The sequence below is a fragment of the Tachyglossus aculeatus genome, chromosome 1 (genome assembly GCF_015852505.1).
Source record: "Tachyglossus aculeatus isolate mTacAcu1 chromosome 1, mTacAcu1.pri, whole genome shotgun sequence".
Lineage (NCBI taxonomy): Eukaryota > Metazoa > Chordata > Mammalia > Monotremata > Tachyglossidae > Tachyglossus > Tachyglossus aculeatus.
In genome coordinates, this window is record NC_052066.1 from 12,028,155 (window position 1) to 12,151,812 (window position 123,658).

Sequence of the window (123,658 nt, forward strand, 5' to 3'; positions counted from 1 at the left end):
CGGAGTCCCTGCCCACAACAAGCTTACAGTCTAATAATAATAATAATAATGGTGGTATTTGTTCATTCATTCAATCGTATTTATTGAGCACTTACTGTGTGCAGAGCACTGTACTAAGGGCTTGGGAAGTACAAGTCAGCAACATATAGAGACGGTCCCTACCCAACAACGGGCTTACAGTGTAGTAAACGCTCGATAAATGATTGAATGAATGAATGAATGCTTAGACTATGAGCTAAGTCTAGAAGGGGGAGACAAACAGCAAAACAAAATATGTAGACAGGTGTCAAAACTGTCAGAATAGAATAGAATAGAATAAATAGAAACTGTCAAAACTGTCAGAATAGAATTATAGCTATATGCATATCATTAATAAAATAAAATAAAATATGTTTAGTGCTTACTATGTGCCAAGCACCGTTCTAAGCACTGGGGTAGATACAAGGTCATCAGGTCATCCCACGTGGGGCTCACAGTCTCCATCCCCATTTTCCAGATGAGGTAACTGAGGCACAGAGAAGTTAAGTGGCTTGCCCAAGGTTACCCAGCAGACAAGTGGCAGAGCTAGGAAGAGAAGCCCGTGCTCTTTCATTCATTCAGTCGTATTTATTGAGCACTTACTGTGTGCAGGGCACTGCACTAAGCGCTTGGAAAGTACAATTCGGCAACATATAGAGACAGTCCCTACCCAACAGTGGGCTCCACTAAGCCATAATAGTAATAATGATAATGATGGCATTTATTAAGTGCTTGAGAAGCAGCGTGGCTGAGAAGCAGCGTGGCTCAGTGGAAAGAGCACGGGCTTTGGAGTCAGAGGTCAGGGGTTCAAATCCCGGCTCTGCCACTTGTCAGCTGTGTGACTTTGGGCAAGTCACTTCACTTCTCTGAGCCTCAGTTCCCTCATCTGTAAAATGGGGATGAAGACTGTGAGCCCCCCGTGGGACAACCTGATCACCTTGTATCCCCCCCAGCGCTTAGAACAGTGCTTTGCACATAGTAAGCGCTCAATAAATGCTATTATTATTATTATTATTATTACTATGTGCAAAGCACTGTTCTAAGCACTGGGCATTGTTCTAAGCCATGCTGCTTCTCTAGACGCGGGGGAGACAAATATGAATAGAAATCAAGAAATGACAGCTCTGGACCCGAGTGGTGTGGGGCCGGGAGGGGGGATGAACAAAGGGAGTAAGTCAGGGCGATGCAAAAGGGAGAGGGAGAAGAGGAAAGGAGGGGCATTAATCCCATCCTCAAACGACTTTTTTTAAAATTGCATTTGTTAAGCGCTTTCTCTGGGCCAAGCACTGTTCTAAGCACTGGGGTAGTTACAACGTAATCAGGTTGTCCCACTTGGGCCTCCCAGTCTTCATCCCCATTTTACAGATGAGGAAACTGAGTCACAGAGAAGTCAAGTGGCTTGCCCAAGGTCACGTAGCAGACAATTGGTGGAGCCGGAATTGGAACCCACGGCCTCTGAGTCCCAAGCCCGGGCTTTTTCCACTAAGCCATGCTGCTTCTCTGCCCCCTGATGACCTCGCCCCCACCCATTAGTCCCACCCGCCCCTTCCAGTGGCCCTCGCCCCACTCCCCCCTTCCAGTGTCCCCAGCCCAGCCGCAGGTGAAAGCGGTCTCCTCACCTGCCCGCCAATCCCCCTGGGCCTGGCTCAGGGCGGCCTGGGCCACCTCCAGATGCTCCAACAGCTGCTGCTTCTCTCGCCTCAGGGCCTCCTCTCGCTGCCTCAGGGAGGCCAGGGTGGTCTCCGTCTCGGCGCCCATGGTCATTTCTGTCTGCCCCTCTGCCGCCTCGCTTTCCTCCCTGGCCACAGGTGACGGATCAGCGGGTAACCCACCCTGGGGCCAAGGGAGTGCCCTTCTAGCCGGGGGAGGAAAGGGAAGGCCTCCGGCAGGCAGGTGAGACCCCCTTAACCCTAACCAAGTTTCCCACCAGCCCCAGAGAAAAGATGTCCAGTAGACTCCCCTTCCCCGACTCAAAAAGAGGCCTTCCCCCCCTCTGGCGGTCCCTCAGAATCAGCCCTGGCCCGGAGCCCCGCGTCGTGGGGATGGCAGGGGAAGTCCTGGGCACCCCGCGGGTCGGGGCCAGTTTGGGACGTACCCAGCCGGGTGTTCGGGGTTGGAGGCCCAGGGCCCGCTGGGCTCCTGCTGTGGCGGGTCCCGTCCTCCCCTGGGCCGCTGCTCTTCATGGTCCCAGAAGGAAGGTGGTGGCGGGGCCAACTGGGCAGTGATGGACACATAGCGGGCTCTCTCGGCAGCACTGTACAACCGGGGGACGAACCGTGGTCTGAGTCGCGGTCTGGCCTTCCCACCGGGCCTCCCTCAGCCCCGGTCCACCACCAGGCCACGGGGCGGCCTGCCCACTGGCCCTCCCACCGCCCCACGCACCGGCCCGCCCACCAGCCCACGCTGCCCACCGGTCCTACCACACGGGCCTGGTCAGAGAGAGCAAGAGCCGCCCAACCGTCGGGACCGTTGTGGGCAGAGAGACTGACCCGGCCTCTTGCCACGAAGCCTGGCTGTCCTAGCGACCCCTTCCTCCTCTCCTCCCACCGAACCCCATGACCGTGGGCTCACTGGCCGGGCCCACCAGGCTTAGAAATGCCAGCGTGCCACGGGGAACGCGGGATGCATGGATTGGGCGCGGGGGCGTGGACGGTGGAAGACCAGCCCTGAGTGGGCTCTAATAAAAGGCCAGACAACCAGCTGTCCCAGATGGGCTGGGAGGCCTCGGGGTGTCCTTTCAGTCTGAAGGCTCTAGGGAGGCAGGACCCGGGGAAAGGGTGCCTCGGTCTACCTCTCGGCGATCTGCTCCTGGAGATGGAGGACCTCATCCTCCAGCAAGCTCAGCGCCGCTTCCTCTTCGGTCACCCGGCAAGACAGCAATGGCACCAGGTTCTGCCAGGAGAGCGGACCAGGGGGATCAAGATCCGGGAGGCCCGGCCCGGCCGTCCCTCATGGGCAGCGAGAGCAGGAGCCAAAACGAGGGGACGTCACAGGGCAGACCACCAATGCTTCCTGTTTTTTTTTTTTTAATGGATTTGTTAAGTGCTCACTATATGCCGGGCACTTACTGAGCACAGGGGTAGATACAAGGTACAGTCCCTGCCCGACAAGGGGCTCACAGTCTTCATCCCCATTTTACAGGTGAGGGAACTGAGGCCCAGAGAAGTGAAATGACTTGCCCAAGGAAACACAGCAGACAAGTGTTAGAAGGAAATTAGAAGCAGCGTGGCTTGGTGGAAAGAGCCCGGGCTTGGGAGTCAGAGGATGTGGGTTCTTATCCTGCCTCTGCCACTTGTCTGCTGTGTGACTTAAGGCAAGTCACTTAATCAATCAATCAATCGTATTTATTGAGCGCTTACTGTGTGCAGAGCACTGTACTAAGCGCTTGGGAAGCACAGGTTGGCAACATATAGAGACGGTCCCTACCCAACAGTGGGCTCACAGTCTAGAAGGGGGAGACAGACAACAAAACATATTAACAAAATAAAATAAATAGAATAAATATGTACAATCAATCAATCAATCGTATTTATTGAGCGCTTACTGTGTGCAGAGCACTGTACAAAGCGCTTGGGAAGCACAAGTTGGCAACATATAGAGACGGTCCCTACCCAACAGTGGGCTCACAGTCTAGAAGGGGGAGACAGACAACAAAACAAAACATATTAACAAAATAAAATAAATAGAATAAATATGTACAATCAATCAATCAATCGTATTTATTGAGCGCTTACTGTGTGCAGAGCACTGTACTAAGCGCTTGGGAAGCACAAGTTGGCAACATATAGAGACGGTCCCTACCCAACAGTGGGCTCACAGTCTAGCAGGGGGAGACAGAGAAAAAAACAAAACAAAACATATTAACAAAATATGTTAACTTCTCTGTGCCTCAGTGACCTCATCTGTCAAATGGGGATTAAGACTGTGAGCCCCACGTGGGAAAACCTGAATACTTTGTATCCGCCCCGGCACTTAGAACAGTGCTCGGCTCATAGTAAGTGCTTAGCAAATACCAACATTATTATTACTATTGAGTGGTGGAGCCGGGATTAAAACCCCTGTCCTTGTTAATCCCAGGCCTGAGCCTATCCACTAGGCCATGCTGGTTCCCTGGGAAAGGCTCCATTAGTCCAGTGCTCTGCACACAGTAAGAGCTCAATAAGTACGATCGAATGAATGAACAGCTTTGGGCAGGGTGAAACAGGTTCCCACCTTGGCTCTGGGCCAACAGCAGGTTATTAATAATAATGATAATAATAATTATGATGACGATTATTATTTTGTGGGTTTTGTTAAGTGCTTATTATTTGTTAGGCACTGTACTAAGCACCGGGGTGGATACAATCAAATCAGGTTGGACACAGTCCCTGTCCCACATGGGGCTCGCAGTCTTAATCCCTATTTTACAGATGAGAGAACTGAGGCCCAGAGAAGTGAAGTGACTCACCAAAGGCCAAACAGCAAACAAGTGGCAGAGCCAGGATTAGAACCCACGACCTCGTTAATCCCATCACTTATCCTATCCCTCCTGGATTACCGCATCAGCCTCCTTGCTGACCTCCCAGCCTCCTGTCTCTCCCCATTCTGCTAACCGGATCATTTTTCCAAAAAAATGTTCAGAACATGTCACTCCATTCCTCCAAAAACTCCAGTGGTTGCCCATTCATTCATTCAATTGTATTTACTGCACACTTACTGTGTGCAGAACACTGCACTAAGCGCTTGGGAAGTACAAGTCGGCAACATATAGAGACGGTCCCTACCCAACAACGGGCTCACAGTCTAGAACAGGGAGACAGACAACAAAACAAACCATGCAGACAGGTGTCAAAATTGTCAGAACAAATAGAATTAAGGCTATATGCACATCATTAACAAATTAAATTGAATAGTAAATATGTACAAGTAAAATAGAGTAATAAATCTGTACAAATATATATACAAGTGCTGTGGAGAGGGGAAGGAGGTAGGGTGGGGGGGATGGGGAGGAGGAGAGGAAAAAGGGGGCTCAGTCTGGGAAGGCCTCTTGGAGGAGGTGAGCTCTCAGTAGGGCTCTGAAGGGAGGAAGAGGGCTAGCTTGGCGGTTGTGCGGAGGGAGGGCATTCCAGGCCTGGGGTCGACGTCGGGACAGGCGAGAACGAGGCCCGGGGAGGAGGTTAGCGGCAGCAGAGGAGCAGAAGGTGCGGGCTGGGCTGGAGAAGGACAGAAGGGAGGTGAGGTAGGAGGGGGTGAGGGGATGGACAGCCTTGAAGCTTAGAGTGAGGAGTTTTTGCTTGATTCGTAGGTTGACAGGCAGCCACTGGAGATTTTTGAGGAGAGGACTAGCATGCCCAGAGCGTTTCTGCACAAAGATAATCAGGGCAGCAGAGTGAAGTATAGTATAGGAGGATGGCAGATCAGACAGGAAGCTGATTCAGTAAGCCAGTCGGATGAGGTATCTATGGCCCAGAGAGGTGAAGTGACTTGCCCAAGGTCACACAGCAGACAAGTGGCAGAGCCAGGATTAGAACTCACGACCTCGTGACTCCCAAGCCTGTGCTTTATCCATTATGCGCATGCACGTACAAGCACACACACACACACACACACACACACACACACTCTCCCTCTCTCTCTCTCTCACCTGTAAGTCCTCGTCATTGAGGTCCGAAAGTGGAAGGCCTTGAGGGGACAGAAAGGCGAGCATCTGGTCCATGGTTCTGCCTACCATGAACGAAACAGACTAATCAATCGACAGCTCATACTGAGCACCAACTGGGCACCCTATACTGTACTGAACGCTTAGGAGAGAAACTCCACCGGTTGCCCAACCACCGCCGCATTAAACAGAAACTCCTGACCACTGCTTTTAAAGCCCTCAATCCCCTCGCCCCCTCCTACCTCCCCTCCTGTCTGTCCTTCTCCATCCCAGCCGGCACCCTCCACTCCTCTGGTGCCACTAACCTCCTCACTGGGCCTCGTTCCCACCTGTCCCGCAGCTGACCCCTGGCCCATGTCCTACCTCTGGCCTGGAATGCCCTCCCTCCTCATATAATAATAATAATGGCATTTATTAAGCGCTTACCATGTGCAAAGCACTGTTCTAAGCGCTGGGGAGGTGACAGGGTGATCAGTTCGTCCCACGGGGGGGCTCACAGTCTTAATCCCCATTTTACAGATGAGGGAACTGAGGCACAGAGAAGTAAAGTGACTTGCCCAAAGTCACACAACTGACAGGAGCCTGGGCTTTGGAGTCAGAGGTCATGGGTTCAAATCCCGGCTCTGCCAATTGTCAGCAACTGGCAAATCACTTAACTTCTCTGGGCCTCAGTTACCTCATCTGTAAAATGGGGATGAAGACTGTGAGCCCCCCGGGGGACAACCTGATCACCTTGTCACCTCCCTAGAGCTTAGAACAGTGCTTTGCACATAGTAAGCGCTTAATAAATGCCATTATTAAATTAATTGGCGGAGCCGCGATTTGAACCCATGACCTCTGACTCCAAATCCCGAGCTCTTTCCACTGAGCCACACGCTGCTTCTCATATCAGACAGATAATTGCTTTTCCCCACTTCACAGCCTAATTGAAGGCCCATCTCCTCCAAGAAGCCTTCCCTGACTAAGCCCTCCTCTCCTCTTTTACCACTCCCTTCTAAGCTGCTCTTACTTGCTCCTTCATTCATCCTCCTTCCCATCTAGACTCCCCCTTCTAGACTGTGAGCCCATTGTTGGGTAGGAACCGTCTCTCTATGTTGCTGACTTGTACTTCCCAAGCGCTTAGTACAATGCTCTGCACACAGTAAGCGCTCAATAAATATGATTGAATGAATCTCCACAGCACATATATATATAAACACATCTGTAATTTATCTATTCATTTACTTATATTAATGTCTGTTTCCCCCTCTAGACTGTAAATTCATTGTGGGCAGGAAATGTGTGTGTTTATTGTTATATTGTACTCTCCCAAGTGCTCAATACAGTGTTCTGCACACAGGAAGAGCTCAATAAATACGACTGAATGAATGAATAAAAAAACAAGTATTTCATTTATTCATTCATCGTATTTACTGAGCGCTTACTGTGTGCAAAGTACTGTATTAAGCTCTCGGGAGAGTACAATATAAAAACAGACACATAGAGAAGCAGCACGGCTCAGTGGAAAGAGCACAGGCTTGGGAGTCAGAGGTCATGGGTTCAAATCCTGGCTCTGCCAATTGTCAGCTGTGTGACTTTGGGCAAGTCACTTCACTTCTCTGTGCCTCAGTTACCTAATCTGTAAAATGGGGATGAAGACTGTGAGCCCCACATGGGACAACCTGATCACCTTGTATCCTCTCCAGCACTTAGAACAGTGCTTTGCACATAGTAAGCGCTTAACACACATAGCACAGGGGTTAGAGCACTGGTCTTGTAAACCAGGGGTCGTGAGTTCACATCTCACTAGGGCCTTCTATACCGTTTCCTCTAGACTGTGAGCCCACTGTTGGGTAGGGACAGTCTCTATATGTTGCCAACTTGTACTTCCCAAGCGCTTAGTACAGTGCTCCGCACACAGTAAGCGCTCAATAAATACGATTGACTGATTGATACCAAAATTATTATTTTATTTATTAGTTCCTGCTCACAACGAGCTTACAGTTCATTCATTCAATCGTACATACTGAGTGCTTACCATGTGCAGAGCACTGTACTAACCCGCTGTTGGGGACCGTCTCTATATGTTGCCAACTTGTACTTCCCAAGCGCTTAGTACAGTGCTCTGCACACAGTAAGCGCTCAATAAATACGATTGAATGAATTGGAAAGTACAATACAGCAATGAAGACAATCCCTGCCCACAACGGGCTCACACTCTAGAGGTGGGGAGCCAGACAGTCTATATTATTATTATTATTATGGTATTTGTTCTTACTTACTTACTGACTATGCACTTACTAAGCACTTACTATGTGCCAAGCACTGAAAAAAAATAAAGGAGAGCCCAGCTCTGCACTCCAGCACAGGCCAAAACCAGTTGTATTGTCCTCTCCCAATCCATGATGTCTGACTCCAAAGCCCGGGCTCTTTCCACTGAGCCACATGAGTTCTAATCCTGACTCGACCACTTGTCTGTTGGGTGACCTTGGGCAAGTCACTTCACTTCTCTGGGTCTCAGTCCCTCATCTGTAAAATGGGGGTTGAGACTGAGCCCCACGTGGGACAGGGACTGTGTCCAGCCTGATTAGAGAAGCAGCGTGGCTTAGTGGCAAGAGCCCATGCTTGGGAGTCAGATCAATCAATCAATCAATCAATCGTATTTATTGAGCGCTTACTGTGTGCAGAGCACTGTACTAAGCGCTTGGGAAGTACAAGTTGGCAACATATAGAGACGGTCCCTACCCAACAGTGGGCTCACAGTCTAGAAGGGGGAGACAGAGAACGAAACCAAACATATTAACAAAATAAAATAAATAGAATAAATATGTACAAATAAAATAGAGTAAAAAATGAATACAAACATATATACATAGTCAGTTCACTTCTCTGGGCCTCAGTTCCCTCGTCTGTAAAATGGGGATGAAGACTGTGAGCCCCCCGTGGGACAACCTGATCATCCTGTAACCTCTCCAGCGCCTAGAAAAGTGCTTTGCATATAGTAAGCGCTTAATAAATGCCATCATTATTCTTATAAACACGGCATTATCTGACATTAAATAGAAGTGAAGCTTAATTGCTCTATCAAGTCAAACTATTCAAACTATTCACTTAAGGCAAGGAAAAACTTCACTGCCATCCCCAAGGGAGAAATCTGTCAGAAATACCGACATTAAAAAATTCGAGATTGCTATTGTGAAAAGCCCAGATGTCATGGGTTCTAATTCCGCCTCCGCCGCTTGTCAGCTGTGTGACTTTGGGCAAGTCACTTCATTGCCCTGGGCCTCAGTGACCTCAAAGTGAATTATGAAACATCTCTTTAGAAGTCAACTGGTTTTTATTTGAAAAAGCTTTTTCAGCGAGACCACCCTATCTAGCGCTTAGAACAGTGCCTTGCACATAGTAAGCGCTTAATAAATGCTATTATTATCATCATGGGGATTAAAACTGTGAGCCCCCTGTGGGACAACCTGATCACCTTGGAACCTCCCCAGCGCTTAGAACAGTGCTTTGCGCATAGTAAGCGCTTAATAAATGCCATCATTGTTATTATTATGGTTAATTATTTATTTTACTTGTACCTATCTATTCTATTTATTTTATTCTGTTAGTATGTTTGGTTTTGTTCTCTGTCTCCCCCTTCTAGACTGTGAGCCCGCCGTTGGGTAGGGACTGTCTCTATATGTTGCCAGCTTGTACTTCCCAAGTGCTTAGTACAGTGCTCTGCACACAGTAAGCGCTCAATAAATACGATTGATTGATTGATTGATTAATGAGGTGGTCGGGGCGTCCAGAGGTAAACGAAGGGCCGTGGAAGCCCTCGCACATAGTAAGCGCTTAATAAATGCTATTATTATTATTATGGGGATTAAAACTGTGAGCCCCCTGTGGGACAACCTGATCACCTTGGACCCTCCCCAGTGCTTAGAACAGTGCTTTGCACATAGTAAGCGCTTAACAAATGCCATCATTATTATTATTATAGTTAATGAGGGGGTCGGGACGTCCTGAGGTAAACGAAGGGCCGTGGAAGGCCTCGCACATAGTAAGCACTTAATAAATGCTATGATTATTACTATTATTATGGGGATTAAAACTGTGAGCCCCCTGTGGGACAACCTGATCACCTTGGAACCTCCCCAGCGCTTAGAACAGTGCTTTGCACAGAGTAAACTTTTAATAAATGCCATCATTGTTATTATTATAGTTAATGAGGGGGTCAGGGCGTCCTGAGGTAAACGAAGGGCAGTGGAAGGCCTTGCACATAGTAAGTGCTTAATAAATGCTTATTATTATTATTATTATGGGGATTAAAACTGTGAGCCCCCTGTGGGACAACTTGATCACCTTGGAACCTCCCCAGCGCTTAGAACAGTGATTTGCACATAGTAAGCGCTTAATAAATGCCATCATTGCTACTATTATAGTTAATGAGGGGGTCAGGGCGTCCTGAGGTAAACGAAGGGCAGTGGAAGGCCTTGCACATAGTAAGCGCTTAATAAATGCTATCATTATTATTATTATGGGGATTAAAACTGTGAGCCCCCTGTGGGACAACCTCCCCAGCGCTTAGAACAGTGCTTTGCACATAGTAAGCGCTTAATAAATGCCATCATTGTTATTATTATAGTTAATGAGGGGGTCGAGGCGTCCTGAGGTAAACGAAAGGCCGTGGAAGGCCGCCGCGCGCCGCTCTTCCCGCGCAAATCTTCCCGCGCAGGCGCCTCGCGCCGCTCTCCACGCGCAACCCCCTCCCCCTCCCCCACACCTGCTCACTCACCCTCCACTCGCCGCCTCCGGCCCAATCCACATTCAAACTGGGCGCCCTGCGTGTGACGCAATAGGTCCGCGCCGGCGTCTCCTCTCTATGCCTCCCTTCGGCTAGGAAGCCACGCATGCGTACTAACCACCAAAGGCTTGGCGCATGCGCACTAACCACCAAAGGCGTGGCGCATGCGTACTAACCGCCAAAGGCTGGGCTCCCAACCCTGCGTGGGGCGCGGGGAAGGAGGGACTGCGCCTGCGCAGTTAACCAGGCCTTCGAGGAAACTGTCTTGGGTTGGGCGGGTTCGTCAGTTGGGCCTGACGGAGTTAGTTCTTGGTTTAACCGAATATTATTATTATTGTGGTATTTATTAAGCGCATCCTATGTGCCCAGTAGCTCCTAAGGAATAATAATAATTGTGGTATTTGTTAAGCGCTATGTAATAATAATAATAATGGTATTTGTGAAGCACATCCTATGTGCCCAGTAGCTCCTAAGGAATAATAATAATTGTGGTATTAGCGCTATGTAATAATAATGGTATTTGTTAAGCGCTTACTATGTGCTCAGTAGCTCCCAGGGAATAATAATAATTGTGGTATTTGTTAAGCGCTATGTAATAATAATAATAATGGTATTTGTTAAGCGCTTACTATGTGCCCAGTAGCTCCCAGGGAATAATAATAATTGTGGTACTTGTTAAGCGCTATGTAATAATAATAATAATAATGGTATTTTTTAAGCACTTACTATGTGCCCAGTAGCTCCTAAGGAATAATAATAATTGTGATATTAAGCGCTATATAATAATAATAATGGTATTTGTTAAGTGCTTACTATGTGCCCAGTAGCTCCCAGGTAATAATAATAATTGTGGGATTTGTTAAGTGCTATGTAATAATAATAATAATGGTATTTGTTAAGCGCTTACTATGTGCCCAGTAGCTCCTATGGAATAATAATAATTGTGGTATTTGTTAAGCGCTATGTAATAATAATAATAGTGGTATTTGTTAAGCGCTTACTATGTGCCCAGTAGCTCCTAGGTAATAATAATAATTGTGGTATTAAGCGCTATGATGGTATTTGTTAAGCGCTTACTATGTGCCCAGTAGCTCCTAAGGAATAATAATAATTGTGGTATTAAGCGCTATTTAATAATAATAATGGTATTTGTTAAGCACTCACTGTGTGCCCAGTAGCTCCCAGGGAATAATAATAATTGTGGTATTTGTTAAGCGCTATGTAATAATAATAATAATGGTATTTGTTAAGCGCTTACTATGTGCCCAGTAGCTCCCAGGGAATAATAATAATAATTGTGGTACTTGTTAAGCGCTATGTAGTAATACTAATAATAATGGTATCTTTTAAGCGCTATGTGCCCAGTAGCTCCCAGGGAATAATAATAATTGTGGTATTTGTTAAGCGCTATGTAATAATAATAATAATGGTATTTGTGAAGCACTTACTATGTGCCCAGTAGCTCCTAAGGAATAATAATAATTGTGGTATTTGTTAGCGCTATGTAATAATAATAATTGTATTTGTTAAGTGCTTACTATGTGCCCAGTAGCTCCTAAGGAATAATAATAATTGTGGTATTTGTTAGCACTATGTAATAATAATAATGGTATTTGTTAAGCGCTTACTATGTGCCCAGTAGCTCCTAAGGAATAATAATTGTGGTATTTGTTAGCGCTATGTAATAATAATAATAATGGTATTTGTTAAGCACTTACTATGTGCCCAGTAGCTCCCAAGGAATAATAATAATTGTGGTATTTGTTGAGCGCTATGTAATAATAATAATAATGGTATTTGTTAAGTGCTTACTATGTGCCCAGTAGCTCCTAAGGAATAATAAAAATTGTGTTAATCAATCAATCAATCATATTTATTGAGCACTTGGGAAGTACAAGTTGGCAACATATAGAGAAGGTCCCTAACAGAGATGGTTTGTTAAGTGCTATGTAATAATAATAATGGTATTTGTTAAGTGCTTACTATGTGCCCAGTAGCTCCTAAGGAGTAGTAATAATTGTAGTATTTGTTAAGCGCTATGTAATAATAATACTAATAATAATGGTATTTGTTAAGCACTTACTATGTGCCCAGTAGCTCCTGAGGAATAATAATAATTGTGGTATTTGGTAAGTGCTATGTAAAAACTAATAATAATGGTTTTTGTTAAGTGCTTACTATGTGCCCAGTAGCTCCTAAGGAATGATAATAATTGTGGTATTTGTTAAGCGCTTTGTAATAATAATAATGGTGTTTGTTAAGGGCTTACTATGTGACCAGTAGCTCCTAAGGAATAATAATGATTGTGGTATTTAAGCACTATGTAGTAATAGTAATAATGATCATATTTGCTAAGCACTAACTATATGCCAAGCATATAGTTCTAAAGTGCTGGGATAGATACAAGGTGAGCAGGTTGTCCCACGTGGGGAGTCCTAATCCCCATTTTACAGATGAGGTCACTGAGGCACGGAGAAGTGAAGTGACTTACCCAAAGTCACACAGCTGACAAGTGGCACGGATGGGTTTAGAACCCATGACCTCTGACCCCTAAGTCTGGGCTCTTTCCACTAAGCCACGTGTTTCTCTGCTACTATGTGCTAGGGACTGTACTAAGCGCTGGGGTGGATACAAGCAAATCAGGTTCGACATGGTCCCTGTCCCACATGGGGCTCACAGTCGCAATCCCCATTTTACAGATGAGGCAACTGAGGCCTAGAGAAGAGAAGTGACTTGCCCAAGGTCACACAGCAGACAAGTGGCAGAGCTGGGATTAGAAGACATGACCTTTTGACCCCCAGGCCCGTGCTGTATCGTTAATAAACTAAATACAATAATAAATATGTACGTGTATATATACATTATTGTATTTTATTAACCATACATACATATATATATATATATATATATAATTCTGTTTATATTGATGCTATTGATGCCTGTCTACTTGTTTTGTTGTCTGTCTACTCCCTTCTAGACTGTGAGCCCGTTGTTGGGTAGGGATTGTCTGTTGCCAAATTGTACTTTCCAAGCTCTGAGTACAGTGCTCTGCACACAGTAAGCGCTCAATAAATAGGATTGAATGAATGAGTGAATAAAACTGAGACATGAAACATGAGAAGCAGCGTGGCTCAGTGGAAAAAGCCCGGGCTTTGGAGTCAGAGGTCATGGGTTCAAATCCCAGTTCCCTGCCAATTGTCAGCTGTGACTTTGGGCAAGTCACTTAACTTGTCTGTGCCTCAGTGACCTCCTCTGTAAAATGGGGATGAAGACTGTGAGCCCCCTGTGGGACAGCCTGATCACCTTGTAACCTCCCCAGCGCTTAGAACAGTGCTTTGAACGTAGTAAGTGCTTAATAAACGCCATCATTATTATTATTATTTTTAAAACAGGAGCACCAATGAAGTTAGTCAAATTAGAACTATCTATTTCATTTAAAATGGTATTTGTTAAGCACCTCCTGTGTGCCAGGCACTGTACTAAGTGCTGGTTTCCACCTGAAGTATGGGATTCAGTCTTAATCCCCATTTTACAGGTGAGGTAACTGAGGGCAAGATTATTTAAGTGCCTTGCCTTAGGTCATACAGCAAACAAACAGGGGAGCTGGGATTAGAACCCAACAATAATAATAATGGTGGTATTTGTTAAGCCCTCACTGTGTGCCAGGCACTGTACTAAACACTGGAGGCTACTGTACTCAGCACTGGGCTCTGTACCCAATCAATTGTATTTATGGAGGGCTTACTGTTTGCAGGGTCTCTAATGACAATAATAATGGTATTTGTAGACTGTCTGCTTGTTGTGGGCAGGGAATGTGTTTTATTGTACTCTCCCAAGCGCTTAGTACACTTCTCTGCAAACAGTAAGCACTCAATAAATATGATGGATTGACTGCAGAACATTGTAATAATAATAATGGTATTTGTTAAGCACTTACTACGTGCAAAGCACTGTTCTGAGCACTGGAGTAAATACAGAGTAATCACGTTGTCCCACATGGGGCTCACAGTCCTAATCCCCGTTTTACAGATGAGGTAACTGAGGCCCAGAGAAGTGAAGTGGCTAGCCCAAGGTCCCCCAACAGACAAGTGGAGGAGGCGGGATTAGAACCCATGACCTCCGACTCCCAATCCCGGGTTCTTCCCACTAAGCCAAGCTGCTTCTAAGCACTTGGGAGAGTACACTATAACCCCAGTGTTTAGTACATCGCTTGGCACATAGTAAGTGCTTAAATACCACACATAGTCTGCTCTCATCCCGGTCCCGGATAGGTGCCCTGACACAACTGGAGCTGAAGGTGCTGCATGCCACAGCCTGGTGTAGTGGATTAGAGCACGGGCCTGGGAATCAGAAGGTCGCGGGTTCTAATCCTGCCTCTGCCACACATCTGCTGTGTCACCTTGGGCAAGTCACTTCACTTCTCCGGGCCTCAGTGACCTCATCTGTAAAATGGAGATTGAGATTGTGAGGCCCTTGTGGGTCAGGGACCGTGTCCAACCCAGCACTTAGTACAGTGCCTGTCTCCCAGTAAGCACTTAATAATAAGAAATATCACCAGGCTTTGGCGAATACCATGGGCTGCCCGAAAGACAAACAAATGGATTTTGGAGCCAGTTAAACCAAAGTGGTCTCTGGAGGGCCAAATGACAATTTAGATGAGCATATTTTGGACACATAATCGGGAGGGCTGATTGTCTGGAGAAGACACTAAGACTGGGAAAAGTCCAGGGAAAACGTGGAAGAGGCAGACTGGCAGCTAGAGGGATAGAGACCGTAACGACGATAACGGGAGAACCATTAGAAAGGTTGCGGATCATGGCAGAGGACGGGACGTTCTGGAGAAAATATATCCAAGGGGTCGCTATGAATCAGAAACGACTCGATGGTACTTAATAGTCATTTCCATGAGCAAGAAAATAAGGAGATGGAGGCAAAAGAGCCAAGAGCACCAAGAGCTAGAGACGGCCTTTCTGTGCACAAATGAGGGTTTCCAGTCAGACCCATTGGCAGCACTGCAATCCTGGGTGTCAAGGGGATCTGGGTTCTAATTCTGACTGCCACATGCCTGTTGGGTGACCTAGGGCAAGTTGCTTCTCTGTGCCTGTTTCCTTATCTGTAAGGTGGGGATTCGATCTCTTCTTCCTCCTAGACTGTAAGCCCCATGTGCATTCTGGAAACACTCGTTCAATATAATAATAAAAAAATGATGGTATTTGTTAAGTGGTATGTACAAAGCACTGTTCTAAGTGCTGGGGGTGGTCAGGTTGTCCCACGGGGGGCTCACAGTCTTAATCCCCATTTTACATATGAGGTAACTGAGGCCCAGAGAAGTTAAGTGACTTGCCCAAAGTCACACAGCTGACAATTGGCGGAGCTAGGATTTGAACCTGACCTGACTCCAAAGCCCATGCTCTTTCCACTAAGCCACGCTGGTTCTCTAATGTTCGAATGTTCTTCTAAGTACGTTCAAATGAATGAATGACAGTGACTATGTCTGATGTGATCACTTTGCAGAATAAGAATAATGGTGTTTGTTAAGCACTATGTGCCAAGCACTGTTCTAAACACTGGGGGAGATACAAGGTAGGCAGTTTGTCCCATGTGGAGCTCACAGCCTTAATCCCCATTTTCCAGATGAGGGCACTAAGGCCTAGAGAAGTGAACTGACTTGCCCAAGGTCCCTCCGCAGGGACCCATGACCTTCTGGCCCCCAGGCCCATGCTCTAGCCACTCCCATGCCGCTTCTCCCAATCTACCCCAGTGCTTAGTAGGTAGCGTTGAATGAATACAACCATTACTATTAAAGCTAAAAATGCTGATGGTAGTGGAGCCTAGTGCAAAGGGGATGCTGTCCAGGGTTCAGGAGGCTTGGGTTCCATTCCCAGCTCTGCCCAATGCATGTATTGCCACCTGCAAAAATCCATCGATGGTATTCATTGAGCACATTCATTCAATCTTACTTATTGAACGCTTACCGTGTGCAGACCACCATACTAAGTGTGTGTAGAGCTTGGTAAAATGGGATTGGTTTTCGATCAGGATTGTGAGCTCCAGGTACGACAGAAACATCCCTCCACTTTGATTATCTTGTATCTACCTCCAATGCTTAGCACACGGTGCCCAGTAATAATAGGAACCCCGATATTGTAAGTAGGGCCCTCCTATATACAATAAGCCTTCAACCTGGCTTCCATCCCCTACATTCCACCAAAACCGCCCTCTCAAAGGCCACCAAAGACCAACTTCTTGCCAAATCCAACAGCTCCTACTCTATTCTAATCCTCCTCGACCTCTCAGCCACCTTTGAAACTGTGGACCATCCCCTTCTCAACACGCTATCCAACCTTGGCTTCAGACTGACCTTTCCTGGTTCTCATCTCTCCGGCCGTTCATTCTCAATCTCTTTGGCGGGCTCCTCAAGGGTCAGTTCTCGGTCCCCTTCTGTTCTCTATCTACACTCACTCCCTTGGTGAACTCATTGGCTCCCACGGCTTCAACTATCATCTCTACGCTGATGACACCCAAATCTACATCTCTGCCCCTGCTCTTTCTCCCTCCCTCCAGGCTCGTGTCTCCTCCTGCCTTCAGGACATCTCCACCTGGATGTCTGCCCGCCATCTAAAACTCAACATGTCTAAGACCAAACTCCTCATCTTCCCTCCCAAACCCTGCCCTCTCCCTGACTTTCCCATCACTGTAGACGGCACTACCATCCTTCCCGTCTCACAAGCCCGCAACCTCGGTGTCATCCTCGACTCCACTCTCTCATTCACCCATCACATCCAATCCATCACCAAAAGCTTCCGGTCTCACCTCCACCACATCGCCAAGATCCGCCGTTTCCTCTCCATCCAAACCGCTACCCTGCTGGTTCAATCTCTCATCCTATCCTGACTGGATTATCGCATCAGCCTCCTCTCTGATCTCCCATCCTTCTGCCTCTCCCCACTTCAGTCTATACTTCACTCTGCTGCCCGGAGCATCTGGGCATGTTACTCCCCTCCTCAAAAATCTCCAGCGGCTGCCTGTCAACCTACAAATCAAGCAAAAACTCCTCACTCTCGGCTTCAAAGCTCTCCATTCCCTCGCCACCTCCTACCTCACCTTCCTTCTCTCCTTCTACAGCCAAGCCCGCACACTCCGCTCCTCTGCCGCCACCTGTCCTGCCATCATGTCTCCCCCTTCTAGACTGCTGGGTAGGGACCGTCTCTGTATGTGGCCAACATGTGCTTCCCAAGCACTTAGTCCAGTGCTCTGCACACAGTAAGTGCTCAATAAATACGATTGAATGAATGAATCCTGAAACCTCCCTGAACTGGAACGCGCCACTGAACATTACTGCACACAGTAAACGCTCAGTAAATACTACCAATTGCCTGTGGCGGTACCAGCCTTGCCCGATGTCTCTCAAGAAGCCCAATGTTCAGTCAGGGAACGTGAGGAGTCGGGCCTGTTTCGTCTCCACCGGGGTAGGTAGGGCTGAAATGACCTGCTTTACCCTGGTCCCTGCCTTCTCCCCACCCCCCTGAACCCGTTCCCCTCCTCCTGCCCCCCAAGGGGAGGCTTTGGTCCATTTGAGGTTCCTGGAACCCCCAAACAGAAGGCCCCCCACCTTCTTGGGGGGGATCTTACCTCTCCGGTTCACCTGTGCAGTGAAATGGGAGCTGAGAGAGGATGGGATGAGAATATGAATAATCACGGTATTGTTAAGCACTTACTATGTGCCAGGCACTCTACTAAGGCGCTGGGGTTGGACACAGTCTCGGACCCCCATTTTATAGATGAGGGAACTGAGGCCCAGGGAAGTGATTTGCCCGAAGGTCACACGGCAGACAAGCGGCAGAGTCGGGATTTAGAACCCACGACCTTCTGTGCTGTGGGGTTGGGTAGGGATTGTCTCTATATGTTGCCAACTTGTACTTCCCAAGCGCTTAGTACAGTGCTCTGCACACAGTAAGCGCTCAATAAATACGATTGATTGATTGACAAACACATCCTGAAACCTCCCTGGACTGGAACACGCCTCAGAATGTTACTGCACACAGCAAACGCTCAGTAAATAGTAAATAACGGGACTCCATTCACTACTGTGTGCTCCATTCACTACGCCAGCTGGGACCCACCCTTTCTTCTGGGCTTGGGAAGTGAGAACTGAGGCCCCCCCGCCCCCAGACGACGGGACCACCCCCCGGCGCCCCGCATCAGACTCCCCCGGCCACCTCCTTCCCAGGGAACCGCGCGGGACCGAGCGAAGAACGACGAGACGGTGGGCGATCCCCGGCCCTTTTATTCGAAGAATCTACTGGTCTTTCAGTTCCTTGAGTCGCCGGATGGCCGACTTGACAGTGACGGCAGAGGTGGTGCTGGGAAGGAAAGCCACAACATCAGCCCTCGCCCACAAAACCTACCCTCACCGTTGCCCCCCTGCCCTGCCTGGGCTCGGGCCCGCTCATCTCTCCACCTTCTCTCCCTCCCGTGTCACCTATGCACTTCGATCTACGGCTTTTAAGCGCTCAACGTTCGCCCCACGGCACAAACGCACGGAGCTGGGACCGATTTGAGTGTATAGAGAAGCAGCCAGGCTCAGTGGAAAGAGCCCAGGCTTGGGAGTCAGACGTCAGTAGAGTACACTGTGCTCAGTCAATCCCCATTTTACAGATGAGGTAACAGGCACAGAGAATAATGATGGTATATGTTAAGCGCTCACTATGTGCCAAGCACTGTTCTAAGCACTGGGGCACATACAACATAATCAGATTGTCCCACGTGGGGCTCAGTCATTAGCCCCCATTTTCCAGATGAGGTAACTGAGGCCCAGAGAAGTGACTTCCCCGTGGTCACACAGCAGACACGTGGGAGAGTCAGGATTAGAACTCATGACCTTCTGAATCCCAGGCCCAGGTCCTTTCCACCATGTGACGCTTGCTTCTCAGAGAAGCGAAATGACTTGCCCAAGGTTACACGGCAGACAAGTGGCGGAGTGGTGCCATCAATAATAATAACGATGGCATTTATTAAGCGCTTACTATGTGCAAAGCACTGTTCTAAGCGCTGGGGAGGTAACAAGGTGATCAGGTTGTCCCACAGGGGGCTCAGTCTTGAACCCATGACGACTGACTCCAAAGCCCGGGCTCTTTCCACTGAGATACACTGCTTCTTGGGAGGCAGCTAAATTCTAATCCCACACTACTTGGGATTAGCACCCAAGTCCACTGCCTCCCAAGCCCAGCTCTTTCCATTAAGCCCCGCTAACCCTCCCTCACCAACCAGTCTCCCAGGCAGGCTGAAGCTGGGGCTGCTTCGGTGGGTGGGTCGTCCGTCCGTCCACCTGTCCCTCCTCCCCTCCGTCCCCAAGGGGATCTTACTTGTAGGTCCAGGCCCCGCCGGCGACTGTCTTCATACAAGACCCGCAATGCCAGATCCCCACGGCTCGCCTCTTCATCTTGGTCTGTTCCCGATGACACAAAGCCCATCAGACGTTTCCTCCCGGGGTCTCCCCGAACCCCCAAGCCCCCAGGGCCGGGCCCCGCTTTGTCCCATCCACCCGGGGGCAGAAGGGTTAGTGACTGAGCAGAGGCATCAGGGAGGTGGCCGCTACATATCAGGCGCTCAATGACACCGACTGACGGTTTCCCCACGAGACTGTCAGCTCCTTGGGGGCGGGAATCCTGCCTACTAATCCCAGGATCCTCTCCCAAGCGCTAAGTACAGATCTCCACACCCAAGAGGGGTCCAAAAGGTAATACTGACCACTAAAGGAGCCAGCGAAATCCCCCGGTTACCCCCATCTACACATAACCGGGTTCCCAAAGCTGTTCCTGATTCCCTCCTCCCTCTCAATTCCTGAGCTCGATCCTCCCGCTCCGGCTTGCCCCGACTTGGTTAAAAAGCCGCCCGGCGTTCCCGCTGCCCCTCGCCTGCTCACCTTGCCGCAGAAGGAGCAGGTGTACTTCGCGTGCTGGCTGATTTCGATTTTCTTCACCATCTTCCTGAGGGACGCGCCATAGCGGGTCCCGTACTTCCCCACGATCCCGACCTTCTTGGTTCGCTTGGCCTGGGGGTGGATGGGTGGGAGGAGGGTCAGAAGCTCTCTGAAGGGCACCCACCCTCCTCGGCCCACATCGGCGCATTTAATGAGCGCTCACTTGATGCAGTGCACGGCGCTGGACACTCGGGAAGGGCATTTTGTGGAAAGGACATTGCCTCCTGGAACGAAGTACGTCTGCCCCTTCTGTCCCACAGACTCTGAGCTCGTTGTGGACAGGGAATGTTTGCTTATTGTTAATAATAAAATAACGACGGTATTTGTTAAGCGCTTATTATGTGCTAAGCACTGTTCTAAGCACTGAGGGGGAGATACAAGGTAATCAGGTTGTCCCGTGCAGCTCAGTCTTCATCCCCATTTGACAGAAGAGGGAACCGAGGCCCAGAAGTTAAATGACTTGCACAAAGGCACATAGCTGACGAGTGGAGCAGCGGGATTAGAACCCACGACCTCTGACTCCCAATCCCGCGCTCTTTCCACTGAGCCAGGCTGCTTCTCTGTATTGTTGTATTGTCCTCTCCCGTGTGCTTAGTACAGTACCTTGAAGGCAGTAAGTGCTCAATAAATATGACTGACAACGAATACATGGAACAGCGCAGGGTGCCTTAATCGGAAATGTGTGTGACATATGGAGCTTCCTAAGCCTTTGCATAATACCTGTTAGGCGTTTACTATGTAGCAAGCACTGTTCCAAGTGCTGGGGTAAACATCCACTACACCACACTGCTTCTATCTCACCATCGCCATGCTCCAGCGAATCCTCCTAGCGATTGGCAAATTATTGTACTAACTCTCCCCCGGTGGACTGCAAGCTCCCTAAGGGCAGCTGCTACTTTTGCTAACTCTATTGTACTTCCTCCTGGTGCTCAGTGCAGTGCTCTGCACACAGAAGGTGCTCAACAATTTTGATGTCAGCTCCTGTGGGGCAGAAACCCTACTAACCCCACTAGCCTCTCCCAGGCGCTGAGTACAGAGTTCCACACGCAGCCGAAGGGTCCCAAGTTACCCAATCTGGTGTATTTATTGAGCACTTACCGTGTGCAGAGCACCGCACTAACAGCTTGGGAGAGCACACTATGACAATATAACAGTTGATGGCCACCTTCCCTGCCCACAACGAGTTTACAGTCTAGGAGGCAGACATGAATATAAATCACTGAGTTAGGGATATGTAAAGTGCTGAAGGTGGGGTGAATCAAGGGAGAAAATCAGGGTGACGCAGAAGGGAGTGGGAAAAGAGGAAAGGAGGGCTAATTCAGGGAAGGCCTCTTGGAGGAGGGGGCCTTCAATAAGGCTTTGAAGGTGGGGAGAGTCAGCCTCCAATAATAATGGTATCTGTTAAAGCGCTATGTTCTAAGCACTGGGGTACATACACGATAATCAGGTCGGGCACTGTCCCTGTCCCACACGGCACTCAGTCCTATTCCCATTATACAGATGAGGTACCTGAGGCAAAGGGAAGCGACTCGCCCAAGGTCACACAGCAGGCAAGTGGCGGAGTCGGGGTTAGACCCCACATCCTGACTCCCAAGCCCGGGCTCTTGCCAATAATAACCATGATATTTGTTAAGCGCCTACTACGTGCCAAGCACTGTTCCATGACCTGGGGTAGATAGGGGGTAATTGGGTTGTCCCACGTGGGGCTCACAGTCTCAATCCCCATTTTACAGATGAGGTCACTGAGGCACCGAGAAGTGAAGTGACTTGCCCGAAGTCCCACGGCCAACAAGTGGCAGGGCCGGGATTAGAACCCACGACCGCCCAAGCCTGAGCTCTTTCCACTAAACCACGCTGCTTCTCAACCCCACAGACGATTCATTCATTCAGTCGTGTTTATTTGTGCAAAGCACCGTGCTATGCGCTTGGAAGAGCGCATATGAGAAGCAGCGTGGCTCAGTGGAAAGAGCACGGGCTTTGGAGTCAGAGGCCATGGGTTCAAATCCCGGCTCAGCCAATTGTTGGCTGTGTGACTTTGGGCAAGTCACTTAACTTCTCTGTGCCTCAGTGCCTTCATCTGTAAAATGGGGATGAAGACTGAGCCCCCCCATGGGACAACCTGATCATCTTGTAACCTCCCCAGTGCTCAGAACAGTGCTTAGCACATAGCGCTTAATGCTATTTTTTTAAAAAAAGGAGAGTGCAACAACAGACACATCCCCTGCCCACAACGAGCTCAGTCTACAAAAGAGCCTGGGCTTGGGAGTCAGAGGTCGTGGGTTCAAATCCCGACTCTGCCACTTGTCAGCTGTGTGACTTTGGGCAAGCACTTCACTTCTCTGTGCCTCAGTTCCCTCATCTGTAAAATGGGGCTGAAGACTGTGAGCCCCACATGGTACAACCTGATCACCTTGTATCCCGCCCAGTGCTTAGAACAGTTCTTTTCACATAGTAAGCGCTTAACAAACGTCATTATCATTATTTTAATCCCAGCTCCGCCACTTGTCAGCTGTGTGATCTTGGGCAAGTCACTTCACTCCTGAGCCTCAGTGACCTCATCTGTAAAACGGGAATGAATGAATGAATGAATCAATCAATCGTATTTATTGAGCGCTTACTATGTGCAGAGCACTGTACTAAGCGCTTGGGAAGTACAAATTGGCAACACATAGAGACAGTCCCTACCCAACAGTGGGCTCACAGTCTAAAAGGGGGAGACAGAGAACAGAACCAAACATACCAACAAAATAAAATAGGATAGAAATGTACAAGTAAAATAAATAAATAAATAAATAGAGCAATAAATATGTACAACCATATATACATATATACAGGTGCTATGGGGAAGGGAAGGAGGTAAGATGGGGGGATGGAGGGGGGGGCAACTTGAAGACTGTGAGCCCCACGTGGGGCAACCTGATTGCCTTGTATCTACCCCAGTGCTTAGCACATAGTAAGCGCTTAACAGATGCATTATTATGATTATTATTATTGAGCAGGGAGAGCATCGCGGGCCAGAAGCAGGACGTGGGCGAGCCACAAGCTGCCCCGGCCTCGCCCATTCATTCATTGATTCAATCGTATTTATTGAGGGTTTACTGCGTACAGAGCACCGCTTGGGAAGTACAAGTTGGCAACATATAGAGACGGTCCCTACCCAACAGCGGGCTCACAGTCTAAAAAGGGGAGACAGACAACAAAACATATTAACAAAATAAATAGAGTAGTAAAGACGTACAAGTAAAATAGAGTAATAAATCTGTACAAACATATATACAGATGCTGTGGGGAGGGGAAAAGGAGGCTCAGTCTGGGAAGGCCTCCTGAAGGAGGTGAGCGCTCAGTACCCAACAACACCCAACAACGGGCTCACAGTCTAGAAGGGGGAGACAGACAACAAAACAAAACATGTGGACAGGCGTCATCAGAATAAATAGAAATATAGCCAGACCCTCGGCCCGCCACGCCGCATAATAATAATAATGGCATTTATTAAGAGCCTACTATGTGCCAAGCACTTCACCTCCTCCAGGAGACCTTCCCAGACTGAGCCTCTTCCTTCCTCTCCCCCTCGTCCCCCTCATCTTACCTCCTTCCCTTCCCCACGGCACCTGTATATATGCTTCTACATATTTATTACTCTATTTATTTATTTTACTTGTACATATCTATTCTATTTATTTTGTTAGTATGTTTGGTTTTGTTGTCTGTCTCCCCCTTTTAGACTGTGAGCCCACTGCTGGGTAGGGACGGTCTCTATATGTTGCCAACTTGTACTTCCCAAGCGCTCAGTCCAGTGCTCTGCACACAGTAAGCGCTCAATAAATACGATTGATTGATTGATAGTCTAAGCGCTGGGAAGATAAAAGGTAATCAGGTTGTCCCACACGGGGCTCAGTCTTCATCCCCATTTTCCAGATGAGGTCACTGAGGCCCAGAGAAGTGACCTGCCCAAAGTCACCCGGCTGACAACTGGCAATTAGAGAAGCGGCGTGGCTCAGCGGAAAGAGCTCGGGCTTTGGAGTCAGAGGTCGTGGGTTCAAATCCCAGCCCGGCCAATTGTCAGCTGTGCGACTTTGGGCAAGTCACTTCTCTGGGCCTCAGTGACCTCGTCTGGAAAATGGGGATTAAGACTGTGAGCCCCCCGTGGGACATCCTGTAATCTCTCCAGCGCTTAGAACAGTGCTTTGCACATAGTAAGCGCTTAATAAATGCCATTATTATTATTATTATTATTAATTGGCATGGCTCCCCTTCTCGGGCATCCGGCCCAGTGAGGCCCGGCTAGGCCCCGCCCCGCCCCGCCGCCGGGAATCCCCACCTCTGCCCACAAAAGCCGGGTCACGGGCAGCAGAGCTCCCCGACAAAACGATCCCGGCCCCCGATGGTGGCGGGGCGGTCGCCGGGCGGCGGATGGCACCGGATGGCGGCGCGGGGCGGGCAGGCGGGCACCGTAGGTCAACTCACCATACTCCCCGCAGCCAGTCCTCAACCTAGAGAGAAAGGAGCGCAACGCGCAGGCGCGATTTCAGGCCCGGAGGCCGGAAGTGGCGCCTCCGCCGGAAGTCCGAGGGAACGCGGAGGACCGGCTAGCCACTGAACTCTATGGTCAGGAGGCCTCTAGTCAATCAATCCATCAATCAATCGTATTTATTGAGCGCTTACTGTTTGCAGAACACTGTGCTGAGCGCTTGGCAACATATAGAGACGGTCCCTACCCAACAGCGGGCTCACAGTCTAGAAGGGGGAGACAGGGAACAAAACCAAACATACTAACAAAATAAAATAAATAGGATAGATATGTACAAGTAAAATAAATACATAAATAGACTGATAAATATGCACATATGTGCATGTGTGTACATATATGTACATATGTGTGCCCATATGTACACATATGTACATATGTGTGCACATACACATATATACATGCATACATGTATGTACATATATGTGCACGTGTGTGCACATATATACACACATACATATATGTACAAACATAAATACATATATACAGGTGCTGTGGGGAAGGGAAGGAGGTAAGATGCGGGGGATGGAGAGGGGGACAAGGGGGAGAGGAAGGAAGGGGCTCAGTCTGGGAAGGCCTCTTGGAGGAGGTGAGCTCTCAGTAGGGCCTTGAAGGGAGGAAGAGAGCAATCAATCGTATTTATTGAGCGCTTACTGTGTGCAGAACACTGGACTAAGCGCTTGGGAAGTACAAGTGGGCAACATATAGAGACAGTCCCTACTCAACAGTGGGCTCATAGTCTAGAAGGGGGAGACAGAAAACAAAACCAAATATACTAACAAAATAAAATAAATAGAATAGATATGTACAAGTAAAATAAATACATAAGTAAATAGAGTAATAAATATGTACAAACATATATACATATATACAGGCGCTGTGGGGAAGGGAAGGAGGTAAGAAGGGGGGATGGAGAGGGGGATAGTCAGTCATTCTATCGTAGTTATTGAGCGCTTCTTGGGTGCAGGGCAGTGGGCTAAGCGCTTGGAAAGTACAGTTCATTCATTCGATTTATTAAGCTCTTATTGGATGCAAAGCACTGGACTAAATGCTTGGAAAGTACAATTCATTCATTCATTCGTATTTATGAAGCCTTTACTGGGTGCAGAGCACTGGGCTAAGCGCTTGGGAAGTACAATTCATTCATTCATTCGTATTTATTAAGACTTTACTGGGTGCAAAGCCCTGGGCTAAGCGCTTGGAAAGTACAATTCATTCGATTTATTAAGCTCTTATTAGGTGCAGAAGACTGGACTAAATGATTGAAAAGTACAATTCATTCATTCATTCGTATTTATTAAGCCTTTACTGGGTGCAGAGCACTAGGCTAAGTGCTTGGAAAGTACAATTCATTCATTTGATTTATTAAGCTCTTAATGGGTGCAGAACACTGGACTAAATGATTGAAAAGTACAATTCATTCATTCATTCATTCGTATTAAGCCTTTACTGGGTGCAGAGCACTGGGCTAAGCGCTTGGGAAGTAAAATTCATTCATTCGATTTATTAAGCTTTTATTGGGTGCAGAGCACTGGACTAAATGCTTGGAAAGTACAGTTTATTCATTTATTCGTATTTATTAAGCCCTTATTGGGTGCAGAGCACTGGGCTAAGCACTTGGAAAGTACAATTCATCCATTCATTTGTATTTATTAAGCCCTTACTGGTGCAGAGCACTGGACTAAGCGCTTGGGAAAGTACAATACAACAATAAACAGTGACAATCCCTGCCCACAACGAGGTAACAAGTCTAGAGCAGCATGGCCTAGTGGATAGCACACAGGCCCCGGAGTCAGAAGGTCACGGGTTCTAATTCCAGCTCCACGACTTGTCTGCTGTGTGACCTTGGGCAAGTCGCTTCACTTCTGTGGGCCTCAGTTCCCTCATCTGGAAAATTGAGATTGAGACTGTGAGCCCCACATGGGACAGGGACTGTGTCCAGCCTGATTTGCTTGTACCCACCCCAGGGCTTAGTACGATGCCTGGCACATAGTAAGTGCTTAGCAAAATACAATTATTATTATTACTATTACTGGGGGGGAGTCAGACATCAATACAAACAAATACAATTACAAATATATACATAAGTGCAGTCAGCCAGTCATACCTACTTATTGAGTGCAGAGCATTGTACTAAACGCTTGGGAGAGTGCAGTGGAACAACAGACACTTTCTCTGCCCACAAAGAGCTTACAATCATGGTATGTGTGTGGGGGAGGGGGATTCTCAAAGGAGCCTTAGCCAGAGGGGGGATTGATCTGGGATTTAAGAGGGATGGGTAGAGGTGAGACAGGGTGGCCTAATGGAAAGAACACAGTGGGCCCGACAATAATTGTTGTGTTTGTTAAGCGCTTACTATGTGCCTTCAGGACATCTCCATCTGGATGTCTGCCTGCCACCTAAAACTCAACATGTCCAAGACTGAACTCCTTGTCTTCCCTCCCAAACCCTGCCCTCTCCCTGACTTTCCCATCACTGTTGACGGCACTACCATCCTCCTCGTCTCACAAGCCCACAACGTTGGTGTCATCCTCGACTCCACCCTCTCATTCACCCCTCACATCCAAGCCATCACCAAAACCTGCCGGTCTCAGCTCCGCAACATTGCCAAGATCTGCCCTTTCCTCTCCATCCAAACTGCTACCCTGCTCGTTCAAGCTCTCATCCTATCCGATCTGGACTACTGCATCAGCCTCCTCTCCGATCTCCCATCCTCGTGTCTCTCCCCACTTCAATCCATACTTCATGCCGCTGCCCGGATTGTCTTTGTCCAGAAACGCTGTGGGCATGTTACTCCCCTCCTCAAAAATCTCCAGTGGCTACCAATCAATCTGCGCATCAGGCAGAAACTCCTCACCCTCTGCTTCAAGGCTGTCCATCACCTCACCCCCTCCTACCTCACCTCCCTTCTCTCCTTCTCCAGCCCAGCCCTCACCCTCCGCTCCTCTGCTGCTAATCTCCTCATCGTGCCTCATTCTCGCCTGTCCCGCCGTCAACCCCCGGCCCACATCATCCCCCTGGCCTGGAATGCCCTCCCTCCCCACATCCACCAAGCTAGCTCTCTTCCTCCCTTCAAGGCCCTACTGAGAGCTCACCTCCTCCAGGAGGCCTTCCCAGACTGAGCCCCCTCCTTCCTCTCCCCCTCGTCCCCCTCTCCATCCCCACCGTCTTACCTCCTTCCCTTCCCCACAGCACCTGTATATATATATATATATGTTTGTACATATTTATTACTCTATTTATTTTAGTTGTACATATCTATTCTATTTCAATCAATCAATCAATCAATCGTATTTATTGAGCGCTTACTATGTGCAGAGCACTGTACTAAGCGCTTGGGAAGTACAAATTGGCATCACATAGAGACAGTCCCTACCCAACAGTGGGCTCACAGTCTAAAAGGGGGAGACAGAGAACTGAACCAAACATACCAACAAAATAAAATAAGTAGGATAGAAATGTACAAGTAAAATAAATAAATAAATAGAGTAATAAATATGTACAACCATATATACATATATACAGGTGCTGTGGGGAAGGGAAGGAGGTAAGACGGGGGGATGGAGAGGGGGACGAGGGGGAGAGGAAAGAAGGGGCTCAGTCTGGGAAGGCCTCCTGGAGGAGGTGAGCTCTCAGCAGGGCCTTGAAGGGAGGAAGAGAGCTAGCTTGTCGGATGGGCAGAGGGAGGGCATTCCAGGCCCGGGGGATGATGTGGGCTGGGGGTCGATGGCGGGACAGGCGAGAGCGAGGTACAGTGAGGAGATTAGTGGTGGAGGAGTGGAGGGTGCGGGCTGGGCAGTAGAAGGAGAGAAGGGAGGTGAGGTAGGAGGGGGCGAGGTGATGGACAGCCTTGAAGCCCAGGGTGAGGAGTTTCTGCTTGATGCGCAGATTGATCGGTAGCCATTGGAGGTTTTTGAGGAGGGGAGTAATATGTCCAGAGCGTTTCTGGACAAAGATAATCCGGGCAGCAGCATGAAGTATGGATTGAAGTGGAGAGAGACACGAGGATGGGAGATCAGAGAGAAGGCTAGTGCAGTAGTCCAGACGGGATAGGATGAGAGCTTGAATTAGCAGGGTAGCGGTTTGGATGGAGAGGAAAGGGTGGATCTTGGCAATGTTGCGGAGCTGAGACCGGCAGGTTTTGGTGACGGCTTGGATGTGAGGGGTGAATGAGAGAGCGGAGTCGAGGATGACAACAAGGTTGCGGGCTTGTGAGACGGGAAGGATGGTAGTGCCGTCAACAGAGATGGGAAAGTCAGGGAGAGGACAAGGTTTGGGAGGGAAGACAAGGAGCTCAGTCTTCGACATGTTGAGCTTTAGGTGGCGGGCGGACATCCAGATGGAGATGTCCTGAAGGCAGGAGGAGATGCGAGCCTGGAGGGAGGGGGAGAGAGCAGGGGCAGAGATGTAGATCTGGGTGTCATCAGCGTAGAGATGATAGTTGAAGCCGTGGGAGCGAATGAGGTCACCAAGGGAGTGAGTGTAGATTGAGAACAGAAGGGGACCAAGCACTGAACCTTGGGGAACCCCCACAGTAAGAGGATGGGAGGGGGAGGAGGAGCCTGCAAAAGAGACTGAGAAAGAACGACCGGAGAGATAAGAGGAGAACCAGGAGAGGACGGAGTCTGTGAAGCCAAGGTCAGATAACGTGTTGAGGAGAAGGGGGTGGTCCACAGTGTCAAAGGCAGCTGAGAGGTCGAGGAGGATTAGGACAGAGTATGAGCCGTTGGATTTGGCAAGCAGGAGGTCATTGGTGACCTTTGAGAGCGCAGTTTCCGTGGAATGAAGGGGACGGAAGCCAGACTGGAGGGGGTCGAGGAGAGAGTTGTTGTTGAGGAATTCTAGGCAGCGCGTGTAGACAACTCGTTCAAGGAGTTTGGAAAGGAATGGTAGGAGGGATATGGGACGATAACTAGAAGGTGAGGTGGGGTCAAGAGAGGGTTTTTTTAGGATGGGAGAGACATGGGCATGTTTGAAGGCAGAGGGGAAGGAACCAGTGGAGAGTGAGCGGTTGAAGATGGAAGTTAAGGAGGGGAGAAGGGATGGAGCGAGAGATTTCATAAGATGAGAGGGAATGGGGTCAGAAGCACAGGTGGCCGGAGTAGCACTTGAGAGGAGGGAGGAGAGTTCCTCTGAGGATACCGCTGGGAAGGATGGGAGAGTAGCAGAGAGTGTTGAGAGCCGGGAGGTTGGAGAAAGGGGGGAAGAGACTTTGGGGAGGTCGGACCTGATGGATTTAATTTTGTTAATGAAGTAGGAGGCCAGATCGTTGGGGGTGAGGGAAATAATAATAATGGCATTTATTAAGCACTTACTATGTGCAGAGCACTGTTCTAAGCGCTGGGGAATTTACAAGGTGATCAGGTTGTCCCACAACCTATTTATTTTATTTTGTTAATATGTTTGGTTTTGTTCTCTGTCTCCCCCTTCTAGACTGTGAGCCCACTGTTGGGTAGGGACCATCTCTATTTGTAGCCAACTTGTACTTCCCAAGTGCTTAGTACAGTGCTCTGCACACAGTAAGTGCTCAATAAATACAATTGATTGATTGATTGCCAGGCACTGTACTAACCACTGGGGTGGATACAAGCAAATCAGGTTGGACACCGTCTCTGTCCCACATGGGGTTCACAGTCTCAATCCCCATTTGCAGATGTGGTAACTGAGGCCCAGAGAAGTGAAGTGACTTGCCCAAGGTCACACAGCAGACAAGCGGTGGAGCTGGGATTAGAACCCATGACCTTCTGACTCCAAGGCCCGTGCTCTTTCCACTGAGCCACGCTGTTTCTCTAGATTGTGAGCCGGTTGTTGGGAAGGGATCGTCTCTATTTGTTGCCAAATTGTACTTTCCAAGTGCTTAATACAGTGCTCTGCACATAGTAAGTGCTCAATAAATACGATTGATGATGATGATGATGAATGAATGAATGAATGACTAGCTCTCCTATCTGGACGCAGACCACTGAGCCCAAGTTCAGTGGGAGGATAGATGGAGCCGGGGACCCTCCCGACACGCTCCTCCTCGGAAGGCACCAGGCTGGCTGTGTCCAGCCCTCCAGCAGCCTCAAGAGCCCAGGTCCCGGGGGGCCTGGCCGGCCCCCACCAGGTGTTCAGTGTGACTCTGGAGAGGCCACCAAGGCCACCCGCCAGCACCAATCAATCAATCAATCAATCATATTTATTGAGCGCTTACTGTGTGCAGAGCACTGTACTAAGCGCTTGGGAAGTACAAGCTAGCAACCCAATCAATCCCAAATCGGATTTCATGCTGCTGCCCGGATTATCTTTGTCCAGAAACGCTCTGGGCATATTACTCCCCTCCTCAAAAACCTCCAATGGCTACCAATCAATCTGCGCATCAGGCAGAAACTCCTCACCCTGGGCTTCAAGGCTGTCCATCCCCTCGCCCCCTCCTACCTCACCTCCCTTCTCTCCTTCTGCAGCCCAGCCCGCACCCTCCGCTCCTCTGCCACTAATCTCCTCGCCGTGCCTCGTTCTCGCCTGTCCCGCCATCGACCCCCGGCCCACGTCATCCCCCGGGCCTGGAATGCCCTCCCTCTGCCCACCCGCCAAGCTAGCTCTCTTCCTCCCTTCAAGGCCCTACTGAGAGCTCACCTCCTCCAGGAGGCCTTCCCAGACTGAGCCCCTTCCTTCCTCTCCCCCTCGCCCCCCTCTCCATCCCCCCCATCTTACCTCCTTTCCTTCCCCCCATCTTACCTCCTTCCCTTCCCCACAGCACCTGTATATATGTATATATGGCTGTACATATTTATTACTCTATTTATTTATTTATTTATTTTGCTTGTACATATCTATCCTATTTATTTTATTTTGTTAGTATGTTTGGTTTTGTTCTCTGTCTCCCCCTTTTAGACTGTGAGCCCACTGTTGGGTAGGGACTGTCTCTGTATGTTGCCAATTTGTACTTCCCAAGCGCTTAGTACAGTGCTCTGCACATAGTAAGCGCTCAATAACTATGATTGATGATGATGATGATGATGATGATGATTCCTCTCCTGGGAGGAAGTGCTTGCTCAGAGCCCTCCAGACAGGAACTAACTCCCCAGACTGTAAGCTTGTTATAGGCAGGGAATGCATCTGTGATACTGTTATGGGATACTTGTATCTACCCCAGTGCTTAGCTTGGCCCGTAGTACTCGCTTAAATTTTCAAGCACTTAGTATAGTGTTCTGCACACAGTAAGTGCTCAATAAATACGATTGAATGAATGAATGAATGAATGTTTGACACATAGTAAGTGCAGTGCTTGGCACATAGTAAGCGCTTAACAAATACCATGATAATAATAATAATAATAATAATAATGGTATTTGTTAAGCGCTTACTATGTGCAAAGCACTGCTCTAAGTGCTGGGGAGGTTACAAGGTGATCAGGTTGTCCCACGGGGGGCTCACAGTTTTAATCCCCAATTTACAGATGAGGTAACTGAGGCACAGAGAAGTGAAGTGACTTGCCCAAAGTCACACAGCTGACAGTTGGCGGAGCCAGGATTTGAACCCATGACCTCTAACTCCAAAGCCTGTGCTCTTTCCACTGATTATTATCATTATTTTATTATCATTACTGTTCTTACCATTACTATCACTATTATTATCATGATCATTATTATTATTACAATTGAATGAATGGATGAACGGGTTCACCCTGGGGTATCTGAGAGCCTATTCCCCCTGCTCACCAACTGGGGAGGTCGGGAGGAGGCAGGGGCTTCCAATCACCTTTTAGACTGTGAGCCCACTGTTGGGTAGGGACTGTCTCCATACGTTGCCAACTTGTACTTCCCAAGCACTTAGTACAGTGCTCTGCAGACAGTAAGCGTTCAATAAATACGATTGATTGATTGATTGATTGTTATATTATTCTCTCCCAATAATAATTAATAATGATGGTATTTGTTAAGCACTTACAGCATGTGTATATATGTGTATATGTACATATTTATTACTCTATTTATTTTACTTGTACATATCTATTCATTTTATTTTGTTAGTATGTTTGGTTTTGTTCTCTGTCTCCCCCTTTTAGACAGTGAGCCCACTGTTGGGTAGGGACTGTCTCTATATGTTGCCAACTTGTACTTCCCAAGCGCTTAGTACAGTGCTCTGCACACAGTAAGTGCTCAATAAATATGATTGATTGGTTGATTGATTATGGGCCAAGTACTCTTCTATCATCATCATCATCAATCGTATTTATTGAGCGCTTACTCTGTGCAGAGCACTGTAGTAAGCGCTTGGGAAGTACAAATTGGCAACATATAGAGACAGTCCCTACCCAACAGTGGGCTTACAGTCTAAAAGGGGGAGACAGAGAACAAAACCAAACATACTAACAAAATAAAATAAATAGAATAGATATGTACAAATAAAATAAATAAATAGAGTAATAAATATGTACAAACATATATACATATATACAGGTGATGTGGGGAAGGGAAGGAGGTAAGATGGGGGGTTGGAGAGGGGGACGAGGGGGAGAGGAAGGAAGGGGCTCATGCTAAAAAATATGGAACGCTTCACGAATTTGCGTGTCATCCTTCTAAGCACTGGATTAGATACAAGGTCATCACGTTGTCCCATTTGGGGCTCATTGTCTTAATCCTCATTCAGGTAGCTGAGGCCCAGAGAAATCAAGTAGCTTGCCCAAGGTCACACTAAAGACAAGTGGCAGAGCTGGGATTAGAACCCACGTACTCTGACTCCCAAGCCTGGGCTCTTTCCACTAAACCACACTGCTTGTCCCAAGCACTTAGTACAGTAAGTACTCAAAAAATACAATTTACTAATTGACCTGTCCCCCCCGGAGCACCGGAGAGCACAACTCCCTCCCGCCCCCCAACTGGGGGGTCCGGGGGTGAGGTGTAGGCTTCCAGGCCCAACTGCTGGTGGGAGTGGGAGAAGAGGAAAGGAGGTTTTAGTCCGAAGCCTCCCCCTCGCTAAGCCCACCTTTCCCTTTCTTCCACTCCCTTCTGCATCGCCCTGACTTGCTCCCTTTATTCATCCCTCCTCCCAACCCCACAGCACTTCTGTCCACATCCATCATTTATTGATTTATATTAACGCCTGCCTCCCCCTCTAGACTGTAAGCTCACTGTGGGCAGGGAATGTACCTGCTTATTGTTATAATGTACTCTCCCATGTGCTGAGCATAGTGTTCTGCCCACAGTAAGCGCTCAGCAGTGTGGCTTAGCGGAAAGAGCCCAGGCTCGGGAGTCAGAGGTCGTGGGTTCCAATCCCGGCTCCGCCGCTTGTCAGCTGTGTGACTTTGGGCAAATCACTTCACTTCTCTGGGCCTCAGTGACCTCATCTGTAAAATGGGGATTAGGACTGTGAGCCCCACGTGGGACAACCTGATTACCTTGCATGTACCCCAGCTCCTTAGCTTGGCACGTAGTAAGCGCTTAAATTTTCAAGCGCTTAGTACAGTGTTCTGCACACAGTAAGTGCTCAATAAATACGATTGAATGAATGAATGTTTGACACATAGTAAGTGTAGTGCTTGGCACATAGTAAGTGCTTAACAAATACCATAATAATAATAATGGTATTTGTTAAGCGCTTACTATGTGCAAAGCACTGTTCTAAGCACTGGGGAGGTTACAAGGTGATCAGGTTGTCCACCGGGGGGCTCACAGTTTTAATGCCCAACTTACAGATGAGGTAACTGAGGCACAGAGAAGTGAAGTGACTTGCCCAAAGTCACACAGCTGACAGTTGGCGGAGCCAGGATTTGAACCCATGACCTCTGACTCCAAAGCCTGTGCTCTTTCCACTGATTATTATCATTGTTTTATTATCATTACTGTTATTATCATTACTATCACTATTATTATCATGATCATTATTATTATTTCAATTGAATGAATGAATGAACAGGTTTACCCTGGGGTATCTGAGAGCCTATCCCCCCCTACTCACCAACTGGGGTGGTCAGGAGGAGGCAGGGGCTTCCAATCACCGCTTGGTGTGTTTCAAGGCCTGGGGCGAGTCCAATGGATGATCCCGAAGAATACATGGCTTCCTCAGTTTTCTAGAGCTTCTCTTCTTCCCCGCAGTGCAAACCCCCTCCTGCTCAAGGTTTGGATGTGATTTCCAATTTCCCGGCCAAGTGGGGCACCGGTCCTGCGGGGGGTGGGAGTCGTGACCTTCTCTGGAGCTGACCTTTGGGTGGATGATGATATCACTGACCAAGGTCACATGGTAGTCAATCAATCAATCAATCAATCATATTTATTGAGCGCTTACTGTGTGCAGAGCAACCTACTAAGCGCTTGGGAAGTACAAGTTGGCAAGATGTAGAGACGGTCCCTACCCAACAGGGGGCTCACAGTCTAGAAGGGGGAGAGAGAGAACAAATTCAAACATATTAACAAAATAAAATAAATAGAATAGATATGTACAAGTAAAACAAATAAATAGAGTAATAAATATGTACAAACATATATACATATATACAGGTGCTGTGGAGAAGGGAAGGAGGTAAGGCGGGAGGGATGGAGAGGGGGAGGAGGGGGAGAGGAAGGAGGGGGCTAGGAGGGGCGGAGGTGCATGGGCCGCTCCACTCCAAACCCACCTTGGCTTGACTTAACAGGTGCGTCCGGGCAGGGGGAGAAATGGAGCCTCCTTGCTGACCTCTCTCCCCGCTCCGCTCCAGCCCTTACTTCACTCTGCTGCCCGGATCATTTTAAGACAAAAACGTTCCAGCCATGTCTCCCCACTCCTCAAGAAACTCGAGTGGTTGCCCAGCCACCTCCACATCAAACAAAAACTCCTCACCATTGGCTTTAAAGTCCTTCATCGCCTTGCCCCCTCCTACCTCACCCAACTACTCTCCTACTACAACCCAGCCTGCAAACTTCGCTCCTCTAATGCTAACCTTCTCACTGGACACAGATCTCGTCTATCTCACCCCTGAAACTCTTGCCCTCATCCTGCCTCTGGCTTGGAATGGCCTCCCTCCTCATATCTGACAGACAATGACTCTCCCGGCCATCAAAGCCATATTGAAGCCAACCTTGTTCACTTCAAGTTTATCCTTTCCTGCCTTAACTCTGCCCTCTCCTCTGCCAGGCAAAACTATTTCTCCTCCCTTATTGACACCCATGCCCATCATCCCCAGCAGCTCTTCAGTACATTTAACTCCCTTCTCAGGCCCCCTGTTCCTCCCCCTTCTCTTTCCCTCCCCCGCAACGATCTGGCTTCCTACTTCATTAGTAAAATTAACTCCATCAGGTCTGAACTCCTTCTCCATCCCCCTTCTCCATCCCCCCTGCTCTCAATACTCTCTGCTACTCTCCCATCTCCTTGCCAGCAGTATCTTCAGATGAGATCTCCTCCCTCCTCTCAAGTGCTACTCCATCCACCTGTGCTTCTGACCCCATTCCCTCTCATCTTATGAAATCTCGCCCCTTCCCTCCTCCCCTCCTTAACTTCCACCTTCAACCGCTCACTCTCCACTGGTTCCTTCCTCCCTGCCTTCAAACATGCCCACGTCTCCCCCATCCTAAAGAAACCCTCTCTTGACCCCACCTCCCCTTCTAGTTATCATCTTATCTCCCTCCTACCGTTCTTTTCCACTCCTAGAACGAGTTGTTTAAACCTGCTGCCTCAAATTCCTCAACACCAACTCTCTCCTTGACCCCCTCCAATCTGGCTTCCATCCCTTACACTCCACCGAAACTGCCCTCTCAAAAGTCACCAGTGACCTCCTTCTTGACAAATCCAACGGCTCCTACTCTATCCTAATCCTCCTCGACCTCTCAGCTTCCTTCGACACTGTGGACCACCCCCTTCTCCTCAACACTTGGCTTCACAGACTCAGTCCTCTCCTGGTTCTCCTCTTATCTCTCCAGCCATTCATTCTCAGTCTCCTTTGCGGGCTCCACCTCCCCCTCCCATCCCCTTACTGTAGGGGTTCCTCAAGGGCCAGTTTTTAGTCCCCTTCTGTTCTCTATCTACACTCACTCTCTTGGTGAACTCATTCGCTCCCACGGCTTCAACTATCATCTCTACGCCGCTGATGATGCCCAAATCTACATCCCTACCCCTGCTCTCTCTCCCTCCCTCTAGGCTCGGGTCTCCTCCTGCCTTCAGGACATCTCCATCTGGATGTCTGCCTGCCATATAAAACTCAAAATGTCCAAGACTGAACTCCTTATTTTCCCTCCCAAACCCTGCCCTCTCCCTGACTTTCCCGTCACTGTAGACGGCACTACCATCCTTCCCGTCTCATGAGCCCGCAACCTTGGCATCATCCTCGACTCTGTTCTCTCGTTCACCCCTCACAACCAATCCGTCTCCAAAACCTGCCAGTCTTACCTCCACAACATCGCCAAGATCCACCCTTTCCTCTTCATCCAAACCGTTACCTTGCTGGTACAATCTCTCATTTTATCCCAACTGTATTACTGCATCAGTCTCTTCTCTGATCTCCCATCCTCCTGTCTCTCCCCACTTCAGTCTATACTTCATACTGCTGCCTGGATTATCTTTGAGCAGAAACACTCTGGGCATGTTACTACCTTCCTCAAAAATCTCCAGTGGCTGCCTGTCAACCTACACATCAACCAAAACCTCCTTACTCTGGGCTTCAAGGCTGTCCATCACCTCGCCCCCTCCTACCTCACCTCCCTTCTTTCCTTCTCCTGCCCAGCCCGCACACTCCACTCCTCTGCCACCGCTAACCTCCTCACTGTACCTTGTTCTCGCCTGTCTCGCCGTCAACCTCCGGCCCATGTCCTCCCCCTGGCCTGCAATGCCCTCCCTCCACACATCCCCCAAACTAGCTCTCTTCAGGCCCCACTGAGAGCTCACCTCCCCCAGGAGGCCTTCCCAGACTGAGCGCCCTTTTTCCTCTCCTCCTCCCCATCCCCCCTGCCCTACCTCCTTCCCCTCCCCACAGCACCTGTATATATGTATGTACAGATTTATTACTCTATTTTACTTGTACATATTTACTATTCTACTTATTTTGTTAATGATGTGCATTTAGCTTTAATTCTATTTATTCTGACGACTCGACACCTGTCTACATGTTTTGTTTTGTTGTCTGTCTCCCCTTCTAGACTGTGAGCCCATTGTTGGGTAGGGACTGTCTCTATATGTTGCCAACTTGTACTTCCCAAGCGCTTAGTACAGTGCCCTGCACACAGTAAACACTCAATAAATACAATTGAATGAATGAATGAAGGCTCATCTCCTCCAAGAGGCCTTCCCTAAAGCCTCTTAACCCTTTTCTTTTTCTTCAACTCCCTTCTGAGTTGCTCCCTATATTCATCTCCCCTCCCAGCCCCACACCACTTACGTACATATCTGTAGTTAATTTGTGTATATAATAATTTGATCTATATTAATGTCTGTCTCCCGCTTTAGACTGTGAACTCACTGTGGGCAGGGATGTGCCCGCCATGTTGTTGTGTTGTACTCTCCCAAGCGCTTAGTACAGTGTCAAGCACACAGTGAGTGCTCAGTAAATATGACCGACTGACTGGATGAACATGTCCAGCGGAGGTGAGTCGCCACTATCCCCAGGGCACAGAGAAAGTGCCCCAGGCCATAATAGTAATAATTAAGGTATTTGCCAAGCACCGTTCGAAGCACGGGGTAGATTCAGTTACCTACTCTGTAAAATGGGGATTAAGACTGTGAGCCCCACGTGGGACAACCTGATCACCTTGTAAATTCCCCAGCGCTTAGAACAGTGCTTTGCACATAGTAAGCGCTTAATAAATGCCATCATTATTATTATTATTATTATACAGGGTAATCAGGTTGTCCCATATGGGACTCACAGTTTTAATCCCCATTTTACAGATGAGGCAACTGAGGCACAGAGAAGTGGCTTGCCCAAGGTCACACAGCAGACAAGTGGCGGAGCCAGGATCAGAACCCACGTCCTCTGACTCCCAAGCCCTGGCTCTTTCCACTAAGCCACGCTGCTTCTCATAATAATTGTGGTATTTGTTAAGCACTTACTATGTGCCAGGCACTATACTAAGCACTGGGGTGATGATGATGATGATGCTGGCATTTATTAAGTGCTTACTACACGCAAAGCACTGTTCTAAGCGCTGGGGAGGTTACAAGGTGATCAGGTTGTCCCACGGGGGGCTCACAGTCAATCCCCATTTTACAGATGAGGTAACTGAGGCACAGAGAAGTGGAGTGACTTGCCCAAAGTCACACAGCTGACAATTGGCGGAGCCGGGATTTGAACCCATGATCTCTGGCTCCAAAGCCAAGCAAATCAAGAGAAGTGAAGTGACTTGCCCAAGGTCACGGCAGGCAAGTGGCAGAGCCGGGATTAGAACCCATGACCTTCTACTCCAAAGGCGCAGTGCTCTAGCCACTATACTGGGTGTCACACTGTTCCCAGGAAAAGGAAACTGCTCCGGGCCACACAAAGCAGGATGTGCATTGTCCCAGGGACACAGAGAAACTGGCCCCGGCCTTGCACCTTGGGGTGTCCCTGTCCCCGGGACCTCCTGGGCCATGCACGTCAGGGGGACCACTGTCTTGCCCCAGACGATGACTGTCAGGGGGTCTCTGTCCCCAGGGCCACCCAGGGCCATGTCTGTCACTGTGCGAATCCTCTGCCCCTGCAATCTGACTCTGGGAGAGAACAGCAGCAGCAGACGAAGCTCCACTTTTCCTCAGCTCCCCCTCTCCCTCAATCAATCAATCAATCAATCAATCCCTCACTCACTCTTTTTGCTCTACTCCCCCCACCCCACAGCACTTGTGTATATATGTACATATATATGTACATCCCTCTCATGGCTCAGTGGAAAGAGCATGGGCTTTGGACTCAGAGGTCATGGGTTTGAATCCCGGCTCTGCCAATTTTCAGCTGTGTGACTTTGGGCAAGTCACCTAACTTCTCTGTTCCTCAGCTCATCTGTAAAATGGGATTAAGACTGTGAGCCCCACGTGGGACAACCTGATCACCTTGTAACCTCCCCAGTGTTTAGAACAGTGCTCTGCACACAGTAAGTGCTCAATAAATACGATTGATGATGATGATATGTACATATCTTTCATTCTATTTATTTACATTAATGTCTATTGACTTGTTTTGAGGTGTATATGTCTACAATTCCATTTATTTATTTTGATCCTATTGATGCCTGTTTACTTGTTTTGATGTCTGTCTCCCCCCTTGTACACCGTGAGCCTGTTGTGGGCAGGAATTGTCTCTATTGCCTAATTGTACTTTCCAAGAGCTTAGTACAGTGCTTTCCATACAGTAAGCGCTCAATAAATACGATTGGATGAATGAATGAATAATAATAATAATGATGGCATTAATTAAGCACTTACTATGTGCAAAGCACTGTTCTAAGCGCTGGGGGGATACAAGGTCATGAGGTTGTCCCACATGGGGCTCACAGTCTTCATCCCCATTTTCCAGATGAGGGAACTGAGGCCCAGAGAAGTGAAGTGACTTGCCCAAAGTCACCCAGGTGACAAGTGGCAGAGCCGGGATTTGAACCCATGACCTCTGACTCCAAAGCCTGGGCTCTTTCCCACTGAGCGAGGCACAGGTTCCCTGCCCTCAGGGAGCTCCCCAGCCCAAGGAGGGAGACAGGCCCGGAATCCTCACTGAGCTCCTGAGAGCTCCAGGAGGTTCAATAATAATAACTGTGGTATTTGTTAAGCACTCACTATGTGCCAGGCACCATACTAAGTGCCGGGATGGATACAAGGAAATTGGGTTGAACACAGTCCCCTTGCCCACACAGGGCTCACGGTCTGAATCCCCGTTTTTCAGATGAGGTAGAGAGGCACAAAGAAGTGAAGTCACCCAAGGTCACCCAGCTGACAAGTGGCGGAGCCGGAATTCAAACCCATGACCTTCTGAGTCCCTGGCCTGTGCTCTGTTCACCAGGCCATGCTGCAGGGTTTCTCCTCTCCATCCAAACCATACCACACCAATCTGAACACTAATCCTATCCCACCTTGATTACTGCAAATGCCTCCTCGCCAACCTCCCTGCCTCCTCTCTCTCCCCACTCCAGTCTATACTTGGCTCTGTTGCACGAATCATTTATCCCCCCCAAACAATCAGTTCATGTCTTCCCAATCCTCAAGAACCTCCAGTGGTCTTCAAGGCTGTCCATCACCTCACCCCCTCCTACCTCACCTCCTTTCTCTCCTTCTACAGCCCAGCCCACACCCTCCGCTCCTCTGCCGCTAACCTCCTCCTCATCATCGTATTTATCATCGTATTTATTGAGCGCTTACTGTGTGCAGAGCACTGTAATAAGTGCTTGGGAAGTACAAATTGGCAACATATAGAGACAGTCCCTGCCCAACAGTGGGCTCACAGTCTAAAAGGGGGAGACAGAGAACAAAACCAAACATACTAACAAAATAAAATAAATAGAATAGATATGTACAAGTAAAATAAATAGAGTAATAAATATGTACAAACATATATACATATATACAGGTGCTGTGGGGAAGGGAAGGAGGTAAGATGTGGGGGATGGAGAGGGGGACAAAGGGGAGAAGAGGGAAGGGGCTCAGTCTGGGAAGGCCTCCTGGAGGAGGTGAGCTCTCAGTAGGGCCTCGAAGGGAGGAAGAGAGCTAGCTTGGCGGATGGGCAGAGGGAGGGTATTCCAGGCCCAGGGGATGACATGGGCCAGGGGTCGATGGCGGGACAGGCGAGAACAAGGTACAGTGAGGAGATTAGCAGCAGAGGAGTGTAGGGTGCGGGCTGGGCTATAGAAGGAGAGAAGGGAGGTGAGGTAGGAGGGGGCAAGGTGATGGACAGCCTTGAAGCCCAGGCTGTTTCTGTCTGATGCACAGATTGATTGGTAGCCACTGGAGATTTTTGAGGAGGAGAGTAATATGCCCAGAGCGTTTCTGGACAAAGATAATCCGGGCAGCAGCATGAAGTATGGATTGAAGTGGGGAGAGACACGAGGATGGGAGATGAGAGAGAAGGCTGATGCAGTAGTCCAGACGGGATAGGATGAGAGCTTGAATGAGCAGGGTAGCGGTTGGGATGGAGAGGAAAGGGCGGATCTTGGCAATGTTGCGGAGCTGAGACCGGCAGGTTTTGGTGACGGCTTGGATGTGAGGGGTGAATGACAGAGCGGAGTCGAGGATGACACCAAGGTTGCGGGCTTGTGAGATGGGAAGGATGGTAGTGCCGTCAACAGAGATGGGAAAGTCACCGGGCCTCGCTCTCACCTGTCCCGCCGTCGACCCCCGGCCCACGTCCTCCCCCGGGCCTGGAATGCCCCCAATCCCTCTGCCCATCCGCCAAGCTAGCTCTCTTCCTCCCTTCAAGGCCCTACTGAGAGCTCACCTCCTCCAGGAGGCCTTCCCAGACTGAGCCCTCTCCTTCCTCTCCCCCTCCCCATCCCCCCGCCTTACCTCCTTCCCCTCCCCACAGCACCTGTATATAATATGTATATATGTTTGTACATATTACTCTATTTATTTTACTTGTACATATTTATTCTATTTATTTTATTTTGTTAATATGTTTTGTTCTCTGTTTCCCCCTTCTAGACTGTGAACCAACCCGCTGTTGGGTAGGGACCGTCTCTCTATGTTGCCGACTTGTACTTCCCAAGCACTTAGTACAGTGTTCTGTGCACAGTAAGTGCTCAATAAATACGATTGAATGAATGAATGAATGAATGAATGCCCATCCATCTCCGCATCAAACAGAAACTCCTCATCGTTGGCTTTAAAGCAATCAGCTGGCCCCCTCCTACCTCCCCTCATTCCCTCCTCCAGCCCAACCCGCACACCCGGCTCTTCTAGCCAGCTTCCTCATCGTGCCCCGATCTCGCCTATCTCGCTGCCGACCCCTTGCCCACATCCTCCCCTTAGCCTGGAGCTCCCTCTCTCTCTCTCCAAGTACACCAGACCCCCACTCTGTCCACCTTCAAGGCATTACTCAGGTCCCATCTCCTCCAAGAGGCCTCTATTGTCTCTATATGTTGCCAACTTGTACTTCCCAAGCGCTTAGTACAGTGCTCTGCACACAGTAAGCGCTCAATAAATATGATTGATTGATTGATTCCCCACCTAAGTCCCCTTTTCCCCAACTCCCTCTACCATCTGTCTTGTCTGTGCACTTCAATCTGCGAACTTTGGACATTTGATATTCGTCCCACCACCACAGCACTTTATGTACATAAAGTGACTCTTGCCACTGAGCCACACTTGTTTTGTTTTGTTGTCTGTCTCCCCCTTCTAGACTGTGAGCCCATTGTTGGGCAGGGACCGTCTCTGTATGTTGCCGATTTGTACTTCCCAAGTGCTTAGTACAGTGCTCTGCACACGGTAAGTGCTCAATAAATATGATTGATCGAATGAATGAATATTCATTCCATTCCTAGCTTGGGCAGTGCCTAGCGAGCGGCGGGGAATCTGCTGCAAGACTAAACTCCCCCATGCTGGGCAGCAGAGGCATGGGAGAGAGTTGAGGGCGGAGACTCAGGTTTTCTGCACAGAAAGAGGCGATGGTCAACCACTTCTGGATGGTAACCAAAAAAACTGTGTGGATCCACTACCAGAACGATGGCAGATGGAGAGCAGGACCTTCTGGGAGACATGTGTCCACGGTGCCGCTACAGGTCGGGGACGACTCGACGGCATAAGACAAGACAAAACCCCCTCTACACTGTAAGCTCGTTATAAGCAGGGAAAGTTCCTCCTTATTCTGTTGGATTGTACTCTCCCAATCAACCAATCAATCAATCGTATTTATTGGGTGCTTACTGTGTGCAGAGCACTGTACTAAGCGCTTGGGAAGTACAAGCTGGCAACATATAGAAACAGTCCCTACCCAACAGTAGGCTCACAGTCTGGAAGGGGGAGACAGAGAACAAAAGCAAACGTACTAACAAAATAAAATAGGATAGGTACAAGTAAAATAAATAGAGTAATAAATATGTATAGAGTGCTCTGCGCAGAGTAAGTGCTCAATAAATACGATTGATTGATTGACTGTCTGACTGCTAGGAGCTGTTGGCTGGCGGGGTGGTCCCAGATTGAATCTCAACTCCCAACCTGGCTTTGCTGAGAGCTGGGTCCCGATGGAGTGTGAAGAAAATCCTCGAGGCTGCGTCTACACTGCACCAATTACTCACTTCTCTGCTCTTCCCATGCTGGGCCTTCCTGAGAGATAAGGTCCGGGTTTAATTCCCACCTATGGATTCTTTCCCAGTGCTTAGTTCAGTGCTGTGAACACAGTCAGCGCTCAAATATTATTACTACTACTACTGCTTCTACTACTACTATTAATAATAATAATTATGGTATTTATTAAGCACTTACTACGTGCCAGGCACTGTACTAAGCACTGAGGTGGCTACAAGCAAATCAGGTTGGACACAGTCCTTTCTCCCACTTGGGGCTCACAGGCTCAATCTCCATTTTACAGATGAGGTAACTGAGGCCCAGAGAAGTGAGTTGCCCAAGGTCACACAGTGGCAGAGGCAGGATTAGAACGCATGACCTTCTGACTCCTAGGCCCGTGCTCTATCCACTATGCAATGCTATTTCTCCTCCTACTGCTGCTATTGCTACTACTGATATTACTACTGCTGCTAATACTACTATTTGTAATAATTATTATGGTATTTGTTAAGCGCTTACTATGTGCCAGGCACTGTACTAAGTGCTGGGGTGGGTACAGGCAAATCAGGTTGGACAAAGTCCAACGTGGGTCTCGCAGTCTCAAGCCCCATGTTACAGATGAGGTAACTGAGGCCCAGAGAAGTGAAGTGACTTGCCCAAGGTCACACAGCAGACAAGTGGCGGAGCTGGGATTAGAACCCACGACCTTCTGACTCCTAGGCCAGTGCCATATCCACTATACTACACTGCTTCTCCTACGTCTACTGCTATTGCTTCTGCTGCTGCTACTACTGCTATTGCAGCATGGCTCAGTGGAAAGAGGCCGGGCTCTGGACTCAGAGGTTGTGGGTTCAGATCCCGCTTCGCCAATTGTCAGCTGTGTGACTTTGGGCAAGTCACTTCACTTCTCTGGGCCTCAGTTCCCTCATCTGTAAAATGGGGATGAAGACTGTGAGCCTCCCGTGGGACAACCTGATCACCCTGTAGCCTCCCCAGTGCTTAGAACAGTGCTTGGCACATAGTAAGCACTTAATAAATACCATCACTATTATTATTACTACTTCTACGACTGCTATTGCTACTGCTACTACTATTACTGCTGCTGCCAATACTATTACTGCTGCTACTCCTGCTACTGCAGTAGAATAATAATAATGATGAAGCAGCATGGCTCAATGGAAAGAGCCCGAGCTTTGGAGTCAGAGGTCATGGGTTCAAATCCTGGCTCCGCTGTCAGCTGTGTGACTTTGGGCAAGTCACTTAACTTCTCTGTGCCTCAGTTCCCTCATCTGTAAAATGGGGATTAAAACCGTGAGCCCCTCATGGGACAACCTGATCACCTTGTAACCTCCCCAGCGCTTAGAACAGTGCTTTGCACATAGTAAGCGCTTAACAAATACCATTATTATTATTATTATTATTATTATTATGGTATTTTTTAAGCACTTACTAGGTGCCAAACACAGTTCTAAGCGTAACAAATACCATTATTATTATTATGATGATGATGGTATTTCTTAAGCACTTACTAGGTGCCAAACACAGTTCTAAGCGCTGGGGTAGATACAAGGTCATCAGGTTGTCCCACATGGGACTCACAGTCTTAATCCCCATTTTACAGATGAGGGAACTGAGGCACAGAGAAGTTAAGTGACTTGCCCCAAGTCACCCATCTGAAAAGTGGCGGAGCCGAGATTAGTACCCATGACTTCTGACTCCCAAGGCCGGGCTCCTTCCACCACGCCACGCTGCTTCTGAAGAGAGAGGCAGATCACCCCTCCATCCCAAAACCTGCCCAAAAAAGCTTCAGTTGGCACCGCGCACGCCTTTCGGGTCCCGGGATCCAGCTTGGATCCAGCCCCCTCAGCTGGGGATAGCCCGGACTGGGGCCAGGCTGCAAGCTGATCCCCCCAAACCCAGGCCTGGCGAGCTGAGCACACGGCCACCTCTGAGCTTGAAGCCCCTGCTTTATTCCGTGAACAGCGCGTTAAAATGTCCAGGGTCCGTGGCTTCTTTCACGTCCCGTCCCTGGCTCACAGAATCACAGGTGTTTCCTGCCGCGGTCACGACTGGGCAAAGAAGTCCTCTATCCGCCGCCTCTTATTGGGGCTAGCGGAGAGAGAGTCCCCCTGGGGCGGGCCTCCGGGCAACGGGGAGTCACTTCCTGCTGCTCCGGAGGCCTCTGGGACGTCGGAGGCTCCCGCCGCCTCCAGCAGGAGCGCCTCCTCCGAGGGGTCCTCATCCTCGGCGAAGGAAGTCTGGAAAAGGTCGTAGATCGTCTTCTGCTTCGGGTCCTGTGGCCACGGGGGAGAGGGGCGCGTCGGTGTCAGCTTTCTGAGAGGGCGTCCGGACCCCCGCTCCCATCACCCCCGCAGCCCAGGGCTCTGCTCGTGCCCCTCCCGACATGCAGCTAACTGTGGCAGTTAAATGGCTCCGGGTGGAGATCCGCTGAGCAAATCCTCTCAATCAATCAATCGATCGTATTTATTGAGCGCTTCCTGTGTGCAGAGCGCTGTGCTAAGCGCTTGGGAAGTACAAGTTGGCAACATATAGAGACGGTCCCTACCCAACAGTGGGCTCACAGTCTAGAAGGGGGAGACAGAGAACAAAACCAAACATATTAACAAAATAAAATAAATAGAATAAATACGTACAAGTAAAATAGAGTAATAAATATGTACAAACATATATACATATATACAGGTGCTGTGGGGAAGGGAAGGAGGTAAGGCGGGGGGCATGGAGAGGGGGAGGAGGGGAAGAGGAAGGAGGGGGCTCAGTCTGGGAAGGCCTCCTGGAGGAGGTGAGCTCTCAGTGGGGCCTTGAAGGGAGGAAGAGAGCTAGCTTGGTGGATGTTGGGAGGGAGGGCATTCCAGGCCAGGGGGATGACGTGGGCCGGGGGTCGACGGCAGGTCTGGTGGGGAGCCAAAGGTGACTGGGAAAGCGACCCCCGTCCCCTTCCCTTTCCTTCTCCCCACGTCTCTGCCCTGCCGAGGGGGTCGGGGGAGAAGGAGAGACTGCCTCCCCTTCCTCACACGGGAACCAAGCATTTAGGAGGTTGGGCCTCACGAGGCCCCCCAAAAGAGAGGCGATAAAGACATAAAGTGGGTCTCTTTCCCCCTGGGCCGCCCGGCCCTGCCCCCTCTGCCGGATCCAGGGGGGTGAGTGATTGGAGCCCTCGCCTCCCCTGCCCGCAAGGCCCAGAGGCCTGGCTGGCAACTCTGCCACAGCTTACGGTGGGTACCTTGTAGAAGAAGCCTGTGGTTTCGGTGGTTTCGGAGAAATTGGAGTGGGACAGCCCGGCTTGGCCGAGAACTTTAATCTTCTCCTGGATCAGGGGCCTGTGGAGGTGACGGGAAATGTGAACCATCTTCCAACAGCCTCAATTCCATCCTAATTCTCCTTGACCTCTCAGCTGCCTTCGACATGGGACACTCCCGGAAACACTATCCAACCTCGGCTTCGCTGACGCTGTCATCCCTCGGATCTCCTCCTCATCTCTCTGGCCGTTCATTCTCAGTCTCCGTCGCAGGCTCCTCCTTTGCCTCCCACCCCCTAACTGTGGGAGTCTCTCGAGGTTCCACTCTGAGCCCCCTTCTAGTGTCCATCTACACCAACTCCCTTGGAGAGCCAATTCGTTCGCCCCCATGGCTCCAACTCCCATGTCTAAGCGGATGAATCCCAAATCTACACCTCCAGCACTGATCTCTCTTCTCTGCAGTCTCGTCTTTCCTCCTGCCTTCAAGACATCTCTATTTGGATGTCCTCCTGCCAACCCTTCAAACTTAACATGTCCAAAACAGAGCTCATCTTCCCATCCAAACCCTGCCCTCCCTCTGACTTTCCTGTCACTGTAGATAGCTCCACCATCCTCCCTGCTTCACAAGCCCATAACTTTGGTTTTATCCTCGACTCATCTCTCTCACTCAACCCACATATCCAATGTTACCAATCCTGTCGGTTCTACCTTCACCACGACTACAATCAGCCCTTCTCTCGCCATCCAAATGGCTAGCCTGCTAATCCAAGCACTTATCCTTTCCCCACCTTGATTACTGCATCAGCCTCCTTGCTGACTTCTCTGCCTCCTGTCTCTCCCCACTCCAGTCCATGCTTCACTCTGCTGACTGAATCATCTTTTCTACAAAACTATTCAGTTCACATTTCCCCGTACCTCAGGAACCTCCAGCGGTTGCCCATCCATCTCTGCATCAAACAGAAACTCCCTACCGTCGGCTTTAAAGTACTCAATCACTTTGCCCCCTCTTACTTTACCTCTCTGATCTCCTACTCTAATCCTGCCGGCACACATGACTTTTCTAATGCCAATCTACTCACCGTACCCTGATCTTGCCTATCTCACCCCCGACTTCTTGCCCACGTCCTGCCTCTGGCCTGGAATGCCCTCCCTCTTCATATTCGACACATGTATACGTTCTTCAAAGCCTTCCTGAAAGCATATCTCCTTCAAGAGGCCTTCCACGACTAAGCCCTCAATTTCCTCTTCTCCCACTCCCTTCTGCGTTACCCTTGCACTTGAATTTATTCACCCCTCCCTCAGCCCCACAGCCCTTATGTACATATCTGGTCGTGGGTTCTAATCCCGGCTCCGCCACTTGCCAGCTGTGTGACTTTGGGCAAGTCACTTCACTTCTCTGGGCCTCAGTTATCTCACCTGTCAAATGGGGATTAAGGCTGTGAGCCCCACGTGGGACAACCTGATAGCCTTGTATCTATCTCAGTGCTTAGAACAGTGCTCGGCACATAGTAAGCGCTTAACAAATACCATCATTTTGAAGCAGCGTGGTTCAGTGGAAAGAGCCCGGACTTGGGAGTCAGAGGTCAGGGGTTCTAATCCCGGTTCCGCCACTTGTCAGCCGTGTGATTTTGGGCAAGTCATTTCACTTCTCTGTGCCTCAGTTACCTCATCTGTAAAATGGGGATTAAGACTTTGAGCCCCATGCTGGACAACTTGATTATCTTGTATCTACCCCAGCGCTTAGAACAGTAGTAAGTGCTTAACAAATGCCATTATTATTATTATTATATCTGTAATTCGTTTATTTAATGTCTGCCTCCCCCTCTAGACTGTAAGCTCCCTGTGGGGAGGGAACATGTCTACCAACTGTTACATTGTACTTTCCCAAACACTTAGTGCAGTGTTATGCACACAGTAAGCACTCAGTAAATACGATCGATTGATTGATTTTCTCTAGCAACCTCAAAGTACTTAGAGAAAGCTGCCTCCCTGCCTCCATGGGTCTCTACTTCCCTCCCGGGCCCAGGTGGCCCACACGGTGGCCCCGGTGGCCAGTTGAACCCTACCACAGGTAGTCGTCGGCCGTGTCTCTGGACACCAGGTAGTGGATGCTGACGGAGCGGGTCTGGCCGATGCGATGAACGCGGTCCTCGGCCTGGATCAGCACCTGGAACCCGACACGGAGCAAACCTCGATGAGGTCTGGGATGTAGTCCCCGGCCTAACCGCAGAAATCCCCGGCCTCCCAGCCTCCCCTCCCTGGGCTTCCACCTGGCAGACAGACCATGGGGGTCTCTGCTGTCAGACTTGCCTCCTCCTCTCTTCCTCGCCTACCTTCCCAGCTCCCTTTCCCTCCCCTTCCTCCCCGTGCCAGGCTTCCAGCTGTCAGACCATGAGGGTCCCCGCCCTCACAGTTCCCTCTGGCCCTCCTCCTCCTGTCAGACCCAGGGGTCTCTGTTTACAGACTGGTCTCCTCCAGCCCACCTCCTGTCAGACCACTGGGGTCTCGGCCCTCAGATTGGTCCCCTCTGGCCCTCCTCCTCCTGCCAGACCACAGGGGTCTCTGCTCACAGTCGGGTCCCCTCCAGTCTCCTCTTGTCAGATCATGGGAGCCTCTGCCCTCAGACTGCTCCCCTCTGGCCCTCCTCCTGTCACACCTCAGGGGGTCTCTGCTCACTGACTGGTCCCCTCCGGCCTCCTCCTGTCAGACCCCTCTCTTCCTCCTCATTCTCCTCCTCCTCTTCCCTCTGCCCCTCCTCCTTTTCTTCCTTCAGAGGTTACTCCAGGTGGTGGGAAGGCAGCCTGGAGCCCTGGCCTGGGCCCAGTCACTGGCTGAGCTCTGCCCAGATGTCTTGGAGGCCTTCCCAGACTGAGCCCTTTCCTTCCTCTCCCCCTCTCCATCCCCCTCATCTTACCTCCTTCCCTTCCCCACAGCACCTGTATATATGTATATATGTTTGTACATATTTATTACTCTATTTATTTATTTATTTTACTTCATCATCATCAATCATATTTATTGAGCACTTACTATGTGCAGAGCGCTGTACTAAGTGCTTGGGAAGTACAAATTGGCAACATATAGAGACAGTCCCTACCCAACAGTGGGCTCACAGTCTAAAAGGGGGAGACAGAGAACAAAACCAAACATACTAACAAAATAAAATAAATAGGATAGATATGTACAAGTAAAATAAATAAATAAATGTACATGTATTACTTGTACATATCTATTCTATTTATTTTGTTTTGTTAGTATGTTTGGTTTTGTTCTCTGTCTCCCCCTTTTAGACTGTAAGCCCACTGTTGGGTAGGGACTGTCTCTATATGTTGCCAACTTGTACTTCCCAAGCGCTTAGTACAGTGCTCTGCACACAGTAAGCGCTCAATAAATACAATTGATTGATTGATTGATTGAGATGTGCTGTATGACTTTGGATCTGTTACTTCACCTCTCTGGACGTCATGCCCGTCTTGTTTATAGAAAAGGTGGAGGAAAGCAGCACAGCTTAGTGAGAAGGATTCACGTGACAGAGGACCTGGGTCCTAATCCCGGCTCTGCCACTTGTCTGCTGTGTGACTTTGGGTGGGTCGCTTTCACTTCCCTGGGGCTCAGTTACCTCATCTGGAAAATGGGGACGAAGACTGTGAGCCCCACGCGGAACAGGGACTGTGTCCAACCCAATTAACTTGTATCTACCCCAGCGCTTAGTAGGGTGCCTGACACATGGTAAGCGATTAACAAATATCGTATAATAATAAAACAAATCCCAGCTCTGCCACTTAATAATAATAATAATAATGGCATTTATTAAGTGCTTACTATGTGCAAAGCACTGTTCTAAGCGCTGGGGAGGTTACAAAGTGATCAGGTTGTCCCACGTGGAGCTCACGGTCTTAATCCCCATTTTACAGATGAGGTAACTGAGGCGCAGCGAAGTTAAGTGATTTGCCCAAAGTCACACAGCTGACAATTGGCGGAGCCAGGATTTGAACCCATGACCTCTGACTCCAAAGCCCTTGCTCTTTCCACTGAGCTATGCTGCTTCTCTGTGTCCGCTGTGTGACCTTGGGTAAGTCACTTAACGTCTCTGTGCCTCAGTTTCCTTGTCTCTAAAATGGGGTTTCAGTATCAGTTGTCCCTCTCTCTTGACTCTGAGTCCATGTTGGGTAGGGACTGTCTCTATATGTTGCCAACTTGTACTTCCCAAGCGCTTAGTACAGTGCTCTGCACACAGTAAGCGCTCAATAAATACAATTGATTGATTGATTGACAGAGACTCTGTCTGATCAGATTATCATATACCTACCCCAACGTCTAATTATTATTACTAGGGTAAAGAGTACGAGAACATGAGAACGTCTGGCCACCTTCCCAGCTGATCGCGGCGGCTGTGGAGGGGCGAGTCCCCAGCTCCACATCAAACAGACACTCCATTAAAGTCCTCAATAACCTTGCCCCCTCCTGCCTCACCTTACTACTCTCCTTTCATTCATTCATTCAATCATATTTATTAAGCTCTTACTGTGTGCAGAGCACTGCGCTAAGTGCTTGGGAAAGTACAATACAACAGTAAAGAGTGACAATCCCTGCCCACAACAAGCTCACAGTCTCCTATGACCCAGCCCACATACTTTGCTCCTCTGATGCTAACCTTCTCACTGTACCTCCATCTCATCTATTTATTTATTTTACTCGTACCTATCTATTCTATTTATTTTATTTTGTTAGTATGTTTGGTTTTGTTCTCTGTCTCCCCCTTCTAGACTGTGAGCCCACTGTTGGGTAGGGACTGTCTCTATATGTTGCCAACTTGTACTTCCCAAGTGCTTAGTACAGTGCTCTGCACACAGTAAGCGCTCAATAAATACGATTGATTGATTGATTGATTGCTCTGCACCTGGTGAGCGCTCAATAAATATGACTGACTGACGGACTGACTGGGACTGGATCGCTCACCCCAAGGTTGTTTATGTGGAACAAGGCAGACCCTTTCACCTTCAAACGCGGCAGCCCGGCCCCGCAACCGTCAGTCCCGGGCCGGGCTGAGGATCCCCGGACAGAGAGAACGCATCCCCTCTGATATTGTTACAATGTTCTGTTGTACTGGACTCTCCCAAGTTTTTAAAACACTCGCCCCTCGAGACTGTCAGCTCATTGTGGGCAGGGAATGTCAGTATTTATTGTTGTATTGTACTTTCCCAAGCACTTAGTACAGTGCTCTGCACACAGTAAGCCCTCAATAAATATGACTGACTGAATGAATGAATACAGTGCTCTGAACATATTAAGTGCTCAACTGATTGACTGATTGATTCGCCCTGGGGTGAGTGGGGGTGGTGGCCGGGCTCATGACAGGAAACTCTCTCTTATAATATCAATATTATAATATCAATCTTATAATATCAATTATTATAAGAGAGATTATAATATCAATTATAATTGATATAATCATATAATTGATTGATTGATTGATTGATATAATCAATCAATCAATCAATCGTATTTATTGAGCGCTTACTGTGTGCAGAGCACTGTACTAAGCGCTTGGGAAGTACAAGTTGGCAACAATAACAATAATAATGATGATGATAATAACTGTGGTATTTGTTATGTGCTTACTATGTGGAAGGCACTGTACTAAGCGCTGGAGTAGATACAAGCAAATCGGGTTGGACACAGTTCCTGTCCCACGTGGGGGTCACAATCTTAGTCCCCATTTTACAGCTGAGGTCACTGAGGCACCGAGAAGTGAAGTGGCTTGCCCACGGTCACACGGCAGACAAATGATTTTGGGCCCGTTGTTGGGTAGGGACCGTCTCTCTATGTTGCCGATTTGTACTTCCCAAGAAGAGCGCTCTGCACATAGGAAGTGCTCAATAAATACGATTGAATGAATGAATGAATGAAGTGGTGGAGCCGGGATTAGAACCCACGACCTTCTGCTTCCCAGGCCCGGGCTCAAGGGCCCACCCCCGCCCGCCCCCTCTCCCGCCAGCCGGGGCCGTCACTCACCCCCGGGTTCCAGAACAGCTCGGCGAAGACCACCAGGTCGGCGGCGGACAGCGTGAGCCCCATGTTGGCGGCGGTGATGGACAGGACGGCCACCGTGGGCTTCGTGGCCCGCTGGAAGGCTTGGCACAGGGCCTGGCGATCGGCCGAAGAGGTGGACCCGTCGATGCGGATGTGGCCGACGTCCTGGGGGGCGGGGGAACCGACAAGAAGCGGGCTTTGGGGTCGGGACACCGGGACCCCTCCGGACCTGCCCGGATTCTGCCTGGCAGCCGGCAAACGATGCCCCAGTGATTCCCATTCATTCATTCATTCATTCAATCGTATTTCATCATCATCATCAATCGCATTTATTGAGCGCTTACTGTGTGCAGAGTACTGTACTAAGCGCTTGGGAATGTAACAATACAACAATAAAGAGTGACAATCCCTGCCCAAAACTCACAGTCTCGGGGGGAGAGGTGGGGAGACAGACATCAACACCAATAAACAGACATCGGAACAAATAAATAAAATACAATGAAATAAATAAAGTGACAGATACATGCATAAGTGCTGTAGGTTTGGGGTGGGGAAGCGCAAAAGGAGCGCAAAAGGGAAGCAGCATGGCTCAGGGGAAAGAGCCCCTCCCCATCCCCCACGCCTTACCTCCTTCCCCTCTCCAAAGCACCTGTATATATGCATATATGTTTGTATGTATTTATTACTCTATTTATTTATTTTATTTGTACATATTTATTCTATTTATTTTATTTTGTTAATATGTTTTGTTTTGTTCTCTGTCACCCCTTCTAGACTGTGAGCCCACTGTTGGGTAGGGACCGTCTCTATATGTTGCCAACTTGTACTTCCCAAGCGCTTAGTACAGTGCTCTGCACACAGTAAGCACTCAATATATACGATTGAATGAATGAATGAATGAAAGAGCCCGGTTTTGGAGTCAGAGGTCATGGGTTCAAATCCCGGCTCTGCCAATTGTCAGCTGTGTGACTTTGGGCACTTCTCTGTGCCCCAGTTACCTCATCTGCAAAATGGGGATTAAGACTGTGAGCCCCATGTGGGACCACCTTATCACCTTGTAACCTCCCCAGCGCTTAGAACAGTGCTTTGCACATAGTAAGCACTTAATAAATACCATCATTATTATTATTACTAAGTCAGGGCGACACAGAGGAAAAGTGGGGCTTAGTCAGGGAAGGCCTCTTCCATCGTATTTATTGAGCGCTTACTGTGTGCAGAGCACTGTACTAAGCGCTTGGGAAGTACAAGTTGGCAACATATAGAGGCGGTCCCTACCCAACAGTGGGCTCACAGTCTACAAGGGGGAGCTGGAGGAGGTACACTTTCAGTAAGGCTTTGAAGTGGAGGAGAGTGATTGTCTGGCGGATTTGAGGAGGGAGGGTGTTCCGGGCCAGAGGCAGGATGTGGGCCAGGGGGCTGCAGCAGGACAGGCAAGATCAAAGCACAGTGAGAAGGTTGGCACTACAGGAGCGGAGGGTGAGGGCTGGGTTCTAGAAGGAGAGAAGGGACGAGAGATAGGAGAGGGCAAGGGGATGGAGGGCTTTAAAGCCAACGGTGAGGAGTTTTTGTTTGATTCGGAGGTTGATAGGCAACTACTGGAGATTTTTGAGGACGGGAGCAACATGCTCAGAGTGTTCCTGCACAAAGATGATCTGGGCAGCAGGGTGAAGTATAGACTGAAGCGGGGAGACACAGGAGGATGGGAGATCAGAGAGGAGGCTGATGCTGTAATCCAGTTGGGACAGGAGGAGTGATTGTACTAACACGGTAGCAATTTGGACAGCCTGATCTATGCGCTTTCTGTGCGCCGAGTGCCCTTTTCATTCATTCATTCATTCATTCTTATTGAGTGCTTACTGTGTGCAAAGCACTGTACTAAGTTCTTGGGAGAGTACATTAGAAGAATAAGCAGACACATTCCCCGTCCACAACAAGCTCACAGTCTAGAGGGGGAGAAAGGCATTAATATACATATGTAAAGAAATGAATTACAGATCGATACAGAAGTGGTGTGGGGTTGGGAGGGAAGATGAATGAAGGGAGCAAATCAGGGCGATGCAGAAGGGAGTGGGAAGACAGGAGAGGAGGTCTCAGTCAGGGAAGGCTTCTTGGAGAGGCTTTGAAGGTCGGGCAGAGCATATCTGTCTGATATGAGATAATAATAATAATAATAATAACCTGTATATATGTATATATGTTTGCACATAATTATTACTCTATTTATTTATTTATTTTACTTGTACCTATCTATTCTATTTATTTTATTTTGTTAGTATGTTTGGTTTTGTTCTCTGTCTCCCCCTTTTAGACTGTGAGCCCACAGTTGGGTAGGGACTGTCTCTATATGTTGCCAATTTGTACGTCCGAAGTGCTTAGTACAGTGCTCTGCATATAGTAAGCGCTCAATAAATACGATTGATGATGATGATAATGGTAGCATTTATTAAGCGCTTACTATGTGCAAAGCACTGTTCTGGGGAGGTTACAAGGTTACACGGTGATCAAGTTGTCCCACGGGGGGCTCACAGTCTTCATCCTCATTTTACAGTCGAGGGAACTGAGGCCCAGAGAAGTTAAGTGACTTGCCCAAAGTCACACAGTGGCCGAGCTGGGATTTGAACCCATGAACTCTGACTCCAAAGCCCGGGCTCTTTCCACTGAGCCACGCTGCTTCTCTAAGCAGCGATATTCTCCAGAGAGATGCTCAGAGAAGCAGCATGGCCTAGTGGATACAGCATGGGACTGGGAGACAGAAGGTCTTGGGTTCTAGTCCCCGCTCCACCACTTGTCTGTTGTGTGACTTTGGGCAAGTCACTTAACTTCTCTGGGCCTCAGTTCCCTCATCTGGAAAATGGGGATTGAGACTATGAGCCCCATGTGGGATAGGGACTGTGTCCAAACCCATTTCTCCCCATCTAGACTGTGAGCTTGTTGTGGGCAGGGATTGTCATTCTTTATTGTTGTATTTTCCCAAACGCTTAGTATAGTGCTCTGCACACAGTGAGCGCTTAATAAATAAGATTGAATGTATGACTAAGGGGCAGCTTGGGAAGGGAGCAACACGGATCAATTGATCAATCATATTTATTGAGCGCTTACTGTGTGCAGAGCACTGTACTAAGCGCTTGGGAAGTACAAGTTGGCAACATATAGAGACAGTTCCTACCCAACAGTGAGCTCACAGTCTAAAAGGATCTTATCTCCATTGTACAGATGAAGAAACTGAGGCCCAGAGAGGGCATATGACTTGTCCTTGGCCACACAGCGGGCTGGTGGCAGAGATGGGAATTAAACAGTCAAACTGAACAGGTTTCAGAGATAAAGCCATACACATTGGAAGGGAAGCAGAGGTGACAGATGACGAACAAATTCATTCATTCTTTCATTCGATCGTATTTGTTGAGCACTTACTGTGTGCCGAGCACTGTACTAAACGTTTGGGAGAGTACAATTCAACAATAAACAGATACATTCCCCGCCCACAACGAGCCCATAGTCTGAGGGAGAGAGAGAGGGCAAACATCCCAGTGCTGGGGGTGAGGACACCTGGGTTCTAATCCCAGCTTTGCCTGTTGCCTTTTGGACGATCTGGGGTGAGTCACATCACCTCTCTGTGCCTCAGTTTCCTCTCCATAAAGTGGGGAAAAGATACCTGCTATCTCTGTCCCTTAAACCGGGAGCCCATATGGAACAGGGATTGGGTCTGTCCTGATCATCCTGCACAGGAGTAGTCCTGTGCTTAGCACAGTGCTTGGCATGTAGTAAGCACTTAACAAATGCCACAATTATCACCCGTTCTTCTTCTCCTCCCCCTAGCCATGGAACACCCCGCCCCCCGTCCATATACACCAAACCACCACTCTCTCTCCCCCCCCTTCCAGCCCCATGGCACTTATGTACATATGTGTCATTTTATTTATTTATATTGATGTTGGTCCCCGCCGCTAGATTTGTTGTGGGCAGGGACTGTGTCTATGTCGCACTGCCCTCTCCCAAGCGCTTAGTACAGTGCTCTGCACCCAGGAACCGCTCAATAAATATGACTGAATGAATGAAAGAATGAAAGATTATCCACCAAGCCACACTGCTTCCTGTGGCTTGGGCCCGCGGCCGGTGGCCTGATTGAGAAGCAGCTTGGCTTAGTGGCAAGAGCCCGGGCTTGGGAGTCAGGGGTCCTGGGTTCTACTCCCGGCTCTGCCACTTCATCATCATCATCATCATCATCATCAATCGTATTTATTGAGCGCTTACTGTGTGCAGAGCACTGTACTAAGCGCTCGGGAAGTACAAGTTGGCAACATATAGAGACAGTCCCTACCCAACAGTGGGCTCACAGTCTAAAAGCTGTGTCAGCTGCGTGACTCTGGGCAAGCCACTTAACTTCTCTGGGCCCCAGTTACCTCATCTGGGGATTAAGACTGTGAGCCCCACGTGGGACAACCTGATTACTTTGTATCTCTCCTTGCACTTAGAACAGTGCTTGGCACATAGTAAGCGCTTAACAAATACCATTATTACCATTATCCCTTTCCCTTTTTGCTTCTTCCTCCCCCAGACAGGGCAACGTCTTCTCGGGCCGAAGCCCGAGGGTCGGCCGGCCAGAGTCGCTCTCCACGGGCCCTCGGGTGTGGGGCTCGCTCCTCTAGGCCCTTCTGGCCCGCTGGACGTCCCCTACCCGGCCCACCTGGGGTCCCCAGGGACCATGAACCCAGGAAACCGGGAGCCTAGAGGAAGACCTCGATGACCTCCACGGACTGGGGAGGATGCGGGCGGTCCCGCGACCCGGGCCTCGGCTCTCCGAGGGGCTGACTGGAAGCTCGGCTCCGGGAGGTCTCTGTTGGGACGCTCGAGCCCGGGCCACCCGGTCGGGCCGGGGCCGCTCTCGGCGGCAGGGATCACCCAGCCTACCTTTCTGTCCAGCGCGGCACAGATCCCATCCAGAACCAGCCGGTGGTGAGCGTACACCAGGAACTTCTCTCTCCCGCTTTCCAGCAGGTCCAGGATGTATTCCCTGCATTGGGAGGAAAACACTCACATCAATTCACTCACCCCAACCTTTCGTTCATTCATTCATTCAATCGTATTTATTGAGCGCTTACTGTGTGCAGAGCACTGGACTAAGCGCTTGGAAAATACAATTCGGCAACAGATAGAGACGGTCCCCAATAATAATAATAATGTTGGTATTTGTTAAGCGCTTACTAATCAATCAATCAATCAATCGTATTTATTGAGCGCTTACTATGTGCAGAGCACTGTACTAAGCGCTTGGGAAGTACAAACTGGCATCACATAGAGACAGTCCCTACCCAACAGTGGGCTCACAGTCTAAAAGGGGGGGGGGGGCTCACAGTCTGTTCTGAGCGCTGGGGTAGATACAAGGTAATCAAATTGTCCCACATGGGGCTTACAGTCTTCACCCCCCATTTTACAGATGAGGGAACTGAGGCCCAGAGAAGTGAAGTGACTTGCCCAAAGTCACCCAGCAGACCTGTGGTGGGGCCGGGATTCGAACCCATGACCTCAGACTCTGCAAAGCACTGACCTCTGACTCCAAAGCCCGGGCTCTTTCCACTGAGCCACACTGCTTCCCTACCCAACAACGGGCTCACAAGTCTAGAAGGGGGAGACAGACAACAAAACAAAACAAGCAGATAACTCTCAATACCATCAAAATAGATAAATAGAATTACAGATCTATACACACCCATTTTTTTTATGGCCTGGTCTGTTTTTTTCAAATGGAACCAGGCGCTGAACTGGGGTAGATACAAGCTAATCAGGTTGGACACAATCCCTGTCCCACATGGGATCCACAGCCTCAGTCCCCAGTTTACAAATGAGGGAACTGAGGCACAGAGGCAGTGAAGTGACTTGCCCAAGGTTACACAGCTGACAAGTGGTGAAGCCCAAGGTTAGAACACAGGACCTTCCGACTTCCTGAACTGTGCTCTTAAGTGATTATTGCGTGTCAATAGAACAGTTGGTAGGGATGTTCCTTAATAATAATGCTAATAATAATAATAAAGGTATTCGTTAAGGGCTTACTATGTGCCAAGAACTGTTCTAAGCTCTGGGGTAGATACAAGTTATTTGGCACTTGAAGACCTTATTCTTGCCTATTATTATTATTACTGTTATTAATGCCATTACTCATATTAATATTTTGACACTTATTGGACACTTCTCTGGACTGTAAACTCAGGGGAAAGGAAGCAGTGTGGCTTAGTGTCAGGAGCCCGGGCTTGGGAGTCAAAGGTTGTGGGTTCTAATCCCGGCTTCGCCACTTAAGTGCTCAGTAAATACAACTGACTGACTGAATGAATGAATAGTACAGTGCTTTGCACTCAATAGACTATCGCTCTTTGAGAGCAGGGATCATTTCTAGTCCTGAACCCAAGTGCTCAGTACAGTGTTGGAGCGGAGAGTAAGGGTTCAGTACATAGTTTTGATTACTGATGGGTGTGCCGGGAGAGGCTGTCCTCCCTTCAACCTGCTGCCTGGTTTCCTTTTAGCTCTGATTCTTTCTGGCTGCACTAAATGATAATAATAATGATGGCATTTGTTAAGCGCTTACTATGTGCAAAGCACTGTTCTATGCACTGGGGGGATACAACGTGATCAGGTTGTCCCACGTGGGGCTCACAGTCTTAATCCCCATTTTACAGATGAGGTAACTGAGGCACAGAGAAGTGAAGTGACTTGCCCAAGGTCACACAGCAGACGTGTGGCAGAGCAGGGATTAGAACCCATGACCTCTGACTCCCAAGCTTGTGTTCTTTCCACTGAGCCACGAAAGCCTCCGTAAGGGTCAGAGCATTCTATTCTATTTATTTTATTTTGTTAGTATGTTTGGTTTTGTTCTCTGTCTCCCCCTTTTAGACTGTGAGCCCACTGTTGGGTAGGGACTGTCTCTATATGTTGCCAACTTGCACTTCCCAAGCGCTTAGTACAGTGCTCTGTGCACAGTAAGCGCTCAATAAATACGATTGATTGATTGATCCATGGGGGCGAGACACTGTACTAAACACATGCAACAGAAGAAGAGACTAAATAACAATAAGACTTCTAACAATAAGGCTTCTAGACGGTAAGCCCATTGTTGGGTAGGGACTGTCTCTGTATGCTGCCAAATTGCACTTCCCAAGCGCTTAGTACAGTGCTCTGTACACAGTAAGCGCTCAATAAATGTGACTGCATGAATAATTGGAGTATTTATTAAGCGCTTACTATATGCCAGGTACTGTACTAAGCGCTGGGGTAGATACAAGGTAACTGGGTCGGACACAGTCCCTGTCCCATATAGGGCTCATATTCTTGATCCCCTTTTTACAGAGGAGGTAACTGAGGTACAGAGAAGTGAAGTGAGTTCCCCAAGGTCACACAGCAGACAAGTGGTGGAGCCAGGATTAGAACCCATGACCTTCTGACCCCCAGGCCCGGGTACATAATGCTGCTCCTCTAAGACTGTGATTAAGATTAAGAGTGTGAGCCCCATGAGGGACAGGGACTGTGTCCAACTGGTTAGCTTGTACCTATCCCAGCGTCTAGAACAGTGCTTTGCACATAGTAAGCACTTAACAAGTATGTTATTATTATTATTATTGCATTTGTTTAGTGCTTATCATGTGACAGGCACTGCATTAAGCGCCAGGTTGGATACAAGCAAACCAGGTTGGATGATGATGTTTGTTAAGCGCTTACTATGTGCCAAACACTGTTCTAAGTGCCGGGGTAGATACAAGGTAATCAGGTTGTCCCACATGGGGCTCCCAGTCTTACTCCCCATTTTACAGATGAGTTAACTGAAGCACAGAGAAGTTAAGCGACTTGCCCAAAGTCACACAGCAGACAAGTGGTGGAGCAGGGATTAGAGCCCACCACCTCTGACTTCCAAGCCTGAGTCCCTGTCATTCATTCATGAAATTGGGGTCATCCGAGGACACAAACGGGGGCACGGAGAGTTCACGGAGCAGCGTGGCACAGTGGAAAGAGCCCGGGCTTTGGAGTCAGAGGTCATGGGTTCAAATCCCGGCTCCGCCAATCGTCAGCTGTGTGACTCTGGTTAAGTCACTTAACTTCTCTGTGCCTCAGTTCCCTCATCTGGAAAATGGGAATTAAGACTGTGAGCCCCCTGTGGGACAACCTGATTACTTTGTAACCTCCCCAGTGCTTAGAACAGTGCTTTGTACATAGTAAGCGCTTAATAAATGCCATTATTATTATTCAATTGTATTTGAGCTCTTACTGTGTGCAGAGCACTGTACTAAGCGCTTGGAAAGTACAATTCGGCAACAGATAGAGACAGTCCCCACCCAACAACGGGCTCACAGTCTCACTCCCAATTTTACAGATGAGGTCACTGAAGGCCAGAGAAGTGAAGCGACTCGCCCAAGGTCACACAGCTGAAAGTGGCGGAGCTGGGATTAGACCCCATGACCTTCGGACTGCCAGGCCCGGGCTCTACCCACTATGCCACGCTGCTTCCCTGTTATTAGGCCGAGCAGCCTCCTCATGGCGGCGGCGGCAGCGAGGTGAGCGACGGGCGGCGAGGCTGGCGCTGGTCCGACCGCCCCCGACCCGCCGCCGGGACGATGGTGAAGTACTACCAGAGGGGGACCTGGGTCGGGAGTCAGACGGTGACCAGGGCCAGGAGGCTGAGGACAAGCAGCAGCAGCAGCCGCAGCAGTAGCCCGCGTGTCTCTCTGCCCAGAAGGCCAGATGCCCGCTCTACAACCAGAACCAACACACTGAGGCAAAGGCCGCGGGACGGCCCAGCCCGCACCCTCCGCTCCTCTGCTGCTAATCTCCTCACTGTGCCTCGTTCTCGCCTGTCCCGCCATCGACCCCCGGCCCACGTCATCCCCCTGGCCTGGAATGCCCTCCCTCTGCCCATCTGCCAAGTTAGCTCTCTTCCTCCCTGCAAGGCCCTACTGAGAGCTCACCCCTTCCAGGAGGCCTTCCCAAACTGAGCCCCTTCCTTCCTCTCCCCCTCGTCCCCCTCTCCATCCCCCTCATCTTACCTCCTTCCCTTCCCCACAGCACCTGTATATATGTATATATGTTTGTACATATTTATTACTCTATTTTACTTGTACATATCTATTCTATTTATTTTATTTTGTTAATATGGTTTTGTTCTCTGTCTCCCCCTTTTAGACTGTGAGCCCACTGTTGGGTAGGGACTGTCCCTATATGTTGCCAACTTGTACTTCCCAAGCACTTAGTAGAGTGTTCCGCACACAGTAAGCGCTCAATAAATACTACTGATTGATTGATTATTATTATTGGTGGTCTTTCATGGGGCAGGCGGGGATGAGCCCACTGTTGGGTAGGGACCGTCTCAATAGGTTGCCAACTTGTACTTCCCAAGCGATTAGTACAGTGCTCTGCACACAGTATGTGCTCAATAAATACGATTGAATGAATGAATGAAAAAATGGGTCCTAGTTCAGGGTGATGAGCATCACTTCCCTGGAGATGGTTTGGTCTCCCCGGCGTCCGACAAGCCGAGGTCCCGCACGACGTAGGAGCCGACGACCCCGGGCCTGCCCGTCCTCGCGCCGCCCGCCTGCCCGTCACCTTGGGCCCTCCCCGGGCCCGTCCGGCCCCTCACTCACACAACAGACTGGAGCTTGGCTTCCGCCGTGCGGGAGAAGAAGATGAGGAGGGCTTCTTTCTGCTGCCTCTTCTGGGAATTGGGGACAGAGGTTAGAAACTGCCATGGCCTTCATGCATTCGCTCCTATTTACTGAGCGCTTACCGTTGCGGAGCACTGCACCAAGCGAGGACAACAGAAAAAGAAACAGACACAGGCCAGCTTCCCGCTCCGCCTCGCTCTTCATTCATTTGATCGTATTTATTGAGCGCTTACTGCGTGCGGAGCACTGTACTGAGCGCTTGGAAAGTACAATTCGGCAACCGATCGAGACAATCCCTACCCGGCAACGGGCTTGCCGGCCCCTGCTGTGGGGAGTGGACACAGGGCCGGAGTTACAGGGGAGAAGTGGGACAGGCAATCAAGCCGCCACTGATATTACTGCTCTCCATTGATTGACGGCACTTACTGAGCGCTTACTGTGTGCAGAGCTCTGTACTGAGCACTTGGGAAAGGACAATGCAACAGAGCTAGTAAATATATTCGAGAGTGAGAGTCTAGAGGGGGAGACTGATGTTTACATAAATTATATATATGCACGTAAATGCTCTGGGGGTGAGGGTGAGGTCGATATTAAGTGCTATTAGTCAGTCAATAGTATTTATTGAGCGCTTACTGCGTGCAGAATACTGCACTAAGTGCTTGGCGTGGTTCAGTGGAAACAGCCCGGGTTTGAGAGTCAGGGGTCGTGGGTTCTAATCCTGGCTCCGCCACTTATCACCTGTGTGACTCTGGGCAAGTCATTTCACTTCTCTGGACCTCAGTTCCTTCATCTGTAAAATGGGGATGAAGACTGTGAGCCCCATGTGGGACAACCTGATTACCTTGTATCTACTCCAGTGCTTACAACAGTGCTTGGCACATAGTAAGCGCTTAACAAATACCATCATCATTATTCATTCATTCAATTCATTCATTCATTCAATCGCATTTATTGAGCGCTTACTGTGTGCAGAGCACTGTACTAAGCGCTTGGGAAGTACAAGTCGGCAACATATAGAGACGGTCCCTACCCAACAACGGGCTCACAGTCTAGAAGGGGGAGAAAGACAACAAAACAAAACATGTAGACGGGTGTCAAAATCATCAGAACAAATAGAATTAAAGCTATATGCATATCATTAACAAAATAAATATAATAGTAAATATGTACAAGTAAAATGAATAGAGTAATAAATCTGTACAAATATATACAAGTGCTGTGGGGAGGGGAAGGAGGTAGGGTGGGGGGGGATGGGGAGGAGAAGAGGAAAAAGAGGGCTCAGTCTGGGAAGGCCTCTTGGAAGAGGTGAGCTCTCAGTAGGGCTTTGAAGGGAGGAAGAGAGCTAGCTTGGTGGATGTGCGGAGGGAGGGCATTCCGGGCCAGGGGTCGACAGCAGGACAGGCAAGAACGAGGCCCAGTGAGGAGGTTAGCAGCAGAGGAGTGGAGGGTGCGGGCTCGGCTGGAGAAGGAGAGAAGGGAGGTGAGGTAGGAGGGGGCGAGGTGATGGACAGCCTTGAAGCCCAGGGTGAGGAGTTTTTGCTTGATTTGTAGGTTGACGGGCAACCACCGAAGATTTTTGAGGAGGGAAGTGACATGCCCAGAACGTTTCTGTACAAAGATAATCCGGGCAGCAGAGTGAAGTATAGACTGAAGAGGGGAGAGACAGGAGGATGGGAGATCAGAGAGTAATCCAGTCGAGATAGGATGAGAGATTGAACCAGCAGGGTAGTGGTTCGGATGGAGAGGAAAGGGCAGATCTTGGCAATGTTATGGAGGTGAGACCGGCAGGTTTTGGTGACGGATTGGTTGTGTGGGGTGAATGAGTGAGCAGAGTTGAGGACGGCATCAAGGTTGTGGGCTTGTGAGACAGGAAGGATGGTAGTGCCGTCTACAGTGACGGGAAAGTCAGGGAGAGGGCAGGGTTTGGGAGGGAAGATGAGGAGTTCGGTCTTGGACATGTTGAGTTTTAGATGGCAGGCAGACATCCAGGTGGAGATGTCCTGAAGGCAGGAGGAGACCCGAGCCTGGAGGGAGGGAGAGAGAGCAGGGGCGGAGATGGAGATTTGGGTGTCATTAGCCTAGAGATGATAGTTGAAGCTGTAGGTGCGAATGAGTTCACCAAGGGAGTGAGTGTAGATAGAAAACAGAAGGGGACAAAGAACTGACCCTTGAGGAACCCCTGCAGTAAGGGGATGGGAGGGGGAGGAGGAGCCCGCGAAGGAGACTGAGAATGAACAGCTGGAGACATAAGAGGAGAACCAGGAGAGGACAGAGTCTGTGAAGCCAAGGTAGGATAGCGTGTTGAGGAGGAGGGGGTGATCCACAGTGTCAAACGCAGCTGAGAGGTCGAGGAGGAGGATACTATGACACTATAATAATATCACTGAGAGCTCACCTCCTCCAGGAGGTCTTCCCAAACTGAGCCCCCTCCTTCCCCTCTCCATCCCCCCAGCCTTACCTCCTTCCCCTCCCCACAGCACCTGTATATATGTATATATGTTTGTATGTATTTATTACTCTATTTTATTTGTACATATTTATTCTATTTATTTCATTTTGTTAATATATTTGGTTTTGTTCTCTGTCTCCCCCTTCTAGCCTGTAAGCCCACTGTTGGGTAGGGACTGTCTCTATATGTTGCCGACTTGTACTTCCCAAGTGCTTAGTACAGTGCTCTGCACACAGTGAGCGCTCAATAAATATGATTGAATGAATGAATGAATGAATTCCCTGCCCACAAAGAGCTCAGAGTCTTGGGGCTGCTTTCTCATCACATCCTCACTGGGCTCCCTGTCTACAACCTCTCCCCCTCCGCTTTATAGACTCAGAGCTGTGTCCTTTGTGCTCAACGAAGTTGCCCACCGACAGTGAAGGTCACCCATGAGCGCCTGCGTGGCTGGAAAGAACACTGTGGAATTCATTCATCCATTCAATCATATTTATTGAGTGCTTATTGTGTGCAGAGCACTGCAATAAGCGCTTCTCCACACTGGGCACACCAAAGATGTTGTCCCTTGTTACGCTGCCCGTTTGCTACCTGCTGCGCCTGTCGCTGTTTTCTCTTTCGCCTCTCCTCTCGCCCACGTCCTGCCGCCGGACTGGAACGCCCCAGGCTGAGCCCCGTTTTTCCTCTCCTCCTCCCTACACCCCTGGCCCTATCTCCTTCCCCTCCCCACAGCACCTGTATATATGTTTGTACAGATTTATTACTCTATTTATTTTACTTGTACATATTTACTAGTCTATTTCTTTTGCTAATGATGTGCATCTAGCTTTATTTCTATTTATTCTGACAACCTGACACTTGTCCACATGTTTTGTTTTCTTCTCTGTCTCCCCCTTCTAGACTGTGAGCCCGTTGTTGGGTGGGGACCGTCTCTAGATGTTGCCAACTTGTACTTCCCAAGCACTTAGTACAGTGCTCTGCATACAGTAAGTGCTCAATAAATACGACTGAATGAATGAATGAATGAACGCCCTCTCTCTCCATACCTGACAGACCATCACTCTCCTCCCTTCAAAGCCTTATTAAAATTTCTCCTCCTCCCAGAGGCCTTCCCAGACTAAACTCTCATTTTCTCTCCTCCTACTCCCTTCTGGGTCGTCCTTGCACTTGCCCCCTTTAATGATAATAATAATATTAATAAATAATAATAATTAATTAATATTAATTAATAATAATCATAATGATAATGACAATAATGACGGTATTCATTAAGTGCTTACTATGTGTCAAGCACTGTTCTAAGCACTGGGGTAGACACAAAGTAATCAGGTTGTCCCACATAGGGCTCACAGTCTTAATCCCCATTTTACAGAAGAGGTAACTGAGGCACAGAGAAATGCAGTGACTTGCCCAAGGTCACGCAGCAGAGAAGTGGCGGAGCAGAGATTAGAACCCGTGTCCTCTGACTCCCAAGCCCGGGCTCTTTCCACTAAGCCTTTTCTCACCACTCTCTCAGCCCCATGGCACTTATGTCCCTATCCATCACTTATTCTAGACTGTGAGCCCATTGTTGGGTAGGGACTGTCTCTATATGTTTCCAACTTGTACTTCCCAAGCGCTTAGTACAGTGCTCTGCACACAGTAAGTGCTCAATAAATATGACTGATTGATTGATTGATTATTCATTTATATTAACGTTTCTCTTCCCCTCTAGACTGTAAGCTCACTGTGGGCAGGGAACTTGTCTCTCAACTCTGTTCTACTGTTCTCCTCCAAGCGCTCAGCCCAGTGCTCTGCAAACAGTAATACCACTGATTGATTTTTGCCTCTTCGTCTCCAGTTCCTCTAGATTCTAGACAGTTCCCCTCCCCACAGCACTTGTGTATATTTAAACAAATGTATTACTCTATTTCATTAATGATGTGTATATAGCTATAATTCTATTTATAATAATAATAATGATGGTATTTGTTAAGTGCCTACTATGTGCAAAGCACTGTTCTAAGCGCTGGGGAGGTTACAAGGTGATCAGGTTGTCCCACCGGGGGCTCACAGTTTTAATCCCCATTTTACAGATGAGGTAACTGAGGCCCAGAGAAGTTAAGTGACTTGCCCAAAGTCACACACCTGACAGTTGGCGGAGCCGGGATTTGAACCCATGACCTCAGACTCCGAAGCCCGGGCTCTTTCCACCGAGCCACGCTGCTTCTCTGCGGCTTTATCTATTTTGATGGCATTGACACTTGTCTACTTGGTTTGTTTTGTTGTCTGTCTCCCCCTTCTAGACTGTGAGCCTGTTGTTGGGTAGGGACCGTCTCTACCTGTTGCCGATTTGTACTTCCCAAGCGCTTAGTACAGAGCTCTGCACACAGTTAGCGCTCAATAAATGATTGAATGAATGAATGAATGACTGCAAGCTCGTTGTGGACTTGGAACGCATCTGTTCTACTGTTCTTTTAGACTGTGAGCCCACTGTTGGGTAGGGACTGTCTTTATATGTCGCCAACTTGTACTTCCCAAGCGCTTAGTACAGTGCTTTGCACACAGTAAGCGCTCAATAAATACGATTGATGATGATACTGTTCTGTTGTCCCCTCCCAAGCCCTGAGCTCAGTGCCCTGCACACAGTGAGTGCTCCATAAATACGGCCGACTGGTTTCTCGATGGGGCCTCGGTAACTGACTGTTCGCGGCTGGGAGGGGTCAACGTCCGTGGCTCGGGTTCGGGGAGGAGGGAGGAGGTCTTCCTGGCCCCAGTCTCCCTCCCTTTGCCCTCTCCCCACTTTTTCCATCCCCCCCCACCCTTGCCCCAGCCCTGCCCGGTGACTCACGTTCCTGTTGAGGGTGGCCATGTCCCAGGCGGCGGCCTCCAGGGCGGCCCTGGCCCTGGGGCTCATCCCCGCAGGGCCCATGACCACCATTTTGCGCTGCTTGGCCGGCAACTGGGCGAGCACGTGGGCCTTGAGGCGGCGGAGCAGGATGGTCTCTTCCAGCAGGACTTTCAGCTCCCCGAGGTGGGAGGAGCCCGAGTAGTCCCAGCCCCAGCGTTGCTAATAATCACAATCATCACAGTAATCACAGGACTTGTTCGGCGCTATGGGCCAACCATTCATTCATTCATTCAATTGTATTTCTTGAGCACTGACTGCGTGCAGAGCACTGGACTAAGCGCTTGGGAAGTACAAGTCGGCAACAGAAAGAGACGGCCCCTACCCAACAAAGGGCTCACAGTCTAGAAGGGGGGAGACAGACAACAAAACAAAACATGTGGACAGGTGTCAAGTTGTCAGACAGGACAAACCCTGTTCTAGGAGCCAGGGTCGATAAGTTAATCAGGTTAAACACGGTCCCTGTCCCCCATGGGGTTCACAGTATTCATTCCAATTTTCCAGGTGAGGGAACTGAGGCCCAGAGAAGGGAAGTGACCTGCCAAGGTCACAGAGCAGACATGTGGCAGAGCCAGGATTATTAATAATAGTACTAAATAATGGCATTTGTTGAGCGTTTACTATGTGCAAAGCACTGTTCTAAGAGCTGGGGTAGACACAAGGTAATTAGGGTGTCCCACCTAGTCAAGCACTTAGTACAGTGCTCTGCACACAGTAAGCGCTCAATAAATACGACTGAATGAATGAACGTAGGGCTCACTCATCCTCATTTTACAGAGGAGGGAACTGAGGCCCAGAGAAGTGACTTGCCCCAAGTCACACAGCTGACAAGTGGCAGAAGTGGGATTAGAACCCACGACCTCTGACTCTCAAGCCCGGGCTCTTTCCACTAAGCCATGCTGCTTCTCTGCTGCAGCCAAAAACCAAGCACAAGGCCCCCCTCATCCCCCACGCCGGTTCCCCCCAATCAGCCTGCCAGCCTCAGATGGCCCACAGTAGACTGGCAGCTCCTTTGGGTGCAGGCATCATCTCTACCAACTTTTAATGGATCCTCCAAAGAACTCAGAGGGCCCCAGAATGAGGGCCATGGTGGATTAGGGGCTCCTGGGCTGAGGGTCACAATGGACCAGGGGGCTACAGGCTGGGTGGCCAGGATGCCTTGGGGGCTCCAAGCTGAAGGCCATGATGGACTAGGGGGCCTGGGCTGAGGGCCACGGTGGAATGGGGCCCCCAGGCTGGACGGCCCTGAGGGATTGGGGGGCTCCAAGATGAGGGCCCCGGCGGACCGGGGGCCCCGGGCTGAGGGTCACGAAGAATTAGCTTGGCTTAGTGGCTTGGGAGTCAAAGGACATGGGTTCTAATGCCGGCTCTGCCATCTGTCTGCTGTGAGACCTTGGGCAAGCCACTTCACCTCTCTGGGCCTCAGTGACCTCTTCCGTAAAATGGGGATTAAGACTGTGAGCCCCACGTGGGACCACCTGATTACCTTGTATCTACCCCAGCGCTTAGAACAGTGCTTGGCACATAGTAAGCGCTTAACAAATACCATCATCATCATCATCATTAGGGGGCCCTGGGCTGAAAATCATGACGGACCGGGGGTCCCGGGCTGGGTGGCCATGAGGGGTCGGGGGGCCCCAGGCTGAGGGTCACAAAGGGTTAGGGGGAAGCAGCGTGGCTCAGTGGAAAGAACACGGGCTTGGGAGTCAGAGGTCATGGGTTCTAATCCCGGCTTCACCAATTGTCAGTTGGGTGACTTTGGGCAAGCCATTTAACTTCTCTGTGCCTCAGTTACCTCATCTGTAAAATGGGGATTAAGACTGTGAGCCCCCAGTGGGACAACCTGATCACCTTGTAATAATAATATTAATGATGGCATTTATTAAACACTTACTATGTGCAAAGCACTGTTCTAAGCGCTGGGGAGGTTACAAGATGATCAGGTTGTCCCACGGGAGTCTCACAGTCTTAATCTCCATTTTATAGATGAAGTAACTGAGGCCCAGAGAAGTGAAGTGACTTACCCAAAGTCACACAGCTGACATTTGGCGGAGCCGGCATTTGAACCCATGACCTCTGACTGATTCATTCATTCAATCGTATTTATTGAGTGCTTACTGTGTGCGGAGCACTGTACTAAGCACTTGGGAAGTACAAGTAGGCAACATTTAGAGACGGTCCCTATCCAACAGCGGGCTCACAGTCTAGAAGGGGGAGACAGACAACAAAACAAAACATGTGGACAGGTGTCAAGTCACCAGAATAAAGAGAGGTAAAGCTAGATTCATTCATTCACTCACTCATTCAATCGTATTTATTGAGCGCTTACTGAGTGCAGAGCACTGTACCAAGCGCCTGGGAAGTACAAGCTGGCAACATATACAGACTCCAAAGTCTGTGCTCTTTCCACTGAGCCATGCTGCCTCTCTGTAACCACCCCAGTGCTTAGAACAGTGCTTTGCACATAGTGAGCGTTTAATAAATGCCATCATTGTAATTATTATTATTATTAGGGGGCCCCAGTCCAAGGCCACGACGGACCAGGGGTCGCTGGACTGAGAGGCCATGACAGATTGTGGAGCCCCGGGCTGAGGCCATGGTGGACCAGAAGGCCCCGGACTGAGGGTCACGCCAGGCGGGGGGCCCGGGGCCGAGAAGCCATGGCGGACCAGGGGGCACGAAGCGGGGGGAGGGGGAGGGAGGGAGGAGGCTGGTACCTTTTTAGCGTCGCAGTAGCGCAGTGCGAAGGAGTGGAACTGAGGGAAGGCCTCGGGCCGGACGGCGACGATTTGGGTGTACAGCTCCGCCGGGCGGGACATGGCCGGCGTCCCCGACAACAAGATGACCCTCCGGGCCGCCTGGACATTGCAGACAACCGCCGCAAACGGTCAATCACATCGGGCCCAACCACGTCCGCAAGCCGTCGAGCTGCCCCCCGCCCACACCCTCAGACCCAGCATGGACCTCAGGCCCCAACCTGGAGACCCCCCCAGCCCAGGGACTGGCAAGGCTGGCCAAGGGTGGTAGTGGAAAGAGCATGGGCTTGGAAGTCAGAGGATGTGAGTTTTAAGCCTGGCTCCACCACAGGTCTGCTATGTGACCTTGATGATGATGATGATGATGGCATTTGTTAAGCGCTTACTATGTGCAAAGCACTGTTCTAAGTGCTGGGGAGGATACACGGTGATTAAGTTGTCCCACTGGGGCTCACAGTCAATCCCCATTTTACAGATGAGGTAACTGAGGCTCAGAGAAGTTAAGTGACTTGCCCAAGGTCACGCAGCAGACATGTGGCGGAGCCGGGATTCGAACCCCTGACCTCTGACTCCGAAGTCCGGGCTCTTTCCACTGAGCCACGCTGCTTCTCTAAGTCGCAAGTCACTTCACTTCTCTGGGGCCTCAGTGACCTCATCTGGAAAATGGGGATTAAGAATGAGAGTCCCATGTGGGACAGGGACTGTGTCCAACCTGATTAATTTGTATCTACCACAGCACTTAGAACAGTGCCTGGCACATAGTAAGCACTTAACAAATAACATTATTATTATTAAGGGCACTTTATGAAAGGGGGGGGGGGACCCGGGGGAGGGGGGGTAAAGAGGCCCAGTGCAGAGAGCTCAGAGACCCGAGTTCTAATCCTGACTCTGCCCCAACCTGCTGTATCACCTTGAGTGAGTCACTTCATCTCTCCGGGCCACAGTTTCCTCATCTGTAAAATGGGGGATGATACGACCTGCCTCTCCCCGTGACCCATTGGATAGAGCCCGGGACTGGGAGTCAGAAGGACCTGGGTTCTAATCCCAGCTCTCCTACATGTCTAATGTGAGACCTTGGACAAGTCACTTCACTTCTCTGTGCCTCAGTGACCTCATCTGGAAAATGGGGATTAAGGCTGGGAGCCCCATATGGGACAGGGGCTGTGTCCAAACTGATTTGCTTGTATCCACCCCAGCACTTAGTACGGTGCCTGGCACACAGTAGGCATTTAACAAATACCACAATTATTACTATTATTATTGAAGACAGGGACTGTGTCCAGCCCAATTTGCTTCTATCCCACCCCAGCGCTTAGTACATAACTACTGAGAAGCAGCATGGCCTAGTGGATAGAGCACAGGCCTGGGAGTCAGAAGGTCATGGGTTCTAATCCCGCCTCCGCCATTTGGCTGCTGGGTGATCTTGGGCAAGTCACTTCACTTCTCTGTGCCTCAGAACCCTCACCTGTAAAATGGGGATTAAGACTGTGAGCCCCACGGGGGACGACTTAATGACCTTGTATCTACCCCAGCGCTTAGAACAGTGCTTAGCACACAGTAAATGCTTAACAAATACTATAATTATTATTACATAGAAAGCACTTAAGAAACATTACTCTCATCATCATTATTATCAACACTTCACAGGGTTATCGGGAGGATAAAGTGAGTACGGCATGAAAGTACTTTGACTGATCCAAACCCTCCCAATTCAAAGCGTGATCACAATCGTCTCTATTTGATGCTGAATTGTACTTTCCAAGCACTTAGTATAGTGCCCTGCACGCAATAAGCGCTCAATAAATACGGCTGAATGTTTTGAATGAACGAATGATTACAATAGGATTTGAAAAGAAAGAATTCCATCCCCCAATTTATTTATTATTTATTTAATTTCGTGGTACTTGTTAAGTGCTTACTATGAGTCAAACACTGTTCTAAGCGCTGGGGTGAGTACAAGTTAATTAGGTCAGACACAGTCCCTGTCCCGCATGGCGCTCACAGTTTTAAGTACGAGGGAGAACAGGGATTGAATCCCCATTTTACAATTGAGGGAACTGAGGGGCAGAGAAGTGAAATGACTAGCACAACAGCCACTGGCAGAACAATTGACAGAGCCTAGATTGGAACCCGAGTCCTCTGACTCCCAGGGCCATGCTCTTTCCACACTGCTTTTCAAATCCGCCGCTGACCCCACCAAGACCCTTCAATCCTCCCGCTCCAGTCAGCCCACTCCAGTCCTCCCCTCCTACCTTACCTCCCTCGCCCCCTCCCTCCACTACCCAACTCCTCCCGGCCCCATCCCTGTCATCATCATCATCATTATCATAATACGGATGGTACTTGTTAAGCACTTACTATGTGCCAAGCACTGTTCTAAGCACTGGGGAAGGTAAAGTTATCAGGTTGCCCCATGTGGGGCTCACAGTCTTCATCCCCATTTTATAGATGAGGTAACTGAGGCAAAGAGAAATTAAGCGACTTGCCCAAAGTACACAGCTGATAAGTGGCAGAGCCAGGATGAGAACCCATGACCTCGGAAGGCCAAGCCCGGGATCTTTCCACTAAGCCACGCTACTTCTCTGCTGTCATCCCGTCCCAGCGCCACCCCTTGTCCCCTTGTCCCCGTGCCGGCCTCCATCTTCTCACTCCCATCCAATCCCTCCCCACCCCTCGTGCTGTCCCCTCCCCCAATACCCGGTCCACATCTTCAGCCACACACAGCCTGTGGCCCCCCACTCCATCTTGGGGAAGCTCCCCATCATCCTTCACTTGTTCCCATTTCGGTCCCTCCTCCTCTTCGCTCCCAAGATGACATGGTTTCCCCTGTTGTTCTTTCCAGAGGGGGACTCATCTTCTCCCACTCCCCCAGACCCGCTGGGAAAGGGGGAGGTGTGGGTTTCCTTCTCGTGCCCCAATGTCGCTTTTGCGTCATCTCTCCTCCCCCATCCCTGTCTTTCCCTTCCTCTGAAGTCCATGTCATCCGCCTATCCCGCCCACCCACCCACTCTAGATTGCAGTTACTGTCATCTACCGCCCCCCGAGATCCCACTTCCAACTTCTTTAATCATTTGGATCCCTTTCTCACATTCCTTCACTCTTTCTGCATGCCCACTTTGATCCTTGGGGGCTTCAATATCCACACAGATGTTCCTGATGACACCTCTGCCATCTACCTCCTACCCCTCAACTCCACCGAACTCCCGCTCCACCCCACCTCGCCCACTCACTCAAATCTCATCATCTCTGAAATCACACCAACTCTGAAATCACACTATCTGACCACAGCTTCCTCACTTGCCTCCTCTCCCACACTCCTCCGTCCCCCACGGGGCCCTCCGATCCCTGGACCCCATCTGATTTTCTCAACTCATCACGCCCCACTTCGCCTCCATCCCCAAACTACCCTCCTTGATGACCAAACAGATGCTCTTACCACTCTCTTGACTGAACTCAACTCGCTGGCTCCCCTAGCCCTTCGTCGATCTCGTACCACTAACCAGTAGCCCTGGCTCACCTGCACAGTTGGCCTCCTTTGCTCTGGCGCTGGAGCCGCAGCGCGCTGCTAGTGAAAATCTAAATATCAGGCAGAATTCATCCACTTCGAGTTTGTCCTTGCATACTTTAACTCTGCCCGGCAAAATTATTTCTCCACCCTTATTAACATCTATGCCCATTGCCCTCGCCGGTTGTTCCAGACATTTAACTCCCTCTTTAGGCCACCTGTTTTCCCCCTCCCCCATCCCTTGTCCTCAATGAGCTGCCCACCTACTTTATTAAGAAAACGGCCAGGCTCAGGTGTGAGCTCCCTAAAATTGCCCCTGCCCCTCTCAGTCCCTCCCTGTTCTGGCCCCCTCTTCAACTCTCCATCCTTCCGGGCAGTATCTCTAGAGGAGATCACCTGCCTCCTCTCAAAAGCCACCCCCTTCACATGCACATCAGACCCCGTTCCTTCGCACCTTATCAAAACTCTGGCCCCTTCCCTTTCTCCCTCACTAACAGCCATCTTCAACCATTTGCTCTGCAGTGGCTCCTTCCCCACTGCTTTCCAACATGCCCATGTCTCCCCTATCCTAAAAAAACCCCTCCTTTGACCCAGCGGCCCCCTCCGGTTATCGCCCCAACTCCTTCCTATCTCCTTCCTATGAGAAGCAGCGTGGCTCAGTGGAAAGAGTCCGGGCTTTGGAGTCAGAGGTCATGGGTTCAAATCTCAGCTCCTCCAACTGTCAGCTGTGTGACTTTGGGCAAGTCACTTAACTTCTCTGTGCTTCAGTGACCTCATCTGTAAAATGGGGATTAAGACTGTGAGCCCCCCGTGGGACAACCTGATCACCTTGTAACCTCCCCAGCGCTTAGAACAGTGCTTTGCACATAGTAAGCACTTAATAAATGCCATCATCATCATTCCTCTGCAAACTCTGTGAGCAAGTAGTCTACACCCGCTCTCTCAAATTCCTCTCCTCCAATTCTCACCTTGACCCCCTCCAATCCGTCCCCTTCATTTCACAGAAAGCACCCTCTTAAAGGTCACCGATGATCTCCTTCTTGCCAAATCCAACGGCCTCTACTCCATCCTAATCCTCCTCCACCTCTCAGCTGTCTTTGACACTGTGGCCCACCCCCTTCTCCTCAACACTTTACCAACCTTTGCTTCACTGACTGTCCTCTCCTGGTTCTCCTCTTATCTCTCTGGCCGTTTATTCTCCGTCTTCTTCGAGGGCTCTTCCTCTGCCTCCCACCCACTAACTGTGGGGGTCCCACATGGTTCAATTCTGGATCCCCTTCTATTCTCCATCTTTACCCACCCTCTTGGAGAACTCATTCGCTCCCATGGCTTCAGTTACCACCTCTATGAGGATGATACCCAGATCTACATCTTCAGCCTCGATCTCTCGCCCTCTCTCCAGGCTCGCATCTCCTCCTGCCTTCAAGACATCTCTATTTGGATGATCCTCCCATCACCTCAAACTTAACATGTCCAAAACAGAACTCCCTTTCTTCTCACCCAAACCCTGTCCTCCCTTTGACTTTCCCACTAGTATAGACGGTACCACCATCCTTCCTGTCTCACAAGCCCGCAACCTCGGTGTTATCCTTGACTCCTTTCTCTCATTCAACCCACAATGTCAATCCATCACTAAATCCTGTCGGTCCCACCTTTACAACATACCTGAAATCTGCCCTTTCCTTTCCATCCAAACTGCTACCACATTAATACAGTCACGCATCCTCTCCCACCTGGATTACTGCATCAACCTCCTTGCTGACCTCCCTGACTCCTTCTTCTCCCCACTTCGGTCCATACTTCACTCTGCTGCCCGGATCATTTTTTGACAAAAACGTTCAGGACAAGTCACCCCACTCCTCCAAAGACTCCAGTGGTTACCCATCCACCTCCACATCAAACAAAACTCCTCACCACTGGCTTTAAAACACACCATCACCTTACCCCCTCCTTCCTCACCTTGCTTCTCTCCTTCTAATAATAATAATGATGGCATTTGTTAAGCGCTTACTATGTGCTGAGGTAGATACAAGGTAATAAGGTTGTCCCTTGTGGGGCTCACAGTTTTAATCCCCATTTTACAGATGAGGGAACTGAGGCATAGAGAAGTTAAGGGACTTGCCCAAGGTCACACAGCAGACAAGTGGCGGAGCCAGGATTAGAACCCATGACCTCCGACTCCCAAACCCGGGCCCTTTCTACTAAGCCAGGTTGCTTCGCTCCTCTGGTGCACTTACCTTCTCACTGGGCCTCCATCTCGCCTGTCTCAACATTGACCCCTATCCCCCCTCCTACCTCTGGCCTGGAACGCCCTCCCTCCTCAAATCCGACAATTATACTTCCCCCTCCTTCAAAGCCTGATTAAAGGCACATCTCCTCCAAGAAGCCTTCCCAGACTAAGCCCCCCTTTCCTCATCTCCCACTCCCTTCTGCGTGACCATGACTTGCTCCCTTTGCTCTTCCCCCGATCCAGCCCCACAGCACTTATGTCCATATCGGTCCTTTATTTATTTGTACTGATGTCCGTCTCCCTTCCTCTAGACCGTAAACTCACTGTGGGCAGGGACTGTGTCCGTTTATTATTGTGTTGTACTCTTCCAAGCGCTTAGTACAGTGCTCTGCAGAGTAAGCCCTCAATAAATACGACTGAATGAATAACCCTCTCTACCCAGCAGCATACACTCTCCCTCCCTCTTCCCACCCCACTTCCTTCTCTCCCTCCCTCTCTCTGTCTCAATCGGTTAATAAGGTATATTTATTGAGCTCTTGCTCTGTGTACAGCACTGTTCTAAGCGCTTGGGAGAAGAATACAACAGAGTTGGTAGACACATTCCCTGCCCACAAAGAGCTTGCAGTCTAGACAGCCAGACAGACATTACAATAAACTACAGATATGGACATAAGAGCTGTAGGGCTGCGAGGGTGACATTTACTCATTCGATCGGATTTATTAAGCGCTTACCGTAAGCAGAGCACTGTACTAAGCACTTGGAAAAAAGTACAATACAATGTACAAATGGAAGCAGCGTGGCTCAGTGGCAAGAGCCCAGGCTTGGGAGTCAGAGGTCATGGGTTCTAATCCCAGCTCCACCGCTTGTCAGCTGTGTGACTTTGGGCAAGTCACTTAACTTCTCTGGGCCTCAGTTACCTCATCTGTAAAATGGGGATGAAGACTGTGAGCCCCGCGTGGGACAACCTGATCACCTTGAAACCTCCCCAGTGCTTAGAACTGATAAGCACACCTATTATAGTGCTCTCATATTTTAGATGCTCAGCAAATAAACCTGATGAATTTCCCTGCCAAACACCATGAGCTGTACCACCACAAAGTACTATGCCATTCTTGATTGTTGAACAAAGATAATAAAAATCAGAGTTTCTTTAGCACAACAATTACCTCATTCATGATAGTTAATTGCAGATGGAGTGCTTTTTTTGGTATAATAATAATGGCATTTGTTAAAGCCCTCACTATGTGCCGAGCACTGTACTAAGCACCATACTCCCTCTCCCTTCTGCGCACGGAATGTCACTGTTTATTGTTGTATTTTTTGTAATGGCATTTATTAAGCGCTATGTGCCACGCACTGTTCAAAACGCCAGGGTAGATACAAGGTCATCAAGTTGTTCCACATGGGGCTCACAGTCTTCACCCCATTTTCCAGATGAGGTCGCTGAGGCCCAGAGAAGTGAAGTGGCTTGCCCTAGGTCACACAGCAGACAAGTGGCGGAGCCAGGATTAGAACCCAAGTCCTCTGACTCCCAAGCCCGGGATCTTTCCACTATGCCACGCTGCTACTACTACTATTATTGCAGTACCAGAAGGGCCTTAGTCAATGCTGCTGTGCTGCTGCTGCTGCTACTACTAGTAGTGTTACTACTACTACTACTACTACTACTACTACTACTACTACTACTACTACTACTACTACTACTACTAAAGCAGTGTGGCTTAGTGGAAAGAACACGGACTTGAGAGTCAGAGATTGTGGGTTCTAATCCCGGCTCCGCCACTTATCAGCTGTGTGACTTTGGGCAAGTCACTTCTCTATGAATCAAATCCTTCCTAATGTAAAATGGGGATGAAAACTGTGAACCCCATGTGGAACCACCTGATTACCCCGTAACTACCCCAGAGCTTAGAACAATGCCTGGCACATAGTCAGTGCTTACTTACCATTATTATTATTATTATTATTACTAGTTCAGCACCTTGCAGGCCTCAATAAATACCACTACTCCTACTACTTCAACAACCTAAAGGATAAATTTCCTGCTGCTCGGAGCGAGGGGAAACAGGAAAAACTGAAAGCGATGAGTATGCTGATCCATCTCAGCCACGGAAGGAGCCCTGCTGTGGATCTGAGCCGCTTGAAGCCTCGAGTTATTAATGAGAGGGGAAGAAAATCGCTTGCAGTAAATCACCAGGGAGGGAGAGAAAAAAAAATTGGAAGCGCTGACTTGTAAAATAACTAGATAAAAGCTCCAGGCAAAGAGAGGGGGCAGAAATGATTCTTTTTTCCCTTGCCACCCTCAAGAGGCTCTCTTAGCCCCCTCAGCCAGAACCTAACTCCATTTTGACGAGAGAGTTCTGAATTTCTCTTTCTCTAATTCTCCGCAGTTAAATTACCCAGTCTGCAATTTTCAGTATGGCTGAATGCAATCAAACAATCCATCGATGGTATTTATGGGGATTAAGAGTGTGAGCACCATGTGGGATAGGGACTGTGTCCAACTGATTATCTTTGTACCTACCCCAGTGCTCAGAACAGTGCTCGGCACATAGTAGGCCCTTAATAAATACCCTAATTATTACTGTTATTATTACTGAGAACTGTACTTATCACCGTTGTAGCTCGCTACAAGATAATCAGATTAATCAATCATATTTATTGAGTGCTTACCATATGCAAAGCACTGTACTACGCACTTGGGAGAATACGCTATAATGGAGTCGGTAGCCAAGTTTCTCGGCCCAGAACGAACTTAGTCTTGGATGCAGTCTCTGTCCTACAGTGACAGTCGAGGAAACTGAGGCCCAGACAATCGACTTGACCAGAGTCACACAGTAGTCAGGTGGAGTGGCAGGGATTACAACCCGCTTCTCCTGACTCCCGCCCTGGGCAATTTCCCCTAAGCAACTCATCATCATCAATCGTATTTATTGAGCGCTTACTATGTGCAGAGCACTGTACTAAGCGCTTGGGAAGTACAAATTGGCAACATCATTGCGGGCAGGGACCGTGCCTGTTTACTGTCTTATTGTCTTCTCCCAATCACTTAATATGGTGCTCTGCACACAGTCAGCGTTCAATAAATGCGACCAAAAGGACGAATGAGTGAAAATATGAGAAAACAGAAGCACACCAGGAACACATTAATCAAAACGACGCGAAAAGCAACAGGCTTTGTTTGTGCTCAGTTTGTCAGGGACTAAGGACCCTACAAATAATAATTGGCATTTGTTAAGTGCTTACTATGTGCAAAGCACTGTTCTAAGCGCTGGGGAGGATACAGGCTGATCAGGTTGTCCCACGTGGGGCTCACAGTCTTAATCCCCATTTTACAGATGAGGTAACTGAGGCCCAGAGAAGTTAAGTGACTTGCCCAAGATTTCAGCTGGTTGTGACCTTGGGCAAGTCACTCCTCTGACCCTGAGGTTTCCTCAGCTGTAAGATCAGGATTCAATGTGATTCTAGACTGTAAGCCTGTTGATTGGTAGGGACCATCTCTCTCTGTTGCCAACTTGTACTTCCCAAGTGCTTAGTACAGTGCTCTGTACACAGTAAGCGCTCAATAAATACGATTGAATGAATTCAATGCCTGCTCTCCCTACTTAGCCTGTGAATCCCACACGGGACAGGGTGGGTGTCCAACTTAATCAACTTGTACCTTTCACAGCGCTTAGAACAGCGTTTGACGCATAGTAAGTTCTTAGTAAGCACCATAAAACAGAGGTTGAATGGCTAAGCTTGTTGTCATCACCTGTAGAATGTAAGCTATAAGCAGGGGAAGAGTCCACTAATTCTGTTGCATTGTGCTCTCGCAAGTGCTTAGTACAGTGCTCTGCACATAGTAAGTGCTCAATAAATACCATTGATTGATTGGTGTACACACACACACATACACACACACACACACTCTCTCTCTCTAAGGTGACCATCACCGCAAGTAGCAACTTCTTCGAATACGGCAAACAACTCTATATTCATATTTATTTGTTGTCCACTGTAGACTGTAAGTCCCCTGGCCTGGGAAGGAAAATAACCGTAATAATAATGATAACTTTGGTACTCGTTAAGCGCTTACTGTGTGCCAAGCACTGTTCTATACAAATTAATCACGTTGGACACAGTCCCTGTCCCACATAGGGCTCACAGTCTTAATGCCTATTTTCCAGATGAGGTAACTGAGGCCAGAGAATTGAAGTGCCTTGCCCAAGGTCACACAGCAGACAAGTGAAGAAGCAGCGTGGCTCAGTGGAAAGAGCACAGACTTTGGAGTCGGAGGTCATGGGTTCAAATCCCGGCTCCGCCACTTGTCAGCTGTGTGACTTTGGGCAAGTCACTTAACTTCTCTGGGCCTCAGTTCCCTCATCTGGAAAATGGGGATGAAGACTGTGAGCCCCACATGGGACAACCTGATTACCGTGTATCCCCCCAGCGCTTAGAACAGTGCTTAGCACATAGTAAGCGCTTAATAAATGCCATCAAAAAAAAAAAAAGTGACAGAACGGGATTAGCACACAGGTCCTTCTGACCCTGAGGCCCTCTCCACTAGGCCACTCTGCTTCTCTCCTGGTGGCCATCCTAGCTTTCACGGTAGAGAAACATTCCGACAAGACTCCTCTCTGGAGTAAGGGAAAGGGAGTTGCCCCTTCAGCCAGGGTCCCAAGAGACCAGGATCCCCTCTCCACAGGTGGGACCCCAACTTCTACCGAGTCTCCTTCTCCCCATCCTTTTCAACTGCATGAGATTAGAGGCAGCTGCATCCTCAGCAGGACAAAATATGCTTCTATTCTGGGGAACTGACAGATGGGCCCAATTTTCTCATCCGCACAATGGGGTTGGAGACTGCGAGCCCCATGTGGGACAGGGACCGTGTTCAACCCGATTTGCTTATATCCACCCCAGAGCTTAGTACAGTGCCGGGCACGTAGTAAGTGCTTAATAAATACCATTATTATTTTCTTTTCCCCACCCCTAGAAGCCACTCAGGCCTCCCTCCCGTCTGCCTCAGTCCGCCACGCCTAACATTCCCTTGCAATCTGCCTGCCTTCCCGGTCGGCCAAGGGCACATAGCAGACAGGTGGTGGGGCCAAGATTAGAACCCAGGTCCTCTGACTCCCAGGTTCTTGCTCTCTCCATTAGGCCATGGTGCTTTGCGTGTGTGAGTGTGTGTGAGAGACCAGGTGGAGGAGATGGAGGGGAGGGGCAGACAGGCAGGTCCACTCTAGTGGTTGCCCATCCACCTCCACATCAAACAAAAACTCCTCACCATTAGCTTTAAAGTGCTCAATCCCCTTGCCCCCTCCTACCTCACCTCGCTGATCTCCAACCCAGCCCGCGCACTTCACTCCCCCACTGCTAACCTTCTCACTGGGTCTCCATCTCGTCTATCTCGCTGCCAACCCCTGGTCCTGCCTCTGGCCTGGAACGCCCTCTCGCCTCTAATCTGACAGACAATGACTCCCCCACTTCAAAGCCTTATTAAGGGCCCATCTCCTCCAAGAGGCCTTCCCTGACTAAGCCCTCCTTTCCTCTTCTCCCACTCCCTTCCGTGTCACCCTGCCTTGCTCCCTTTGTTCATCATCATCATCACCAATCGTATTTATTGAGCGCTTACTGTGTGCAGAGCACTGGACTAAGCGCTTGGGAAGTACAAGTTGGCAACATATAGAGACAGTCCCTACCCAACAGTGGGCTCACAGTCTAAAAGGGGAGACAGAGAACAAAACCAAACATACTAACAAAATAAAATAAATAGAATAGATATGTACAAGTAAAATAAATAAATAGAATAACAAATATGTACAAACATATATACATATATACAGGTGCTGTGGGGAAGGGAAGGAGGTAAGATGGGGGGTGGAGAGGGGGACGAGGGGGAGAGGAAGGAAGGGGCTCAGTCTCTCCTCCCAGCCTCACAGCACTTACATCCAGATCTATCATTTATTTACTTATATTCATGTCTGTTTCCCCACCTCTAGGACTGTAAACTCGTTCTGGACAGGGAAAGTGTTTATTGTTGTGTTGCACTTTCCCGAGTGCTTAGTACAGTCTCTGCACACAGTAAGGGCTCAATAAATACGACTGACTGACTGACTGGAGTCCTCTACAGACCAACGTCTTCACCCGGTCACTCCTGGCTGGGACCCAGGCCATGCCACAGCTGCCCAGTGATGCTGCTGAGAACTAAATTCGAAATCCCCATTTTACAGATGAGGGAACTGAGACCCAGAGAAGCTAAATGACCCGTCTAAGGTCATAAAGTAGGTAATTGGCCAAGTCGGGAATAGAACTCAGGTCCTTTAACTCCCGAGCCATGTTTTACCCACTAGGCCGCACTGCTGTAGTTGTGGGGGGACTTTTCTACCAACTCTGTCGCCTCGTACTCTTTCAAAGTGCTTGGTACAGTGTTCTGCAAACAGAGAAGCAGCATGGCACAATGGCAAGAGCTGGGAGTCACAAAGTCAGGGTGTCTAATCCCGGCTCTGCCACTTGTCTTCTGTGTGAACTTGGGCAAGCCACTTTACTTCTCTGGGCCTCACTTACCTCATCTGCAAAATGGGGATTGAGGCCGTGAGCCCCATGTGTAAGCGCTTAACAAATACCATCATTATTATTATTAAGAGAAGCAGCGTGGCTCAGTGGAAAGAGCCCAGGCTTGGGAGTCAGAGGTCATGGGTTCAAATCCCAGCCCTGCCCCTTGTCAGCTGCGTGACTTTGGGCAAGTCACTTAACTTCTCTGTGCCTCAGTTACCTCATCTGTAAAATGGGGATTAAGATTGTGAGCCCCACGTGGGACAACCTGATCACCTTGAATCCCCCAGCGCTTAGAACAGTGCTTTGCACATAGTAAGTGCTTAACAAATACCATCATTATTATTATTATTGTTATTAAGAGAAGCAGCGAGGCTCAGTGGGAAGAGCATGCGCTTGGGAGCCAGATGTCATGGGTTCTAATCCCAGCCCCACCACTTGTCAGCTGTGTGACCTTGGGCAAGTCACTTCTCTGGGCCTCAGTGACCTCATCTGTAAAGTGGGGATTAAAACTGTGAGCCCCACGTGGGACAACCTCATCACCTTGTATCCTCCCAACCCAGCGCTTAGAACAGTGCTTCGTACATAGTAAGTGCTTAGCAAATGCCATCATTATTACTATTATTATGAGGAACAGGACTGTGTCCAACCCAATTTACTTATATCCACCCCAGTGCTTAGTACAGTGCCTGGCACATAGTAAGCACTTAACAAATACTATTATTATTATTGTTATTATTATATGCCACTGATTGAAAAACTGGAATTGCCAATATGAGGTCGGTTGTAACCTTGTTAATTCAAAGGACAATCAACCCCAACCAGATATTCAAGGCTGGAGGAAGCTTTAAGTTTGGATTGCAACCCTATCTTTTAGGAAGCAATATTCATCAGGATCTTAACGAAGCAATGTTGTCAAGAATAAAGCTACCGCTAAGGAGGTTCAATATTAAAACTTTAATGATGCAATCTGCCTGCCCTGCTCTTTCGTTTGTCCAAACGATCAGAGAGTATGGATTTAATTTTATTTATGGCTGGAATATCGGAATGGAGGCTCCAAAGTCAGCAGAGTTTTCCTAAAAAAAGCATATTTAGTGCTCTCTGGGAGGAGAGCACTAAATATTTTAATGTCTGTCTCTCCCTGTAGCCTCAAGCTCTTTGAGGGGAAGGGTCCCATCTACCAACTCCGTTGTATTGTACTTTCCAAGCGCTTAGTACAGTGCTCTGCACACAGTAAGTGCTCAATAAATAATGACTGATCGATCGATTGAAGATCACCAATTTCAAAACACACCCCACGGAACCTCTCCCTAATTTTTACTGGTGCTTAAACATTCATGGGAAATAAGAATGGGGAAACAAGTTTCAAAGATTTCTTTTTGGCAACCACAGCCGAGTACTGTTTTGGAAGATATATTAACTTGTTTTTCAATATAACTTCATCGAGAGCACAGGGGAGAAATTTAAGCTGCTTTTCACCTTCTTGGCTCAACCCGGGTTTTGAATATTTGGCTTCTAAAACTTGGTTGAAGCAAAATCTAAGGGGCTTTTTTTGTTTTGTTTTGTTTTGTTTTTAAGGAGTCATAATTGGGATTTGAAGTGCAGCCTATTGGAAAAAACATGGGCTCGGAGATAATACTAATTGTGGCATCTGTTCAGCGCTCACTATGTGCCAGGCACTATACTTAGGGCTGGGGTGGTTACAGGTCTGATAGCTTGGGCACAGTCCCTTTTCCACATGGGGCTCCCAGTCTCAATCCCCATCTTACAGATGAGGTAACTGAGGCACAGAGAAGTGAAATGACTTACCCAAGGTCACACAGCAGTCAAGAGGCAGAGCCGGCATTAGAACCCATGACCTTCTGACTCCCACTATAGCTCTAGCCACTATACCGTGCTCCTTCTCCGAGGACCTGGGTTCTAATCCCAGCTCCGCCATTTGCCTCCTGGGCGACCTCAGGCAAATCACTATGCCTCAGTTTCCTCATCTGTAAAATGGGAATTCAATACCCGTTCCTCCCTCCTGCTCAGTCCCATTTGAGACGGGGACTGTGTTCCACTGGTTACCTTGTATTTACCCCAGAATTTTAGCATGTAACAATTATTATTATTATTAATAATAATAATAATAATGGCATTTGTTAAATGCTTACTATGTGTCCAAGCACTGTCCAAAGCATTCGGATAGATACAAGTTGATCCTACGTGGGCTCACAGTCTTAATCCCCATTTTACAGATGAGGTAACTGAAGCCCAGAGAAGTTAAGTGATTTGCCCAAAATCACACAGCTGAGAAGTGGTGTAGCCGGGATTGGAACCCACGACCTCTGACTCCCAATCCTGTGCTCTTTCCACTAAGCCAGGCTGCTTCTCTACTATGATTATTACTATTACTATTATTGTGGCATTTGTTAAACACTTATTATGTGCCAGGCACTGTGCTAAGCACTGGAGTGGAAACAAGCAAATCGAGTCGGACACAGTTCCTGTCCCACGAGGTGTTCAGTCTTAATCCCTATTTTACAGATGAGGTAACTGAGGCCCAGAGAAGTGAAGTGACTTGCCCAAGGTCACACAGCAGACAAGTGGCGGAGCCAGGATTAGAACCCAGGTCCTTCTCACTCCCAAGCCCGGGTTCTATCCGCTAAGCCACTCTTCAACTGTGTTACCTTCGGAGAGCCACTCAGCTTCTCTGGGCTTCCGTGTCCCCATCGGCCAAGCAAGGGAGTCAGAGGACATGGGTTCTAATCCCGGCTCCACCACCTGTCCGCTGTGTGACGTTGGGCACGGCTGTCTCCTCCAGCAGACTGCAAGTTTATTGCGGGCAGGGAATGTGTCCGTAATATTGTTCTACTGTACTCTCCCAGGAGCTTAGTCCAGTGCCCTGCACACAGTAAGCGCTCAATAAATACGATTGACTGACTGACTGACAGAAGTAGAAGGCCCACCTTCAACAATGGCAGTGCAGTTTGGCAACGGGCCGTCTTCAGGTTCTTCAGGAAATGGGATTCATCCTGAGGAGAGAGACGAGCATGGAGGGGTGGGATCCGAACCCCGGCATGAGGAAACCGCGCCCTCCCGCCCCCCTGAAGCTGCCAACCCCATCACCTCAGAGCAAGCGGCGCCAGCGGACCACCCGGCCCGGCTGGGGGCAGGGATCTGGGCTAGAGGAGGAGTCATGTGGGCAGAGGGGCAGCCCGGGGCCTACTAGACAATCGCCACTCACCTAGGCGACTGTGCCCGTGCTCGCCTGAAGCTCTGGGGTTGAGGGCTCTGTAGAGGAAACGGGCCGGGGGGCACCACTTTGTTCAGCGTTTCAGGGGGCTTGCACTGTATTTTAAAGTCCTCGATCCGCCTGTTCCCTCCTGCCTTACCTCACTACTCTCCTATTCCAACCCAGCCCGCACACAGTTCCTCTAATGCCAACCTTCTCGCTGTATCTCGATGTCATCTATTTCGCTGCCCACCTCTCGCCCACATCCTGCCTCTGGCCTGGAATGCCCTCCCTCCTTCCTCATATCAGCTCGATAATTGCTCTCCCCCACTTCAAAATCTTATTGAAGGCCCATCTCCACCAAGAAGCCTTCCCTCCTCTCCTCTCCTCCCACTCCCTTCTGCGCCGCTCTTACTTGCTCCTTCCTTCATCCTCCCTCCCATCCCCACATCAAATATATATATATATATCTGCATATATATATATTCAATTGTATTTATTGAGCGCTTACTGTGTCCAGAGCACTGTATTAAGTGCTTGGAAAGTACAATTCAGCAACAGAGACAATTTCTGCCCACAACGGGCTCATAGTGTATTTATTTATTAATTTATTTATCTATTTATATATATAAATGTGTCTACACTGCTAGACTGTGAGCTCACTGGGGGCAGGAATGTGTATGTTTGTTGTTCTACTGCACTCTCCCAAGTGCTTAGTACAGTGCTTTGTACATAGTAAGCGCTCAATAAATACGATTGAACGAATAAAAGAATATCTGACAAACAATGAATCTCTCCCCATTCAGGGCCCTATTGAAGGCCCATCTCCTCCAAGAGGCCTTCCCTGACCAAGTCCTCCTTTCCTCTTCTCCCACTCCCTTCTGCGTCACCCTGCCTTGCATGAGAAGCAGCGTGGCTCAGTGGAAAGAGCCCGGGCTTGGGAGCCAGAGGTCGTGGGTTCTAATCCCAGCTCTGCCTCTTGTCAGCTGTGTGACCTTGGGCAAGTCACTTAACTTCTCTAGGCCTCAGTTCCCTCATCTGTAAAATGGGGATGAAGGCTGAGCCTCATGTGGTATAACTTGATGACCTTGTATCTACCCCAGCGCTTAGAACAGTGCTTGGTAAATAGTAAGCGCTTAACAAATACCAACATCATTATTATTATTATTCATCCCCCACTCCCAGAATCTTAATAATCTAATAATAATAATCTAATAATAATAATAATAATAATAATGATGATGATGGCATTTATTAAGCACTTACTACGTGCAAAGCACTGTTCTAAGCACTGGGGAGGATACAAGGTGATCAGGTTGTCCCATGGGGGGCTCACAGTCTTAATCCCTATTTTACAGATGAGGTAACTGAGGCACAGAGAAGTAAAGTGACTTGCCCAAAGTCACACAGCTGACAACTGGCGGAGTCAGTAATTGAACCCATGATCTCTGACTCCAAAGCCTGTGCTCTTTCCACTGAGCCACACTGCTCATTTATGTCCCTCTCTGTCATTTATTCCTTTCTATTCATGTCTGTCTCCCCCTCTAGACTGTAAGCTGGTTGTGGGCAGGGAATATGTCTCTTATGTCTCTTATATTGCTCTACTGTCCTCGCCCAAGTGCTCAGTCCTGTGTTCTGCACGTAGAAAATGCTTTTAGACTGTGAGCACACTGTTGGGTAGGGACCGTCTCTATATGTTGCCAACTTGTACTTCCCAAGCGCTTAGTACAGTGCTCTGCACACAGTAAGCGCTCAATAAATACGATTGATTGATTGATTGATTCATAAATATGACTGACTGAGCAGCTGAGGGGTGGTGCTGGCGGTGGTGAGGAGCAGGGGTGTTTGGAAGGGGAAGCAGCATGGCTCAGTGGAAAGAGCCCGGACTTGGGAGTCAGAGGTCAGGGGTTCTAATCCCGGCTCTGCCACTTGTCAGCTGTGTGACTTTGGGCAAGTCACTTAACTTCTCTGGGCCTCAGTTCCCTCATCTGTAAAATGGGGATTAAGACTGTGGGCCCCACGTGGGACAACCTTGATTACCTTGTATCCCCCCAGCGCTTAGAAAAGTGCTTGGCACATAGTAAGCGCTTAACAAATACCAACATTATTACTATTATTTGGAGAGGCAGCGGGAGCACACAGTAAGTGCTCACTTCATTCATTCATTCAATCGTATTTACTGAGCGCTTACTGCGTGCAGAGCACTGTACTAAGTGCTTGGGAAAGTACAAGTTGGCAACATATAGAGACGGTCCCTACCCAACAACGGGAATAAATACAATTGAATGAGATGGCGGGGTGAGGGGTGTTCGGCTGGTGACTGAGGCCTGGGCACGAACAGCTGCCGGAGTGGGGGTGCTGGTCTGCCCTCAGGGCCCCCCCAGTCTGAGGGGATCGGGTCAGCTCCTCCCAGAGCCCCTACCACAGCCCAACCTCCCACTGGGCACCGGAGCGGGGGCCGGGGGAGGGGCTTTCTTCTGCCAGGCCCTCAATAATAATAATGGTAGTATTTGTTAAGTGCTTATGATGTGCCAAGCGCTGTTCTAAGCGCTGGGGTAGATGCAAGGTAATCAGGTTGTTCCACGTGGGGCTCACAGTCTTCATCCCCAGATGAGGTAACTGAGGCCCAGAGAAGTGAACTGGCTTGCCCAAGGTCACACAGCAGACATGGGGCGGAGCCGGGAGTAGAACTCACGTCTTCTGACTCCCAAGCCTGGGCTCTCTCCACTAGGCCACGCTGCTTCTCTACATCTGTCAGACTCTCATTCGTTCATGCATTCAGTGTATTTATTGAGCACTTACTGTGTGCAAAGCACTCTCCCAAACAGTACAATCAATCAATCAATAGTATTTATTGAGCGCTTACTGTGTGCAGAGCACTGTACTAAGCGCTTGGGAAGTACAGTGCTTTGCACCAAGTAGACTGTCAGCTCCTTGACGGCAGCGAGCGCGTCGGCTCACTCCAACCCGGCTCAGAGAGAAGCAGCGTAGCTCAGTGGAAAGAGCCCGGGCTTTGGAGTCAGAGGTCGTGGGTTTAAATCCCAGCTCTGCCACTTGTCAGCTATGTGACTGTGGGCAAGTAACTTAACTTCTCTGTGCCTCATCTGTAAAATGGGGATTAAGACTGTGGGACAACCTGATCACCTTGTAACCTCCCCAATGCTTAGAACAGTGCTTTGCACATAGTAAGCACTTAATAAATGCCATTAAAACAAAAAGTGTTCGACCAATCCTACTGACGGATCGGATCGCCTGACCCCTCTACGCCTGTCACGGGCTGGGAATGCGACTGTTTATCGTTACGTTGTGCTCTCCCAAGCGCTCAGTCCAGTCCTCTGCTCACAGTAAGCGCCCAATAAATACCAGTGACTGTGTGACTGGCTGGCTGGCGCTCCAGCCGACACTTACGATGATGACCACACGGAAGGTGGTCCCGAGGGGCTTGGCCACCTTGCTGAGGAGGTCGAAGCTGACGATGTTGATCAGGCCGCCCGCCAGCTTGTCCTTGCCCGTCACCAGGACGTTGGTGCTGCCCGGGCTCAGTGAGGGCAGCCAGCGCTGGAAGGCCTGGAAGAGGGGAGAGAAGCGGTGACTGCCTGTCGCTCAGTCGGTCCATCACATTTACTGAGCGCTTACTGTGTGCACAGCACTGTACCAAGATGATGGTACAACGGAATAACAGACACGTTCCCTGCCCGCGACGAGCTGACGGTCTAGAGGGGGAGATACACATGAAATAAAGAAATGACAGCTATGGACAAAAGAACCTCACCTCCCTTCTCTCCTTCTCCATCCAAGCCCATATCTCCGCTCCTCTGGTGCCGCTAACCTCCTCACTGGGCCTCGTTCTCGCCTGTCCCGCCGTTGACCCCCGGCCCACGTCCTTCCCCTGGCCTGGAATGCCCTCCCACCTCACAGCCGCCAAACTAACACACTTCTCCTCTTCAAAGCCCTACTGAGAGCTCATCTCCTCCAGGAGGCCTTCCCAGACCGAGCCCCCCTTTTCCTCTGCTCCACCTCCCCTCCCCACCACCGCAATTCCTTCCCTCTGCTCTACCCCCTTCCCCACCCCACAGCACTTGTGTATATTTGTACATATATATTACTTTATTTATTTTATTAATGATGTGCATATAGCTATAATTCTGTTTATCTATTTTGGTGGAATTGATGCCTGTCTACTTGTTTTCTTGCTGACTCCCCCCTTCTAGACTGTGAGCCCATTGTTGGGTAGGGATTGTCTCTATCTGTTGCCGAATCGTACTTTCCAAGTGCTCTGCACACAGTAAGCGCTCAATAATAATAATGATAATGGCATTTGCTAAGCGCTTACTATGTACCAAGCACTGTTGTAAGTGCTGGGGTAGATACAAGGTAATCAGGTTGTCCCACATGGGGCTCACAGTCTTAATCCCCATTTTACAGATGAGGTAACTGAGGCACAGAGAAGTGTCTTGCCCAAAGTCACACAGCTGACAAGTGGCAGAGCTGGGATGAGAACCCAAGACCCCAGGCTCCAAGCCCGTGCTCTTTCCACTGAGCCATGCTGCTTCTCAATAAAAATGAATGAATGAATGAACGAATGAATGAAAATGGGGATTGAGATCAGGAGCCCCACATGGGACAGGGACTGTGTCCAACTCAATTTGCCTGGATCCATGCCGGCGCTTAGTACAGTGCCTATTACATAACAATTACTCCCCCCCCGCCTTCAAAGCCTTATTGCAGGCCCATCTCCTCCAAGAGGCCTTCCCAGACTAAGCCCTATTTTTCATCATTTCCCAAGTCCTTCTGCGTGGCCCTGATTTGCTCCCTTTGCCCTTCCCCCTGGTCCCAGCCCAACACCACCTATATATCCATATATATATATATATATATATATATATATATATATATATATGTATATATATATATACACACACACACACACACATAAATATATATGTATATATTTGTTATTTTATTTACTTGTATTGATGTCTGTCTCCCCTGTTCTAGACTTTGAGCTCATTGTGGGCAGAGAATGTAACTGTTTATCACTCTATTGAACCTTGCCAAGTGCTTAGTACAGCACTCTGCACATTCATTCATTCATTCAATCATATTTATTGAGCGCTTACTGTGTGCAGAGCACTGTACTAAGCGCTTAGGAAGTACAAGTTGGCAACATACAGAGACGGTCCCTACCCAACAGCAGGCTCACAGTCTAGAAGGGGGAGACAGACAACAAAACAGAACATATAAACCAAATAAAATAAATAGAAGAAATATGTACAAGTAAAATAAATAGAGTAATAAATACGTACAAACATATATACATATATATGGGTGCTGTGGGGAGGGGAAGGAGGTAAGGCGGGGGGATGGGGAGGGGGAGGAGGGGGAGAGGAAGGAGGGGGCTCAGTTTGGGAAGAACTCCTGAACTGTCACTTCACTTCTCTGGGCCTCAGTTCCCTCATCTGGAAAGTGGGGATGAAGATGGTGAGCCCCATGTGGGACAATCTGATCATCCTGGATCGCCCCTGGCGCTTAGAACGGTGCCGGGCACGTACTAAGCATTTAACTGAGGACAATATTATTACTTTTACCCCCATTTTCCAGCTGAGGTGACCGAGGCCCAGAGAAGTGAAGTGAGGCGGTGGGTTCCTGGGTCCCTTCCCGTCGGGCCCCGGCCCTGGCCCCGGTGGGCGATCCGTCCTAAAGGCCGCGTTGCCCGGGCCCCTGGGGGCGGGCACACACCATTCATTCATTCAATCGTATTTATTGAGCACTTACTGTGTGCAGAGCACTGTACTAAGCGCTTATCGGGGCACAACGGCGTGGCTCGGTGGAAAGAGCCTGGGCTGGGGAGCCAGAGGTCGTGGGTTCTAATCCCGCCTCCGCCACTTGTCTGCTGGGTGACTTTGGGCAAGTCATTTCACCGGGCCTCAGTGACCTCATCTGTCAAATGGGGATGGGGCTCGTGAGCCCCCCGTGGGACAACCTGGTCACCTTGTACCCTCCCCAGCGCTTAGAACGGTGCTTGGCACATAGTAAGCGCTTAACTTGTACTTCCCAAGCGCTTAGTCCAGTGCTCTCTGCACACAGCAAGCACTCAATAAATACGATTGAATGAATGAATGAACAGATACCAGCATTATTATTATCCGGGCACCCACGGGGGGCCGGGGCGGATCTGTGTGCGGACCAAGGACCGGGGGGTTGGGCACACATTAAGCGCTTCATAAATATGATGGGATGAATGAATGAATGAACTTCTTAAGCGCTCACTCTTCTAAGTGCTGGGGTAGACCCAAGTCAATCAGGTTGGACACAGTCCCTGTCCCTCATGGGGCTCACACTCTTACCCCTATTTTACAGATGAGGTAATTGAGGCACAGAGAATTTAAGTGGCTTGCCTAAGGTCACACAAGAGACAGTGTCTGGCACATAGTAAGCGCTAACCAAATGCCCCATCGTTATTATTCTTATTATTCCTCCTTGAAAGGCTCGCTCCTCACTTCCTTTCTTGGAGGGAGCCAGTCCTCCTGTGTCTTCCCCGGCCGCCCGATCCCCACGTCCACACCCGCGCTGGGACAAACCTGCTCCCAGGTGAAGCGCACGGATGACGGGGTCACCACGAGCAGTGGCCATTCTTCCCGGTAGTATGCAGCGATGCAGATGGCCTGGATGGTCTTACCCAGGCCCATGTCGTCCGCGAGGAGCAAGCGCCCTTCCTTGGCGATGGCGAAGCTGAAAGGAGACAGGGCGATGAGGAATAATAATAATAACAGTATTTAAGTGCTTACTCTGTGGCAAGCGCTGTACTAAGCGCTGGGGTGGATACAAGCAAATTGGGTTGGATTAAGAGCTCAGTCTTAATCCCCATTCTGCCGATGAGGGAGAAGTGAAGTGACTTGCCCAAAAGTCACAGAGCAGACATGTGGTGGAGCTGGGATTAGAACCAATAACCTTCCGACTCCTAGACCCGGGTTCGAAACCCTACAATCCCACCCTCACGTCCACACCGCCGCCCACTGCCACCTCCAAATGGCCAGTGACCTTGGGCAAGTCACTTCACCGCTCTGGGCCCCAGTTCCCTCCGTCTGTAAAATGGGGATTGAGACCGTGAGCCTCACGTGGGACAGGGACTGCATCCAATTTGCTTGTATCCACCCCAGCGTTTAGTACAGTGCTTGGCACATAGTGATTAACTTAACCAATACCACAGTGATTATTATTACTTCTGGGCCGGAAGCGCTGCTCCCCGACAGGGTCGCCTGGCTTTGTTGAGCTGATCCTACATAGTCCCCACGTTTTCTAAATCTGCGGAGACTTTTTTTTAAATGGTCTTTGTTATGCGCTTACCACGTGCCCAGGCTATAGCAGAGAAGTAGCAGGGCTTAGTGGATACAGCCCGAGCCGGGGAGTCAGAATCCTAATCCTGGCTCCGCCACTTGTCTGTTGTGTGATTTTGCAAAAGTCATTAAACTTCTCTGGGTCTCAGTTCCCTCATCTGTAAAATGGGGATTAAAACTGTGAGCTCCAGGTGGGACAGGGGCTATGTCCAACCTAAGTCATTTGTATCTACCCCAGCGTTTAGAACGGTGCCTGGCAAATAGTAAGCACTTAACAAGTACCATAATTATTATTATTACTATTATTATTAAGCACTGTTCTAAGCGCTGGGACAAATGCAACGTACGAGGTCTCTCTCCTGCTTCAAAGCTTTACTGAAAGCCCACCTCCTCCAAGGGGCCTTTCCTAAGCCCTCATTTCCTCTTCTCCCACTCTCTTTTGCATCGCCCCCGCCCTTAGATTTGCACCCTTTATTCACCCCTCTTTCAGCCCCACAGCCCCATTCATGTCATATCCCTTATTTCTTTTTTTTAATATTACCGCCCGTCTCCCCCCAGCCAGCAAGCTCGCTGTCGGCAGGGCACGTGCCTGCAAGTGCTTAGTACAGTGCTCTGCACATATTAAGCACTCAATAAATATCAATTGATTGGAGGTGGGCAGCCGTGGCCCTGAGTTGGCTCACTCCTGGGGGCAAGGACCAGATGGGCAGCAGAAGTAGAAAGCTTCCCGGCCTCTCTGGCTCCAGCATTATGGCGAGATTTATCCAGCTCTCCAGCATCCCCTTGCCACATCATCATCATCATCATCATCATATTAATAGTAATAATAATTGTGGTACTTGTTAAGCACTTACAATATGTCAGGCACTGTTCTAAGCGTAGGAGTAGATACGAGATAATCGGGTTGGACACAGTCCCTGTCTCACATGGGGCTCATGAAATGAAAAAAAATGTGTATATGTGTACACACACACACACACAGCACATATATGTGTGTGTGTATATATATGCATGTATTATATGTATGTGTATATATATATATATATATATATATATATATATATATATATATATACCATTCTGGCTCAGTGGAAAGAGCATGGGCTTTGGAGTCAGAGGTCATGGGTTTGAATCCCGGCTCCACCAAATGTCAGCTGTGTGACTTTGGGCTAGTCACAACTTCTCTGTGCCTCAGTTACCTCATCTGTAAAATGGGGATTAAGACTGTGAGCCCCCCTGTGGGAAACCTGATCACCTTGTAACCTCCCCAGCACTTAGAACAGTGCTTTGCACGTAGTAAGCGCTTAATAAATGTCATAAATGTTTATATATATGTATATATATATATATATACACATATATGTAATTTATCTATTTATTTATATGAATGTCTGTCTCCCCCTCTAGACTGTGAGCTCGTTGTGGACAGGAATATGTCTGTTTTTACACTGCACTCTCCCAAGCGCTTAGTACGGTGCTCTGCATACACTAAGCACTCAATAAATACTATTGAATGAATCAAATGAATGAATCCCCATTTTCCAGATGAGGGAACTGAAGCCCAGAGAAGTGAAGTGACTTGCCCGAGGTCATACAGCAGACTAGTAGCGTGACTCAGTGCAAAGAGCATGGGCATGGGAATCAGAATGTCACGGGTTCTAATCCCAGCTCCGCCGCTTGTGAGCTGCGTAACTTTGGGCAAGTCACAACTTCTCTGCGCCTCAATTACCTCATCTGTAAAATGGGGACTAAGACTGTGAGCACCTAGTGGAACAACCTGATCACTTTGTATCACCCCCAGAGCTTAGAACAATGCTTCTCACATAATAAACACTTAACAAATGCCATCATTATTACTAGTGGGGGAGCCGGGACGAGAACCCAGGTCCTTCTTACTCCTGGGCCTGGGCTCAAGCCACTAGACCACACTGGTCCTCTGCCAGGGGGCGGAACGGAAAGCTAGGTTTCTCTCTGGATTTCAGGAAAAGCCCCCCACCTCGACCCCACGGACTCCCAACCCCCGCCTCATCCCCACACGACCTCCAAGATCCTCGCCGTCCCCCGCCACGTACTTGACCCCATCCCTCTGGAAGGGCATGAGACTGTTGACGAGCTGGGGGTCGACGCCGGAGAGGTCAGCCTCGGGGATGTCAGCGGGTCGGGGAGACGTCTTGTCCAGCTGGGCGGCGAAGGCCTGGAGCACGGGGCGGGGCAAGGGCTCCAGCCGGACACCCGGGAGCCCGTGTGCGGCCTGGACTGGGCGTGACAGACCCCCGGTCATCGTCAGCCGCGGCCCACGCCATGGCGGCAGCAGGCAAGCCCGACCAGGGGTGACCAGACGGGCCGGGCACGGGGGAGTGGGGAGCAACAGCCTCAGAGACTCGGGGAATTGAGGGTGTGCAGGTGACAATCTCCCTTCAAAGCCTTATTGAAGGCCCATCTCCTCCCGGAGGCCTTCCCTAAATCCCCCTTTCCTCTTCTCTCGTTCTCTTCTGTGTCGCCCTGACTCGCTCCCGTCATTAATCCCCCTCTCCCAGTCCAACAGCATTTACATCCATAACCGTCATTTATTTCTTTGTATTTATGTCTGTCTCCCCTTCTAGGCTATAAGCTCACTGTGGGCACGGAATGTGTCTTATATTGTTCTACTGTCCCCTTCTAAGCTCTTAGTACAGTGCTCTGCACAGAGTAAGCGCTCAATAAATACGACTGACTTACTGCGCCAAGTTCGTAACCTTGCCATTAGCTTTGCCTCATCCCTCTCCATCATCCTGCAGATTCAGTCAGTAGCGGCTTAGTGGAAAGAGTCCGGGCCTGGGAGTAAGAGGACGTGGGTTCCAATCCCGGCTCTGACACTTGTCTGCTGCGCGACCTTGGGCAAGCCACTTAACTTCTCAGTGTCTCAGTTACCTCATCTGTAAAATGGGGATTAAGACTGTGAGTCCCATGTGGGACAACCTGATTATCTTGTATCTCCCCCAGCACTAAGAACAGTGCTTGACACATAGTAAGAGCTTAACAAATACCATCACTATTATTATTATCAGTCAGTAGTATTTATTGAGTGCTCACTGTGTGCAGGACACTGTACTAAGCACTTGGGAGAGTACAATATAATGTTCTATCTGAATATTTCCAGAATCCGTCTTTTCTCCATCCCCACTGCCTCTGAGCCGATTGAGTTTTCGTCACATCCTGCCTCGACTACCACATCAGCCTCCTCGCTGACATTCCTGTCTCCAGCCTTGTTCCTCTCTAACCCATACTATTCTCTGCGACCCAGATTATTTTCCTGAAAAATAATAATAATAATGATGGCATTTTGTTAAGCGCTTAATATGTGCAAAGCAGTGTTCTAAGCGCTGGGGAGGTTACAGGGTGATCAGGTTGTCCCACGGGGGGCTCACAGTCTTAATCCCCATTTTACAGATGAGATAACTGAGGCCCAGAGAATTTAAGTGACTTGCCCAAAGTCACACAGCTGACAACTGGCAAAGCCGGGGTTTGAACCCACGACCTCTGACTCCAAAGCCCGTGCTCTTTCCATTGAGTCACTCTGCTTCTAAAAACCACTCAGTCTGTAGTTTCCCGTCCCACTAGTCCTTCTAATGGCTGCCCCTCCATCTTTGCGCAAGCTCAAAATCCTGCCCATTTGCTATAAGGCACAGATAAAGAAGCGGCGTGGCTTAGTGGGAAGATCACAGGCTTGGGAGTCAGAGGTCATGGATTCGAATCCTGGCTCCGCCACTTGTCAGCCGTGTGACTTTGGGCAAGTCACTTCATTTCTCTGTGTTACCTCATCTGTAAAATGGGGATTAAAACTTTGAACCCCATGTGGGGCAACCAAATGACCTTGTATCTACCCTGGTGCCTAGAACAGTGCTTGGCACTTAGTAAGCACTTAACAAATACCGTTATCATTATTATTATAGAGCACGGGCCTGGGAGCCAGAAGGTTGTGGGTTCTAATCCCAGCTCTGCCACTTGTCTTCTGGGTGGCTTTGGGCAAATCACTTCATTTCTCTGTGCCTCAGTTCCCTCATCTGGAAAATGGGGATTAAGACTGTGAGCCCCATATGAGCCTCATACAGGACAGGGACCGTGTCCAACATGATGTGCTTGTATCCACCCCAGCACTTAGTACGGTGCCTGGCACATAGTAAATACCACAATTATTATTATTATTACTACTTACCTATGTTTCTCCCACCTCACCCCCACTTTGCAATTTTTGTGCCCTTCAAGATAACCAATTAACTGTGCCTGACTCTCTTCTCTTTCACCATCAACCCTTTACTCACATCTTCCCTTCTGCCTGGGTTTTGGAAGTTCCCCTCTCTCTCTCTCTCTTGTCCCTCCATGGAAAATCCTTCTTTTCTCCCAGGTCCCTTGCTACCTTGGGATGCAGTCTCACCGAAGATCGCTCCCTGCTGTCTCCCCGCTTCTAGACTGTAAGCCCGGTATGGGCAGGAATTGTCTCTCTTCAATGCTGAATTGTAATTTCCAAGAGCTTATTACAGTGCTCTGCACACAGTAAATGCTCCATAAATACAATTGAGTGAATCCCGCCCAATCATCTACTCAATCATCTTCTGAGTCAGAAGGACCTGGGTTCTAATTCTGGCTTCGCCACTTGTCTGCTGGGTGACCTTGGGCAAGGGGGAACGAGTTTATGAGCAGCTGCAACAGTCCCTCTAAACTGTAAGCTCATTGTGGGCAGGGAATGTGTCTGTTTACTGTTGTATTGTACTCTCCCAAGCACTTAGTACAGTGCTCTTCACACAGTAAGCCATCAATAAAAAGACTGACTGAATGAATGAATGAATAAGTATAGCGATAATTGGGGAGAGGGAGGTTGTGGGGGGCTCAGGGAAGGGATTGGGAGGGGTGGGGTGGACGGGGACGGACACACTCACTCAGCTTCGAGTATTCTTCCAAGAGAAAGTTCCACTTGCGGGTCTTCCCATCTGTTGTGGGGAAAATAATGATGGCATTTGTTAAGCGCTTACTACGTGCCAAGCACTGTTCTAAACGTTGGGGGAGATAAAAGGTGATCAGGTTGTCCCACATGGGGCTCACAGTCTTAATCCCTGTTTTACAGATGAGGGAACTGAGGCACAGAGAAGTGAAGTGACTTGCCCAAAGTCATACAGTGGACAAGTGGCGGAGCCGGGATTAGAACCCACAACCTCTGACTCCCAAGCCCAGGCTCTTTCCACTGAGCCAAGTTGCTTCTTGTGAAAAGACACAAGAAGCCGTGAAACTTAGCCCGAATGGGAACGGTCACTGCCAGCTCTCCCGCAGGCAGGGGTTTGTGGGTTCTAATCCCAGCTCCGCCACTTATCAGCTGTGTGACTCTGGGCAAGTCACTTCACTTCTCTGTGCTTCAATGATCTCATCTGTCAAAAAGGGATTATGACTGGTAGCCCCATGTGGGATAACCTGATTACCCTGTATCTACCCGAGCACTTAGAACAGGGCTTGGCACATAATAAGCACTGAACAAATACCATCATTATCATTATTATTATTAGGGCCCCTTGCCCACTTCCTCCCCACTGGGTAGTCCCAGAAGCGTGGCCAGACAAGGTGAGAACTGGGAAGGAGGGGACGGTCCCCCTTTTTTTTTTAATGGCATTGTTAAGCACTTCCTACATGCCAAGCACTGTTCTAAGTGCTGGGGTATACACAAAGTAATCCGATTGGACACAGTCCAGGGTCCCATATTGGGCTCACAGTCTTAAACCCATTTTACAGATGAAGTAACCAAAGCCCAGTGGAGTCACAGGACAATAATAACAATAATGATTACGGCATTTGTTAAGCGCTTACTATGCACCAGGCACTGTACTATGTGCTGGGGTAGATACAAGGCAATCAAGTTGGAAACAGTCCCCATCCCACATGGGACTCATTATCTTGACCCCATTTTCCAGATGAGGGAACTGAGGACCCAGAGAAGTGAAGTGACTTGCTCGAGGTCACCCGGCAGATAAGTGGTGGAGCAGGGACGAGAACCCAGGTCCTGCCATTCCCAGAACTGAGACGGGACCGACCCAACGCCCTCGTCGCCCCCCGCCCCCCACCCCCAGTCCCTCCCCCGGACACTCGCCGTAGTTCTTGGACTCCATCTGCTGAAAGAGGCCCACCAGCTCCGCGGAGTAGCCGACGTCCACCTCGAAGCGGCTGCGGGAGAGGAGCACGCAGCGGCCCTGGATGCGGGCCAAAGGGGGTCCGCCCGGCTCTGGGGGGACGGCCGTCCGGGGCTCCCCGACGCTGCCGGAGGTGGCGTCCGGCCCCGCCAGCGGTTGCAGGGACACCCCGGGGAGGCTCCGGACAGCTTTCACTGCGAGGAAGGAATAAGGGGATGAGGATGGCCAGGCCCCTCCAACCTCGGGCCACTGGCCCACAGCACAGCTGGACCCTTAGGGGATAGTGGGAGGCCAAGGAGGACAGATAGCCCTGCCCCAACCACAAGCCCTCGGTACAACTCTAGGGTGGAGGGGGAGATGTGGTAGGGGGAGGTTGAGGACGACAGGCCACCCTGACCACCAGCCCCGGGAACAGCCAGACTCTCAGACGCAGCGGGGAAAAGGGAGGGGGAGGTATGGCAGGGGCACAGTGAAGATGACAGGCCTCCCTGACCAGCAGCCTACTGTAGAGCTGGGCCCTTAGGGTGGGGGGTGAGGGGGAGAGGCATTTTGGGGGGACAGTGAGGAGCACAGGCCCCTTGACCAACAGCCCGGGGCACGGCTGTGCCCTCAGAGGCGGGGGAGGCATGCTTCTTAAAGAGAAGCAGCGTGGCTCACTGGAAATCAATCAATCGTTTTTATTGAGCGCTGTGTGCAGAGCACTGTACTAAGCGCTTGGGAAGTACAAGTTGGCAACATATAGAGCATGGGAGTCGGAGATCGTGGGTTCTAATCCCAGCTCCACCACTTGTCAGCAAGTCACTTCACTTCTCTGGGCCTCAGTTACCTCATCTGGAAAATGGGGATTAAGACTGTGAGCCCCAAGTGGGACAACTTGATCACCCTGTAACCTCCCCAGCGCTTAGAACAGTGCTTTGCACGTAGTAAGCGCTTAATAAATGCCATTATTATTATTATTATTTGCACATAGTAAGCACTTAAAAATACCGTTATTATCATTATGGCGGCGGGACAGAGAGGAGAAGGAGAAGCCTCTAGGCCACTAGCCCAAGGCACAACTGTGCCCTTGCAGGCACGGAAGAAGGGGAAGGGGAAGGGGAAGTGCAGTGGGAGGACGGAGAGGAGGAGGACAAACCCCCTGACCACTAGCCCACGGCATCAATGGGCCTTTGGGATTGGAGGGAAAGGTGTGGAGGGACGAGTGCAAGGAGGACCAGGCCCCGGACCACCAGCCTTCAGCACAGCTTGGGAGTGGAGGAGGTGGGAAGGAAGGGGAAGGAGGAGGAAGTGGGGCCCCAATCTCCCCGCTCTCCTCGGGCCATCATTTTGTTTCACAGGTCCTTGAGCTAACGGGAAAAGGACTCGGAGAGTACGGATGACATGATGCGAGGCCCCGCCGCTCTGAAGGACGGCAGCGCCCAGTGGGATCGAAGGGGACGACCCACCGCCTCTGGCAAGGTCGAGGTCGGCAGTAAGAGTCCAGGCCCGCTCTTGGCCGGCTCGACTTACTGAGATCGCCGTAGTCGGACAGGCTGAAGTTCCACTGCTGCGTGGTCGGATCTGCAATGGGGAAAGAGGGGGAGGTCAGTCCGCCAAGACCAACAGGACGAGCGGCATCAATCCATCAGTAGTACTTATTGAGCGCTTACTGCATTCAGAGCAATGTGCTAAATACTCAGGGAAGTCCAATATAAAAGAGTTGATAGCCACGTTCCCTGTCCGCAGCAAGCTTCACTGACCCTTCCCGCTGGACTGTTCAAAATTCTGGGGAAGCGGAGGTCTCTAATCAATCAACCAATGGTATTTACTGAGCACTTACTACGTGCAGAGCAGTGAAGTAAGCACTTGACCCACACAGTCGCCCCACGGAATAGTGTGGATACAAGAGGAGGAAGAGGAGAAGCCGTGTGGCTTAGTGGAAAGAGCCCGGGCTTGGGAGTCAGAGGTTGTGGGTTCTAATCCCAGCGCCACATCTTGTCAGCTGTGTGACTTTGGGCAAGTCACTTAACTTCTCTGGGTCTCAGTTACCTCATCTGTAAAATGGGGATAAAGACTGCAAGCCCCACTTGGGACCATCTTATAAACTTGTATCTCCCCTAGTGCTTAGAACAGTGCTTGGCACATAGTAAGTGCTTAACAAATGCCATTATTATTATTATTATTTATTTCTATTAATGTCTGTCTCCACCTCTCGACTGTAAGCTCTTTGCAGGCAGGAAATGTGCCTGTTTATTGTTATACTGTAATCTCCCCTGCACTTAGTGCAGTAAATAAATACGGTTACTGTTAAGACTGTTACTATTACTACTGCTATTATTACCGCTACTACTACTATTGCTGCTGCTGCTACTACTACTAATAATAATGATGGTATTTGTTAAGCGCTTACTATGTGTCAAGCACTGTTCTTAATGCTGGGGTGGATACAAGGTCATCAGGTTGTCCCACTTGGGGCTCACAGTCTGAAATCCCCATTTTACAGATAAGGTAACTGAGGCACAAAGAAGTTAAGTGGCTTGCCCGAGGTCACACAGCAGACAAGCGGTAGAGCCGGGAAGCAGCATGGCTTAGTAGATAGAACAGGAGTCCGGGAGTCAGAGGACTTGGGTTCTAATCCCAGCTCTGTCACATGTCTGTAGTGTGACCTTGGGTAAGTCACTTCACTTCTCTGGGCCTCAATTACCTCCTCTGGAAAATGGGATTAAGAGTTTGAGCCCAATGTGGGACAGGGACTGTGTCCAATTTGATGACCTTGCATCTACCCCAACACTTAGAACAGTGCTTGGCCCATTGTGAGTGCTAAGCAAGTACCATAATTATCATTATTATGATTATTATGTGGGGCAGGGACTGTGTCCAATCTGATTATCTTTTATCTATCACAGGGCTTAGAACAATGCTTGGCCTGTAGTAAATGCTTAACAAGTACCATAATTATGATTATTATTATGTGGGGTAGGAACTGTGTCCAACCAGACTATCTTTTATCTACCCCAGCGCTTAGAACAGTGCTTGGCTCATAGTAAATGCTTAACAAATACCATCATTATTATTATTTTGTGGGCTAGGAACTGTGTCCAACCTGATTATCCTTTATCTACCCCAGCACTTAGAACAGGGCTTGGCTCACAGTAGATGCTTAACAAATACCATCATTATTATTATTATTATTATTATTTTGTGGGCTAGGAACTGTGTCCAACCTGATTATCTTTTATCTACTTCAGCACTTAGAACAGTACTTGGCTCATAGTAGATGCTTAACAAGTACCATAATTATGATTATTATTATGTGGGGTAGGAACTGTGTCCAATCTGATTATCTTTTATCTCTCTCGGTGCTTAGAGAAGTGGTTGGCCCAGAGTAAGTGCTTAATAAATCCCATTATTATTATTATTACAGTTATTACTACTACTACTATCACTAGCATTATTACTACTGCTACTATTACCGTTATTCTAACTACTACTGCTCCTACGTCACTTCACTTCTCTGGGCCTCAGTTACCTCATCTGGAAAGTGGGAATTAAGAAGGTGAGTCCCATGAGGGACAGGGACTGTGTCCAACCTGTCTTGTATCTACTCCAGCGCCTCGTACAGTGTCTGGCACAAAGTAAGTGCTTAACAAATACCAAAATCATCGTCATCATTATCGCTACTACTACTGCTCCCGTGACTCAGTGGAAAGAGCACGGGCTTTGGAGTCAGAGGTCACGGGTTCAAATCACAGATCCGCCAACTGTGAGCTGTGTGACTTTGGGCAAGTCACTTAACTTCTCTGTGCCTCAGTTCCCTCATCTGTAAAATGGGGATTAAGACTGTGAGCCCCATGTGAGACAACCTGATCACCTTGTATCCCCACAGCACTTAGAACAGTGCTTTGCACATAGTGATTAACAAACATCATTATTATTATTATTATTACGACTACTCCTGCCATCTCCTCTTCTCAAACCCAGGCAGACGGCCCTGCCACAGAACAGAAATGGCGACAGGCAACCTGGAGACTGAGTCTAACCCGGCGGATGGGAAAGGAGCGGGTGAGTGGCAGGGTTAGGAGGTGGAGGGGAGTCTGGGCAAGGCCTGTCCCTTGAGGTGTCTGAGAGACAGGGAAAGGTGAAAAGGAGGGATGGGGCGGCATGACCGTAGATCCTGCTGGGCAGACTCTTGAACACGGCGAGGAGTTTGGCGTCATAGCCGACTTCCACCTGGAAGCGGTTCCCGGCCCTCCTGGTGCACTTCCCGCGCGTCCCGCTCTGGCGGGAAGGGGCTCCCGGGTCCCGCGGGCCCCATCCCCCGGGCCACCGTGGCTCCGGCCCCATCCCGGCCGGCCCCCCGGACAAGCTCCCCAGCTCCGGGCCGGAGCGCGGCCCAAGGGGCCGGCCGCCCGCCTCCTCCTGGAAGGCCTCGGGGCCGGGGACAGGAGGCCGGTAGCCAGGCTCCCGCTCGGGCCACCGGGGCGGATTAGCCAGAGGAGCCGACCGGGGAAGAGAGGGGGGCTCCAGGCCCGAGGCCGCCGCGGGGGACGGCGGGGGAACAGTGGTCCCCGGAGTCCGCGAGTCCAGTCGGTCCTGGCCCGGCCTCTGTTCGGCTGCGGCCGGCTGGTTGTCCGGGCCGAAGGGAGGGGCTAGCCCGGACGTCCCGGTCCTCAAGCCGTCCGGGGTCTGGCCCCCGTGGGCCGGCCGGCCGTTGCGCTGCGGCGGGGCCGTGGGGGCGGCCGGGCCGGGGGGTCCCGGCCCGTGGCTCTGATGGCGCTGTGCCAGCTTCTCAGCTCTGCGGGCCAAGGCCTTCTGCCGGTTCTCTTCGATCTTCTTCTTCTGCTCCTCCGTGAGGGCCGAGGACATGTTGGCCCGGGGATTCCTGGCCCTCAGAGGGCCAGAGACACCTGAAAAAACAATCGAGCCCCGAGTCACTTGCCTGCCGTGTGACCTTGGCAACCTATGGGAAGCAATATGGTGCAGTGGCTTGGGCCTTGGAGTCAGAAGGTAATGGGTTCTAATCCCAGCTCTGCCACTCGTCTGCTGTGTGACCTGGGGCAAGTCACTTCACTTCTCTGGCCCTCAATCACCTCATCTGTAAAATGGGGATTAAGACTGGGAGCCCCACATGGGACAACCTCATTACCTTCTGTCTACACCAGCGCTTAGCACATAGTAATTTGAAGCAGCGTGGTTTAGTGGCAAGAGCCTGGGCTTGGGAGTCAGAGGTTGTGGGTTCTAATTCTGGCTCCGCCACTTTTCGGTTGTGTGACTTTGGGCAAGTCACTTCACTTCTCTGTCCCTTAGTGGCCTCATCTGTAAAATGGGGATGAAGACTGTGAGCCCCACGTGGAACAACCTGATGACCTTGTATCTACCCCAGCCCTTAGGACAGTGCTTGGCACATAATAATAATAATAATAATAATAATAATAATAATAATAATAATAATAATGGCATTTATTAAGCACTTACTATGTGCAAAGCACTGTTCTAAGAGCTGGAGAGGTTACAAGGTGATCAGGTTGTCCCACAGGGGGCTCACAGTCCCCATTTTACAGATGAGGGAACTGAGGCCCAGAGAAGTGAAGTGACTTGCCCAAAGTCACCCAGCTGACAAGTGGCGGAGGCGGGATTTGAACCCGTGACCTCTGACTCCAAAGCCCGTGCTCTTTCCACTAAGCCACGCTGCTTCTCTGCTTCACATAGTAAGCGCTTAACAAATGCCATCATCATCATCCTCCGTTTCACAAGTCCGTAAACTTAGCGTTATCCTCATCTCTTTCATTCAACCCACATATTCAATCTGTCACCAAATCCTATTTTTTTCACAAAACTGCTAAAATCCACCCTTTCCTCTCCATCCAAACTGCTATGTTATTCCAACCACTTATCCTTGCTGACCTCCCAGCTTCCCGCCTCTCTCCCCAATCCAGTCCTTACTACACTCTGCTGCCCAGATCATTTTTCTACAAAACCGCTCAGTCCATGTTTCCCCTCTGCTCAAGAACCTTCAGTGGTTCCCCATCCACGTCCGCTGCAAACAAAAACTCGTCACCATTGGCTTTTAAGCAGTCAATCCCCTTGCCCCCACCTACCTCACCTCACCACTCTCCTACTCCAACCCAGCCCGCATACTTTATTTCTTTAACGCCAACCTTCTCACTATTCTTTCATCTCATCTATCGCCCTGCCGACCACTCGCCAACATCCTGCCTCTGGCCTGGAATGCCCTCCCTCTTCATATTCAACAGATGATTGTCCTCCCCTCCTTCAAAGTCTTGTTGAAAACACATCTAACTGTAGGGAACCCTCAAAGTTCAGTTCTTGGTCCCCTTCTATTCTCCATCTACACTCACTCCCTTGGAGAACTCATTCGCGCTCACAGCTTCAACTACTACGTCTATGCAGATGACACCCAAAACTACATAATAATAATGATGGTATTTGTTAATATGTGCAAAGCACTGCTCTAAGCACTGGGGGGGGGGGGATACAAGGGGATCAGGTTGTTCCACGAAGGGCTCACAGTCTTAATCCCCATTTGACAGATGAGGGAATTGAGGCCCAGAGAAGTGAAGTGACTTGCCCAAAGTCACACAGCTGACAAGTGGCGGAGCAGGAATTAGAACCCACGACCTCTGACTCCCAAGCCTGGGCTCTTTCCACAAAGCCATGCTGCTTCTCCTCTCCTGTTCTCCCTCCCTCCCGGCTCATATTTCCTCCTGCCTTCAGGACATCACCACCTGGATGTCCCGCCCACCACCTATATCTCAACATGTCCAAGACTGAGCTCCTTAGCTTCCCTCCCAAACCCTGTCCTCTCCCGGACTTTCCCGTCACTGTCAAGGGCACAACCATCCTTCCCTGTCTCACAAGCCCGCAACCTTAGTGTCATCCTTGACTCCCCTCTCTCATTCACCCCACACATCCAATCCGTCACCAAATCCTGCCGGTCTCACCTTCATGACATCGCCAAGATCCGCCCTTTCCTCTCCACCCAAACCGCTATCACCTTAGGTCCTGTCCCGCCTGAATCACTGCATCAGCCTCCTCTCTGATCTCCCACCCTCCTGTCTCTCCCCACTTCAGCCTATACTTCACTCTGCTACCTGGATTATCTTTCTAGAGAAACGCTCTGGGCATGTCACTACCCTCCTCAAAAATCTCCAGTGGTTGCCTGTCAACCTATGAGTCAATCAAAAACTCCTCACTCTCGGCTTCAAGGCTCTTCATCCCCTAGCCACCTCCTACCTCACCTCCCTTCTCTCCTTCTCCATCCCAGCCCACACCCTCCGCTCCTCTGGTGCCGCTAACCTCCTCACTGGGCCTCGTTCTCGCCTGTCCCACCGTCGACCCCTGGCCCACGTCCTATCTCTGGCCTGGAACGCCCTCCCTCCCTCCTCAAATCTGCGAAACAATCACTCTCCCCCTCACTTCAAAGCCCTACTGAAGACTCACCTCCTCCAGGAGGCCTTCCCAGACAAAGCCCATCTTTTCTTCAGCACCCCAGCCCCATCGCCCTGACTTGCTCCCTTTGCTCTACCCCCTTCCCCGCCACACAGCGCTTGTTTATATTTGTATATACCTATCATTCTATTTATTTATATTAATGCCTGTTTACTTGTTTTAATGTGCATATGTCTATAATTCTATCTATTTATAGTGATGCTACTGATGCCTATTTACTTGTTTTGATGTCTGTCTCCCCCGTTCTAGACTGTGCGCCCATCATGGACAGGGATTGTCTCTACTGCTGAATTGCACTTTCATTCATTCATTCAATTGTATTTACTGAGCACTTACTGTGTGCAGAGCACTGTACTAAGTGCTTGGGAAGTACAAGTTGGCAACACCTAGAGACGGTCCCTACCCAGCAACGGGCTCACAGTCTAGAAGGGGGAGACAGACAACACAACAAAACATATTAACAAAATAAAATAAATAGAATAAATATGTACAAGTAAAATAGAGTAATAAATATGTACAAACATATATACATATATACAGGTGCTGTGGGGAGGGGAAGGAGGTAAGGCAGGGGGGATGGGGAGGGGGAGGAGGGGGAGAGGAAGGAGGGGGCTCAGTGTGGGAAGGCCTCCTGGAGGAGGTGAGCTCTCAGTAGGGCCTTGAAGGGAGGAAGAGAGCTAGTTTGGCGGATGTGCGGAGGGAGGGCATTCCAGGCCAGGGGAAGGACATGGGCCGGGGGTCGACAGCGGGACAGGAGAGAACGAGGCCCAGTGAGGAGGTTAGCGGCGGCAGAGGAGCGGAGGCTGCGGGCTGGGCTGGAGAAGGAGAGAAGGGAGATGAGGTAGGAGGGAGCGAGGCGATGGACAGCCTTGAAGCTGAGAGTGAGGAGTTTTTGCCTGATGCGTAGGTTGATTGGTAGCCACTGGAAATTTTTCCAGTGCGCTTTCCAAGCGCTTAGTAAAGTGCTCTGCACACAGTCAGCGCTCAATAAACCCCACAGCACTTGTATATATATTTGTACAGATATATTACTCTATTTTACTTGTACATATTTACTACTCTATTCATTTTGTTAATGATGTGCATATAGCTTTAATTCTATTTGTTCTGACGACTTTGACACCTGTCTACATGTTTTGTTTTGTTGTCTGTCTCCCCGTTCTAGACTGTGAGCCTGTTGTTAGGTAGGGACCGTCTCTATATGGTGCCAACTTATACTTCCCAAGCGCTTAGTACAGTGCTCTGCACACGGTAAGCTCTCAAAAAATACGACAATGAATGACTGAATGAAAGAATGAATGAACTGAGTGCTTACTGTGTGCAGAGCACTTTACTAAGCACTTGGAGTTAAATATGAATTTATATTCCTATCTCCCCCCCATAGACTATAAGTTCCTTGTGGCAGGGAATGTGTCTACCAACTCTATGTTTTGTTTTGTTGTCTGTCTACCCCTTGTAGACTGTGAGCCCGTTGTTGGGTAGGGACCGTCCCTATATGTTACCGACTTGTACTTCCCAAGCGCTTAGTACAGTGCTCTGCACACAGGAAGTGCTCAATAAATACGATTGAATGAATGAACTGTACTCTCCCTAGAGCTCAATAGAGTGCTTTATGCGTTTAGTACCCTTGATTACCCAGTTCTCCCTCCTAATTAATCAATCAATGGTACTTATTGAGCACTTACTCTGTTCAGAGCACTGTACTAAACACTTGGGAGAATACACCTGCTCCACCACTTGTATGCTGTGTGACCTAGGGCATGTCACTTCATTTCTCTGGGCCTCAGTTCTCTCGTCTGGAAAATGGGGATGGAGACTGTGAGCCCCACATTGGACAGGGACTGCATCCAACCCAATGTGACTGTATCTACCACAGTGCTTAACAGAGCACCTGGCACGTAGTACACGCTTAGCAAATACCAGAAGCAGTGTGGCTCAGTGGCAAGAGCCCCGGCTTAAGAGTCAGAAGTCATGGGTTCTAATTCCGCCTCTGCCATTTGTCAGCTGTGTGACCTTGGGCAAATCACTTAACTTCTCTGTGCCTCAGTTCCCTGATTTGTAAAATGGGGATGAAGGCTGTGAGCCCCATGTGGGACAACCTGGTTACCTTGTATCTACCCCAGCGCTTAGAACAGTGCTTGGCACATAGTAAGCACTTAACAAATGCCACCATTATTGTTATTATTATTATTCATTCATATTTATTGAGCGCTTACGGTGTGCAGAGCACTGTACTAAGCGTTTGGGAAGTACAAGTTGGTAACATATAGAGACGGTCCCTACCCAACAATGACCTCACAGTCTAGAAGGGGGAGAAAGACAACAAAACAAAACATGTGGTCAGGTGTCAAGTCGTCAGAATAAATAGAAGTAAAGCTAGATGTACACCATTGACAAAGTAAACAGAATAGTGAATATGTACAAGTAAAATAAATAGAGTAATAAATCTGTACAAACATATATACAGGAGCTGTGGGGAGGGGAAGGAGGTGGGGGGGATGGGGAGCAGGAGAGGAAAAAGGGGGCTCAGTCTGGGAAGGCCTCCTGGAGGAGGTGAGCTCTCAGTAGGGCTTTGAAGGGAGGAAGAGAGCTAGCTTGGCGGAGGGGCAGAGGGAGGGCATTCCGGGCCAGGGGAAAGACGTGGGCCGGGGGTCGACGGTGGGACAGGCGAGAACGAGGCCCAGTGAGGAGATTAGCAGCAGAGGAATGGAGGGTGCGGGCTGGGCTGGAGAAGGACAGAAGGGAGGTGAGTTAGGAGTGGGTGAGGTTATGGACAGCCTTGAAGCTGAGAGTGAGGAGTTATTAAATAACCCCCCTGCTCTCAACCCTCTCTGCTACTCTCCCATCCTTCCCAGCAGTATCTTCAGATGAGATCTCCTCCCTCCTCTCAAGTGCTACTCATTCATTCATTTCATTCAATCGCATTTATTGAGCGCTTACTGTGTGCAGGGCACTGTACTAAGCACTTGGGAAGTACAAATTGTCAACATATAGAGATGGTCCCTACCCAACAGCGGGCTCACAGTCTAGAAGCCAGCCACCTGTGTTTCTGACCATATTCCCTCTCATTTTATGAAATCTCTTGCCCCGTCCCTCCTCCCCTCCTTAACTTCCATCTTCAACTGCTCACTCTCCACTGGTTCCTTCCCCTCTACCTTCAAACATGCCCACGTCTCCCCAATCCTCTCTTGACCCCACCTCCCCTTCTAGTTATCGCCCTATCTCCCTCCTACCATTCCTTTCCAAACTCCTTGAACGAGTCACCTACACCCGCTGCCTTGAATTCCTCAATGCCAACTCTCTCCTCGGCCCCCTCCAATATGGTTTCCATCCCCTACATTCCACCGAAACTAACCTCTCAAAGGTCACCAATGACCTCCTTCTTGCCAAATCTAACGGCTCCTACTCTATTCTAATCCTCCTTGACCTCTCAGCTGCCTTCGACACTGTGGACCACCCCCTTCTCCTCAACATGCTATCCAACCTTGGCTTCACAGATTCCATCCTCTCCTGGTTCTCCTCCTACCTCTCCGGCCGTTCATTCTCAATCTCCTTTGCGGGCTCCTCCTCCCTCTCTCATCCCCTTACTGTAGGGGTTCCTCAATGGTCAGTTCTTGGTCCCCTTCTGTTCTCTATCTACATTCACTCCCTCGGTGAACTCATTCACTCCCACGGCTTCAACTATCATCTCTATGCTGATGACACCCAAATCTACACCTCTGCCGCTGCTCTCTCCCCCTCCCTTCAGGCTCGGATCTCCTCCTGCCTTCAGGACATCTCCACCACCATCACCTAAAACTCAAGATGTCCAAGACTGAACTCCTTATCTTCCCTCCCAAATACTGCCCTCTCCCTGACTTTCCCGTCACTGTAGACGGCACTACCATCCTTCCTGTCTCACTAGTCCGCAACCTTGGTGTCATCCTCAACTCTGTTCTCTCGTTCACCCCTCACATCCAATCCATCACCAATACCTGAAGGTCTCACCTCTGAAACATCGCCGAGATCCACCCTTTCCTCTCCATCCAAACTACTACCCTGTTAGTTCAATCTCTCATCCTATCCTGACTGGATTACTGCATCGGCCTCCTCTCTGATCTCCCATCCTCCTGTCTCTCCCCACTTCAGTCTGTACTTCACACTGCTGCCCGGATCATCTTTGTGCAGAAATGCTCTGGGAATGTTACTCCCCTCCTCAAAAATCTCCATGGCTACCAGTCAACCTACTCATCAAGCAAAAACTCCTCACTCTCGGCTTCAAGGCTGTCCATCCCCTCGCCCCCTCCTACCTCACCTCCCTTCTCTCCTTACCCAGCCCGTACCCTCCGCTCCTCTGCCGCTAACCTCCTCACTGTGCCACATTCTCTCCTGTCCCGCCATCGACCCCCAGCCCACGTCCTCCCCCTGGCCTGGAACGCCCTCCCTCCACATATCCGCCAAGCTAGCTCTCTTCCTCCCTTCAAAGCCCTACTGAGAGCTCACCTCCTCCAGGAGGCCTTCCCACACTGAGCCCCCTTTTTCCTCACCTCCTTCCCCTCCCCACAGCACCTGTATATGTGTTTGTACAGACTTATTACTCTATTTATTTTACTTGTACATATTTACTATTCTATTTATTTTGTTAATGATGTGCATCTAGCTTTACTTCTATTTATTCTGACGACTTGACACCCGTCCACATGTTTTGTTTTGTTGTCTGTCTCCCCCTTCTAGACTGTGAGCCCGTTGCTGGGTAGGGACCGTCTCTATATGTTGCCAACTTGTACTTCCCAAGCGCTTAGTACACTGCTCTGCACACAGTAAGCGCTCAATAAATACGATTGAATCAATCAATCAATTAATTAATTAATTATTATTATTACGAAGACGCACCGTGGCTTAGTGGAAACAGCCCGGGCTTGGAAGTCAGAGGACATGAGTTCTAATCCCGACTCCATGATTTGTCCGCTGTGTGATCTTGGGCAAGTCACTTCACTTCTCTGGGCCTCAGTGACCTCATCCGGAAAATGGGGATGAAGTCTGTGAGCCCCACTTGGGACAACCTGATTCACTCACTCATATTTATTCTATTTATTTTATTTTGTTAATATGTTTTGTTGTCTGTCTCCCCCTTCTAGACTGTAAGCCCGCTGTTGGGTAGAGACCGTCTCTATATGTTGCCAACTTGTACTTCCCAAGCGTTTGGTACAGTGCTCTGCACACAGTAAGCGCTCAATAAATACGATTGATTGATTGATTGAGCCCGCTGTTGGGTAGAGACCATCTCTATATGTTGCCAACTTGTACTTCCCAAGCGCTTGGTACAGTGCTCTGCACACAGTAAGCGCTCAATAAATACAATTGAATGAGTTCGCTCATTCAATCGTAACCAACTTGTACTTCCCAAGCGCTTAGTACAGTGCTCTGCACACAGTAAGCGCTCAATAGACACGATTGATTGATTGATTTACTTAGTGTTTACCATGTGCAGATGACTTTGTATCTACCACAGCATTTAGAACAGTGCTTAGCACCTAGTAATAATAAGTACTTAATACCATAATAATAACAATAATAATCTGTCTACAATACTGTAATGATATTGTAATAATTTTACAGTAATTACGATAACAATTATAATTGCAATATTACAATAATTATTGTTGTTAACAAATGCCACATTATGATGATTATTGTTACTACGCCACAACAGAGTTTTTGGAGTGTGAGCTCCACATGGGACCGCGACAGTACCCCACCTGATTATCTTCTATCAGCGTTTCGCAGAGTGGGCGGCCCAGATTGAGCCTTTAACAAAAACCACTGTTTGCAGCGCTTAGAACAGTGCTGGGCACACAGTAAGCGCTTAAAGAAGCAGCGTGGCTCAGTGGAAGGAGCCCGGGCTTGGGAGTCAGAGGGCGTGGGTTCTAATCCTGGCTCCACCGCTTGTCTGCTGGGTGACGTTGGGCAAGTCACTTCACTTCCTGGGCCTCAGTGACCTCCTCTGGAAAATGGGGATGAAGACTGTGAGCCCCACGTGGGACATCCTGATCACCTTGTATCCCCCCCCTTAGCGCTTAGAACAGTGTTTGGCACACAGTAAGCGCTTAACAAATGCCATTATTATTATTCACTTCTCTGGGCCTCAGTTCCCTCTTCTGGAAAATGGGGATGAAGGCTGTGAGCCCCACGTGGGACAACCTGATCACCTTGTTATCCTTCCCAGCGCTTAGAACAGTGCTTTGCACCTAGTAAGCGCTTAACAAATACCATTATTATTATTAACAAATACCATCATTACTTATGAATGTATTATTTCTTCTTCCTGTGATGCTTATTTCCAAAGGCGTCTGGGCCAGTCCCCTGCCGGGCCGTACTACTCCTGGCTCGGGGGGTGTCAGGGAGGGTAGGCGCCCATCCCTCCGTCCCCTTAGGGCGCTCCCTGCCCGGGATCACCCACAAACAGGTTGAGCATAATGTTATTAGCAAGTCTTCTTCCCTTGGGAGGGTCACTGCTCCCGCTGCACCCCGTTTTCGGGGTGATTTCATCTTCCTCCACCCCCCGTGTTAGAAATGGTTTGGTCCACTCTCTCCCCCGCCCCTCCCTTGGTACGACCTGGGAAGCCGGCTACATCCGGGGCCTGCGGATAGGGGCTCCCGGCCCAGCCCCTCTCCTCCCCCGCCTCTGGTTCCCCCATGGGCGCGGCCGGGGCTCCTCAGCGGCGGACTACATCTCCCAGGAGGCAGCGCGGCGGCGGCAGCCCCTCGGCCTCCCCGAGAGACCCCGCGGGGCAGGCTGGGACCTGTAGTTCCGGCCGCGACATGGCGGCGCCTGACGCGAGGCGCGCGGTGCATACTGGGAAATAACGGCCCTTCGCCGGCTCTCGGGTCCACCTCTGGGCCGGGAGGTGTAGCTCCCCCTGGTGGCTCCTTTTGGGTTGACACCAAGGCGGTCAGGGCAAGATCTGAAATCTCTTTTTTTCTTCCTTTTTATTTGTTAAAAAAAGCGTATTTGTTAACCGCTTACTATGTGCCAATCAATCAATTAATCAATCAATCGTATTTATTGAGCAATTACTAAGCACACAGAACTATTACTGTAGTAACACTATACTATACTATAGTATTATAAGTTACTATTGGGAAATTACAATATAGCAATGTAACATACACATTCCTTGCCCATAAAGAGCTTACAGTCTGGCGGAGTGTAGAGGATGTTCCATTCATTCATTCATTCATTCATTCAATCGTACTTATTGAGTGCTTGCTGGGTGCAAAGCACTGTACTAAGAGCTTGGGAGAGTGCAATATAACAGACACCTTCCCAGCTCACAGTCTAGAGGGGGAGACAGACATTAATAGAAATAAATAAATGACGGATAATAAGAATAATAATGATGGTATTTGTTAAGCACTCACTATGTGCCAAGCACTGTTCTAAGCGCTGGGGGGTTACAAGGTGATCAGGTTGTCCCACGTGGGGCTCATAGTCTTCATTCCCATTTTACAGATGAGGGAACTGAGGCCCAGAGAAGTGAAGTGACTTGCTCCAAGTCACACAGCTGACGATCAGTGGAGCTGGGATTAGAACCCATGACCTCTGACTCCCAAGCCTGGGCTCTTTCCACTGAGCCACGCTGCTTCTCTTACAAATATATATATATATATATATATATATACATATATATATATATATATATATATATATATATATATATATATATATATATATGGGTGTGTGTTTGTGCTGTGGGGGTAGGAGGGAGGATAAACAAAGGAATAAGTCAGGGAGACACAGAAGGGTGTGGAGAGAAGGAGAGGAGGGCTTAGTCAGAGAAGGCTTCTTGGAGGAGATGGGCCTTCAATTAGGCTTTGAAAGTGGGGGAGAGAGAATTCCAGACACTGTACTAAACTCTGGACTAGATATCAAGCAATCAATCAATATTGCAGAATTAGCAGGCAGGTTCCCTGCTCAGAACAAGCTTACAATCCAGGTGTAAGTATCCGTTTATTGTTACAGTGTACTCTCCCAAGTGATTAGTACAATACTTTGTACCCAGTAAACACTCAATAAATACGACTGAATGAATAAGTGAATGAAGATAATCGGATTGAACACAGTCCCTGTCCCACATAGGCCTCACAAACTTAATCCCCTTTTTACAGATAATAATAATAATGATGGTACTTGTTAAGCATTTACTATGTGCCAAGCACTGTTCTAAGCACTGGGGGAGATATAAGGTAATCAAATTAACTCCATCAGGTCTGAGCTACCCAAAGTCAGTCCTCCCCTTTCTCCAACCCCCCGGCTCTCAACCCTCTCCACTACTCTCCCATCCTTCCCAGGAGTATCCTCAGATGAGATCTCCTCCCTCCTCTCAAGTGCTACTCCAGCCACCTGTGCTTCTGACCCCGTTCCCTCTCATCTTATGAAATCTCTCGCCCCGTCCCTCCTCCTCTCCTTAACTTCCATCTTCAACCACTCACTCTCCACTGGTTCCTTCCCCTCTGCCTTCAAACATGCTCACGTCTCCCCCATCCTAAAAAACCCTCTTGACCCCACCTCCCCTTCTAGTTATCGCCCTATCTCCCTCCTACCGTTCCTTTCCAAACTCCTTGAACAAGTCATCCACACCCGCTGCCTTGAATTCCTCAATGCAAACTCTCTCCTCGACCCCCTCCAATCTGGCTTCCGTCCCCTACATTCCACAGAAACTGCCCTCTCAAAGGTCACCGATGACCTCCTGCTTGCCAAATCCAACGGCTCCTACTCTATCCTAATCCTCCTCGACCTCGCAGCTGCCTTCGACACTGTGGACCATCCCCTTCTCCTCAACACGCTATCCAACCTTGGCTTCACAGACTCTGTCCTCTCCTGGTTCTCCTCATCTCTCCGGCTGTTCATTCTCAATCTCTTTTGCGGGCTCCTCCTCCCCCTCCCATCCCCTTACAGTAGGGGTTCCTCAAGGGTCAGTTTTTGGTCCCCTTCTGTTCTCTATCTATACTCACTCCCTTGGTGAACTCATTCACTCCCATGGCTTCAACTACCATCTCTACACTGATGACACCCAAATCTACGTCTCTGTCCCTGCTCTCTCTCCCTCCCTTCAGGCTTGCATCTCCTCCTGCCTTCAAGACATCTCCATCTGGATGTCTGCCGCCCATCTAAAACTCAATATGTCCAAGACTGAACTCCTTATCTTCCCTCCCAAACCCTGCCCTCTCCCTGATTTTCCCATCACTGTTGACGGCACTACCATCCTTCCCGTCTCACGAGCCCGCAACCTTGGTGTCATCCTCAACCCTGCTCTCTCGTTCACCCCTCACATCCAATCCATCACCAAAAACTGCTGGTCTCACCTCCGCAACATTGCCAAGATCCACCCTTTCCTCTCCATCCAAACCGCTACCTTGCTGGTTCCATCTCTCATCCTATCCCGACCGGATTACTGCATCAGCCTCCTCTCTGATCTCCCATCCTCCTATCTCTCCCCACTTCAATCTATACTTCACGATGCTGCTCAGATCATCCTTGTGCAGAAACGCTCTGGGCATGTTACTCCCCTCCTTAAAAATCTCCAGTGGCTACCTAACTACGCATCAGGTAAAAACTCACTCTCAGCTTCAAGGCTGTCCATCACCTCGCCCCCTCCTACCTCACCTCCCTTCTCTCCTTCTACAGCCCAGCCCGCACCCTCCACTCCTCTGCCGCGGCTAACCTCCTCACTGGGCCTCGTTCTCGCCTGTCCCACCGTCGACCTCCCGGCCCACATCCTCCCCCTGGCCCGGAATGCCCTCCCTCCGCACATCTGCCAAGCTAGCTCTCTTCCTCCCTTCAAAGCCCTACTGAGAGCTCACCTGCTCCAGGAGGCCTTCCCAGACTGAGCCCCCTCTTTCCTCTCCCCCTCCCCATCCCCCCGTCCTACCTCCTTCCCCTCCCCACAGCACCTGTATATATGTTTGTACAGATTTATTACTCTATTTTACTTGTACATGTTTACTATTCTATTTATTTTATTTTGTTAATATGTTTTGTTTTGTTGTCTGTCTCCCCTTTCTGGACTGTGAGCCCGCTGTTGGGTAGGGACTGTCTCTATATGTTGCCAACTTGTACTTCCCAAGTGCTTAGTACAGTGCTCTGCACACAGTAAGCGCTCAATAAATACGATTGAATGAATGAATGTGGACACAGTCCGTGTCCCCCATGGGGCTCACTTTTAATCCCCATTTTACAAATGAGGTAATTGAGGTACAGAGAAGTTAAGGAGTAAGAACTCAGTAAATCCAAATGTTCTTTTACCTTCTGTGTCCAATCAGGTTGGACACAGTCCCTGCCCCACGTGGGGCTCACAGTCTCAATCCCCATTTTACAGATGATGAAACTGAGGTTCAGAAAAGTGAAATGACTCGCCCAAGGTCACACAGCAGACAAGTGGCGGAGCCAGGATTAGAACCCACAACCTTTTGACTCCCAGGACTGTGTTCTGTCTGCTACACTAGGCTGCTTAGAATTAGTAGACACAATCTTTGCTTTCAAGGAGCTGACAGTCTACTGCATGCAGAACACTGTACTGAGTGCTTGGGAGAGTCCGATAGAATTATTAGACAAGATCCCTGCCCTCAAGGAGATTACATTCTACTGTATGCAGAACACTAGACTGGGCATTTGGAAGAGGACAATAGAGTCAGACGTGATCCCTGTCCTCAAGGTACTGACAGTCTATTGGGTGCAAAGCACGGGCCCAAATACTTGGGAGAGTACATAGAATTAGTTAATATTTACTCATTCATTCACTCAATTGTATGTACTGAGCACTTACTGTGTGCAGAGCACTGTAGTAAACACTTGGAAAGTACAATTCAGCAACAGAGACAATCTCTGCCCACAACGGGCTCACAGTCTAGAACAGGGGAGACAGACATCAAAACAAGTAAACAGGCATCAGTAGCTTCATTATAAATAAATAGAATTATAGATATACGTGCATCATTAATAAAAATAAATAGAATTATAATTATAAATATGTACTTACATACACAGGTGCTATGGGGGGGAAGGGGGTAGAGCAGAGGGAGGGAGTAGGGGCAATGGGGAGGAGGAGCAGGGAAAAAGGGGCGGCTCAGTCTGGGAAGGCCTCCTGGAGGAGGTGAGCTCTCAGTAGGGCTGTGAAGGGAGGAAGAGAGCTATTTTGGCAGATGGGTAGAAGGAGGGCATTCCGGGCCAGGGGAAGGACGTGGGCCGGGGGTCGATGGCGGGACAGGCGAGAACAAGGCCCAGTGAGGAGGTCAGCGGCACCAGAGGAGCGGAGGGGGCGGGCTGGGATGGAGAAGAAGAGAAGGGAGGTGAGGTAGGAAGGGGTGAGGGGATGGACAGCTTTATAAAGCCAATAGTGAGGGGTTTTTGTTTGATAGAGAGGTTGACAGTCAACCACTTGAGATTTTTGAGGAGGGGAGTGACATGCCCAGAGCGTTTCTGTAGAAAGACATGAGCCCTACTCGCAAGGAGCTTAGTCTACTGTGAGCAGAGCACTGTACTAACTGCTTGGAAGAGTATAACAGTAGGGCTGATCTCTGCCCTCAAGAAGCATACAATTTAGTGGGAGGAACTGACACTAAAATAAATTTCAGTTAGGAGGATGCAACAAAGTATAAAGATAAGGGCATGCAATCTTTCATGGGGGCATGGGAAAGTGGGTATCCCAAGAGAAGCAGTGTGGTCTAGTGGATAGAGCCCAGGCCTGGAAGTCAGAACGACCTGGATTCTAATTCCAGCTCTGCCACTTGTCTGCTGTGTGACCTTGGACAAGTCACTTCTCTTCCCAGTCGATCATTCAATCATATCTGAGCACACCTCACACAGTAAGCACTCAGTAAATATTCATTCATTCAATCGTATGTATTGAGTGCTTACTGTGTGCAGAGCACTGTACTAAGAGCTTGGGAAAGTACAATACAATGATAAACAGGTGCATTCCCTGCCCACAATGAGCTTACAGTCTAGAGGTGGGAGACAGACATCAATAAAAATAAATAAATGACAGATTCATTCATTCATTCAGTCATATTTATTGAGCACTTACTGTGTGCAGAGCACTGTACTAAGTGCTTGGGAAGTACAAGTTGGCAACATATAGAGACGGTCCCTACCCAACAGTGGGCTCACAGTCTAGAAGGGGGAGACAGAGAACAAAACAAAACGTATTAACAAAATAAAATAAATAGAATAAATATGTACAAATAAAATAGAGTAATAAATACGTACAAACATATATACATATATACAGGTGCTGTGGGGAGAGGAAGGAGGTAAGGTGGGGGGATGGGGAGTGGGAGGACGGGGAGAGGAAAGAGGGGGCTCAGTCTGGGAAGGCCTCCTGGAGGAGGTGAGCTCTCAGTAGGGCTTTGAAGGGAGAAAGAGAGCTAGCTTGGTGGATGTGCGGAGGGAGGGCATTCCAGGCCAGGGGGTTGACATGGGCCCGGGGTCGACGGCGGGACAAGCGAGAATGAGGCACGGTGAGGAGATTAGCGGCAGTGGAGCGGAGGGTGCGGGCTGAGCTGGAGAAGGAGAGAAGGGAGGTGAGGTAGGAGGGGACGAGGTGATGGACAGCCTTGAAGCTGAGGTTGAGGAGTTTTTGCCTGATGCGTAGGTTGATTGGTAGCCACTGGAGATTTTTGAGATTTTTGAGATGGACATAAGCGGTGTGGGGCTGGGATTGGGGATGAATAAAGGGAGCTAATCAGGGTGATGCAGAAGGGAGTGGGAGAAGAGGAAAGGATGGCTTAGTCAGGGAAGGCCTCTTGGAGGAGATGGGCCTTCAAAAAGGTTTTGAAGCGGGGGAGAGTAAATATGATTGATTGATTGATTGATTGATTCTCTGAATCTCAGTTCCCTCATCTGTAAAACGGGGAATAGGGCTGTGAGCCCCATGTAGGACATGGACTGTGCCCAACCCAATTACCTTGTATCTATCCCAGAGCTTAGAACAGTGCCTGGCACATAGTAAGCGCTTAACAAATGTCGTAAAAAAAGGGCTTAGTGGTCACATACTGACTGTACTGCCATTTGGCAAGGAAATGAGGTAGGGGAGATGAGAGAGGTCGGTCAGGGTTGCTGCTAATAATAACGATCAAACACACACACACACACACACACACACACACACACACATGAAACTGTGAGGTGTGGAGCTGTGGAGAGAAGGATTCCCATGTCTCCCCCTGGCCCTCCACCTCCCAGTTCCTTCCATTACCCCCCAGCCCCTCCTCCACCCTGTGACCTCCTCCGCTTTCTCATCAGGAAGTCATTTCGGGAAAAGCCTTTTAATTAAGCGGAGAGCTGTGAGTTATTAAATTAGAGTCATTTATAAGGCAGCCATCTGTTTGGCCCTGGTTCCAGCCCCTCCCCCTCGACCCTCTCCTCCTGTGAGCTGCCAAGGGAGACAAATGTGAAGGGAGCCCAGAATCCCGGGATCAAATGCTCAGTCTTCTGGGCACTGGATCTCCATCCCGTCTATCTCACCGCCGGTCCCTGGCCCAAGTCTTCCCTCTGGCCTGGAATGCCCTCCCTCCTCAAATCTGACAGATAATGACTCTCCCCCCACCTCAAAGCCTTATTGAAGGCCCATCTCCTCCAAGAGGCCTTCCCAGATTAAGCCCCACTTTCCTTTTCTCCCATTCCCTTTTGCATGGTCCTGATTTGCTCCCTTTATTCTACCCCCCTCCCAGCCCCACAGCACTTATATCTGTCATTTATTGATTTCTATTCATGCCTGTCCCCCCCCAGGTTGTAAGCTCACTGTCGGCAGGGAATGTGTCTGTTTATTGTTATAGTGTACTCTCCCACGTGCTTAGTGCAGTGCTCTGCACAAAGTGCTCAGTAAATACTATTGACTGACTGACTGACTGGGCTGGTGCCGCTCAGCCCGGGGGCAGGGGAATGGACCAGATAACCTCTCATAATCACTTCCTACTCCAGTGGGGTTTGAGGGGGTGGCGAGCTCTGTGGTGGGGGAGGAGAGGCTGAGGTCTGGGGTTTGCAGGGGGGTATAGAGGGGGCCTCCCGCCGGGGGTCCTCAGCCAGCCCTACCACGGCATCGTGTCCCTTTGTCCCCGCTGGAGAGGCCTGGGCTGCATGCTGCTCCTTTCCTTCAAAAACGTTCAGCTCATGTCTCCTCACTCCTCAAGAAACTATAGTGATTGCCCTCGGCAACAAACAGAAACTCCTCAAAATTGGCTTTAAAGCCCTCTATCAGCTTGCCCCTTCCTACCTCACCTCACTACTCTAGTACTCCAACCCAGCCCGCATACTTCATTCCTCTAATGACAACCTTCTTACAGTACCTCCATCTCTTCTGTCTCACCGCCGACCTCTCACTCACATTCTACCTCTGGCCTGGAACATCCTCCCTCTTCATATCAGACAGACAATTGCTCTCTCCCACTTCAAAGTCTTATTGAAGGCCCATCTCCTCCAAGAAGCCTTCTCTGACTCAGCCCTCTTCTCCCACTCCCTTCTGCACTGCTCTTATTGCCCTTTCATTGATCCTTCCTCCCATCCCCACAGCACATATATGTATATATATATATATATATATATATATATATCTTCATATATCTGTAATTTATTTATTTTTTATGTATCTATTTATATTAATATCTGTTTCCCCCTCCAGATTATGAGCTCATTGTGGGCAGGAATGATCTGTTTATTGTTATACTGTACTCTCCCAAGTGCTTAGTACAGTACTTTACATACAGTAAGTGCTCAGTAAACATGATTGAATGAATGAATGAATGAATGAATGAGACTACAGAATACCTGCCTCCCAGCTCCCAGCTCCCAGCTCCCAGCTCTCAGCTCCCATTCCAGCTCCTGGCTCTCTGGGCCCTGGCTCCCAGCTCCTGGCTCCCAGCTCACAGTTCCCCAGTTACTACTGCTAATAATAATAATTAATAATAATAATGGCATTTGTTAAGCACTTACTATGTGCCAAGCACTGTTCTAAGCACTGGGGTAGATACAAGGTAATCCGGTTGTCCCACGTGGGGCTCACAGTCTTAATCCCCATTTCACAGATGAGGGAACTGAGGCTCAGAGCAGTTACTTGACTTGCCCAGGGTCACACAGCCGACAAATAGCAGAGCTGGGATTAGGACCCATGAGCCTCCTTTTTCTTCTCCTCCTCCCCATCCCCCCCACCCTACCTCCTTCCCCTCCCCAGAGGACCTGTATATATGTTTGTACAGATTTATCACTCTTTTTTATTTTACTTGTCCATATTTACCATTCTATTTATTTTGTTAATGATGCGCATCTAGCTTTATTTCTATTTGTTCTGACGACTTAACACCTGTCCACATGTTGTTTTGTTGTCTGTCTCCCCCTTCTAGACTGCGAGCCCATTGTTGGGTAGGGACCGTCTCTATATGTTGCCAACTTGTACTTCCCAATCGCTTAGTACAGTGCTCTGCACATAGTAAGCGCTCAATAAATACGATTGATTGATTGATTGATTGCACAGTAAGTACTCAATAAATATGATTGAATGAATGAATGACCTCTGAATCCCAAACCAGGGCTCTTGTCAATAAGCCCCGCTACTTCTCAGGGCCTGAATCCCAGCTCCCAGCTCCTGGCTCCCGGCTCCCGGCTCCTGGCACCCTGTTTCCAGCTGGCTTCATGTCAGGCCGAGAGTGGTGGCAGCAGCAGGCTGGCAGCCAGACTCGTGAGACCGGCCATCTGTCTTGGCCAGAGGAGTGGACCTGCCAGCCCCTGCCTTCCCCTGCCCCTTCCCCGTAGTAGCCTCAGTGCCCAGCCAGATGGCCCGTGGTGGGTGAGGTTTGCGGGCGGGGGGCATCAGCACCACTCCGGCCCCAAACTGATTGACTGTTTCTGGGGATAAAAGGAAAAATGTCCAATTCCCAGTGGTGTATTCTCTCTCCCCGTGCTTAGGACAGGGCTTTATAGTGAGTAACAGCGTGGCTTAGTGGAAAGAGCTCGGGCTTGGGATTCAGAGGATGTGGATTCTAATTCCGCCTCTGCCACTTGTCTGCCACTTCACTTCTCTGTGCCTTAGTTACGTCATCTGGAAAAAGGGGGTTAAGACATGATTAATTTGTATCTGCCCCAGCACTTAGAACAGTGCTTGGCACATAGTAAGCGCTTAACAAGTA

General features: G+C 49.3%; 3 protein-coding genes across 3 annotated transcripts in view; all 3 read right to left on the reverse strand.

Moving 5' to 3' along the window:
• LOC119919413 overlaps positions 1-5,713 on the reverse strand; it is an 8,904-nt gene extending 3,191 nt beyond the window's left edge. The window contains exons 1-4 of the mRNA XM_038745741.1: positions 5,642-5,713; positions 2,810-2,910; positions 2,114-2,272; positions 1,638-1,816 (exon numbers count right to left, since the gene is read on the reverse strand). Of these exons, the coding sequence (XP_038601669.1) occupies positions 1,638-1,816; positions 2,114-2,272; positions 2,810-2,910; positions 5,642-5,713 (511 nt within the window). The remainder of the gene's footprint in view (positions 1-1,637; positions 1,817-2,113; positions 2,273-2,809; positions 2,911-5,641) is intronic.
• Positions 5,714-18,691: 12,978 nt separating this feature from the next.
• Positions 18,692-24,956, reverse strand: RPL37A (ribosomal protein L37a). Its single transcript, XM_038747837.1, has 4 exons — positions 24,874-24,956; positions 20,350-20,478; positions 19,790-19,872; positions 18,692-18,787 (listed from the first exon to the last, which is right to left on the reverse strand). The coding sequence occupies exons 1-4, from the start codon at positions 24,874-24,876 to the stop codon at positions 18,724-18,726; spliced, it is 279 nt and encodes a 92-aa protein (XP_038603765.1). The 5' UTR covers positions 24,877-24,956; the 3' UTR covers positions 18,692-18,723.
• A 20,830-nt stretch (positions 24,957-45,786) lies between these two features.
• SMARCAL1 (SWI/SNF related, matrix associated, actin dependent regulator of chromatin, subfamily a like 1) lies at positions 45,787-116,117 on the reverse strand. Its single transcript, XM_038742452.1, has 17 exons — positions 116,084-116,117; positions 104,197-104,937; positions 101,561-101,611; positions 100,012-100,245; positions 98,816-98,866; positions 95,972-96,155; positions 93,144-93,294; positions 89,971-90,129; positions 86,297-86,362; positions 71,040-71,180; positions 68,266-68,484; positions 62,969-63,039; positions 58,257-58,359; positions 53,331-53,513; positions 49,382-49,482; positions 47,301-47,397; positions 45,787-46,350 (listed from the first exon to the last, which is right to left on the reverse strand). The coding sequence occupies exons 1-17, from the start codon at positions 116,112-116,114 to the stop codon at positions 46,120-46,122; spliced, it is 2,814 nt and encodes a 937-aa protein (XP_038598380.1). The 5' UTR covers positions 116,115-116,117; the 3' UTR covers positions 45,787-46,119.
• Positions 116,118-123,658: the final 7,541 nt, after the last annotated feature.

Bases quoted from the DNA above. Each gene is read 5' to 3' on its own strand.
- RPL37A (XM_038747837.1), bottom strand. The intron at 19,873-20,349 runs GTGAGCAGGCGA...CATCGGGAACAG, and splicing joins CCTGCTCCTTCTGCGGCAAG to ACCAAGATGAAGAGGCGAGC. The intron at 18,788-19,789 runs GTAAGATCCCCT...TTTCCTTCCCAG, and splicing joins GGCGGGGCCTGGACCTACAA to CACCACCTCTGCCGTCACTG.
- SMARCAL1 (XM_038742452.1), bottom strand. From the start codon at position 116,114: ATGACTTGTTCAAGGAGTTTGGAAAGGAACG. The intron at 58,360-62,968 runs GTGAGTGAGGGG...CTCCCAATGCAG, and splicing joins GCCAAGCTCCAGTCTGTTGT to GGAATACATCCTGGACCTGC. The intron at 47,398-49,381 runs GTAGGGTTCAAC...TCACCTCCACAG, and splicing joins ACGGCCGACGACTACCTGTG to GCCCCTGATCCAGGAGAAGA.